The following is a 144,179-nucleotide window of genomic DNA, read 5'->3' as shown; positions in this document are numbered from 1 at the left end:
ACAGGCCATGTGTTTCTTCCTCTGCTTCCTCTGGTGCCGACCTGCTCCAGCCCTTCTCGCTCCTGCTGCAGTTCAGCCCTTGTCCCTCGAAGCAGAAGAGATGGTAGGCTCTTTCCCCCCTTCTTTTTATGCACTACAGATTGAATACCCCCTCTTGGCCTCCTTTTCTGGCTGTCCAAACCTTCTTGGGGCCGCTTGGCTGTGTCCCCTTGGAATCCCTCGCCTCTGTGGGGTCTGCTTCTCCTTGTTGGTTTGTTGTGGTGTGATTATGGGGCACCCCCCAGGGCCCGGGGTTCACTGCACTTGGTTGCCTGTAATTGGCAGATTAGAGCTGCTTTTTTCCCACGACATATGCTGCGCCTCCTGGCTGTGGTGCTGGGTTGAATGGGTTCTTCGGTTTTGGGCCTGGCCTACCTCCTTCTGCCCCTCCGTGCCTCTGCTTGTGGGAGATTGTCGCTTTTGTCCTTAAGGGCTGGGCCTCCCCTCTTGTGGGGCCCGTTGAGGCCCTTGTATGGTTTCTTCTTCCTTCCCAAGGAGTTGTGGGTGGCTTAGGCCCCCCCTGTTTCTGTAGCCCCTGAGTTGTATTTGCTCTTGTCCCCCTCCTCATGGACTGCCCTATATGTTCTCTTTTAGGGCAGGGGGACTGAGGTTGGGGTGTTTGTCCTTACCCCCTCCTGTGCTTGCCTGGGGTATCTCTGTGGCGCTTCTGCTGCGAGGTCCGATGCGCTTAGTATGGTGAGGTTGGGAGGCTGGCTGTCTGCCCTAGCCTCCCCTTGCTGCACTGCCGGGGCAGTCCTGGCATTGGCGACCTCTGTCTGGGGCACTTCTTCCTGCCTTCATGGCGTCGGCGGCGGGGGATGCTTCTCCCTCTTGTTTCTTCCCCTGCTTGGCTAGGTCCTACCTCCCACGGACCTCGCAAGCAGAAACTTTCCCTCCCCCTTTGCCATCCTCGGCTGTGGCGAGTTTCCGTGCCGGCTGTTGTTGGCTGCTCGCTCCCTTCAGCCCTCTTTTTCCCTGGGTCAGTGCTCGGTTGTGTTCGCTAATGGCTGTACCCGCTCTGGTTGGGGCTGCCACTCCAGGTTCTGCTTCGTTGTTCCGCACCCTGCTGCTGGTCCGTCGTGGGACACCGGACCTCCAGAGTGCGGCTCCTCTGCCAGGGCAGTCCTGGCACTAGTGATATCTTGTTGGGGGCGCTTCCTCCCGCCTTCTTGGTGTCGGCGGCGGGGGAACGCCTTGCCCTCGGGCTTCTTTACCCAGCTTGGATAGGTCCTGCCTCCCCTGGACCTCCCGGGACCCCGTTGAGCCAAAACTCTTCCTCTCCCTTTGCCGACCCCGGCTGCAGTATCTTTTTGTGCTGGCTTCTGCTGGCGGCTCGCGCTCTTAAGCCCTCTTTTTTCCATGGGGCAGCCCTCGGTTCTCTTCGCTCTGAATTCCGCTTCAGTGCACCGATTTCTGTTGTTGGACTGTCGTGGTACCCCAGGTAGCCCTTGGTACCTATCCACGCTGAACCATGCCTGGGGAGGGGGTTTCTGCTGCTATTTACCCCATTTTTGGCGGGGGGAGTGGAGCACGCTGTTTCACCGTGTCTCCACTCCGGCGGCCATCTTGGAAAATCTGCGAACAAAATATTTTATGGAAATACATAACTGAAAATAGTGTGTCAAAAAGAAATGTCAGAATGGCTTCAGCACTAACTCCCTTCCCCATGTTCAACCCCTCAGGGTCTACAGAGTTTCTTATTAAACAAAGGATAGGCACACTTTGGCTTACTGTTCAATGTTCGGCTTTCAATTCCTAGTAGTTCAATCACTTCCTTAGGCTTCACACGCCTTGTCATCAATATTCAGTTCATATGCTCTCAATTTCTCACAGTTCTGCAAAGGCTTCTCTCTGCCGGCTCGAGCCCGTCTGGTTTCACTTTATCACACAATTACTCACTGTTCTGCACAGGCTCCCCTCTGCCGGTCTTGTTGTTCAAGGGGGTTTCCTTCCCCATGTTTTTATTTAAGATTCACTGTCAAAGACTTTTGAAACGGCAAGGAATTTTACATAGACCTCTGCATGACCACTTCGACCTTTGCACACTTTCCATATTTCTTAATTCCACAATCCATATACATCTTGTGACACCAATACTTCTTGGTACCTATAATGCTTCTTCTCTTTAGTCTGCCCTCTTGGCCTGTTCAAAGGTTCATGTGTAACACCAATACCTATTGGATTTCTTTCCCTCAATGCCTCTTGGAACTTGTAGTTCTTATTCTCTTTTGTCTTTTCGAATGTTCATATTCAACAGTAATACATCTTGGTATTTCTTTCCCACCAATGCTTCTTGGTAGTTGTAGTTCTTACAATTTTACCTTTTGCCCTGTTGGCACATTTCATAGATCACATCTTCTCTTGCAAAACCAACGCCTCTTGATACTTGTGGTTCTTATTCTCTTTCACTTGCCTTCTTGGCCTTGTTCTTTATATTTTACTTTTGCCCTTTTGGCGAGTTTCAATTTTTCCCCTTTGGCGTGTTTCACATTTCACATATTTCAGCTTCGTCTTATTTAACTTTCTTTCCTTTGATCTCCACTCGTAATAGCTTTCTCTCGCAGGACCAGTCTGCTTCTGTAACGCTCACCTGATTCTCGCAGAGGCACCGGTCTTGACTGGGCGACTACCGTATCTTCAAAGGTGATGTGTAGCACCCGGTTGGCTCTTTGGGCTGGACCTCTGTGCACTGTATGCCTGACGTGTAGAGTAAGATGTCTGCAGATAGAAAATATGGGGTTAATGAACTGGGGTTATTGGGGTGTCCCTATCTCTTTCCTCTTCTCCTCTCCTGTAGACCCCCAAAGGTTAACGCTCTCACCTTAGGTAAGTGAATGCCGAGCTCTCCATCTGCCTCGGGGCAGGGTGCTGTAACCAGTTTCTTCACTGGATAGGTAGCGCAGGCCTCTTGACTTCAGAGGACTGCTGTCCGTCGTTTACTGCACGAACGGTAAGTTTCGAGTCATTCAAATGTCTTTAAAGTTTTTAGTAATGATGTCTCTTGTTTTGCAGGGTTCCGGCGATGGCGGATGACGGGCTGAAGTGAGTTGAAGATGGAGCCCGTGTGATGAATAGAAGCGCCTGGAAGCACGTAAGTAATCGCTTGTTGCCTGCTTCACTATGCGCTCTAACTGTCTTTTTATTTTGCAGGTACGAGTTCGGAGCGGCTGCAGGGTGCCGGAATACCCACTGGATTAGATGTGGAAAGGAGTAATGGCACGTGAGTATTAAAGTTCCCCAATGTCTTTAAACGCACCTTGTTTTGTCTTTCAGATGCGGGATGCAGCGCCGAAGAGTTGGTAAACTTTTGTCTTTCAGATGCCGGAATGCTAACCTGTTCTTTCTTGTCTTTATAGGTGTTGCTGAAGACTGGATTCAGGATGGTAAGCCTTTTTCCTTAGGCCCAGGACCGGATGCAGAAGACACGATGAGCGTTCTGCTGCAGAGGTTGCAGAATAACGCAAAGCAAGATTTATCCATCGGGTGTGGTTTAAATAGCCTCCTGTAGTGCTTAGGTGTCTCCTTCCACAGCCACGCCTAAGTAAGAAAAGAGTTCCTGGTAAGAAAAGAGTTCCTGCCTTCCAGAAGAGTTCCAGTGTTCTGAATCTAGGGAGTGGCTCCAGCCCCACCCAACAGGAAAAGTAGTTCCAAACAGAAGAGGATCAGAGGCTCAACTGGCAGGCAAGTAAGCAGCATGGTCTGCTGAAGGTAAGTCCACCCAAGCATTATGAGCCCGGCGTTTCCAGCGCTGGGACTGGGCATATTTATGAGCCTGGTGCCACTGGCGCCAGGACTGGGTCCAAAAGGTCCCAATTGGGACTGGTTGGCACTCGGAACCTGGGTTATGGATCTGCTTCCAAGGGAGTTGGGAAACCCTGACCTTTTGGAAGCAGAGATCATGACAGCTTCTCTGTATCCCTATCCTTTAACAATTGCTTTCTTCAGTCACATGTTACTGGCACATGCGCAACATTCAATTTTCAAATCAGAGTCACTTTTGCTTTAACATCAACCAGACACTTGTGCTTGATAACTCACAAGTTGTGTTAAATGAATGTCTTTCATCTTTTCCTTGCAGCTCAAGGCCGTTACCAACACTTCCTATGCTCCTCCCCAACTCCGCCATTTACACATTGCGAAACCATTTCCTAGCACCATGAACGTTTCTTTCCTCCGCTCGCTCGGCTCTGCCTTTAGAACACTCATGGCTTCCTGAAAGCTTGGAAATCTTGCCTGGCTTTCTCTCTATTCTCTCAATTCAATTGATGATCAGCCCGTTGGCCTTCCAACTCCCAAAGCCTGGTTCGCATTCACCTCGGAAGAACTGTTGCTTCTCGTACCCAGCCTCGCTCAAAGTGTGTCTGTGCGCGCCACATTTTATTTTCACAGGGAAACTTAATAAGTGGAAGGTGTACATTATTAGAGTTACTTGCCTGACTCTGCCTGGCCTTATTACAGGCACAGGGCCAATGCAAGTCAGGGGAGGTAATCCTTCTGTCCTCATTCCTCATCTTCCTTGGTGCAGTACTTTTGTCAGGACAGTGTGGGGAGGAATTATGGGAGTTGTAGTTTCCCATAAAATAAACAGGGATAGGGGTTAGATGGGTTGGAGAAAAAAGGTGGATACCATGTCTCACCATTGGGTGCTTCTGCCCCAATCCCTGAGGGCCCCCTACCCAGGTGATCCTCCTTAGCTTGTCCACACCCAGGGTCGGGATCCAAAAGCGATGGCCTTTCCCGGTCCACTTGACTACGGAATTCCCGGGGACTAGGTTTGAAATACCATCTGGTTTATCACATGGGCTATTGAAAGCCAGCTCTGTCATTTCTCCACAATTGACACTTGACAGTACTGGGACGAAGAAGAAGCAACTAGGTGCAATGAAGACTATGCTCTTTTACCACTCTAGTACTGGGGCAAGGAAGATGCCTGCTAAGAGCTGTGAAGTTCAGGCATGTCCCTTTAATTTTGGCCAGGCAAGGCTGATTGGTCATCTACACCTGCAGCCTGTAAAAGGGTTGCAGGTGTATAAATGGAACCCAACCCAGTGGCAAAGGGGAATGACAGGAGGAGGACCAGGAGGCCGGTGCATTCAGCAGAGGGACCTACAGTGTGGTGTGGGAGTTGTTACTCCTGAAGCAGATTGGGAAATGTAAAGGGAGCCATGCAGGAAGGCTGTCCCTTTCCTTTCTACTCAATGTGCTCGTTCCCCTGTGGTGGAGGGCCACTCCAGGAGTGGCTGGTGGGCAGGAACTGGAGCCCTGATGCTAAATGAAGAAGGCTGTCCGATCGGAGCTGCAGCACAGATTCAGGGGATTCAGAAACCCTGTGCGTGTGTGAACTCTTTATTTCTTGAATACTGTGTATCGAAGCAGTCACGTGCTTCAGAATTGCACGTTTTCAAATGTCCCCTATTCCTTTTATCGTCAATTAGCAAATAGATGGGAATACTTTGTAGCAGAGTGTTCGTGTGTGACAAGTAACACGTTGTCGAAGGTCTCCGAACAATGAACCATGCAATTAAAGCGAAACAAGCAAATAGTTAACTACAGATGAAGTGAACATGGACTATAAACAAAAGGCTAGTTATTGAATACCAAACTGAATTTAAAACCTTGCTACCAAACAGAAATAGAACTTTTGGAACCCAGAAGGAGGGAGAAAATGTTACAATGATGTTTGAAAATGTTTCAAACATCATTAACTGACTGTGGAGACAAGGATATTTTGTGTTTATTTTTAAACTCACTTGAAACTTGGGGTGGGAACCCCGAGTTCTGACCAGGAAAATTTCATTTCAAGATTGTTTGAACTGTGTAACTTGTAAACCTGTGGAAGGGAACCCTGAGTACTGATTTGGGGGACGGAACCCCCGAGACCTGAATACGACTATTGCATCCCAAACCTAAGAAAGGGATTTTGAGACTTTTCTTTGTGGAAATGTTTTATACTTGGGAAAGGGAGCTGAAAGGAAGCTGCAAACTGGAAGAAGCTCAGAATTGTATGTTAAACACTGCTTTCCTTTGGTTGCTGACATCCCTACACATTGTATGGATTCGTTGTGAAGGCAAGCATAGATTTTGGACACAGACAGATTCCTAATTTGAACTCTTTGACTCAGACTTTCCTTAGTTGTATTTAGGTAGTGTAAGGGCATCTTGGAGTAAGACACAAAAAACAGATTAAAAGTAAACACCTTTTTAAAACTTACATTTCAGGATGGAAAAACGCCTATCTTACCCTATACCATGGTGGGATTTCCCTACCAAACCAAAACTAAGAAAAGTCAAAGTCCACAAGTTCAATTTAGGAATATGTCTGTGTCCTAACCCTATACTTGCCCTCACAACTAATCTTATACAACGTGTAAAGGGATGTCAGCAACCAACAAAATAGTGTTCAGCATTCGTAGCTTGGTTCGGCTCACAGCTTTCTTTCAGCTCCCTTCCCTAAGTATAAAACAATTCTAACAAAAGTCTTAGGATTGCCTTGAGATCCAAATTAATAAAGGATTGACCAATACTCGGGGTTCCCTTCCCCAAGTTCCAAAGCACAGTTCAAAACACAAAATATCCTGCGGCTCTTTCTTCAAGAAAATAAGCAGTTCCAACCTCAGGGATCCCTTCTGCAAGACACAGTTTCAGTGATGTATTAATATGATGGTGTTTCCCAGTTTTCTTAGAGTTCTGTGTCACACTTGCACCCTCTGCATATAGCTGAACTTTGCACCACAAAATGTTTTCATTGAAAATGGCAGTACAGTTAAATTCACCTTTTAAAGTTCACTTCCCAAAGTTCCATTCACTTTGGGTAATAATGCACATTGGGTTCGCTGGCCTTGTTAAAGTTGCATTCACTTTATAGTTCATTATTCATTCACACAGTGTATTTAGTTATATGGGAAAAGCTTCATTTCTTTTATCTTCTTCATGAGCAATGATTTTCTTTCAGTGCTGTATTAAAAATTAAAAATTGTTCAGATGTATTGTTTAAATATTGTTTTCTGTTTCGGTATTCAATAATGTATAAAGGCTTTAAGGTAAGTAACTCTGTTGTCTTGTTCAGTTCGTTGTAATCTGTCTTTATAATTTGCCTTTAAATATGCCCAGCGTTCTGAGACTTTCGAAAACATGCTTTCATCTCCATGCGACCACTCCATAATGATGGTCATTTATGATGCGCCTGTACACAAGTGTTTCAAGGACAAGGGAGGGAAGACAGAGGGAGGACAATACAAACGATCTAACTAGGCCTTGTGTCATTCAGATCATGCAAGTGTGAGAATGAGAAGTACAAGGGTAAAGAGAGGAGGAAAGTACAAGGGAGAGGGGAGGGGAAAACAGGGCAGCAATGCTCTGAGAAAGTGCAGCCAGGGATGCACGGCTCTGGGTAGTGCAAGAAGAACAAGGGACTGTAGGGTTCCAGTTATAGCCCCTAAGTGCATGGTCAGCCCAGAGGCAGTGCAAGGGTGACTGATCAAGAAAGAGCCTGGTACCCAGTAAGACTCTGAAAGTAGCCAAGCAGACAGTCGGTGCAGCAGACAGGTAGGTCAGCAGGGGAGAGAGAGAACGCATAGGAGAAGAGGAAGGTTTTGAGCTGCTTCCGGAACTTCAGGTGGTCCGGCTCAAGTTGGAGAGGGACAGGCAGGCCATTCCAGAGGGAGGCACCTGCAGAGGAGAGAGATCTATCCCCCTCTCTGCCTGGAGAAGCATCTAACCCTTAGAGAGTTGGAGGTAGCTAAGCGAAGGGCTCGAGAAGGAAGGTTTTGGGAAGAGAGCATTGGATGTAGTGCGGGCCACAGCCCCAGAAAGCCTTGCGGACAATGCAAAGGGTCTTGAACTTTATCCTTGCAGCCACCGGAACAAGTGGAGAGATTTCAGGGCTGGAGAGATACAGTCCCTGGGCTTGAGGCCAAGGATAAGTCTCATAAGAAAATATTCACTCTGATTTACGAGTTAACAAATCTTATTGTTGGCTGGTTTGCAAGGATTCCAATCGGAGACCTTCGAAAACGTGCCTCACCATTCACGCAACCACTCTGATACAAAATATCCTTGCATGTAGCTAAAAACACTTGCATACCAGGTTTCTGTTTGTATAGAAACTCACTGGTTGCTTTGATGTGAGTTCTTGCAGTGCAGATCTCCCGGCCTTCTAGTCTTTGCTTTAGGGCTCCACCTCCTGTCCCTCAGGCACTCCTTGGTCAGCTTCTGGCCCCAGGAGAACGAGCACCTTGAGCAATATAAAAAGGGGCAGCCTTCCAGCACGGCTCCCCTTTCATTCCTCCTTTGGTTCTACAGAGCCCCAGCTCCCGGGCAGCTCTTCCCTGAACCATAAACGTGCTCCACACAGACAGCTCCTTACTGTTCTTCTTGGACTCTCTGCTGCCGCTGCAATTTCAATGCCAGTGCTCCTGTCACCACTTCCTCTCTCACTCTCATTTGGTGTTTTTTTTAAAAGGCTACAGGTGTGAGTTACCAATTAGCCCTGCCTGACCATCATTAAGGGGACATGCCTGATCTCTAGTGCTCTCAGCAGGCCTCTTCCTAGCCCCAGTACTTTTTGTAGGCATGTGCAGCGGCAGACTGCTGTGGGTGAGTACTGTCGTAGCTGTCCTGATTCCCATAGTGCTGGTGTCATACACGGTCCTTGTGAGCTCTGATACATTTCCCTGAATTGCAAAACTGCGAGGGACAAGACCATGCTGGGAATGGTTCATTCATTTCATTGGACAAAATTGAAAGTCCCGCCCCCGGAACAGGAAGTGGATTTAACCCATGGCTCACACGCAGACGGCGCACACGCAGTGGCAAAGTGCTATGGGTAAGTACTGTCGTCGCTATCTGCACTGTAGCGCATTAAGGGACAGAAGGAATAGAAGTAAGTTTATTCCGTGCACATCACAGTGTTATTACTATGAGACTTTTACCCTTCTCTCCTTATTTATCCAGAACTATTTCTTTGGACCCTTTTCTTTTCTTTCCATTTTTGCTTCCATAAAACTGTATTATGAAGCCTAAGACTGTTCGGAGAGTAGGCTTACGCAGTGATGCCCCTCGGAAAGGGAAGCGTGCACAGAGCCCAACACACTTTCGTAAATCTGTGAAGGAAGCACCAAAAAGTAAAAAGGGGAACAATGACCATGGGACTAATGGTGGGTGTCGGTCTACTTTGCAACCAAGAATTTCTGGATTATTTTCTGGCATTGGCAACGCCTCCACGCAATTGCCTACTATTGGTGCCTCTGTCATGTCATTTTACCTCGAGTTTCAAACTAAGCACCCTGGACCTAATTCTTGTGCAATTATTAAATCAATGCTGCAGCTGAGTACGACTGGAGACACCTGGGCGTTATTATGTTCCATGCAGTCCTTGGACAACAATGGCTCCCTGCTTAATTTATGCAGGACCCCGCAAATAACACCTTAGGGCCAGCCATTCCCAATGGGGTAGTTAACTCGACAGCCAATCTATCTAGTAGTCCTAACCTTGCGGCGCTGGCTGCTGAACTGGAAGCTGCTGCGGCCATAAACTATGCCACTGAGGCTACTCTGCAATTGCACGATCTGGGACTCGCATATGGCATAGAGTCGATTACCTTATATTTAAATGTTATGCTGGCTAAGCTCGAAGCTTTGTATGTTCTATGTTCAGTAATGGCGACGGATCAATGTGATTTGAAATTGAATATGGCTACTTTACTGGAAGCAAACGTGGCCACTACATTTTTGGTAAATTGTCATTGAAGTGGCCTTAATACGGTGGATGTTCAAGACGCAGAAGTTCTGTCTGGGGCTATGGTACTGCCTGCTGACACTGGAATAAGAGGGACGAGCATGGGGGGTCTGGTGATGATAACAATGTCACATGGAGCATGGAGTCATTTCACCAAAATGCCAGGGGTAGCAGAAGTGACCTCACAAGACCCCTGATGACATCACAGGAAGTGATGTCATTTGACCCCACCCCGAAGTGATATCGCGGGAAGCGATGGAACACGACCTTTCACCCGCTGACAAAACAGGAAGTGGAATCATATAGCATTGTACACTACGAAAAATATGGTTACAATATCACTATAATGTGATGTACATTTCATACAAAAATGAATCGCCATATGTATCGTTAAGATCAGTGTGTATAGGCCCATATTACCAAATTACTGTGAATGCAAGCAGACGTCCATGACCAAATGATAATGATGTATTATTATATTGCACTTACGTTTAAGTGCTTTATATAGAAAAAATATACACCCAATATCACCCAACCTGTGTCGGTACTCATTTATTGACCTCAGAACGATGAAAGGCTGAGTTGAGGCGTTTAAGAACAGACTAAATCAGTGACTCACCCCCTCAAGTGTGCCTGAAATTAACCTTAAATGATCCCAGCAATTATTGTATAGAATTCCAGAAAGACATATTATTTGGTATTCCTATTCTTTCTTATTTAGGGTCAGTGCTGAAAGTGTTAGACTTGTGGCACTCCTGTTCTTATTTTTCTTCTTTTTTTTAAGGGGCCTGAACAAAAAGACAAAAAAACACCCCAGAAGTAAAGAGCCACATGGTGCTGGCCAAAGCCCAGGAGCATGCCTTACAAAAAAAAAAAAAGTTCTTTTCTTTGGTTGTTTCTTTTTTTTAGAGGTGGCAAGGAAAACCTCAGTGGTCGCAAGGGAGACCTCAGAGGTCGCACTTGCGACCTCTGGCGACCTCTAAATGACGTCCCTGACATGGAGATCTCAGGACTCAGTAAATATAGCAGCTGTGAATGAGGAGGGTGCTTTGGAAGCATTGTGTGCGAAGATTTCTATGATGGAGAAAACATTTCCCCGGGCACTCAAATCTAACATTTTATCGAGGGAATCGAAGGGGAGTGCTCCCAAAAATAATGTACACGCCATCTCTTTAAGCCGGCCAAGTATAGTAGCATTGCTGCCTAGGGAACATGACCATGATGTACTCTTGAACACTTTAACACTCTATATGCTCCTTGGAACCACAACACTATATTACTGCTGAACGTCCTGAACATACGCTTCCTACTTCCCCGTTTACCTTTACCTGTACACCCCTTCCCCTTTCCCTAATGTTACAAGTGCCTAGATACAAATGCAAAAATAAATAAAATAAATAAATACCTTATGTGATTTGAAATCGACGATGGCTACTTTACTGGAAGCAAACGTGGCCACTAAATTGGTGGTAAATTGTCATCGAAGTGGCCTTAATACAGTGGATGTTCGAGACTATGAAGTTCTGTCCGGGGCTATGGTACTGCCTGCTGACACTCGGAATAAGAGGGGCGAGCAGGGCGGGTCTGGTGATGATACTGATGTCACATCAAGATCTCAGGACTCAGTAAATATAGGAGCTGGGAACATGGAGGGCGCTTTGGGAGTGTTGTGTGCGAAGATTTCTACGATGGAGAAAACATCTCCCCCGGCACCCAAATCTAACATTTTATCGAGTGAATCGAAGGGGAGTGCTCCCAAAAATAATGTACATGCTATCTCTTTGAGCCAGCCAAGTGTACAAGCATTGCTCCCTAGGGAAGATTACCATGATGTACTCTTTAACACTTTAACACTCTTTAAGCTCATCAGAGCCAAGACACTATATTACTGCTGAACGTCCTGAACATACACTTCCTAATTCCCTGTTTACCTTTACCTGTACACCCCTTCCCCTTACCCTAATGTAACCAGCGCCTAGGTACCTGATGGTTTAGCGTGTTGCTACAAATGGAAAAAATAAATAAATACAATACAAATTTTTTAAAAAAAATACGAAAGTTCAGGCCGATAACTCCAGACGTATGGTGACTTTACAGGGTCCACTAGATAGGGGGACCCTCCCAAAGCATGTTACTACGTTGCATAATCCCCTTGTGGGAGATGGGCACGGAAGCGGTAAAGAGACTGGTAATGACTGTTTGGGTGCCGCGGTGTTCCATATTAGAACCTTACGCTCTAAAATTCCCATACAACATGCCAGTGACCAGTATGAGGCTATTACCGCCTACCCGTCATGCAAAAGCCCAGTGGGACAAGCACCTACTAGGAGGCCCTTGGATGAAACATCCCCAGGGCCACGCTGTCTACCTGCGGCAAAGCACCTGGGGTGAGTGGTCCTTATTCCATTGCTACTGGTACCATGGTGAAAGGCCCAATAAGGCCGGGTCCTCTAGTGAAACTAGAGGCGATACATACTTCCGACCTCAGTCCTTTTTTAAATAGAACAACTTTACTCCGGTTATGGGCTACAATTCCATGGTTATCTTCTATTACTACAGCAGATATGTTAGAACTAGAGCTCCCAAAATGGCATAGCCCTACTAACTAGGTCTTGATACACTTCGCAGCCCCTACTGTTGTATCTCTTTTGTGTGCAAGTGTGGAAGCCTTGTACACCTTGCGCCCGAAATTAACTGTATGCGAGAACAGCAATTAAATACTCAGACCTTTGGTTCACATAAGGGTGTATCCTATCCTGTAGGGGAGGTCAGATGGGAGGCTAATCGGTGCAGGGATAATCTGGATGGAACACAGCCAACCCAGGCAACTACCAACTATGCTTCATCAGGATTTGAAGCATTGAATTGGGTTATGCTGCCCCAGGAGATGGAGCCCCTCAGGGAATTCCACATTGGGGGGAATTGACCCCTCAGGATCGTAAGTTGGAATACCAGGGGTTTAGTAACCTTATGGTGGCAGAGGGGTCTTGGCAAGACCTTGTTAATTTTTATGTCTTTCTATTGCAGGGGACCTGGCTCGACTGTCCTTTACATGTGGAGGGTTTCCATCTATACCAAGCAATGGCTAACAAAGGCCCCAGTGGTAGCTCATGCTTGGTGGTGTTGACGCCAGCTGGGGGTAATTTATAGGCTGCAGAGCTGTGGTCAGATGTTAGCGGGGAGACTTGGAGTATGCTGCTAATAAACCTCTACGCTCCCCCTAGTCAGAAATACACGGAGGAGGTGTATGCAGTGGTAGAAGAGGCATTGGTTGTGTGTATTGGTCCCCTGAAGAGTACCTTATCCTCTTGGGAGGTGATCTTAACGCTAGGTGTTTAGACGAACTGCAATGTACGCCCTATAGGAATATTGGGATGCTGCAGGGAAAAGTTATATAAAAGGAAAACTGGTTTACCGACTTGAGACACTGGAACCTTGTTTTGTTCAATGGCAGAACTAGGGGGGATATCCCAGGACATTATACTTGGGCCGGGAATAATAGTCAGGCTACCCTAGATTATTTATTGGGAATAATGCCTGCCTTATGGCTACTAAAGAACTAAGGGTGATCCCTAATGACTGCAGTTATCATGATATACTGGCCCTTACTATTAAGCTCCACCCTATGGCCTTTAACTTACAAGGTTGCACCGGGCTACAGTTAAATCACGGTGGCAACCGTATTCATTGTTCCGCCAGATAAATCCATAAAGTGGGAGTGTTTGTTGCAGAGTTGCCTAGCGATACTATGGAGGGCTTGGTTGTCCTTAGTTGTAAGAGGCTGAATAATGGCTCAAGGATTTAGCTGTAAAACCTGGTTCCTTTGCAATGGGACCCCACTTGTCTTGTAATAAAACTGTCAATACATTTGATAGTCATACAAAACCGCAATTATCAATGGATAAGTGCAACCCCTCCATTCATTTGTAAAATACTTTGCACCTTCAAGGCGCTACCGGAAAACATCCCTTCCAAAAGAAAAAAAACCCTGCTTGAAGGCAAATATTCTAGACGATTTGTAGTGTGTGTGTTTGAAGTTTGTTTATTACATTTATTAATCAATTTTGTTAAAAACCAAGACATTTGTGTCATGCCTGTGCCATGGGCGCACACATTGGCAACCATCATGGTCTATTTGTTATTCATTTATTTTCAGAATACTCTTGGAACAACCCCTATTCACACTTTGGTACTTAATTCCCATTTGCGTGACTTTGGTGCCTTTTTATATAACTCAATTAACTACATGTACCACAATGCACCTTGCTACAGCTATCAATTCCTGGCCATTCCCATTCGTCAGCATTGGAACCACAATCCCCAGAAGCCCTAGGGATCAGTGCTGCTTCCACCATCTCAGGACCAGAGAGGGAGGAGGCAGATTGTATTCAGGTGTGCTGCTCCAGGTGCTGCCAATTAGCCTGCCTGAGTACAGGGCAGGGCGGTATGTAAGCAGCTGCCTGCAGGAGCTCTGTCTCTTGCAGCAAGAGTCCTCCCAGCCCCTTTTTGCCTTCTGTCTCGAATTTGTATGCTGTTCCTGCTGCTGCATTTTCCTGCTTTTGTTCCAGTGCTCTTTCTGGGCTTCCTGCCTTGCAGCCTGCTACACCTTGCTGCCTACAGCCCTAGCCTTTTAGGCTCCCTGCCTCACAGCCCTGCTCTGCTGGGCTCCCTCCCTTGCAGCCTGCTACACCCTGCTGCCTACAGCCCTAGCCTTTTGGGCTCCCTGCCTCACAGCCCTGCTCCTCTGGGCTTCCTGCCTTGCAGCCTGCTACACCCTGCTGCCTACAGCCCTAGCCTTTTGGGCTCCCTGCCTCGCTGCTCTGCTCCTGAGCTCGCTCCTTGCTGCTCTGCTCCGCTGGGCTCCCTGCCTTGCAGCCTGCTACTCTCTTCTGCTTTCAGCCCTGACCCTGGGGTCTATCTACCTCTATGCCCTGTTCCTTTGGGTTCGCTCCTTGCTGCCCTACTGGGCTCTCTGTCTGCCGCCTACTACAGCTCTCAGTCCTGCTCCTCTGGACTCTCTGCCTAGCAGCCTACTACAGTCCTCTGCAATCCACTACAGTTTTTCTGTACCTTGTACCATTTGGTACTGCAGCCCTGCTTCCTTGTTTGCAGCCCCCCTCTTTCCTGGCTGCTGCTCCCTTGCTCTCTTCCTTGTTTGCAACCCCTTGTTCTTGATCCCTGTCCTTCTCTTCCTTGAATCCTCTGTCCTCCCCTTTAGTTTACCCATTTCTATTGTACGGTTTCCTCCTTCATTCCCTTCTGCTAGATTTCTCTTAGACTTCCTTGTCCCTGGTTATTTCTGTTCTTGTCTCTCTTGTGTCTTATGTTGATCCTTTGTACAGAGCTTGACTGTTGGTTTCTGGCAGGCAACCTCTGCCCCTTCCCTTGTCGCGTTTTCTGTTTAACAGACACCCACAGCTGTTGTTCCCAGCCATGAGCAGACAGAGTGGGCCTCTGTAATAGTAATCCGTGCAGAAGGCTGGAGTTTCCAAAGGTCCGTGGAACACTCTTTTTCCATATCTGCATACACCCCAAGAGGGAATCCAGTTTGTTTGTATCTTTGTATTTCCTGCCCCTTTCTGTTCACAACTACAGTTGCCTACTTTTATTTCTTGATGAGTTTCCTGCTGTGTGTGTACTTATCTGTCACCTTACATCAACACAGCCACCCAAACCCTACCTGTGGGCCCTGTGCCACTCTTGACAGAGTGCCATCCTTGACAATTTGTTAGAAAAAACCACATATTAAACACATTCACAGTTCATATATTTAAAAAAAAGAGTTAATTTTAACAGTATGTATCTCACATCTAGAAAAAAACCCATATCATACCGAAGCCAGTGATCACATCTCACCCATTCTTACTTACATACCAACTATCATTCACATTCATACGACCCACCATACGTACTGTGCAAAAAACCGCAATGCTAGTAACTTCGTTCTAAAACTAGAACACCCATCTGTTAGGGCAAGACACATTTTTTTTGTGTTTCACAGAAACTTATTTCAACAACAAAATTGTTTCTTTGACTGAGTTCTTAAGGCCAGAGTTCAAAGAAAACCATTTTTATGAACCTGTACTAATGACCATATTTCAAAGAAAACTCAAGACTACCCAAATGCGAAGCAGTGGGAGCTAAGGTGTTGTCTACTCGAGTTTCGGGCACCACAATAGACAGACAAATCTTGCTATTTGGTGCACCTCATCAGGACATACATATACTTGTTTTACAATCAAGTAACAATTGATATTAGCAAAGTTCAGCTCGATGTGTAATGCGTGTCATCCAGATGTTCCATCTACAATTTCTTCACTTTCGAGAAGTGTTCACCTTTCTGAGTCAATCTGTGTTTCTGTGGACATTATTTCAGCCCAAAGCTGAAGGTATGGCAGAAGCCAGCCGAAAAGCAACAGGGTACCATATGTTGATGTAGCTTACTTCCGTACAGTGTGTTTCCACAATCAAATTTATGTGGTAGCTGCCGGTGCTTTTCCGAGCTTTTCTTGGGGCAGAAACTATTCTATCTTGCAACAAATGTTCCTCATTGTCGATTGGAGGGCACTTTGCCAACTTCCTTCATATCCTACGAGGAACCAATCTTCATGTGGTGGAGCACATGTCCCCTATCTTGGGAGTCGAAGTTCATTTTCCCATCTGTGGGTCTCTATTGTGCGTGTCCGACAATGGCTCCTAATCCACTGCAAGGGCTGCTGCACCTTCGCAAAGCGATCCGCATACACCTCTTGCTGCCGCAAATCTCAAAGGTCGGAAATACATTTGATAGTGCCAGTCACGATGCCAAAAGAGAGATGCTCTGGAAATTAAGGGCAGTGCGAGGCTGACAGTGGCCAGTGCTTGAGATGATTAGAAGGATGAAGCTTTACAAGAATAACTATAAGCGTTGGCTCAAGCGCTGGAAGCTTTCGGCACAAAATACATATTGGCAAAATATGTTTATGGTACTTAGAAGTCGTAAAACAAAGAACATATGGGCGATGTTAGCCAGGGCTGAGGGGGACAGTTGAGTAAATATATTAAATCCTATCCAGGAAGATAAGTTCCCCAACTTTTATCGGTTGAGCCGCATCCCACTACTGACACCATTTGTGAACGCATCCGGAAGTAGACACAGACAACAGAGTACAGTTTGAGATACAACCTTTATTAAAATCACAAAAGAGGTTGGGGTAATGCCTACCCTGCCCTATGCCAAAGTGGGATTTCCCTACCTAACGAAAACTAATGATAGTCTGTGCCCAGAAGTCCAAAGTAAATGTCAGTCTTTGTCCAAAACCAAAACTTGCCCTTGCATCTATTTTTTCAAACTGTGTAGGGATGTCAGTACCAACTGAAAAAGTGTTCAAACGTTCAGAGCTTCTTCCAGCTCTAGGTCGGGAAGGGTCTCTCCCTTCCCCAGGATTCCAACTAGTTGACTTTCAATCATAAAGGGTTTCCCTTCCCCAAGCGTTCAAGTCTCTTTGTGGTTTCACAATAACACAATTCCTCAGGATTTATCCCACATTTCAGCCTTCTTGGCTCTTTCATCAATGTCACAAAGTTCAACTGTGTCAGTTGATCATAGGCAAGCTTATCTGGATATTCAACCATAAACTTATCCATGAATAAAGTGGCTTGGTCTAGGCGCAGTTGTCGGACCACACGGTCCACCCATTACAAGTCACGCAACTGATGCACCTGATTGGCTTTTTCTCCACAATTGCACCACCACTGCTTCAGCATAACAGCGGTATTGGACTTTGTTTCTCACATTCCTTTTCAACACCTGTTTTGCCATCAATCACTTGTCAGATTATCAGGCTTTCTCACAATGTTGCCTCAGTTTCAACTTGCAGCTTGTACAGTTCTTATTTTCTTTATGGCTCTCGCCAATGCTTGCTTTTCGTTTAACTTGTACAATTAATTTCTTTAAACTCATCGTGAATACTTGCTTTCTTCAGTTTCTATAATTCACAGTTCCTTTGTATCAGGGAACGCTTTTCTACACTTTACAATCGTGTGGCCTTCACTCACTGTTCCTTTCCTTTGGTTCAGTATTCAAAATTGCATCTCATTTCTTTCCAACACAACGCAATGTCAAATTCCTAGTTCACTCTCCTGCTGGGAATTCTCACACTTCTTACTCAACTTCAAGTTTTAGGTTTATTGCTTTTTCTGGCCCTCTGCGCGGCCATAACAATTTTCGTACAGTTCAGTATGCACAAACCTCTTCTTTCATCACATTCACGTAGCCTTTAAACATCAGTGTTTCACAATTCTAATACCGCAAACACTTTGCCTCTGCGGTCACTCGCTTACTTGCGAGCGCTTCAACCGCATTTCAGCATGCCGCTTACACCACAGCGTCCAGGAGTCACTCAGCCCACTTGAATCACCAGGTACGCTGTCTTCCTGTGCCCTTCTCTGCTTTGGTCGGTCCCTTGCTGCTGCAGCTCTTCCCAGCTCGACAAACTCCTCGTACTTCGCATCCGACAACGCAAGCCCACAGAGTTGGAATCCTCTTGACTCCTAGAGGTCGGCAGCCAAACCCTGCTTCCGCAGACCTTCCGATGACGCCAACCACACTCTGCTTCCGCGTCTCCCTGCCTCTTCCTCCGCTGCTCTGTCTGCAAGCACCTGGCTTCCTTCTCCAGCTTCTCTTTCTCTGACCTCCTTAACCTCACCTGAGTGGGCCATTTATTCCGCCTCTTTTGCTCCAGGTACAGTCTATTTGCATTGAGTTCACAACAGTCTTAGTACTCAGCATCCCTCTTCCTCGTCCCAGTACCAGAGTGGTTTGGGTGCATGTCTGAGTCAATAAAGCATGAATGTAAGTTCTTGTGTGGTCTCTTCCTCGTCTCAGTACCAGAGTGGTATACATTGGGAGATGATTTTCTAGCACAATAGAGAAGGGATTGGAAATATCCCATAGAAGCCTGGGTGATATTTAATTCTTGATGAAAGGGAAATGGGGGATACCGCGTTTCACCCAAGGGTGCCTCACCCCACTCCCCAAGTCTCCTTCTCCCAGTTGATCCTCCCTCACATATCCACCCCCAGGGTCAGGATCCAAAGCGATGACCTTTCCCTGGCTACCTGGGAGAGGATATTTTGGGGAAAGAAGTGAGAACGCCCTGAGATTCCTCACAACCCTCATTTCTTTTTTACAGAGTATTTACTGTTTCTAAAAATGAATAAGTAATAGAGATATCATATTTACAAAACCTAGACTTTACTGAGCAACATTTTACTTTGGACAGCTGAAGAAGCAGTTTTGTTTCACAATCTGTGTTCTTAGATATCTTATTTGTTTATGAGCGGGTGAACACTCGATGAATACCTAGAGATAGTGGTTTAATTGGTATGAGCAGTTAGAATGCCAGTGATAGAGAGATATGAGAAAAAGAGTTTGAAAGAGAATCGGAAATTGGGAGATGCTTACATTCCAACCCTCCCGATTTAGGCGGGAGACTCCTGATTTTACAGTGAAAAATATTGCTATTTTTCACATTCTCCCGCCTAAAATTGTTGCCCAATGCATTCCTATGCAAAATGTATGTCTCCCTATTTCCATGACGAAATCTCCCTCCCAGGTGCGTCGGAATGTTGGCGTGTATTGAGATGAGTAAGATCAGACTGAGAAAAAAAGGGGCATCCTGGAGAAAGAGATAGGGAGGGGGAACCAGCTAAAAGACAAGTGATGTATTAATCTTTGTGCATCCTATGGGCAGAGCTTTACTATGTAATTGTGTAGTATAATACGAGAGAGAGAGAGTGGCAGTTTTGTGCTACAGTGTAAGGTGAACAGGTGAGATGATGTAATTAGTATGCCCTATGTAACAGTGTGAGAAGATAATGTGAGCGGTGGGGTTTGGGGATAGCGCAGCCAGAAGTGCCAAAGAATTGGTGTTGTGTTTTATTATATGTATGTACTGGAACGTGGCAGAGGATGTGGCAATATTACTATGAAGAGTATTTATTGTGAATAGAAAATATTTTGAATAGAAAATATTTAGGGGGTTTGCGGACTTCTGAAGTTGGTTCTTGGCTTTGATATTTGGAGGGAAATTTTTAAGGAAGTTCTCTAAAGGGCTACAAGTAGATGAGAATATTGTGAGTCCAAGTATACCTTCAGAAAATATTTTTTCCAGTTTATGAGTCAGAGTTCCACCTGGTGTTTCCATTGGGATGTAACGCAATGGATTGCTGCTAGAAACGTGTCTAGAAGTTTTGCCTGTTTGCAGGTGAGAAATCTTTGGGGACCGACCGCCTGTCGTCTGTGAATGCTTCCCTGTGATTTTTGCTATGTCGCCTATCCGTCTTATGTTCCCAGCGTTAAAAAATACAAATGGAAGGGAGGGTATTTAGGGGATAGGAGGAGGGGGGTATTATAACTGGTATACAGAGACCAATGTGTTGACATAGAAAACGGAAGTAGTTTTGCAGCCTCTGGAGGAGGGGTGTTTAGGAGATTTGAAATAGTAACTAAACACGCAATGCCATCAAGAGGATCTATTCAGTATTACAGCTAGTTGATATTGCAATGAATGACTTAATGTAAAGAAATAATTTTGCTTCATATTATTTTTTGATACGGATTAAAGTATTTTTGTATTATTGTACTGGTTTATACAAACCGTATGCAAACAAAATATGCAATACAAACTATTATTAAAATGTTAGAATTGTTAAAAAAATAATTATTGTACTGGTTTATACAAACCGTATGCAAACAAAATATGCAATACAAACTATTATTAAAATGTTAGAATTGTTTAAAAAAAAGTGTACACACAATACTATTAGATATTTTCCATGTTTCATTAATTATAAGAACCATATTTCTACCACTAAAAAATATTTTCAAAAATTCACCATTGTTAAGCCAATAACTGTCGAATACATTTGTTGCCTTAGTGTTTGCAAGACTGGACATAAAATAATTATGTACTTCAAGGTCTCAATATCGTTATTACAATACCTACCGTTGTTATATGAGCTGAGCTTCCTGATAAATAAATGAGTGTATCAAATTGAGTCTGAACCACAGGAATGCCCTCAAGTAACATCCATCAGGGAGTTTGTCTACTGTGAGAAACCTGAAGACCCTCTCACAACTACTCCCCAGGGAGCCTCTGCTCAGGTGGACAGGGAAGGGCCATTGCTTTTGGATCACGACCCTGGGGGCGGACCAGCGAGGGAGGATCACCTGGGTGGAGGGTACTTGGGGATTGGGGAGAGGGGGCCGGACGCCGAGACATGGTATCCCCCCTTCCCTAACATGGACTTACCCTCCCTTCCCTCAGATGCATGGGTTACTTCCATTCATGCCCTGTTTTTCCAAGTAAGTACTCACCAAGTACTGAGAAGAGGAAGAAGCAGCTAGGAGTAATGCACTATTCCTACTAAAAACACCACTCTACTACTGGGACGAAGAAGAGCGGTATAAAGACATCTAATACTGATGGTCAGGCATGTCCCATTAATTGGGTTAATTATGGCCAGGCAAGACAAACCCATGACTTACACCTGAGGCCCCTTAATAGGGCTCAGGTGTATAAAGGGAGGAGGCCCAAACATGCATCAGAGGAGAATCGCCATGTTGGAAGGAGACTCAGAAGTCTGAATGCCAGCATCGATCCCAGAGGACCTACAGCTGGTGGGTGCAGGACCGGGAGCCTTCAAACTGGAAGGCAGGCAGCTGGGGCTGTCAAACAAAAGAGAGAGAGAGCGAGAGAGAGAGGGACGCCGTCCGTCCAGAGACACGGAGGTAGCTGGAGCTGCAGAACCAGCCCGGAGTAGGGGAGATGCGGTCCACATCTATGGTGAAGCCAGAAGCCAGGAAGGAAAGTCGGGACGTGCCCGACGAACGTAGGGGTCTGCTTCCCCGCTACGGAGGACGTGAGCAGCAGGAGATGCCATTGTGGAAACGGGGATAGACAGTGAGTGTCAGAGGACACCAGAAAGACAAGAGCGCTCTCAGGGGACCGCAGGCAAGGAACGCTCCAATTAAATGTGAACTATTGTGAGTACCAAACTGAATGTAAATTACTATTTAAGTAAAACCATGTTATATTGATGTGAGGAAGGCATGGTATCAAGCAGTAGACACAGACACAATGGATACAAGTTTAAAAACCTTTATTTAAAGTTTAAGTTGGGTTGGTAGAAATCTTAACTAGCCCCAACTCTAAAATGGGAGTAATGTTGACCATTAAACAAATAACAAATACGTCAGAGTCAGTCTGGTCAAAATAAAAAGGCCTATGCTAAGAAAACCTAACCTTGCCCTCCTTCTCAAAATGACAAATGTGTTAAGGGAATATAAAAGGAAAACAGTGTCTCAAAAAAAAAATTCAGAATGGCTTTGTTACAAACTCTCTTCCCCAGGTTCAACCCCAGGGTGGTCTAGAGAGACTCTTAAAAAACAAAGGATAAGTGGATGGCACAATTCTACCAGTCTTGCACACTTTGGCTTACTGGTACAATTCAACAGTTCAATCTTAGGCTTCCATCTTCTGGTAGCTCAATCACTTCCTTTAGGCTTCGCCCGTCTTGCCATTAATATTCAGTTTGCATTCACTTTCTCAATTTCTCACATTTCTGCACAGACTTCCCTTTGCTAGGCTCGAGCCTGTCCGTTTTCACTTTATCACACAATTCTGCACAGGGTTCCCTCTGCCGGGCTCAAGTCTGTCTCTCTTTCGTGGGGGTCCCCTTCCTCATGTTTTATCTAAGGTATCCTTTTCACTGTCGAAGACTTTCGAAACTGCAAGGAATTTACATAGACCTCTGCATGACCACTTCGACCTCTCTTTCAACAATTCTTCAATTCACAATCAATACTCATCTCGTGGCACCAATACTTCTTGGTACTTGTGGTTCTCAATCTTTTTAGTCTACCCTCTTGGCCTTTTCAAAAGTTCATGCGTAACACCAACGCCTCTTGGTATTTCTTTTCCCCCCAATGCTTCTTGGTACTTGTAGTTCTTATTCTCTTTAATTTGCCCTCTTGGCCTTTTCCAAAGTTTTTACATTTCACTTTCTTATTATTCAACTTGTTTTCTTTATCGCAGTTACTTTCTTTTCTTTGATCTCTGCTGTAATATCTTTCAAAAGTCATAACATTTCACAGAGACTTTCCAATGTGTGACTTCAACTTGCAGGACCACTCTGTTACTTTGTGTCCTTTCCTTTCAACAAATGTCCTCTGCATTCGCGTTTTATCAGCACACGCAGAACCTTCAACTTTCAAATTACAGTCACTTTCCCTTTAACATCCACCATACTTTTGTTCCCTTCGATAACTCACTGGTCGTGCTCATTGGATTTCTTTCATCTTTTTCCTGCAGCTCAAGGCCGTTACCAATGCCTCCTCTGCTCCTCCCCAACCTTGCTGTTCACCCAGAGGGTTGCGGGCTGCTTTCTGGCAATTTGAAGGTTTCTTTCCTCAGCTCACTCAGCTTTGCTCTTCGAACGCTCACGGCTCCCTGAAAGCATGGAAATCTTGCCTGGCTTTCTCTTGATCCTCTCATCTGCCCATCAGCCTGTTGGCCTTCCAACTGCTATAGCATGGTTTGCTTCAGCCGCGGAAGAGCTGTTCCTTCTCGTACTCAGCCTCACTCAAAGTGTACTTGTGTGCGCCAACTTTTATCTTCACAGGGAGTGTTAATAAGTGGCAGGTGTACCTTGTTAGAGCTAAGTGCCTGACTCTGCCTAGCCTCGTTACAGGGACAGGGCCAATGCAAGTTAGGGGAGTTAATCTTTTTGACCTCATTCCTCATCCTCCTCAGCGCAGTACTGTTGTTAAGATAAAGTGGGGAGGAATTATGGGAGTTGTAGTTTCACATAAAGTAAGAAGGGATAGGGGTTAGATTGGTTGTAGGAAATGCGGGATACCATGTCTCACCATTGGGTGCTTCTCTCCCACTCCCCGACACCCTCCACGGGATCCAAAGGGACTAGATTGTGAGACAACCTCTGGTTTTTCACATTGAATACCGAACTGAATTGAAACTGCCAATTGAATATATTGAATACCGAATTGAATGAAAAGTGATATTTGGAAAGGATCACGACATATTGAATAGCGAACGAACATTCAAAGTTAAACTAACATATTGAAAATCAGCACTGTGAGCAGAATTAAAACACATGGAAAGTTGAACAAACCCTTGAGCATTGAACTACCAACACGAGTGAGAGTCGTGATCTTGTGGCAAGGCAAAGACTGACGCATTAGAGTCTTACCTTGACCACGAAGAATACAAGTGTTAGAAGTCTAAAGTCCAAGGCAGAAGAGCCTGTGAAGGGGCCAAACAAGGCTAAGGGAACTTGTGGTTGCGCAGCCTGTAATGGGGGGACCGTGTGGTCTGACAACTGCGCCTAGACCAGAGCGTTCCCTACTATAAAGACCGCAGACATCATGAACCAATCCAAGGAGAAGCCTAGGGTCCTTGGTTGCGTGACCTGTAATAAATGGATCGTGTGGTCTGACAACTACACCCAGACCAGATAGCCCTAAATGATGATAAACAAAGGACATTGAGAGTGAGCCACAAAGAACTGTGAAACAAGTGGAAAGTAGGCAAGAAGGTGGGTCAATTGGACCTATTGCTTTCTGGTATTGAACATTAAGTGGAGAAGATTAGTACAAGTAATACAGCGAAATCCTGGGGACAGTAAGCCTAAGAGTTGAAAGAACTGAGAAACACTGTCTAGCTGAAGGGAATCTAAAGACCTCCTTTTTGGTGTGACTGTGCTATATTGAACTGGGGAAAGAGAACCTCCAGGCCTCCTTTTTGTGTGAACTGTACTGTATTGAACTTGGGGAAGGGAAGCTCAAGACCTGTCAGAACATTGTTAAGACAAGCAGCTATTGGAACTGTGTTGAACTTTGGAAAGGAACACAAGGAGAACTTTAAGGTAAGAACAGCTGAGACTTTTCTTTTGAACACTATTTCTGTTTGCCAAGAGAAACCGCACACCATGTTTATTCCTAGATGTGACATGTTTATTCCCAGATGTGAGGGCAAGCATAGGTTTTGCCACAGACAGACTTTTGGTTTGGACTTAGTTTTCTTTAGGTAGGAACATTCCCATCATAGTTATAGGACAGGTTAGGCATTAACCCATTCTGGTACTTAATAAAGACTCTACTATTGAAGTTAAAATCTCTTGTCTGTGTCATCTCTTGATACCATGCCTGTCTCATACTACGACAGATCCCTTTTAACACACAATTAGTCTCCCTCAGCCAGGCTCGGACCAAGGTCACTTTTACATAATATATCGTAGACTTTTGAATGTGCACATGGTTTGGCTTGACCCATTGCAGGACCACTTTGATTTCATAATTCCTCTTGTTTTAACCTTTGTCACCTTTTCGTTGGATACCTAACAGAGACTTTCGAATGAGCACCCACGTGGTGCTAGACCACTCTGTCTATGGTATCGTATCTCAGCTTCAAAGTTCCATCACTTATTGTCATGATCTCTGCTTCCAAAAGGTCAGGGTTTTCCCAACTCCCTTGGAAGCAGATCCATAACCCAGGTTCCGAGTGCCAACCAGTCCCAATTGGGACCTTTTGGACCCAGTCCTGGCGCCAGTGGCACCAGGCTCATAAATATGCCCAGTCCCAGCGCTGGAAGCGCCGGGCTCATAATGCTTGGGTGGACTTACCTGCAACAGACCATGCTGCTTACTTGCCTGCCAGTTGAGCCTCTGATCCTCTTCTGTTTGGAACTACTTTTCCTGTTGGGTGGGGCTGGAGCCACTCCCTAGATTTAGAACACTGGAACTCTTCTGGAAGGCAGGAACTCTTTTCTTACCAGGAACTCTTTTCTTACTTAGGCGTGGCTGTGGAAGGAGACACCTAAGTACTACAGGAGGCTATTTAAACCACACCCGGTGGATGAATCTTGCTTTGCGTTATTCTGCACCCTCTGCAGCAGGACGCTCATCGTGTCTTCTGCATCCAGTCCTGGGCCTAAGGAAAAAGGCTTACCATCCTGAATCCAGTCTTCAGCAATACCTATAAAGACAAGAAAGAACAGGTTAGCATTCCGGCATCTGAAAGGCAAAGGCTTACCTACTCTTTGTGCGCTCCGGAGGTCTTCACACTGCATTCCGGCATCTGAAAGGCAAAGGCTTACCTACTCTTCGTGCGCTCCGGAGGTCTTCATACTGCATTCCGGCATCTGAAAGACAAAAGCTTACCAACTCTTCGCACGCTCCGGAGGCCTTCGGCGCTGCATCCGCATCTGAAAGACAAAACAAGGTGCGTTTAAAGACATTGGGGAACTTTAATACTCACGTGCCATTACTCCTTTCCGCATCTAATCCAGTGGGTATTCCGGCACCCTGCAGCCGCTCCGAACTCGTACCTGCAAAGTAAAAAGACAGTTAGAGCGCATCGTGAAGCAGGCAACAAGCGCTTACTCACGTGCTTCCAGGCGCTTCTATTCATCACACGGGCTCCATCTTCAACTCACTTCAGCCCGTCATCCGCCATCGCCGGAACCCTGCAAAACAAGAGACATCATTACTAAAGACTTTAAAAAGACATTTGAATGACTCGAAACTTACCGTTCGTGCAGTAAACGACGGACAGCAGTCCTCTGAAGTCAAGAGGCCTGCGTTACCTATCCAGTGAAGAAACTGGCTACAGCACCCTGCCCCGAGGCAGATGGAGAGCTCGGCATTCACTTACCTAAGGTGAGAGCGTTAACCTTTGGGGGTCTACAGGAGAGGAGAAGAGGAAAGAGATAGGGACACCCCAATAACCCCAGTTCATTAACCCCATATTTTCTATCTGCAGACATCTTACTCTACACGTCAGGCATACAGTGCACAGAGGTCCAGCCCAAAGAGCCAACCGGGTGCTACACATCACCTTTGAAGATACGGTAGTCGCCCAGTCAAGACCGGCGCCTCTGCGAGAATCAGGTGAGCGTTACAGAACGCAAAGCCTACTGCAAAACTCTCGCCCAGGCGCTATGGAAACCTCGGATACTGAACCCCTAGCCCGGTTACTTGGGGAACTAAGGGCAGAAGTGCATGCAACTCGTCAGGAAACGAATGCTCTAAGAAGGGAACTAATTATTTCCAAGGAGAGAACAGACAATCTTGCTAGACAAGTGCTACAGTCACAAGCCGGACAGACCCCGTTACCCGCATCAGGGGCAAATCTTCCTTCAACATCCTCTATGAATCCAGTGCAGATCAACCTACCTGGGAATGTACCTCTGGCTCCGCCCGAGCGATTTTCTGGTGACCCAAAGAGGTTTGCAGTATTGATCAATCAGTGCCGGTTGCACTTCTTATGCCGGCCAGCAGCCTTTCCAACTGATCAAGCTAAAGTAGCTTTTGTACTTTCGTACCTTAGTGGCAATGCGGCAGACTGGTCGATCCCTCTAGTTCATCAAGATGATCCGGTTCTCCATGATTTTCAAGCCTTTCAGCTTAGTATGGAAAAACTGTTCGCAAGACATTCACAGGGGCAGGCCTTGGACAATGAGCTTCTTTCGTTGCGACAGGGTAATCAAGACCTTTTGGCTTATATTGCATCTTTCAATAGACTAATAGTGGAAACTCAGTGGCCTGAGGACAAAAGGATTACGCTGTTTTATAGAGGTCTACGTGGAGAGCTCAAAGACGTTTTAGCCCAAGTAGTGAATCCCCCACAGGACTGTTCGGATTACATAGACTTGGTCGTTCAAATAGATCACAGGCTGCAGAACAGGAAGGCCGATCGTTCCAAGTTTGATGCTCGAGTATTTTCCAAACCGCCAACTCCTTCCAAAGGAGTAGACTCCGGGGAACCCCTGCAAATAGGGGGTCTGAAAGGTCCTCTAACACAACGGGAGCGGGAAAGGAGGAAACAGTTGCAATTATGCCTATATTGCGGAAACTCAGGGCACTTTCTTCGAGACTGTCCGGTGAAACCTGCCAAGAAGGCAGTAGGAGCTGCAGTTACCAAAGTTACAAACTCTGAGCAGGGAAACGACCTCGCCCGACAAGAATAGAGGTCCTCTTGCCGAGCGTAAAAACCAGTTCCGTGACCTCGCATTTCGTGATACCTATGGTCCTCATTAGCCCTGATAATCCGGATCGATTACATGCAATTGAAGCTTACGTCGACAGCGGTGCCATCGGCAATTATGTGGATCATGAAATGGTTTTGAGGATGAATCTAACTCTTTGTCCAAAGGCTGTAAAGGACATCTTATTGTATTTCCAAGAACGATTATACCTACCCAGCACAGATTTACAGAAAAAAGTAATCTCTTGTTATCACGACTCTTTAATGGAAGGTCATCCCGGTATAGCCAAGACCTCAGAAAAGATCAAGCGCTACTTCTGGTGGCCGTCTTGGAAAAAAGATATCAGAGACTTTATAATGTCCTGTGGAGTATGCGCCCAAAACAAGAGTCAAAAGGAAAGACCAGCAGGCCTCTTACGCCCTATTGACATCCCACCTCGCCCTTGGCATACGCTTTCTATGGACTTCATCACCGATCTACCTCCATGCTCCGGATACAATACGATTCTAGTAATCGTGGACTTATTCTCCAAGATGGCGCATTTCATTCCGCTCAAAGGCTTGCCAACAGCAGCAACTCTGGCACGAGAATTTCTCGAAAACATCGTCCGACTGCACGGTTTTCCTTCGGTTCTAATTTCGGATCGAGGTAGTCAATTTATTTCTCATTTTTGGCGAAGTTGCTGTCGGTCAGCTCAAATTGATGTGAGACTATCGACCAGTCACCACCCTCAGACCGACGGACAAACCGAGAGGACCAATCAAACTCTGGAACAGTATTTACGCTGCATGCTGCAACAAACTGAAAAAACTTGGAAAGATATCCTTTGGATAGCCGAGTATGCCTACAATAACTCTGTCCATTCGGGAACTGGGAAAACCCCGTTTTTTCTTTTGTACGGCAGTCACCCTCGAACCTCGGAGTTGGATCCCCTCCAAGATCTTGAAACACCTGCAGTAGACTACCTGCATTCTACAATCACCCAAGCCTTTAAGGAAGCTGCTTCTCACCTTCAAAGGGCTAAAGAACAATACAAGAAGGGAGCAGATGAACATCGGAAGGAAGCCCCTCTCTATCAAGTAGGGGATCAAGTCTGGTTATCCACCAAATACCTATCTCTAAAAGGGCCACGCACATTCAACCCAAGATACCTTGGTCCCTATTCCATCACTACCATAGTAAACCCAGTAGCGGTCAAGTTGGACTTGCACCCGCACATGAAGATACATCCGGTCTTCCACGTCTCTCTATTAAAACCCGTGCAACCTCAAACCCGACTAACCAAATCTCCAAAACCTATCCTAGTGGATGGAGAACTCGAGTTTGAAGTCAAAAGCATTCTGGACTCCAAGATCTCCAAATCTAAACTATTCTACCTAATTGACTGGAAAGGCTACGGCCCCCAAGAGAGATCCTGGGAACCTGCTGAATATGTCCACGCTCCTCGCCTAATCAAAAGATTTCACCGAACATTTCCTGACAAGCCAAAACCCCCGGAGAAGCCCGGTTTGGGAGGGGCCTTGAGGGGGGGTACTGTCATGATCTCTGCTTCCAAAAGGTCAGGGTTTTCCCAACTCCCTTGGAAGCAGATCCATAACCCAGGTTCCGAGTGCCAACCAGTCCCAATTGGGACCTTTTGGACCCAGTCCTGGCGCCAGTGGCACCAGGCTCATAAATATGCCCAGTCCCAGCGCTGGAAGCGCCGGGCTCATAATGCTTGGGTGGACTTACCTGCAGCAGACCATGCTGCTTACTTGCCTGCCAGTTGAGCCTCTGATCCTCTTCTGTTTGGAACTACTTTTCCTGTTGGGTGGGGCTGGAGCCACTCCCTAGATTTAGAACACTGGAACTCTTCTGGAAGGCAGGAACTCTTTTCTTACCAGGAACTCTTTTCTTACTTAGGCGTGGCTGTGGAAGGAGACACCTAAGTACTACAGGAGGCTATTTTAACCACACCCGGTGGATGAATCTTGCTTTGCGTTATTCTGCACCCTCTGCAGCAGGACGCTCATCGTGTCTTCTGCATCCAGTCCTGGGCCTAAGGAAAAAGGCTTACCATCCTGAATCCAGTCTTCAGCAATACTTATAAAGACAAGAAAGAACAGGTTAGCATTCCGGCATCTGAAAGGCAAAGGCTTACCTACTCTTCGTGCGCTCCGGAGGTCTTCACACTGCATTCCGGCATCTGAAAGGCAAAGGCTTACCTACTCTTCGTGCGCTCCGGAGGTCTTCATACTGCATTCCGGCATCTGAAAGACAAAAGCTTACCAACTCTTCGCACGCTCCGGAGGCCTTCGGCGCTGCATCTGCATCTGAAAGACAAAACAAGGTGCGTTTAAAGACATTGGGGAACTTTAATACTCACGTGCCATTACTCCTTTCCGCATCTAATCCAGTGGGTATTCCGGCACCCTGCAGCCGCTCCGAACTCGTACCTGCAAAATAAAAAGACAGTTAGAGCGCATCGTGAAGCAGGCAACAAGCGCTTACTCACGTGCTTCCAGGCGCTTCTATTCATCACACGGGCTCCATCTTCAACTCACTTCAGCCCGTCATCCGCCATCGCCGGAACCCTGCAAAACAAGAGACATCATTACTAAAGACTTTAAAAAGACATTTGAATGACTCGAAACTTACCGTTCGTGCAGTAAACGACGGACAGGAGTCCTCTGAAGTCAAGAGGCCTGCGCTACCTATCCAGTGAAGAAACTGGCTACAGCACCCTGCCCCGAGGCAGATGGAGAGCTCGGCATTCACTTACCTAAGGTGAGAGCGTTAACCTTTGGGGGTCTACAGGAGAGGAGAAGAGGAAAGAGATAGGGACACCCCAATAACCCCAGTTCATTAACCCCATATTTTCTATCTGCAGACATCTTACTCTACACGTCAGGCATACAGTGCACAGAGGTCCAGCCCAAAGAGCCAACCGGGTGCTACACATCACCTTTGAAGATACGGTAGTCGCCCAGTCAAGACCGGCGCCTCTGCGAGAATCAGGTGAGCGTTACACTTATCTGCTGTTTTAATTATATTTGTTTCTCTTGCACATACGTTTCATACACTCTTCTCTTCAATATTCTTCACACAATGTTGCCGCTTTCAGCCTTGGTTTCCACACAGACCGGTTTGGTATCAGTCTCCCCAACTCACTGGCTGTGCTGGCTTCACTGGTGCTGCTTTGTTGTAGGAGCCAATGACAGTACCACAGTGGCAATGGGTTCTCCCTGCCTTGACTGTCTACGCAGGAGAACCCCGGGACCTCCGACACACAAAACAGGATGTGTGTAATGATTAGTAATTGCCTGACCATTGTATTGGGACACATCAGGTATACGGCTCAGGTGTTAGTCTGTTTTCTTTAACAGTGAGCTGTCCATGGGAAAGTGTTTGTGTCGGAAAAGGGGGTGGGGGGCTTAATTCCCAAGTAGCCTACTGGGTAGGATGGGGTAAAGGTGTAACAGGGAAGGGGATACTGCGTCTCGCCATCTGGTGTTCCTCTTCCACTCCCCGAAGACCTCTCATCCAGGTGATCCTCCCCCATTGGTCCACCTCCAGGAACTGGATCCAAAAGCGATGGCCGTGTCCTGGCCACCAGGATGATAGATCCCTAGGGACTAGCGGGTGAGACACCTTCAGGTTTCTCACAGGTTAGCAAGAAAGACTTTGCCTGAAGTACTGGAAGCTCTGAGCCTAGAACAATTTGTCAATTCTTTACCTCCCTCACTCCAAAGATCAGTTTTGCAACTGAATGAACCCACTCTGTCCCTAGCTATTGAAAGAGCCCAAAATGTCTCTGATGCAAATAAACATCTCGATTTGCTGCATCGACCAGAAGAAAAAAAAGAGAACAAGGGACCTCTAAACCAACCTAGGGAGAGAATCGACTTTCCCTATCGATTTCGAGAACCACATAGCGGGGAAAAGGGGAAGATAGAAAGAAGGCCCGAACCTAAACCTAGAGAGGAAATGAAAAGGGAAGACAGTAGGACTAAGAAACCGATGATTCCGACCTGTTTTTCCTGTAAGGAAACCGGACACTTAGTCAGAATCTGCCCACAAAACAAGAAAGAGGAACCCATGGAGATTGAGTATATGGTAGGAGAGGAATGGGACAGTTCTGAATATGATGGAGAATAGAGGTTCAAAGTAATTTTTTGTGTGGAACATCCTCTAAATCCACCTATGAATCCATCATGGTAAACAGAGTCCCAGTTCATGACCTAGTGGATTCCGGTAGTAAGCAGACTGCGGTCAGGGCGGACCTAATACCACACTAGAAGTTAAAAGGGGCTTCCCTAGTGAAAATAGTATGTGTTCATGGGTCTCAGGAAATCTACCCTAAGGCAGTGTGTGAAATTGGACTTCAATCCCAGAGGAATCACAAACAGAACTATCCGCTGAGAGAACAACTTCTGTCCCTTGTGTTGGAGGCCATTTTTATAGGGGAAGGGTATGTGAGAAACCTGAAGGTCCCCTCACCTACTCCCCTTGGATCCTCTTCTCAGGTGGCCAGGGAAAGGCCATCACTTTTGGATCCTGACCCTTTGGGTGGATATGCGAGGGACGATCACCTACGTGGAGGGTCCTTGGGGATTGGGGAGAGGATGCCCACAGGTGAGACGCTGTATTCCCTTTTTCCATTCCATGATGAACCATCAGTCCCTGAAGCTTTTATAGGATACTGTCAAGTCTCCTCCCTTGTAACCTTACAAGGTAACCCTCAGATGAATCATCCATGCAGAGAGACAGGGAAAAGAACAATAATGAGAACACCTCCTTATGTGGGTAAATTGGACCCACATTCCCCTCATTCGATTGATTCAAGAAATTGGCAAAATACATCTTTCCTGTCCCCTACTAAAATAAATTATCACTCTTCCCCACTGACATATACTCCAACTGTATCTCATTCAGGCTCCTTTAGTACTGGGACGAGGAAGAGGTGACTAGAGTAATACACACTCCTAGCCAGTTTCACCACTATAGTACTGAGACGAGGGAGATGCCTGGAAAAGGTCTGGCATGTCCATATAATGAGGGTCAGGCAAACTACCTTCACTTGTAGCCCATTGAGAGGCTACAGTTGCTTAAAAGCAGGTCCACACAGCAAAGCAGGTAGAACCTGCCTGGAGAGAAGGTGGCCGGCGTGTGACGAGGAACAGATAGCAGAGAGGACGCTGTTTGTGCCAAGGAGAGGAAGAAGGGGCTGCGACCTGAGCGAGCCACGAAAGGACCGAAGCTCCAACATTGGCCAGTGTTACATGTTCCCAGCTGGAGTAGGGTAACACAGAGAACTCTTGAATGCTTCGGGATGATGCACAAAGTTTCTCCAAAAGTGAGCGCTGGTCGCTGTGCCTCCCGACACCTACCCGGGAGGAGAGAGAGGAACGAAGACTAGCCCGAGCACACCTGACAAAGAAGAGCAGCTCCGGTGAGTACAAGAGAGAGAACACTCATACCGGGGGGCTCTGGCGCAAATGTAACGCATGCAAGGTTTACGCTTAAGTGAGATGCGCATGACAAAAGGGTGTGGAACCCGAATGAAGCCAAAAGAATCATGAATAAAGTGCAAAGTGATTTTGAAGGAATAATGAAGCATGAAAAAGGTGCCAAGTATTGGGGAAAGTACAGCGGCCAATATTGAATACCGAATTAAAGAAAAGATATAGAAATCATGTGAAATTTGTAGCACAAGTGGAAAACGAATAATGTGCTATGTTGAAAGAAGTGAAGTTTGCTGCAAGTATTAAGAAACAAAGTGAAAGTTGGTATGAACATTTCTTCTGAACTGAGTGAAAAGCAATTGTGATGAGAAACAAGTTGTTGAACTCAGAAGGACAAGTTGAACGCAAGTTGTGGCAAAGCCAAAATACTGCCAATACACAAATGGTGAAATGCAAGTTGTGGCAAAGCCAAAAGACTGTCAACATATAAGTAATGATCAAGCCCTCTGTTATCAGAAAGGAACCACAGCAAATGTCAAGTGTTGACACTGGTGCTAGGTGGAAAACCAGTATTATTCAATAAGGATTAAGAGCATCACAAAGTGTCAAGGGTTATCGGTTGCGTGACCTGTAATGGGTGGAACATGCGGTCCGACAACTGTGCCTAAACAGATTAGCCCAAACAGAGAAAGAGCCAAGACGAGCACATAGTCAAAGGCTGTGTGTTATAAGTGCTAAAGTGAAGAAGAGCCTGTGTGAAACAAATTAAAAGTAGTACCAGTGGGAATGGTGCAATACTGGTGAATCTCACGAGACTTGAGCCATTTGGAACTGTGTTTATCTTGGGGATGGGAACCCTGGGATATCCTGGAACTGTGTTGATCTTGGGGAAAGAAACCCCGAGATACCCTGGAACTGTGGTGAACTTGGGGAAAAGACCCCTGATATTTTGGATTGTGTTACACTTGGGGATGGGAACCCCAAGCCTTTCTTTGTGGGACTATTTGAACTTGGGGAAGGGGAAGCTGAACCAAGCCCAAGCTGGAAGAAGCTCAGAACTTTCATTTTGAACACTGTTTCTTTTGATGCTGCCATCCCTACACATTGTATATCTTTAGTTGTGAGGGCAAGCATAGGTTGTTGACACAGACATGGCTTTCTTTATGTAGGGAAATGCCACCTTAGCATAGGGCAAGTTAGACCTTAATCCATCCTGAGACTTGAAATAAAAGTCCTTTTGTTAAGAAGGTGAATCTGTTGTCTGTGTCTTGCTTCATGATGCCTTCACAGCTACCACTGGAGTTTAGCCCATGCAGCAGTTATTTAATCAAGGGCTGATTCCAGCCCCATCTGAGACATAGGGACCCGAGCCAGTGAGCTCCTCAGATTCTGCGGCAGGTGATTACATTCATCAAATGTACTTCCCATAAATCATGCAGCCTCTAGCTTTACTGGAACTACACTGCCTTTGAATAAAGCTGCCTAACCTCTGGGTTTTCCCAGAACCTATGGGTTTTCATGCTCTTCTCTGGGCCTCCAGGCAAGAGCATGAAACCTCTGAAATTGTCTGGGCTGCAATAAAATGTGTTACAGCAGCTGCCTTCCCTCTGCAGTGATCAGGGGATGCCTGTGAGAGACAGGGCATACAACACCTGCTCAGGCAGCAAAGTCCAAGGGCCTCCGACTGGGGCATTTAAAGAATTGACACCTCTTTGATAATGGTCCGTGATATGAACTGTGGGGGGCATTCGCTTTTTTGCAGCATGAATGCCAAATAAATGTCCACATAAATATCCAAGCCCAGGCCTAATTTTATGACGAAAACATTTAAACTGTCTCTCATTTCCATTATGCTTTCTTTTTTTGACACACAAAGCAGAGAGTTAGCATTTAGACAGGATTTAACATTTTCTTCACACTAAATATAAATAATGCTGCCTGGGTTCGGTACGAAGAAAAGTGGGGCGGCGGCTGGTGACTTAGATGGCCTAATGAAACCGTTGGCCAGGTATTGGTCCAAGTAGGTCCGTAGATGAGTGTTTTCTTCCTCTGTTAATGCATAAATACGGCTGCACGGTACTTGTGCCCCTGGTAGCAGATCTATCTGGCAGTCATAAACTCGATGTGGTGGTAGCTTATTAGCTTGCTCCTTCGCAAACACATCCTGGAACTCCTGGTATTCCGCTGGTAAGGTGCCCACCAAGCCTAAACCTGCTATCCTTTCCTGTGAAGCTAACAATGGGCTTCCTTGGATCCCTTTGTTGTCGTAGCAAGAGGTGCATTCCGTGGAAAAGAGTAAGGTTCGGGTTTGCCAATCTATCTTTGGGTTGTGCGTCTATAGCCACGGCATCCCAAGAATCAGCTGGAATTGGGGTGCAGCGATAAGGTCGAATCTAATACTTTCCCTCTGGCCATCTTGGCAGATTAAGGTGAGAGTGGAAGTACACTGTGTTACTGGTCCCGAAAGGAGTTGCGTGCCATTCACAGCTGTCACACTTTCTACAGTGTCCTTACGGTGAAATGCCAATTTCAAGGTTTTTGCAGTGTTTATGTCCAAGTAGTTTCCAATAGCCCCGCTGTCAATGAAAGCCTTGAGGGCATGCATTCGGGTGGGCTGAGAAGGATCTACCAGAACCACAGGAATACTGAAATGTGAGATCTGAGTGCTCCGTTCCTGGGTCGACTGACCGATCTCTACATCTGCCGGGCATTGGAGTTTTCCGCCTCGGTGTCTTCCCTTGTGTTATCTAGTACCCCCATTGTCTTCCGTAGAGGCTTAACCATGCAGTTCCAGAGGAAGTGACCCGATTGGCCGCAATATAAGCAAAGTTTTTCCTGACGCCTCCGTTCTCTCTCTGCTTTGGTGAGTGGTCCCCTGAGGACACCCAATTGCATGGGCTCTGAGTGTGTTTCGGAGACCTGGCGATTGGACGCTTCTTTTGGTCAGACATACACTGCTCTATGTTCTGATCTGGTTCGATCGGCCTTGCGATCCTGTAACCGGTGGTCAAGTTGCATAGTTAAATCAATGTATTCACTACAATCTTCGGGAGGATTAACTACTTGTGCCAGGACATCTTTTAATACTCCTCTCAGTCCTCGATAAAATAACATTATTCTTTTCTCTTCTGGCCAACCTGATTCGGCTATTAGACGATTGAATGTGGCGATATATGAAATAAGATCCTGACCACCCTGTCGCAAAAGCGAGTAGCTCATCATCCAAGGCCTGACCTCGAGTCCGATGGGCAAATAGTTTTTCCAGTTCATGCTGAAAACCTGGGTAATTCCTCAGTAAAGGGTCGTCCCTAAGCACTAACGGGACAGACCGGTCCGCCGCGTGCCCTCCTAAATAGGAGAGGACGAAAGCTACTTTAGCTTGGTCATTCTGAAAGGAGTCTGGTTTGCATATGAAGTGTAGGCGGCATTGATTCATGAATGCTCCAAATTTCTTGGGATCCCCAGAGAAGCGTTCCGGGGGTGCTAAAGGGATGTTGCCTGAAGTAATACCTGGACGGGTGTGACTACAGGTGCCACGGTAGGCTGCCCCTGAGGGGCTCCACCTGGTAGAGGTGCTAGACCAGCTTGGGTCTGTAAGAGCTGTCTTGCCAAGTCATCCGTTTTATCCCTGTTGACTACCAGTTCGCGCCTTAAGGCATTCATCTCAGAACAGGCTGCATGCACCTCGGCCCGTAGTTCGCCTAACAATAGGGAAAGCTGGTCTACCTCAGAGGTTTCCATCGCTCAGGCAGAGGTATTGGGGACGGTTTCGTGTTCTGTCACACTCACCTGTGTCTCTGCAGGAGCGATGGATGAGCCTCCTTTCACCCCGAGTTCTCACTTCCTCTGTTTCGCCTGGAGGAACACCTGTCAAATACAAGATGTACACTCAGACCAGAATTCACTTGATTCCCCTGGGCCCATCCCTTCTCTCTCTTTGTGCTGTGATGTCCCTTAAGGGGCTTACCTTGATTTTTAGTAGTGTGTGCACTCCATCCTGCACTCGCAGGGGCGCGATTCACTCGTAGGGATGGTGCCAATATCTGTTGGCCGAGTTCTGATGCCACACGCTGTTATGTGCCTTCACAGCGAGGCAGAGTGTCCAATATGCCAGTTTCTTCACTAGCTAAATAGTCCTTTCCACAAAGTAAACGTTGCGCGGTGGATGTTGAGTGTCCAGAATTGTCTGTGTAGTCCTTATTTGCCAAGGTATGTTTTAGGTGAGTAGCGCTGCGTCATAGGTTCGAGCGCACCAGGTAATGTCTCTCCTTTTCCTTGCAGGAATGGTTTATGGAGTGCTAGCGCCTGAAGACTGGGTTCAGCGCTTCTGGAGACTTGGTGGTCTGGTAAGTAGAAACTGTGGTAAGAACGCACCGCATTATTGGAGAGTGCGCGGTGAATAATGCCTCCGCATTATTGGAGCGAGCGCAATGAATAATGTCTCTTCTTTCTTTTGCAGGGCTTTGAGCGCTCGGACTACTGACCTGTATTCCAGCGAAGTGAGAAGATTCAGTGAGTATGTGTTGCGTTATGGAAGTACGCGCGCTAACAAGTTCTACTTTGTGCTTACAGGTGCCGGTGTAGGATTTCCCTCTTGACCGGAGAAGGCTGCGGCGTGGAGAAAGCATGAGGGTACATCCAGAGCAGGTAAGCAGAAGCAAGATGATGCGGAGCAGGTAAACAGAAGCAGGATGATCCGGAGCAGGTAAGCAGAGCAGGTTGATCCGGAGCATGGCGAGTGTGTTGCTGATGCAGCTCACAGTAAGCAACACGAAGCACTGGAAGAATCTTGGGTGTGGTTTATATAGCCAGCCACACCCAAACACTACAGAGCTCATGATTTATCATGCACTTCCTGTTTGGCAACAGGAAGTGGTAACCAGGAAGTTATTATAAACACCAGGAAGGAATGAAAAGAAAGTATCCGCTATGGGCTTTTTGTGTGCCTATGCCAGGCCTGCCAAGCCTCCACCCATCTTACCCCAACTACCTACCTGGTACCCATGATACAAATACTGAGACGAGGAAGAGACAACTAGGAGCAGTAAAGATTACCCATAGAAACAACATGGGAAAAGTAAGGGAAACCCACTATAGAAAGAACCTCAACTGTCCCACTGTCATGCCTCAGTTATGGCGTTTATGGAAGAGATGGAAATATACCTGTTGAGTCTCTTCGGAACAGGCATGCTAGCTTCTGGAAGAACCGAGTTTAACGGTCTAATCCTCCTCCAACATGGCCTCCGCAAAATAGAGGACAGAACTATAACTAAGTCATGTGACCAACGCTCTACGCGTTGTATCCGTTTCTGTTGCCCGTTGCAGTGACTATAGCTCCCAGACTGTTATCTCTGTTTTTTTCGTTCCTTAGCCTCCTGTTGCCTCCCTCTTGCATCCTGCTTTCGACCTTCCCTCGTAGTCTTTTCCGCTCTTTCCCGCTTGTTCAACTTGCTTCTGGCGCTCTGCGCTACCTTTCCTAACCATCTCTGGGGTGGTTGTCTGTCTATCTTTTCACTGGCTTACCGCTACCTACTTCTCCTTTGTTTTCTGACGGCTCCGCTTGGATCCGTTTGTTTCTGCCTGTCCATTCCTATCCATTTCTTCTGCTCTTGCATTCACCCTTTTTATACTTACCTTTTGCTTGTTAGGGTTTTCTTATTTCCTTTGGCTACTCATCCTTTCAGATCTTCTGTGATTCCCGCTCAGGCAGCTCAGGCAACCCTCCGTCATTCGAATCCACTTCCACATTCTGCTGCGACTGGACATAATCTACAGACACTGGAGTGTAAGCCGTGGCTTTTTGAGGACTATCCTACAGGATCACGTTCAAGGTTTTTTGGTGCCTCCGGCTTTTTCCCTGACTTGGGGTCAGCTCCCTGGGGTTCCCTTTGGTGTGGGTTCTCATCCCTGCCAAGGTGGCCTCTGGGGGAGCTAGACCCTACCTTCATGAAAAAAGATCAAGAAGTCTAAAAACGGGAAGAAAGAGGAGAAACGAAGAAGCAAGCAAAGGGTTTCTTCTGAGATCCAACAGGACTCTTCAAACACAGAAGGTGAGGAGGGGTCTCGGGAGGGTACGCCGGATCCTCTGATTTAAGACACCCACTGATTTCACTCACACCTGACTCCACTTGACCGTTTTCACAACTATTAAAGGTGAGGTATTTTTGAAGAGAGTGAGCGAACTGGAGAGGCTGTCTGGACCAGAGGGGCCAAGGAGCAGAGACTGACACGAGCTGAGGGCTGGAGGAGAACAGCATGCTGATACGCTGACCCGGTGTCTATGAGGGTTCGCAGCGTGGCAAGGGAGCCGTGTCTCCAAGGAGCCGGAGTGAAGCTGCCTGCATCCTGCTGGCTGCGTGCAGGAAAGTGCTTGTTCCCATGGGACCTGTGCCGGACCGTGTGACTGCAGCGGAGCGGGAGAAAAGCACAGAATATAAAGCAGCACAGAGCGAAAAGCAAGCAACAGAAGGCAAAAGGTTTTGCAGCTAAAAGCGATTGGAAAAGAGTGCGAAAGACATGAAAGTGAAAAGTGGAAAATCTACAAAGAAGCACAGAGAGAACAGAAAGAAAGGGAAAGGTACAAATGAGCACCGGGAGGACAGAAAAGTGTGGAAAAAAGGGTACAAGTAACACACAACAAAAAGGAGTGTTCAAGTGAGCACTGTAAGGAAGTCATGGTGGCAGCAGTAAAGACTGACACAAGTGAGCACAGTTCAAGGGTGTTTATTGAACAATATTTGCAGGGTGGAAAAATGCCTAAACTAAACCTAAATCTAAGATGGGAGCAAGTGTTGAACATCAAATGAAAATATGGCAGTCCTAGTGGCATTGCGCCAAATAAAAGGGCCTATACTAAAAGAAACTATTGCCAAACCTTACAACTAATACAAAAGGGATGTGGGATAGTTTTCAAGAAAAGAAAGAAGTGTTCACAAATAATATGTCAGGATGCGGCAGCTTGGGTCTCTCTTCCCCACGTTTTGAGCGCGGGGTAAGGTGGGATCTTGGAGGACAGTACACATTAAGCAAGAGTCGACATTTCTGTTCCAGTTTATCAGGAGCCTCGATGGCCAAGCCTCGTTTCCCTTGAAAGTCTCTTGCCTTTGAGGGCCTGATGTGTTCAAATAACCAAACAACAGTTTTTCAACAAAATGAAAGTTTGTTTCTTGGTTTCACTTAGGGTGAGGATTCTTCACCACTGAGTCCCCCTCTTCCGGGCGCAGACCCTTCTTAACTTCTAGCCTCCCTCCACCAGGTTCACTATGGCTTTTCCTTCCTTCAAAAATCGTAATGTCCCTTTTTAAACAGTTCCCGTGGACATCCCTAGGCCGGGTTCACTATTGTCAACACACTGTTTCTTGGGACTTTAGACTTGTCCCCTTCTCGTCAGCATCCCTCTTCCGGGTTCACTCTTGCCAACTTCATATTCACATTTACTTTCAATGTTTGCGGGATTCACTTCCCTTGCTTTCTTTATAGTTCTTAGGTCAAAAACTTTTGACTGCACAGGGATTTTGCTCGACCTTCTGTATGACCACTTTGACCTATTGTCAAGACAGGGGTTGCCGTGTAGACTATAATACCTTTGTCCCCAAGCACCAGTCAGAGAGACAGAGGTCACTCGCTGACCGGTTATTAGGGCCACAAGTGAGCTGGAATGGCCGCACTGGATACCCCGGCAGCTGAAAGGGAACAGAGCAAGGTTAAGGACAATGCAATCAGGGGCACAATGCAGTTACACAATGGACAAGTAAACCAACTACCTATGGGAAATGGTGGAAATGTTCAAGGCAAGGGGGCAGAGTAATCCTAATAGCCGGTTGGGCTCCCCTCTTGCGGGTGCGGCGTAGGATGTCAGAACAGTTCCAGCAAAGAACACTGGTTAGACAGTCTGTAGGTGTCCACAAGAAGCAAAGTTCAATTTCCCAGGTGATTCCAGGAGTAACAAGAGTCCAGTTCAAATAGTAACACGTGGAAAATCCAAAAGCAGTCCAAAAGGCAGTTCAAAGGTCGAAGCACAGCAGGGGAACAGCAGGCAAGAAAAAACAACAAAAGGAGGAAAGAACCAAGCAGCAGAATCCAAAGGGTTAGCCAGGCGCAGTCCAGAGAAGCAAAACAAGGGTCAGTTCCAAATGAGAGCAAAAGCACACACCAAATGGCAAATGCTGGTCAGGACACATCTGAGAAGCAGCGGGTGGCGCAAATCGTGCTTGCTTATAGCCATTGCCGTGGTGATAGGTCATGTGCACAGTTGCGGACCACGTGACCAGTGGGACTCCATCGTCGAGCTTCAGATAATTGCATTGGAAACTGCCATCTGGGTCGCGGCTTCCTCCACAGCCGAACAACCCGCCGCAGCCTCCCTGCGCCGCCCCTATGCTGGGGAACAGAAGCAGGCAGGGAAGGGCGGCAGCTATGACTTCGTGAAAACAGGGACGGAGAAGCATGATGGCCCCGGAGTCAGCAGAGCGGTGGATGCCTGGAAGAGAGCCGGCTCCGGGGCTGAAGAGGAGGTATGTGCGTGATACCTATGTTGACGGCTCTCCTATAGCCTTCTGGTATCTGTAGTTTCACTCAGATGGGGATAGACCAGAGTTTCTCAGAGCAGCACCCACGTGGTGCCGGTCCCCTTCTGCAGCTGATCTCCCCTTTACAATATAACAGGTGTCACTTTGCAACTTTGTGACTTTCATTCACCACAGCCTGGTTCTTATCGGCTCTCCCCTCGACTCACCAGCTGTGATAAACCGCTTGGCGTTCTTCTTTACTGGAGTCAAGGCCGGTACCACGGAAGCAGGAGTTTCCCTCGCTCTGGCTTATCGCGTTGATATGCTCTGTGTACCGTTGACATCTGTTGCAGCACACTTGGGCTATTGTCTGCGGTCTTAAGTTTCTTTCAGCAGAGGGTTCGCAGGGTTTTGTCAAAAAGGGAAAAGTTGTTTCTCTCCTCGTCAGCCTCTTGATATTTGCTGCCTTTCTCCTCCTCTTGAACTGTCGGTTCTGGATAGCTGTCTCGTCGTGTGGTCTGCCTTGATTGTACTGTGCTCTCTTTCTCCACCTTTTATCCCTGTGGGGAAAGGGAAAGGGTCATCAGGTGTGCGTAAGTCTCGTCAAATGCCTAACCATTGCATTGGGTCATGTCAGGTAAACGGCTCTGGTGTTAGTCCGTTGTGCGAAAGTGTTCGTGTTAGGAAAGGGGGGCAGTGTTTTCGAAAATGTCCTAAGTGGTAGGATGGGGAAGAGGTATTGAAGGAAGGGGCATACCACGTCTCACCCGTCAGTGTCCCACTCGTCGAGGACCCCCCATACAGGTGATTCTCCCTCACTGGTCCACCCCCAGGAACTGGATCCAATAGCGAGTGGGTACAAGAAAGTAAGGAAGGTGCAAGTGTGCACAAGAAAGCAAAAGACACAAAGGAGAACAAGAAGGTGTGCAGGAAGCCCCTGGAGATGAAAGGCTTAAGAAGGAAGAGCAAGGAATAAAGAGTGAGGTATTTCAATCTTAGGGCATCTGGCTAGGTCCCGATTTACCCAGGTGGGTATGCGTAGTATAAACAAAATAATCGGGATGGGGAGATCCAAAACAACGACACAGAAGTGCTAAGTGTGTGGGTTTATTATGTCTTCACACGGGACGTGGTAGATAACTTCACAATTTAATGTACATTACTTCCGATAAGCACGAAAGTTTAGTTGGAAAAGACGGACAGGGTTGGTTTATGCAGTAGTGACACAGATGGGTGTAGGCCTCTGAAGTATAGAGGTCGGCACTACACTGGGATACATGTTGCCTCATAAATCGAGGGGGTATAGGAACCCGCAGTTACACAAAACAAAAAGTGCACACAACAATCTTTGAATTTTAACGGGTGCAAGTAATGATACAGTTGTGATGGGAAGTTCGACACAAGGAGTGACACAAGGTGTGTTTCGGCCAAAGAAAGTGGCTTGGTAGTAGCCGTCTTTGTGCTGGCCTTCGTCAGGAAAAGGGGGCACCAGTGGTGGTGCTGTCCGTGCTGTCTGCCGTGCAGGGAATCAGGTGGGTGCTGTCAGGGAAACCGCGAAAAGTGCGGAACGTCCGGTGCTGGGATTAGCACTTGGTGAAAGGCTTTAGTTTCCTAGGGGCTGGCGTGGTTCAAAGACTCACGAGGCCGGAGTTGGGCGTAATTGGACCCAAGTTGTTGTCTGGTAGGTGCGCTGCCGTGCTGGACGTAGACTGCTGGGAGCCGGATGAGTCGACTAAAGCCTTTCACCAAGTGCTAATCCCAGCACCGGACGTTCCGCACTTTTCGCGGTTTCCCTGACAGCACCCACCTGATTCCCTGCACGGCAGACAGCACGGACAGCACCACCACTGGTGCCCCCTTTTCCTGACGAAGGCCAGCACAAAGACGGCTACTACCAAGCCACTTTCTTTGGCCGAAACACACCTTGTGTCACTCCTTGTGTCGAACTTCCCATCACAACTGTATCATTACTTGCACCCGTTAAAATTCAAAGATTGTTGTGTGCACTTTTTGTTTTGTGTAACTGCGGGTTCCTATACCCCCTCGATTTATGAGGCAACATGTATCCCAGTGTAGTGCCGACCTCTATACTTCAGAGGCCTACACCCATCTGTGTCACTACTGCATAAACCAACCCTGTCCGTCTTTTCCAACTAAACTTTCGTGCTTATCGGAAGTAATGTACATTAAATTGTGAAGTTATCTACCACGTCCCGTGTGAAGACATAATAAACCCACACACTTAGCACTTCTGTGTCGTTGTTTTGGATCTCCCCATCCCGATTATTTTGTTTATACTATAAAGAGTGAGGTTACAGATCGGAGTGGTCACGCATAAGAGGAGTAAAGAACCAGGCAGTTTTAAAAGTCTCTGATTGTGTCCCACAAGTGAAGTGTGTATGAAAGAACTGTGTTTAAAAGGAAAGGTACATCCCAACAAGTTGAACTTGTATTTGAACCTGAAAACGGGCCAAAGCTTGGGGAAGGGAACCCTGAGAGGCCTAACAAAGAAAGCAAAGTGCATCCTGACAAAACTGAATTTGTGTTGGAAACTGAAAGGGGCCTGAGCTTGGGGAAGGGAACACAGAGAGGCCTAACCAAGTTGTAGATTTTGGTTTTTTTGTTTTACATTTTTTATTGGTTTTTACAACAAATAAACATAACCATCACACCCAACAGTTTCAGTTACAAGCTTCTTGGCATACTTTTGCATATTATTTATTACTGTCTTCCCCCCTGCCCCCATTTTAACCCCATTTTAACTCGAGCATTAACTTCGGTTCTTCGGGCTTCCCTTCTTTTGGGGTTAATCCCCTTCGTCGTTCTCGGACGTATCATATTCATTGGATTTGGCGTGGGAGGATCCTGCCAGTGTGGCTATCATTTGTCTCCATGCTATCAGAGGTCCCACTTCAGTATCCTCCCGTCTGCTGGCTGCCTCATACCATACTACTGTCTCAGCATCTGCCCATTTCAGGAGATCGTCCACCATCCCTCTAATCTGGGTCTATGGGCTGCTTTCCAGCTCATGGCTATTCTCCTTTTAGCCAGAGTGTAGGCCAGGTCCTTGAGTTTGCACCCGTTTCAGGTTGCGTGGTCTGGTAAATCCCCCCAACATGCATGCCCACACCGATTCCACATCTAGTTTAATTCCCTTTTCAGATAGTCGTAGCTTAACTTCCGCCCAGAATTTCCCCACCTCCGGGCACGCCCAGAACATATGAATCATCCCGGCGTCCACCTCCCCGCACTTGGGGCATTTTTGTGTTTCTGTACTTCCAAATCTGGCGATCTTTCGGGGGGTCATGTATGCCCTATGGGTGACGTATAACTGAATCTGCTGCAGCCTCGCATTCCTGGACACCTTTTTATGATATCTCTGGGCTCTTTCCCACTGCCCGTCTTGCATAGGTTCTCCCACTTCCTCCTCCCAGTCCCTTCTCAATTGGAGCAACTCCCTACCCACTCTAGACATCGCCAATTCGTAAATCCGGGATATTTCGTGCCCTCCCTCCGAGATATCGTACATCGTTTCTGTGGCAGTATCCGGTTGTTCTGCTAGTGCGATTTCGGGCCACGTTTCCTTCACCCGTTTGAAAATTCTAGTATATGTGATGTATTGCCCCGTATGTAACCCAGTTTCGTCCACTATTGTTTGGAAGTCCAATGCCTTCCCCTCTTGCCATACATCTCCCAGAGTCTGCGTTACCCAACACTGTCCTGTGAATGATGCCAAGGTTTAACTTGCTGCTTTCTTCCTTCCTTCAGGTGCGGCGTAAGAAGATTTGGCGTGCTGATGAAAAATACCTCCGGCGGTAAAATCAGGTAAGAATATGGTGGCAAAAGAGATTGTCTTTGTCTGTTCCCTCTGCTCACCTTGTTGTTTCTTGTCCCCCTTAGGTGCCGGAATTCGGCGATGTAATGATGGAGACAGCGCCGGATTGTAGAGGTGCTGCGAGGAACAGTGAGTATGGCGCGGCGCTGCTGCTGGCGATGCAACGCGTTTAAAATAAAGTCTTTCCTCAGATTCGAAGATGCGATGGATCCGGGATCAGGTAAGAAATCAGGTAATGTTCTTGTTCTAACCTTTTGCTTCTTTCACTTCTTTCTAGGCTCTCCAGGTTCGAGGCGGGTGTGGCAGAAGGCTGGATGCTGGCTGCAGGCACGGTGAGCATTACGCTGCAGGATGCAGAATAACGCGAAGCATGTGCTGCTCTTCGGGTGTGATTTAAATAGCCTCCAAAGTAGTCCCAGGTAAGTATTCCTCCACGACCACACCGAGTAAAAAATAATCCCTAGAGTAAAGTAGTCCCTTCCAGGCCTCACATTGGCTTGGATCCTTTGCAGCATGGTCTGCATCAGGTAAGTGAAAACATATGAGACTGGCGCCTATGGCGCCAGGACTGATGCCCCCTATGAACCATGGCGCCATAGGCGCCAGGACTGTACCCAGATAGCCCCTAGCAGGGGTTGCTGGGCTTTCCCTGGGCACATGATGCCTGCATCATGACATCTACAATCGTGTGATATATATTAATCCCCAAGTATCTGAATGTTCTGGTCTGCCAGGCAATGTGCAAGATAGGTAAGTTCTCCTGTGGGACTCCTCTGTACCTTCCCAAGGGGAACATGCATGATTTTTTGGGGTTCACTGCTATACCCGAAAGGGTCGCGTAGCGTTCCATCACCTCCAAGATGTATTGCAAGTTTTCCTCAGGGTACCGCAGGTATAGCAGCATATCATCCGCATACAATGATATCAAATGCGGTCCCCCCTTAGTGTGAACCCCTATTTCTTTGTACTGCTGTCTCAGACAAATCGCTAGCGGTTCTAGGGCAAGGATGTACAGCATCGGGGACCATGGACAGCCCTGTCTCGTGCCTCTGCTAAGTTGCCATTTCTCTGAAATTATCGCTCCTGTTTCGACCCTTGCTGTTGGGGAGCTATACACCATTTTCACCCACCGCAGGTAACCCTGGTCCCATTCCGTATTCTTTTAGGGCCGCCATCATCCAGGGCCACATTACAGAGTCAAAGGCTTTCACTGCATCTAGCGAGACTACTGCTATTTCGCTTGGATCACCCTCTGCCTGTTCTATGATGTGGTGGAGCCGGGGGCGTGGCCTGAGCTCATGGAGTGAGGGTGCGCTGAGCTGACGCTCCCGTCAAGATCCTGTTAATATCCTTGCAAGCAATGCTTTTACTTTAAAGTGCCAACTGAGGACCATATCGGAGAAGAGAGGAAACGATTCCGAACAACCACCTTGCAATTCCAATGAAAATCGGTAAAGTGCAAAGCGAAAACGGACGCTCGGAACAGTAGCCCCCCCGATTCCAAGATGGCGGCTAAGGTGGGCACCAGACCAGGCGAGAGAAAGGCCTGAAACAAAAGAAGCGGATACCCTGGATGAAAGGAGGCCAGAGGCGAGTTCACAAGGATCGACGCGACACCAGGTTTAACAGGCAACAATCCGCTGCAGTGCGGAAAAGACCAGGAGAGACTGGGACCATAGGAGCCAGGAGACAGGGAGAGCGACCCCGGACCCAGCGGCAGGGAACACCGACCCAGCGAGGAGATCGCAAGGAAGGCGGAGAGGGTGAACAATAAGGTGCAGGGCCGCCTCAGCACAGCCTGCGGCTGAGAGAGAGACCTGTAGCAGGTAACAAAACCTGCAGCACCCGTGGAGGCACATTGAGCGCTGGCAGGCCACGCGACGTGGGAGGTGCGAGTCCGTACACGATCAGCTCCTGGACCCCGAGGTGAAGGCGAGCTACGCGGAGCGCAACCCTCGAACCAGCTGAGACCTGCTCCATACGCCGCAATAAGCCGCGAGACCAGCCACGCATCACAGACGGTACCGCAGGGAATAACACCCGGGGGGGCACGAGCGAAGAGGGGGCAGCACTAACCATAAACTCTGCACAACGAGCGGGGAGCTGTGGCGGCGACGGTACTCTGTGAAGGGGCAACTGAGGCAGCACCATAAGACCCAGACGCGCTGGGAGTTGGAGGGCGCCTACTCCAAGGGGCCAGATGCAGGGGGTAGACACAAACCTGCAGCACCTGGCCAAAAAAACCTGTGAGATCTGCATGAAATAAGGGCCACTGCAAGGATCAAGAGGGAGCAAGCTCAAATACCCGGGCAGCTGAACCACTGGGCCAGCCGGATTAAAATGGAACGGAGATCGGTGACTAGGAATAAACAGGGTCACTACAGATCGGAAAGCAGAGCACAGCTCCGGAGAGCACGGATGGCATAGCCTGCTGCGAGCGACGCAGGGACACCTCTAACTGCAGCACCAAGGTACCAAATAGACAATTCAACGGGTAGGAAGCTGGGAACGCCGTGACACACTGCGACACACTAATAGAAGTTATACCACGAGAACCAGAATCAGCAGGTGCTGAAGGGCGCTCGCCCCAACGGATCAGATGCGGAAGACGGGCATAAAGATGCAGCGACTGGCCTGAAAAAAGTGAACCCGAGAAAAATTGCATTAAGGAAGGACATTTTTGTAATAACAAGTGGGAGCACGCACCGGAAAAAACGTGGTAACTTCACCAGTGAGCCAGCCAGACAGAACCATCATGGGTGCTTGGGGCACAAGACAACTGGGGCCAAAGTGAGGTCCTGCCCACTAGGACAAGTGAACACAAAATACACACAACTAAACAATGACACTGCCCCCCCCCCCCACTGCCGAGAAAGCACAGCACAAGAAGAGACCTGGTAACAAACCTGCACAAGTAGGCTGTACGCACAACAGTAGTGCAGTAACAAACCGGGTCCACGACACAATAAACAACTGCGTCTGTCACCCAACGCAAGTGGTATGCGGAGTGCCGGACCAAAGCCAAGAGAAGCCAATACAAACATGTCACTGCCTAAGGGAAAAAACAAAGGGAAAGCCACAATCATGGACTCATTTAACGCTGCCATGCCCAAGGGGCAACCACAGTCCGAAACCGAGACACAACCAGTCCAGTCAGACACTGCAACGGGATCCACAAACAACCAGGTGTTGCATGCAATTGCAGCCCTGAAAACCTTCATAGACACAAAAATAGATGAAGTTAAATCGGATGTGCAACTGATGAGGCAAGATATTCGCAATCTTGCGGAAAGGGTCACGAACACAGAGAAAGACTTGAAAGAAACAATGGACACTGCAAATGGCATGGAGAAGAGGCTATCGGAGCTGGAAAAAAGAAACACAGCCCTAGAAGCCAGAGCTGAGGATGCGGAGGGCCGCTCTCGATGCAATAATGTCGGCTTGCTGGGTGTACCGGAGGGAATGGAAGGCTCGAACCCCACAGACTTTGCAGAGAACTTGATCCTGCAAGAAATCGGGGTGGGCAGTCTTTCCCAGGGATTTGTGGTGGAAAAGGGCCCACAGATCACTACAAAAGAAACCGCCACCTAGATCTTACCCCTGCCCCATGATAGCAAAAATACTAAACTATCAGGACAGCGAGGCTATTCTGATATTTTCAAGAGAAGGAGGGGAGATCCGTCAAGATAACTCCAACATAACTATATATCCGGATTACACGCCTGCGGTCCAGCGAGCAAGGAATTCCTTCGTGCCAGTTAAAGCAAGGTTGAGACAACTACAACTTAAATACATGCTCATGTATCCAGCGAGATTTAAGGTGATCTACAAAGGGCGACCAGTCTTCCTAGAAACACCTGCAGCGTCCACAATGTGGATGGAGCATAATAACCTACACCAAGGGGAAGAACGAGTTGCCTAAATGGAACTGGTCTGCAATGAACGTCAAATGAAGGGGGGGAGCCTGCTAACCAGAAAAGGCACAAGAGAGAAACGGTAAGGACTGACTACATAATCCCATAGCGAATAGAGATTAAATGTACCGACGAGAGGAGGCTCTGGGCGCCCAGCCAGGACTGCGACTCACCCAACGAACTACTAGGTGACGGCCCGTTGCTGGCACCACAAAAACATGCACATGAAGGCTGAGACAAGCCACAATGGTGCGAGGGCGCTTGAGCGCCGCACTTGGAAAGCGGTTGCTGAATGCAGTTATTTGTTTCGGGTTAGACATTACCAGCGGTTTAGTAACTGCTGGGTCACTACTAGTTGTTGTTGTTATTTTTCGTTAGTATCAGAGTCTTCATGCAATGCAGAGATAGATGGAGGTGGCCAAAGAGACAAAAGCACAAGGAACGGAGTGAGGGAGGCAGAGGGAGATTTAGCGACAAAATCAAGGAACTGGAGAAGTGGAGAGGGAGAGGGGGCCTGGAACACTGCAAAACCAACCATGGTGGTGCAACTTAAAATACTAACATGGAATGTGCGTGGGATGGGGTCCTATCTACGCAGAAACAGGATCAGGTCTTACCTGCGCAGAAAGAGGGTCGATATTGCGCTGCTTCAAGAGACCCATCTCACGGCAGAAGCCCAAGCCAAGCTACAAGAGTATTGGGGAGGACAAGGACAAGGGGCCCCCTACTCTAAGTACGCGAGGGGAGTGTATACGTGGATCAGCCCTGAGGTGCCCTTCCAACTAATGGGGGCGGAGACAGACACAGAAGGGAGGTACCTGATAATATGGGGTGCAATCGAGCAAGTAGAGATCTGCATAGTAAACACATACTTCCCTAATCAGGGTATACCAGCATATCTAGGCAAACTGAAACCCAAATTAACCGCACACAAAGAGGGACTCAACATCTGGGGCTTGAGCGCCGCGCTTGGAAAGCGGCTGCTGAACGCAGTTATTTGTTTCGGGTTAGACATTACCAGTGGGTTAGTAACTGCTGGGTCAGTACTAGTTGTTGTTGTTATTTTTTGTTAGTATCAGAGTCTTCATGCAATGCAGAGATAGATGGAGGTGGCCAAAGAGACAAAGGCACAAGGAACGGGGTGAGGGAGGCAGAGGGAGATTTAGCGACAAAATCAAGGAACTGGAGAAGTGTAGAGGGAGAGGGGGCCTAGAAGCACTGCAAAACCAACCATGGTGGTGCAACTTAAAATACTAACATGGAATGTGCATGGGATGGGGTCCTATCTACGCAGAAACAGGATCAGGGCTTACCTGCGCAGAAAGAGGGTCGATATTGCGCTGCTTCAAGGGACCCATCTCACGGCAGAAGCCCAAGCCAAGCTACAAGAGTATTGGGGAGGGCAAGGACAAGGGGCCCCCTACTCTAAGTACGCGAGGGGAGTGTATACCTGGATCAGCCCTGTGGTGCCCTTCCAACTAATGGGGGCGGAGACAGACACAGAAGGGAGGTACCTGATAATATGGGGTGCAATCGAGCAAGTAGAGATCTGCATAGTAAACACTTACTTCCCTAATCAGGGTATACCAGCATATCTACGCAAACTGAAACCCAAATTAACCACACACAAAGAGGGACTCTACATCTGGGGCGGTGTTCTCAACTGCGTGAGGGACCTGGAATTAGATAGATCCAAGCCTCCGCAGAATCGAGTTGAACAGACCCCAACCGCACTAAACAACACGTTGGAACAACTAGACCTAGCGGATACATGGAGGGAGCACCATCCCTTAGATAGGGTCTACTCATACTACTCATCACCACATGGCCTTTACACGCGGATCGATTACATGTTCATTGACAGGGCACACCTAGCACAGGTAGAGTCCATACAATACATGGGCAGAACAATATCCGACCACTCACTGGGCAATGAAAGGCCCTAGACCCCCCATACCATTATGGCGCATGCCTACAGAGGCACTAACGGACCAGATTTTTAGAGAGGAGCTTGGGGACAAACTCACAGAATACATCACGATCAATAGTGGCAGTGTGGACCGCTGGGGCACTATGTGAGAGGCCCTGAAGGTGGTGATGAGGGGAGAGATCATAGCCGGGGCAGGGGGAACCAGGACAATGCTGAAGAGGGAGCTAGAGGAGAAGGAAGAAGAGATAAAGCAAATGGAAACTAATAACTCAGGGTCCAGGGCAGAAGAGGAAAACCTGCTAGCGCTAAGGACGGGCTGTCAACTGGCATGGGGACGGCTGGCTAAATTCGACTACATAACGCGAACCACTAGGACACACATGAACGGAGATAAGCCAGGTAGATTGCTGGCATGGCTATGCAAACGAGAGCACCCAAAACACCCAACGACCAACCTAAAAGACGAGGAGGGAGGAACGAAAAGGACACACAGCTCAATAAATGACACTTTTGCAGCCTTCTACTCCAAACTATATGCCCATAAGACCCCAGTGCCACTAAATGACATACATGAAACCCTCGAGGAAATTGAACTCCCCAAGCTGAGCGAACAACAGTGAGAGACATTAGAAGAGGCAATCATACTAGAAGACATCACGGATGCCATTAGGACGCTGGCCACATGCAAAACCCCGGGAACGGATGGGCTTCCCCCAGAGTTCTACAAAGCGTATGAAACTACTCTGGCCCCAGTGCTCCATGAGGTGTACCAGGAAGCCTACGAGATAGGGATCCTGCTTAAGAGCATGCGAGAAACACTAATAGTCTCAATATCCAAACCACATAAACCAACAGACGAATGTGACTCCTATCGCCCCTTAGCAATGCTAAATTATGACAGCAAAATACTGACCACAATACTAGCCAAGAGAATTTCCAAAGTGATAGGAGACCTGGTACACGAGGACCAAAATGGTTTTGTGCCAGGTCGCAACACGACCAACAATCTGCGTAGGCTACAACATATCATAGCACAAACAGAGGGAAACCAAGACTCCATCTATTGGGAGTGGCTGATAGAGACACTTCGAGAATTTGGATTCGGAGAAGGATTTGTTAGATGGATTAAAATATTATACAATGGTCCCACAGCAAGAGTAAAAACGGGCAGAATGGTATCAAGGGTCTGGGAAATACAACTAGGCAGGGCTGCCCCCTATCGCCTATGCTCTATATCCTGGGGCTTGAACCAATTGCGATTTACATAAGGAAGCAGTTCTGGGACGCCGGTATACGGGTGGGACAAAGGTATCACGTCATATCGCTGTATGCAGATGACGTCCTGCTCTACCTGAGGGATCCTAGGAATAATGTCCCAACAATCCTAGAAGTACTGGATAACTTTGCACGCTACTCAGGGATACATTTCAGCAAACAAAAATCTTGCATGTTTCCACTAGCGGGCTTAAAAGGGGAAACGATAGAAAGCCTACCTGAGGTTGGGATACAGTGTCAACTAGATGCATTCAAGTATCACCAGAACTCATGCACGAGCACAATACAGTGGCAGTAACACGGGGACTCCGTAACTCAATGAAGTTGTGATCCAAGCTCCCACTATCAATGATGGGGAGAGCATCGATAGTCAAAATGATCATCCTACCAAGATATTTATACTTTTTTCAGAATGTCTGCCATTATGTGAGACCACCTTTTTTCCGAAACCTAGATGCCCTGATCAGAGATTTCATATGGGGAAAGACGCGTCATAAAATAGCACTGCCTACACTGACCTTACCGCACAGAGCAGGGGGAATACAGCTCCCAGACTTCGAAAGATACTATCTGGCGGCACAACTGAGTCATGTCACTAGATGGCTCTCAGACGACGCCACAAATGAGACGGACCTCCTACGAGACCTGATCAAACCCATAGTCCTGAAAGAAATACTGTGGATACCACGAGGCCACATACACAACACACTGATGTTAGCTAACCTGGGAAGGCACATAAGGGGAAGAGTCAAAGCCATTACACACCTGGTAAACCCTTACTCACCTGAGATACCAATCGTGGCAGAGATGGGAACAATACAAAACGACCTTAACATCATCAGGTAATGTGAAAGAAGGGGTATATACACCTGGGGAGACATGTATGAAGAGGGTGAATTCAGAGAATTGGAATCGCTGCATGAGAAGGAGGGGTTACCAATGGGACAATTCCTGTGGTACCAGAAGCTTAGGCAAGTGGCAAAAAGGTGGGAAAACTGGCCAGAAGAACCAACAACAACCCCCCTAGTGACAGAAATGTATAATCTAAGCAATGGATGGAAGCCAGTGTCAAGACTCTACGCTCAATTAAATGACAGGCCCAATTCACGTAGCGCAGTGCTAAAAAGCAAATGGGAAACAGATATCAGAGAAAGCATCACTGACAATGAGTGGGAAAGGGCACTACAACACCCAAAAACAGTGTCCAGAAATGCTAGATTCAGGTTAATACAAACAAACATCCTATACAGAACATATATGACCCCCAAAAGGGTAGAAAGCTTTGGACGGCAGACAGTGGCGAAATGCCCGTGGTGCAATTGCATAGAAGCTGACTTGATACATATGTTCTGGGGATGCGAGAAGGTGACCCACCTCTGGACAAAAATAGAACAGTTATGCAAGAACGGTGGAATTAAGCGCTACGCTTGGACCCCGAAAGAATGCCTCCTAGGCACATACCCCAGGCAAAGCAAGATCAAGCACATAGCGAGAGTAATGGACATGGCATGCATATTGGCAAAAAGGGAAATAGCAATGTCATGGAAAACAAAGAAGAGACCGCAATATGCACGATGGAAAAGAGAAATGGAACGATGGGCAGCTGCAGAAACAGAAGCATGAGGTATGGGGGCCACTAGGGGAGAGGAGGACACCACTGCCAAATTTGAGGCATGGAAAGCAATAATCAGACATGTTCCTCCCATCAGATGACATGCCCCCATGAAGAGGTGCTCTAGGAAAAATGCAATTGCTACATCACAAGAAAAGAGTACAATAAACGGACTCACGCACACTACCAAAACAATGATGGAGATGAAAAGGCCACCAAAACACTCTAAGATTACAATAGAGGAAACAAACTGTTTAACGCATGAAGACATTTCGTGTTTGTTATTTGTTCTATAATGTTAACATAGTATGTACTGAGAGCTCACAAAAGTGGATATGAAACAGAAATATTCAATTATTATGCTATTTATGAGTAGGAAATGCCAATAAATATATATAAAAAAAATGATGTGGTGGAGCCTCCTGTGGTTATCGGATATGCTTCTACCTGGGACATATGCGGTTTGATCGGGGTGTATTAGTTCATTTATATCTGTTCGCCAGCACAGCCGTGAGAATTTTACTGTCCTGGTTTAGTATAGATAATGGTCTGTACGACCCACAGTCTGTGCTTGGCTTGTCAGGTTTGAGGAGTGGAATGATTACGGCCTCCCTCAGAGATTCCGGCAATCTCCCTTTCTTGAAGGCCTCTTTTAGCATTGTGAATAGCGGCGGGAGCACTTCTTGTCTATATGTTTTATAGAATTCGCTAGGGAGCCCATCTGTCCCAGGGGCTTTGCTTGTGGGCAGGTGTATTACCACTGTCTCTAATTCTTCAATTGTGATTGGGGCATCCAGGTTTTCCCTGTCTTCCTCGCTCAATTTAGGTAGTCCTATGTCTTCTAGCATCACCTGAGTCTCCTGCTCCGCAGTCTCTCCTGCATCTTCATAGAGGCATTTATAGAATCTAAGGAATCCCTCGTTCACGCTCTCCTGGGTGTTCCAGACTTGGCCCCCTTCTAGCGTTATCTCTCTAATCGCTAATCTTGGTGTCTCATTCTTGTATAGCCATGCGAGCAGCCTCCCAGGTTTGCATCCCCCTGCGTGTTGTTAGCTAAGATGGCCGCACGGTGATTCGAGGAACCGGGTCGCGTAGCATCCAACACAGGCCAGCTGATTTGCCCATTCGATGTCCCGCAGCCTATTTCCGGCCGATGCTCGCACCGGAAGGCGCCAGCCGGATCCACAAACGAAGGATCACAACTAAGGATCCTGTCTTTGCCCTGTCTTGCCAAGTCGCGGCCGTGTGCGCATCACTCTGCTCCATCGAAAACTAGCGGTAAGCGCTAAGCCACAGCCTTGCTATTTCCCTTGATAAACTCATTTTGTTCAAGTCACTAAGATTACCCGCTTGGGTCATTTGCTTGCATATTATTGCATAACGCACATCGGCTTCATACGCCCTGGCACCCCAGCAATAGAGACTCCCCGGCAAAGACTCCTACCGCCTGGCACTAACTATTCAAATCACTGTATAGCCTGATTACCTGCAGGTCTCCAGCCTCATAGTACTATTCACACCTGCCTGCCTACAAGCATTGCGTATATATCGTACCAGTTATTAATCGACATCCTGATTTTAGTATTTCGTATGTTGCTAAATCACATTTGCATTAACCCATTACCAATTACTGCCTTGTGATTTGCATTTTGTTAGGCCACACTTGCTTTGGTATCCTATTTCATTCCATCCTGCATGGCAACTATACTTGTATCCCATACGAATGAACACTTGCCTATGTAAACACCACATGCAACCTGCCTCTAATCCTATTAACCATTTCTACATTGAGTGTGTTTATCGTGAGACACCATCATATGAACTTAGCATTCTTCCTATTTAGCGATATTATTTGCTTAGCCGTGCTTATCAGTTACAGTTGTATGATAGCCAATTCCTTGTGACTAAACTTCCGCTTCACACCAAATGTACAATGCTGTATAAAATGCCTAGTCACGTTCGCCAATAGGGGTTCTGACCGATGCCATTTCTCCTTAGGCCTATCTTGAGGCGTGCATTAATCTTAACATGTACTGGGTCTATCACCTTTGTGGGGTACTTCTCTTGTCCATGGTAACGACAGTATCCACTACTCCTAGCATTAACTCTCCTCTTATACCTCCAAAAATTGCCCACATACAACGTCCTACTCAAACTAGCCATATCAGGCACAACAATTGTGATCGCATCTACCACTCTTCACGTGATCAAAACAATATCTCACATCACACAGTACCCTCTTTTAGTTTGAAGCCAAATCACACAATGCCTACCATTAACCCTTATCTGAATGCACCAGCGTTATGGCTTGAACACTAAGCACGCAAACCCACACCCAATCAACCATGTTCCCTCACTCTTAGGAACCACAGACTCAGTTCTAGATTCTGTAAAAGAATTCCTCCTTTGCCTGCCACTAATAGTAAAACCACAATACCTACCTTTACTTCCAACAGTACTGACTACACTAACACTTCAGTCAATAGCTCACCAGCTACCCTTCCCAAACAGACACCTATCGAAAAAATTATCCTACTCAGAGGGGCCTTGATTAACGCCAGATCCCTTCCAGCGCATGCTCTTGACATTGCTGACTTCATTGTCACAGAGGACCTTGATTTCTTAGCAGTCACAGAACAGAAACTTGGCTGCACGCAGCCTCAGGACCATCCTTAGCCCTGGCCATACCTGAAAGCTATGCGATTATTAGAAACGATAGAGAGACCAACCAATCAAAAGGAGGAGGATTAGCCTTCATATTCAAAAACGCATTAGAACTCAGACTTATCCCGAATAACCAAATTCCCTCTGCCGAACTACTATTGGTGAAGTTAGCCTTATCGCCTACCCAAACTGCTACAATGCACCTCATATATCGACCACCTCGACCCATCTCCTTCGCTGAGGATATCTCCACCCTTCTCACTGTTAATACTAAGACCAATTCAAAAATGATACTACTCGGCGACCTGTCTTGGTTTCAAAGACCCTAATGACACAATAGCCCAGGACCTTGCCTCTGCTTTGACCGACTTAGGTTTCAATCATCATATTTATGAGCCTACACATATCAAAGGGAGAACCCTCGATTGGCTTGCTGAATCCAACTGTTGCATCAATTTGTTATCAGTCACTCCATGCATCTGGACCGATCATCATAAGATAACGTTCACAGTCAAAGCATCCCCCCTAAATCTGAAACCTAGTATTGCGCCCCCTATTCATACCCGCAACCAGAAGAACATTACTAAAGAGAGACTGCTACCGCTCCTCCTCCCCCTTCTCAACAAAGCTTCAGTATCTTGTTCAGACCCAACAGTCCTGGTAGATACATATAACCAAACTATACTAAAAGCTCTAAATTCCATAGCACCGTTAAAACTGCGCAAACCTAAACAGAGAGCACACCTTAACTCATGGTTCACACCGCAGTTGAAAGACCTACGCAAAACTAAAAGAAAGGCTGAGTCACATTGGAAAAGCCATCCAACTGACATAAACAAAATTACTCTGATCGCTGCTTCAGTGAATTACAAGGAAGCAATTCTCACAGCAAAAAAGGATACCTACAATAAGCGGATCCTTCAAGCAGAATCAAACACAAAAGAGCTCTTCAAGATCCTTAAAGAACTTGAGTCTCCCATAACCCCCACAGACAAGTGCATCACCAACGCTGCCTGGGGTACTAGTATACAAAAAGCACTGATGGACAAAATAACTACATTGAAGATCAAAATCAATAACAAAAAAGGTAGTTTACTAACAGATCCCCTTACTACAGTACCCAATCTCAACCACCTGGCTCGCCAGAACCCGTGCAAACCCTTTAAATTCTCCCCCCTAACTATCTGGGAGGTGGAAAACATCATTAAAAAACTTAAACCCTCAAACTGCCAAGGTGACTCTTGCCCTGCTCCTATCATCAAGGAAGCTGCCCATGATTTAGCCCCTTTCATCACCACCTTCATCAATGCATCATTTAAAGCAGGTATGGTCCCAGATAACCTCAAGGATGCTTGGGTCATCCCACTCATTAAAAAACCTAGCTTAGACCCCAGCAACCCATCAAACTACAGACCGATTACTACAGTGCCTTTCCTCTTGATAATTTTAGACCGAGCAGCCTATTTAAAAATTCAAGCATACCTTGAATCTAACAAACTCTTTGGCCTCCGGCAATCAGGCTTCCATTCGAAACATGGCACTGAGACTGCCCTCATTGACCTAACTACACACATTCAGGATATTAAAGACAAAGGCAAGTTAGCTCTACTACTATTACTTGACCTCTCGGCAGCGTTCGACTTGGTCGATCATCAAATACTCTGCCATCATCTAAAAACCTCTGCTCACTTTTCAGACAAGGCCACCGCTTGGATCAAATCTTTCCTTGCAAACAGAACTATGCGTGTCTTCTCTCCATCTGCCTCCTCTGAGCCCTCTCCGGTCACCTGTGGGGTCCCACAGGGGTTGTGTGTATCCCCCATGTTATACAACGTGTTCACCAAACCTCTATTTGATATTCTCGACTATCTGGGTATCACTTACACTAACTACGCGGACGCCACCCAGATACTCATTCCAATCACTGGTGTTTACACAACTGACTTAAAGGTGCTTAACGAGATCTATTCAGTCATCCAAGCCTGGATGGCACTTCATGGCTTATGTTTAAATGACGATAAGACCGAGTTACTTATCCTAGGCTCTCCTTTCAGACTCAATAAACTATACTCCTCCTTTAAAGTCTTTGTTATAGTCGGGATTCCCATTAAGTCACAAACAACACCAAAACTCTGGGATTCCACCTTGATTCCACCCTCTCTCTGACAAAACAAATTAACTCGATAGTCTCTACATCAGCTTATACGTGCAAACTTATTACAGCCTGCAGACCGTTCATCACTACCTCTAACTGCATCACCCTGGCAAGAACTCTTGTGATGTCTAAAATTGACTATTGCAATGCTCTGTACCTGGGGACTAGCAAAAAGAACATCAATAAGCTTCAAGTAACACAGAACAACGCTATTAGAGCAGCCCTCAATTTCCCCAGAAAAATGCACATTTCCAACACCAGACGGAACCTCCACTGGCTCCCAGTGTCACTCAGAATCTCACTCAAAACCCTCGCTCTCACACATAAGTGTGAAACCGAACAAGCACCAGCGTACATGTCAAATCGCCTCACTGCACACACACACACCGCCACCAGACCACTAAGATCGGCACAAGTACACTCACTTACTATTCCGAGATTCAAATTACAAAGTGCTGGAGGGGAGAGTTTCCCAGTTCTTGCATCAAAACTTTGGAATACACTCCCAAATCTTCTCAGAACTGAAACCCGTTACTCATCATTTAAGAATGGAGCCAAATCTTGGCTAACTGAGCAAGACCTTGCCACATCCTTCGACCTCATGTAAATACCATTTTACAATATTACCTCATTGATCAGACTTGTATAGCGGTATAGCGTTGTAATATATGTTTGAAGCTATTCCACTACTATGCTGATACTCTGTACTGTACATTAAGACTTGCAATTTATGATTGTTAACATGTAAATTTAACCTGTAAACATGTAAAGAAATGCGCCCAGATGTCCCTGGGCAGTGTGCGCTATACAAATAAACAAATACAAATACAATGTATTTTTTGTAATTCAGGTTACATAACCTTTCCCAGAGCCCACCGCAAGCCTGTTGTAATTGGCTCTCTTGTTCGGCGTCCTCCTGTGAGGTACCCCCTCTCTTCCTAATTGCTTCTGGTTTCTTTTCTGTCTCCTGTAACTCTCACACTATACCCCCTTGGAGCCCTCTAGATTTGGATATGGCTGCCCCCCTTACTACCACTTTAAAGGCCGCCCACAGGGTACCCTCCGACTCAATTATCTCCTCCCTTAGGTCCTCACGCAATGCGGTATCCTTCAATGCCTCGGCTCTAAGCCTCCATGTTGGAATCCTGGCTCTGGGGGGCTGATGTCGCCACGTCAGGACCAGAGGGGAGTGGTCCAATAATATTCTCGCCTTGTATTCTGAGCCTGTCATTTCCCCAACAAGTTCTGGGGTGGCGAACATGTAATCCAGTCTCGTGTACAGGTTGTGTGGGGCGGCGTAGTGTGAATAGTGCCTATCAGTCGTGTGCTGCTGCCTTCATATGTCTTCCAGCCTAAAGTCTCTCAGCAGGGCTTGTAGCGTTTTCGCTGCGGGGGCGGGTTTATCTAGTTTCGTATCTGATCTGTCCATTTTGGGGTTCAGCGTGCAATTGAAGTCCCCTCCCCATATAACTGCACCTCCCATGTGGGGGCTAATTTTACTATAAAGTGTCTTGAAATAGGACACTGTGTCTTGGTTAGGGGCATATGTGTTTATGATGCACAGTTCTCTATTTTCCAGCAGCCCCCGCATCACTACCATCCTCCCATCCGGCTCCGCTGTGGCCTGCAACATTTAGAAGAGCACAAGCGGCGCCACCCATATGATTACTCCTCTGGCGTATGCCGAATATGCTGCTCCTATAGTGGTCCCTCTCCCTTTTTTCTTTACCACCTCTCGTTTCTCTCTGGTAAGGTGGGTTTCTTGCAATAAGGCTATGTCTACTTTTTGCTTTCTCAGATACATCATTACCTTATTTCTCTTCAGGTAGCTGTGGAGTCCTCTGACGTTCCAGGTTACTATCCTAAGGTCTCCCATTATCCTCTTTATCCCGTCCCTTCTTTAGCAGCCCGTAGGTGTAAGCTCGTTCCCCTTGAAACCCCACAACAAACTCCCCAACCGCCCCCCTCCCTTTCCTGCCCCAACTGTTGCCCAGCTCCATCCCTGGATCTCAAGCGATCCCACATTTGGCCCTGCCCTGGCTAACCCAGTACTAGGTGCCCAGCAGGGGGTTACCTTACTACTGGTATCCTAACTAAACAATCTACTGGGGTATGAGGTCAGGTCCGCTGTCCCTCCCGAACCATTTCTACCTCAAGTTATGCCCGCCTCCTACTAGTATCACAGGTCTATAATCCAGTCCCAATGTCTCAGATCATAAGGCACCTCAGTCTCTCGATCCAGCGCTTCATTTCTCTCCTCGACCTTCCCTCTGGTCCTCCAACCCGGTCAGGCAGTTCTGTGTGTCCAGCCACTCCATTGCATCCTCTGGGGTCTCAAAAAATATTGCTCGGTTCCCATGGAACACTTTCAGTCTTGCCGGGTACATCAACATGTATTTGAGGCCCGCTTCCCGAAGCCTTTTTTTCACTATCCTGAAGTTCATCCGCCGTCTTTGCACTTGGAGTGTGTAGTGCGGGTAGGCCCTGATGGACGCCGAGGACCTTTGTATCGTGCCTCCTTTCCAAAAGTATTCCAAGATCTTCTCTCTGTCCTGATAGTTCAATATCTTGGCGATGATTGGTCTCGTGGGGGTACCTGGTGGGGGGGGGATCTTCTTGACAAGGCTCTATGCGCTCTTTCCACTGCAAAACCTTGGGTGAGCGCCCCCCTTCTATTTCTTGCAGTAGCATTGTCTCAATGTATTCAGTGGGGTTTGATCCCTCCTGGCCTTCTGGGAGGCCCACAATCCGTATGTTGTTTTTTCGTGTGTGTCCTTCGGCTTCCTCGGCTCTGTCTTCCAAGTTGCCCACTTGTTGACGTAGTGCATGAATCTCCATGGTGTGCAGCGCGCAGGCTGCTGTATTTGCTTTCAACTCCTTCTCCAGTGTGCCTGTGCGCTCCGCTATCAACCTTACATCCTGCCTCAACAGGTTGACGTCCACCTGGACCGCATCGATTTTGGCCTCCAGCGATGTAGTGAGTGTAGTCATGGCCGCCTCTAGTTTGATTTCCCATGTTGCTTTCAGGTCTGCGATTGCTTCCATTATCTGTCGATCTCCACGTGTTGGCGATGCGTCTCCCAGTGCACTCCTCTCCTTGTTCCTGGCACCTTCCGTTATGTGTGGGGATTTGGTGAAATCCTCCATTGTGGGCTGTTTCCCATTCGATTTGGGTTGCTTAGTTGCCATCTCTTGTGTCCTTTCGCCACAATTCTCGGTGAATAGGGCTTGTGTTCTTTGCGTTTGCGCCCTCTCTCTTCCCTGTGCCAGGGGTTGTACGGGGGGTGTCCTCTGCCTTGGCACGATGAATATCCCCAGGTTTGAGTCGCCGAACTGTCTCTCTCGCCTCTTATTACCCGCTCCTTGCTTCAGTTTCTCGTTGGTTTCTTCACTCACCCCACTCTATTGGGGTCTTTTCCCCCCTATGTCCCTTGTTCCCCTGGTGCTGTGGTCTTGCCTGCCCGTAAGGGTGGTCAGCCTCAGGCAGTTTGGAGCGCTGTGTTCTGTGGTCTCCTTGCGCGTTATACTGGCGCTGATGTTCCCTTTATTTCTTGGTGTCCGTTTCACCCCAGCCTAGTCTCATGTTTATGAGGGCCCCTAGCTGTGCCTTATCTGTAAGTGCTTCTGTGCCCACTGTTTCTCATGCAGTGTCTTTTCTGGTATTTTACCCTTGGGCTTCCCTTTAATATGGCCCGCCTCGTTGTGGAGTCAGCATACACTCCTGCGCTTATAAACATGTGGCTAAGCTGTAATATTGCTGTGTCCGCCTCTCCTGGTATCGTGCTCTATGTTGCAGCGGCGCCCCACGGATTGCCGGAGGTCCCGTTCCTCCAGTGCTGATCAACGCTCCTTCTACCTTGTCTGTGGGCTTGTGCTCTGTGCCGCAGCTCGTTCTCGGGTGCGGCTGGGCGGGGGCTTCCTCTGCAGTGAGTGCGGCCGGTCCATGCTCCGGCCCACCCTTATGCTGCCTTCAGCTCTGGAGGGGCGGACAGTGTCCCGGCCCTCCGCGTGTGTTCACCTCACTTCGTGCCCCTGCTTCGGCGCCGCGGCTCTCCTTTCAGTGCAGATCGGGTGCCCAGGATCAGAGCAACCGCATATGGGACCCCAGTCTGCACATTTGCAGGGCCGTCATCTTTAAATTGCAAGCATGCCCCGTCTCCTGCCTGCAGTTATGTACTTCCCAGGGGGTGATCTGTAACGCCTCCTGTGTAGGTCAGTGTCTGCATCAGTTCACGGCTTCTTTGTTACAATTCGTTCTCCACGATGCGCTCAGTTTAGCCGGTATAACAATGTTGCAGCTGCCAGGCGTACCATTCTGTGCAGTGTCATTTCTGATCCATTTGCCTGTTTTTTGACGTGTTTTTGGTAGCTCTGAAGACAGGCATTACCAAGGATAATATTGTAGATTTATTGTTTTTTAGCATTGAAAGGATTGAAGCTTGGGGAAGGGAGCCATGAGGAGCTTTAAAAGGAACCGTGTTATTTTTCTTTTGTGGTGTTTGAACTTGAACATGTTGAAACTTGGGGAAGGGAACCTCAAGGAACTCAAAGACATTTGAGGTATTTGAGAGTTTTGCAAGGGCTTTATGGAGAAGGTTTTATGAACAGTCCTGCCTGTTTTGATTGAACTCATTTTTGTGAAAATGACCAACCTACACCTGGTGAGAAGAAAACCTGAAACCAACCTTGGTTTCCTATTTTCTGTTGAACCACTATCTTTTTCTTTTAAGAGACTTCCTAACACATTTTGTCAAAGAGTGAGGGCAAGCAAAGGTTTAGACAAGGACGGATATTTACTTTGGACTTTCAGACTTCGACTGCCTTTAGAAACATCAGTTACAGGAACTATCATTTAGTATTCGGGCCAGTTAGACATTACACCAACCCAAGAACTTTAGTAAAGAAAGGTTTTGAAACTAACATCTTTGAGTCTGTGTCTCTCTTGATACCATGCCTGTCTCACAACAGCCAAAGTGCCCATGTGAAAGCAAACTACGGAAAAGAGTGCATGTGTGAAAGAGTGCCATAGGAAGGTGGGGTATGAACAAAACCCCCACAAAGTGAACTTTTGTGAGTGAATCCAATGCGGCAAGGCCAAAGACTGGCAAGAGGTGTGTGACACGTGATGGCAGAACCAAGAGGTTGACGAGGGGAAGCCAGAGAAGTGTAAAATTGCACATAAAGCCAAGAGGCCAGCAAAAGGAATGAAGTGAAGGTGGCTTGGTACACATGAGCAGGAGCCGAAGAACCTGAGGATCCTAGTTGCGCGACCTGTGATGGGTGGACCATGTGGTCTGACAACTGTGCCTAGACCAGTGAGCCTTGAATGAGGAGAAATCAAAGACATTGGGCCTCATTACAATAGTGCCGGTCCGGAAACAACGGTGCTGGTAAGGCTACCAGCACCGTTGTTTCTGGACCAGCACAATGCAACCCTGCAGGCGGGTGCCATCCCGTCCGCCAGGGTCAGACCTGCCGGGCGGGGCGGCACCTGCTCGCAGAGTTCTCACGGGAGCACCGGCACCGTTGTTAACGGTGCCGGTGCTCCCATGTCCCCATTCGGGGACTAACAAAATTACCGGTGCCTGACTTCCCGGCCACCAGACTTGGAATAGTCCGGTGGCACCGTGAAGTCAGGTGGCAGTAATTTATTAAGGGTCTGGCGGCAACCCGCCGGTATCACTGGCAGGGTTACCACCGGACCCGTAATGAGACCCATTGTGAAACAAACCAAGGAGAAGCATTGTAAGTGAACCAGTGAGGCAAACCAGAAGGAGGGTCAGGTTGACCTAGAGTTATGTTACACTTTTTAAAGAGACTGAAACAAACTTGGCGGAGTTAAAGTCTTGGGAAAGGGAACCCTGAGACTTGAACTGCATGTGTTGTCTTGAGAATGAAGCCTCAAGACGCTGTTGCTTTTGTATTTATTTAGTTTTATTTTTTTATTGTTTTAATCTAAAAACAATATAAACCTTTCACAAAATTTAATCACATTTCAATTAATTTCATTCACTAAAATGTAACTGTTTCCCAGTTTTTGTATTACAATTTTTTTAAAAGCATATAGCGATAAGATTAAACGTACACCATTTCCCCACATCAGCCTAACCCACAACATCTCACTCAGCACTTCGGAGCCCAGGTACAGAGCTCTGGCGTCCTTTAACGCAATACAGTGTGAAACTAAATGCTTCAGTGTTTCCCTAACATATCCCCCCTACAAAACCTGCAATGTGTATCTTGGCATGGCTTGTCCTATTTACTTTTACGTTCTAAAGTTAGAAACTGGTTTATGCGAAACCGTAAATATACCACACATGCTTTGGAACAAGGAAATAGGGAGACGTATTTCAGTGTTCTACTTCTCTTTCTCTGGAAGTTAGCATATTCTCTTTACAGTGTGTATTTAGCCAACAAAGTCTACGGTTTCCGCCCAGTCAAAACAGTTTATTTTTCACAACCCAAGGTGTGGTAGTAAGTTGTTCACTAGAAGAACCAAACAACTGAAGACTGTTGTACATACTCTGTTTAAAGTCATTTAGGGAGACCGCTGAGAGCTGTGTTGTGTTTTTACCAAGGGCTTGGTAGAGCGAGGTTTCCCGGGGGAGTTAGACATTTTGCAGACTCAGACAGCTTCCACCACAGTGCCCTCCTTGCCAACAAAACTCATGTTTTTGGATGGTTTTTGGTGGTATAAATTATTACCTTAGATTTCTGACCATTCACCCTCAAGTTGTTGTCCAATGCATATTGGTCAAAAAGATTCAACTTCCTGTGTAATCCTATTGGGGTTTTGTCGAATAGGATAGGATCGTCCGTGAACGCAAGCCAATTTAGAGTTAATGCGCCTATTTTGACCAGATTTGTGACCCCCCGAGTCCCACAGACTGTCCAGGTCCGAGATGTAGAGATTGAACAGGGTCGGGCCAAGACACAACCCTGCCTTAACCCAACAAAGGTGGGTACCTGCCCGGTCAAAACCCCAGCCCATCTCAGCTTCACTCTCAGGGATGTGCCCCCATGAAAAAGTGCCAAAAGCTGTATGATCTCCAAAGGAATTTTCCCTGCCATAAGTTTGTTCCACAGTGTGTACTTGCTGACACTGTCAAAAGCGTTTGACATGTCAATTGATGCCATGTAGGTTGTGCCTACCACACCTCTCTTTACTCGTGAGACATGGTGGTGGCATTTAGGGATGTTCCCATCCCCACACGAAACTCCAGCCGAAAATAAGAGATTGTGTTAAGAAGCAAAATCTGTTGTTTGAGATTTATTTATTTTATTTGTAATGCGCTGGTACACAACCCTTGGGCATAGAAGCGCAGACACGACATACAACAAGAAACACCACATAGAATTATCATCAAGAGCCAGACTTTAGAGGAAGCTTAAATAGGAAATCAGTTAATTAGAACAAAAGGGTCTTGAGTCTGCGTTTTGAAGAGGGATGGGGAAGCTTGTCCCCTCCTCCCCCTCCTATGAAATTCATGATAGCGGAAGAAGGCCAGGAAACATCGCAGTCACCCATTCTATTTTGGACAAATTCCCAACGGACCAAAGGTTGACAAGTACGTCGAGAGATATCCCCTCAGCCAGCCATACACCCTCAACCAGCCCTACAGACCAGGTGCAGTACGGATTTACCCCAGCGTGGACGAGGAGCCCCAGCCTATGACTAAAGACACCTCAATTGACAGTCCTGATTAAAGCGCCAAGAAGCCATGATGCTGACGTTGTTAGAGACACCACGACTTAGCGGCGTTAGACATGAAGCACACATGCCATCCGCACTCCCGGACACTAACACTCACTCGAATACATGAAGAACATGAGTGTACAGTTCTATAGTTAGAGGACATATACATACTGTAATTGCTCTATTATTTTGTCATTAGCCAAATGCAGCAATGCAGAAACTGCAAGAAGCAAGAGATCCTGAGCAAAGCTTGCAGATTCTTACATGCGAATAACCCTATGGAATTTCAGGAGCACCTATGGGACCTGACAGAACCAAGTGTGACTAACCTATGGAGAATGTAGTTTAGCATGGATATTGTAGAAACCACATTATAATGGTTTAGGAAAATTACAGCAAGCCACAGGTCTCTCAACAAGAGCCGAGCTGAGCTGAATTCACGCTGGGCAGAGAGCAAGACGTGTGCGCAGGACCCACAGCCAACGCCACCAGATACGGATGACATTCCATTCCCTAGATGACAAAGGCTCCAGCTGCAGTAAATACGAATAATTCCTCATAATTCAGAGCTGCACAGCCCAAATCTGTGGTTTCTGAACACGTGACCAGGCCGAAGCAGACAATGGACAGCGACCAGCGCTGGGAACGAGAGCTGCTCTCAGGCTACCAGACAGAGGACGGCAACAAATATGCTACAATATGAGACAAGTGTTGTACCGAATGAAAGAGCACTCTGATAGACTAAGGTGGTACACACAAGTTACAATGAAGACATATAGTCCTTCTTATTAACTTGCAAAGGTACGCCGAGAGCTGAGAACCTTTGTGGATCCCAGGCCTGGGGATGTCAGCTCTAGCCTATCACAGTTCAGTATCCTGGGGGTGGGTAGCAACGGGTAAGAACCAATGGTAAAACCACCCACACTGCATCATTGTTATAGATAGTGACTTGGGGATGGACCAGGCCAGCCACCTGACATGCAAGGGCCAGTAGAATAACATGTATAGTGTCCACTATAGGTGGTAAGAGGCTCAGTATCCAATTAGGAGAGTTGATAGGTTTTTGGAGAAAGTCCCAAGTAATGACGCAGCAGCGACGTAATTTTGCATCAAAACTGGCCTGCAAGCCAGGAGAAGTTGAGAGGTGCATGGATTTTCCCTGTTCCTGTGTTGATCCCTGTTGGTTGTGTCTGTAATAAACCGCAGTTTGAACTTGCTGTTGATCACACAGTTACACCAGGCTTTGAAAGTCTTGCAGAGAGTTCGAAAAGAGTTTAGAGAGGCTCAGAAAAGTTTAGCCAGGGTGTCCCAGGCTAACCCAGGTTCGAAAGCCGGGGGCTAAATCTACCCTGTACAGTCAGTGGCAAGGGAAGCCAGGCGGAACACGGTACCTTAAGTGGGAAGGATCCTCCAGCGGTGGCAGTTGTTCCTGGCAGCGGGTGCAAGTCTCAGCGTCGTCCAGGGGAAGAGAAGATCTCGACTTGGAGGAAAGATGAAGGTCGTTGCACTGTCAGGGAAGAAACCAGCCACAGAGTTTTCCGGTTAAAGGTATTACCCCTTTATTTCGCGGTCGTGGTAAAACGTGGTATTCCAGCTGCCGGGGTGCTTGGCACAGGCAAGGCGGCCACGAGATGCGTCGGGAAGGCGAAAAGACGGTGAAACTGGTTATCCCCACCAGTCAAAGGAAGAAGACTCTCAGGCGGGAGATCTCCTCTGTCGTTGGGAAAAGTGGTGAGACGGTCCAGCAGGGCTCCACCGGTGGTGTCGTTGTGGCAGGTCGGCTCAGCTTCTCCCTCGTCGGATTCTTAGGTCCTGTGGCGACTTCTGAATTTCCAGTCCCCAAAGCCCTGCTTTTATGCAGAAAACCCCCATTATCTCAGCCTAGCTGTCACTCAAACATGCTAAGTGGTGAGCCGGCCGGCTCACCACTTGGGCCAATCAGGACGGAGTGTGACTTGAGTTGCCTAGGCAACTCAGTCCAGGGTGCCTAAATCCCCCTCCACCCCTCCTAAGTACCCCAGACAGAGTGGCACCACTTTGGAGGGCTTCTGTGGAGAAGCCTGCCAAAAGGTGGAACAAAGGGCTCGACTTGGGTTGGAGTCACAGAAGAGAACACAAATGCCATTTTAGAACCGAGTTTTGGCAAAAAATACCAACCGGAGAATTAATAATAATTAAATAAACCGGCGGTATGTTCGAGGCTATCGTAATTAAATAAATAAAGATAGTAGCCTCGAACAATGGGAAAATCCCATAGAGAAATATTCACGGTTGAATATAAAAAGTAGTATCCACTGCCACCAGCCAAAACTCGATCAGGGGGGACGGAGACGTGCCCCCTCGACTAACAGACCCCGGGGCAATTGAATTGCCCCAGCCAGTACGTCCACAATATGATGGTTTGTACTGGTTGTGTTCAGAATTCAAGACTAGTAAAGTCAATGGTGACTTTACATGCCCTGGGAGACAGTAGTCAGTCCCAGGGTATGAGTCTATACTGGGGGGTCACTATGACACCCCTGTGTTACTGCACTGAGGGTGCTGTGTAACACACATCACAAAAACACATGAAGCCCTATGGAGTAAAAGACCCCATAGCCCATTAAACACATCTAGAGTCAAAGGGACAAACTCAAATCATGTCCAAAAGTGAGGGTAAAGTGTCTCACTCTTGGCAGGAGAAAAAAATAAACCCCAAAAATCCAGCAAAGCTGCTGGGGGACTCACTAGGTTAGGAAATTCAGCCTAAACAGAGAATTCTCCCTAACATCCTTCCAGGACAAATGAAAGTTTAACCTTTGGGACCAGTACAAGGCCAGAGTTATTGGACCTTAAAGTATGTCTTAAAGGCAATTAAGTTCTCCCTGACCCATGCCCTGCAGTAGGCTTGATCAGTAGTCTAGACGTGACCCGATAATGGCACGAGCCACCGTGGCACAGCTGCTTGGGTAAGGAAAAGGGTGGATAAGAGCTAAGAGCTTCAGGTAGTATGAAGAGCATGAAACTAGATAGCTAACATGAGTTTTCATACTCAGCTCTTAATCTAAGATGACACCTAAGGACTTGACTTTAGATAGGGATTTGAGTGAGTATTCAGCCACTTTGAAGGATTGGTATAGAGTCTAGTTTAGGAAGCCTGTGTGTTTTTTTGAATTGTTTAGTGCTAATCCATTTAACAACATCCATCTATGTATATTGTTGTAGGTGGTATTGATTTTCAAGGAGTCATTTGCATAGTCACCCGTGGGCGGAATAAGACACTGGGTGTCATCTGCATAGTTAGCATAAATTACTCCTTTTGAGTCCAGCATTTCAAATAGAGGCAAAGTGAAAATGTAAAAAAGCGTAGCTGGCATGCCTGATCCCTGCGGAACACCACAGGGCAGCACAAAGCCTTCTGCAGTTGCCTCCTCACCATACACTTTGGCTGTTCGATCGGACAGGAAGGACAGTACCCAATTCGAGGCTTCATAGGAGAAAGTGGCAGATTCTTGCAGCCTGGTTACTAATGTGGCGTGATCAACCAGATCAAATGCTGCTGTCAGAAGCATCAGAAGGGTGATCTGCCCTTTGTCAAGATGTTGAAGAATGTTTATTTTCAGGTCCAACAAGGTGGATTGCATGTTGTGATGACTTCTGAACCCTGACTGTTTTGGGACTACGATGTTACAGCAGCCCAAGAATTTCTGCATTTGTTGATGAGCAATTTTATCCAGGATCTTCAACAGAAAAGGTGTGTTTGTTACGGGGCGATAGTTGCCAGCCACCAATGGATCCAGAGAGGATTTTTTCAGCAAAGGGGCAATCTAAGCATGTTTAATGGGCTTGGGGGACATAACTTTCCTTAAATGATAGATTGACAAATTTGTTAATAATGGGAACAAGCGGGGATTCCAAGATGGCCGGTTGCAGGGGGTAGACGTGTCGGCAGAGCTCTCCTGCATCCTGAAGCTGGGAAAGGCCCACCACCTGGCAATTGGGAAGAAATCTGCGAGGCAGGCACCTTGGGGAAGCAGTTGCGCACCCAACATTCTGCGGTGCATAGAACACGGCTTGGCGACATTTTGCGGTGCATAGAACACGGCTTGGCGGACTCCCTTCCATGTCGGCTGCAGCGACGGAGTAACGGCGCTGGCGGCCGAGAGTGAGGAGGGCCGCTGCGACCCTGCTGAGCTGTGCTCTGTACCCCTCCTGAGCTGAAGGTGAAGGGGTTCGAGGAGAGGAGGGTAGGTCCGTGGGGGTGGTCCTGGCTATTAGAAATTCAGTGGACTTCAGGGTCATGGAAACTATACGGGATAAGGAGGGTAGGTATATCATAGTTAAAGGGAAGTACCATGATAGTCCATATACCTTGGCGGTATTGTACGCCCCAAACTCAGGCCAGGAGCAGATTTTGAAGCGGGTCCTGGGAAGGTTGGAAGACAAGGCCTGGGGGCCGATAGTCTTGCTGGGGGACCTCAATATAGCCTAGGAGAGGGAACGGGATAGGTCAGGGCGCCCCGTGGGAGGAGGTGGAGCGGTGATGTCGGCAGACCTTAAAGAAAGAGTACACAGTGCAGAGCTGAGAGACGTGTGGCAAGAATTGAAAGGGGGTGAAGAGGGCTTTACTTTTCTGTCTGCGGTCAACGGTTCCCAATCTAGAATCGACTATATTTGGGTAACGTCGAGTCTGGTGGGTCGGATCCGAGAGGTAATGACGGGCCCCATTGGTATCGCTGACCGTTACGCTCACCTGGTTCCCACGGGGGCGTCGACCGGAACTGGGCCGCTGTTGTTTCCACCAGCGTGACGTGTAGCGCCTAGATGACTGACTGGACTGGCCCCTCAACCTAGTTTGTCTGGCTCGCAAGAATATTCTTCTGCAAAGGAGAAGAGGAATTAACCACCCGTGGAATTGAGTGTCAACTCACCTTCCCCACTCCCATTGTCTTCCCACAGATCACTCTTGATGTCCCCTCCTTAGTCTCACCTGATGGTTTGGAAGGATGAGCTCTCCATCCTGCGTCGACCGCAGGGGCGCGTTGATGACCAGTTACTTCACTGGCGTAGAGGAATTGGTGAGTTCCAGTATTGACTCTAAAGTCCAATTGTTAAAATGTCTGATCTTCACTCTGTTCGATTCCTTGCAGGTTGCCGATTAATCCACTCGAAGATTTCCAAATGGCAATTGGTAAGATTCAGGTAAGTCTATTGTGGTTTTCCCCTTAGGGGCCAGGGTACGGCGATGAAGCAGAGTTGACTGCGCCGACCCGAGATGAGGTGAGTACCCCCCGTGGTAAATCAGGTAAGTCCTTGGGGGTAGCTTGTATAGCCTTAGAGAGTCCCCTTGCTCACCTTGCTGTCTTTGTCTCCTTAGGTGTCGGAGGGCGGCCGCGAGATGGAGAGAGCGTGATGGAATGCTGAAGTACCGCCAAGCAGGTGAGTTCAGCGTGGCGCTGTAGGAATGCGAAGCGATGCTTCAAAGACTTCTGTCTTTCAGCTCCGTGGCGAAATGGATCAGGATTAAGGTAAGGATTAAAGTTAAAACTCCTGTTCTAACCTTTATCCTTCTTTTCTTCTTGTTTCAGGAGTCCCAGGACTGAAGCGGGCGTGGCTGAAGACTGGAGCTGCTGAAAACACGGTGAGCGTTACGCTGCAGCAAGCAGAATAACGCGAAGCACGTGTGGCTGTTCGGGCGTGGTTTAAATAGCCTTGGAAGAAGATCCAGGTAAGTATTCTTCCACAGCCCCACCCAAGTAACAAAATAGTCCCTTCAGTAAAATAGTCCCTCCTAAGCCTCATTTGGCTCGAGTCTTCATGCAGCATGGTCTGTCTCAGGTGAGTATGCAGCATGGTCTGCTTCAGGTAAGTTATCAATAATGAGCCTGGCGCCCATGGCGCCAGGACTGACTTTATCTTTATGAGCCTGGCGCCATAGGCGCCAGGAATGCACCCAAACAGCCCCTAACTGGGGGTTTTTTTGGGAATGCTCCAAGTGGCATGATGCCTGCTTCCGGGGCTGCTGGGCCTGGTCTGGTCTTCCGGGGGCAGGCATCATGACAACACTCCCCCTCAAGGCCCCTCCTAAAGTCGTTCTCCCCTTGGCCGTGGTTTGTCTGGAAATTCCCGATGGAACCTCTTCACTAAACGAGGTGCATGCACGTGGTCACTAGGTTCCCAAGACCTTTCCTGCGGACCATAACCTTTCCAGTCAATTAGGTAAAAGAGTTTTGATCTCACTCTTTTTGAGTCCAAAATATTCTTGACTTCGAACTCGGGCTCCCCGTCTAGGAGGATAGGTTCAGGTGGAGTGGTTAGCCTAGTTCCTGGTTGCACTGGCTTCAAAAGAGACACGTGGAAGACGGGATGGATTCGCATATGAGCAGGTAGGTCCAACTTGACGGCCACTGGGTTAATAATTGCCTTGACAGAAAAAGGTCCCAAATACCTGGGGTTAAAGGTCTGAGTCCCCTTGAGTGGTAAGTGCTTAGTGGCTAACCATACTTGGTCCCCTATTTGGTATTGAGGAGCTTCACTTCTGTGCTGATCCGCATCCTTTTTGTATTTTTCCTTAGCCTTTTGCAAATGGATGGTTGCTTCTTTAAAGGCTTGTGTAATAACAGCGTGGAGATGGTCCACTGCGGGCATCTCTAAATGCTGGGGTGAGTCCAAATCCGAGGTTCGAGGATGGTGCCCATAAATGGTAAAAAAAGGACTTTGTCCAGTTCCTGAGTGTACGGAATTATTGTACGCATACTCTGCGATCCACAGAATGTCTTTCCAATTCCCCTCAGACTGATGTAGCATACAATGGAGGTACTGTTCAAGAGTCTGGTTGGTCCTCTCCGTTTGACCGTCGGTCTGAGGGTGGTGACTGGTCGAAAGCCTAACATCAATTTGTGCCAGTTGGCAGCATTTCCTCCAAAAATGTGAAATGAATTGACTGCCCCGATCTGAAATTAACACTGAAGGAAAGCCAAGCAGACGGACAACATTTTCAAGGAATTCCTTGGCCAGGATTGAAGCTGAAGGTATCCCTTTTAAAGGAATGAAGTGTGCCATTTTAGAAAAAAGATCTACAATAACTAGAATGGTATTGTAACCTTGGTACGGGGGTAAATCCGTGATAAAGTCTAATGACAAGGTATGCCAAGGGGTAGGTGGTATGTCTAATGGTTGCAATAATCCAGCAGGTTTTTTCTTTTGCTCTTTATTTTGTGCGCAAATGCCACAAGACATGACAAATGACTTGACATCCTTTCGCCAGGTGGGCCACCAAAATTGCTTCCTAATTTTAGCTTCGGTTTTTGCAATACCCGGATGCCCTTCTATTAAAGTGTCATGGTAATGGGAAATGACAAGTTCCTGTAGTTCTTTTTGCGGTAAAAATAGCCGGCCTTGGTAATAAGGTAAATCATCGATGACAGAGTACTCTGGACCTTTCTTTGCCCAGTCCTGTAGGGCAACGGAATCAAAGAGTTGGTGGATCTTGTTTTGAATGTCCTCCAGTGTCTGTATGGATGTCAGGCCAAGGATTCTCTGTTCCGGAATTATGGGTACGGGTTCTAAAGTTATTTCTGCTTCTCCCATTCCAATCCGGGACAAGGTGTCTGCTTTACCATTCTTACAACCTGGTCGATAGGTTATTACAAAATCAAACTCGGCGAAGAACAATGCCCAACGGAGTTGGCGCGAAGATTGGGCTTTGGCTGTCTTTAGGTATTGTAAGTTGCGGTGATCGGTGATGACCGTGATGGTATGTCTGGCACCCAGTAAATAGTGCCGCCAAGCCTTGAAGGCGGACTTGATGGCCAGCAGCTCCTTGTCGGTTATGGCATAGTTTAATTCGGGGGCTGAACATTTTCTTGACCAAAACGCCACTGGGTGAAGCTGGTTAGTTTCGGGATCCTTTCGGGAAAGGTCTGCTCCCATGGCTGAACTGGATGCATCTGTTTCCACTATGTAGGGAAGCTCGGGGCGCGGGTGTCTTAATATGGGAGCAGATGTGAATTTAGCTTTTAACTCTTGGAAGGCGTTCTCGGCTTCCTCTGTCCACACAAAGCGTTTGTTTTTTCGCAATAGCGTCGTAATGGGATGTACAATGTGCGAGACGTCTGGAATAAACCTGCGGTAGAAATTGGCAAAGCCAAGCATGCTTTGAACTCCTTTGATTGAACTTGGTGAAGGCCAATTAAGAATGGCATCCACTTTTCGTGTATCCATCCAGATTCCTCTCGGGGTCAGAATAAATCCAAGGAATTCCACTTCCGTAGTGTGGAAGATGCACTTTTCCAGTTTAGCATATAATTTATGCTGGCGTAACTTCTCTAGGACTGCTCGGACGTGTTTTACATGCTCAGATTCTGATAAAGAGTATACTAAGATGTCGTCGATGTAAACGACCACACAAACGTCGATAAGCTCTCGGAGGACATCGTTCATGAAGAACTGGAAGGCTGCTGGTGCATTGCATAGTCCGAAGGGCATCACCTGGTACTCAAATAGTCCGTACTTGGTGCGAAAAGCAGTCTTCCATTCGTCACCCTCTTTGACACGTACCAGATGATATGCCCCCCGAACGTCTAGTTTCGTGTATATACAAGCGTCCTTCACCTGGTCTAGTAGTTCTGGGATCGAAGGCAGTGGGTATCGATTCTTGATGGTTATCTGATTCAGTGCGCGGTAGTCTATACATGTTCTAAGGTCACCTTCCTTTTTCGGTACGAAGAACAAAGCTGAAGATGCAGGGGACTTGGACGGGCGAATGAAGCCATTAGCAAGGTACTGGTCTAGGTACTGGCGCAAATTGAGATTTTCGGGTTCCGTAAGAGCATAGATTCTGCTCCAAGGTGGTTGTGCTCCAGGTACAAGATCTATTTGACAATCATACGATCTGTGAGGTGGTAAGGTGTTTGCCTGTTCCTTTTGGAAGACATCCTGAAAGCCTTGGTATTCAACAGGTAATTGTATGGCTACTGGAATTACTGGGGCCAGGACTGAGTTTTGAGTTTTCCTTGGGTAGCAGGTGTGAGCACATTCTGGGAAGGTTAGTCTCTTCTCTCGCCAATCAATACAGGGATTATGTTTTTCCAACCAAGGTATCCCCAGTATCAGCTGAAACTGTGGGGCCTTGATTAAGTCAAACACCATAGCCTCTCGATGCCCATCTTGACTCAGCAATGTCATCTCTGCAGTGGAATGAGTTACGGGTCCAGAGGCAATTTCCGTTCCATCTACAGTGGTGACAACATCGGCCGTGGTCTTGCGGGTGAGAGATAGATTCATCCTGGTAGCCAATTCCCAGTCCAAGTAATTTCCTATGGCTCCACTGTCTACGTACGCCTTTACCGCGTGCATGCGTGATGGCTGCTCTGGATCTACAAGGACCATGGGTATGGTGAAATGCGAGGTCAGAGTGTCCTTCTTTAAGCTCGGCAAGCGGACCTCTACGCTTGCCGGGCGTGGTCGTTTCCCCGAGTCAGATTTCACATGGTTTTCGTCTGCTGCTCCTATAACCTTCTTGGGTGGTTTTACAGGGCAGTTCCGAAGAAAATGACCAGTAGTTCTGCAATATAAACATAATTGCAGTTGCCGTCTTCTATCTCTTTCCTTCTGGGTTAAGGGTCCTTTAACCCCCCCTTGGAGCGTACGTGGGTTTTAACCAACACCCTGTTCTCAAACTTGGTTTGGTCAGCCTTCCTGGTTTGAAGTCTGTGATGGAGCTGGACCACTAGATCTATATATTCAGCACAGTCTTGAGGCGGGTTCACGATTTGGGCCAAAACATCTTTGAGTTCTCCCCGAAGTCCTCGATGGAATAATGTGATTCGCTTGGCTTCAGGCCATTCGGTTTCCACTACTAATCTATTGAAAGTTGCAATGTAAGATAAAAGATCCTGGTTACCTTGACGTAGGGATAAAAGTTCGTTGTCCAAAGCCTGTCCTCGGGAGTGTCGGGCGAATAGTCTTTCCATGCTTGTTCGAAAACCCTGGAAATCTCGAAGAATCGGGTCATCCTGGTTAACTAGTGGAATGGACCAATCCGCCGCACTGCCGCTGAGATATGACAGTACAAAGGCTACCTTGGCCTGATCGTTTGGGAAAGCTCCAGGTCTACATAAAAAGTGCAAGCGGCATTGATTCATGAATGTTGCAAACCCTTTTGGGTCTCCGGCAAAGTGTTCAGGCAGAGCCAAAGGAACAGCTCCAGGTAAATTTATCTGCACCGGGTTACTCGATGGTACAGGAGCTGGACTTGCCCCAAGTCCTGGTAGAGGTGTTTGTCCAGCCTGGCTCTGTAATAGTTGTCTGGCCAACTCATCAGTTCGTTCTATTGACACTATCAGTTCCCTCCTGAGGGCATTGGTTTCTTGGCGGGCGGAATGCACTTTGGCCCTTAATTCCCCTAATAATTGGGCCAACTGATCAGTTTCCCAGGTCTCCATGACGCCCAGGTGGGTATTTGTGGGTAGGCTTCGTGTTCTGTTACGCTCACCTGGTTCCCACAGGGGCGTCGACCGGAACTGGGCCGCTGTTGTTTCCACCAGCGTGACGTGTAGCGCCGAGATGACTGACTGGACTGGCCCGCTCAGCCTAGTTTGTCTGGCTCGCAGGAATATTCTTCTGCAAAGGAGAAGAGGAATTAACCACCCGTGGAATTGAGTGTCAACTCACCTTCCCCACTCCCGTTGTCTTCCCACAGATCACTCTTGATGTCCCCTCCTTAGTCTCACCTGATGGTTTGGAAGGATGAGCTCTCCATCCTGCGTCGACCGCAGGGGCGCGTTGATGACCAGTTACTTCACTGGCGTAGAGGAATTGGTGAGTTCCAGTATTGACTCTAAAGTCCAATTGTTCATAAGAGTTCAAATGTCTGATCTTCACTCTGTCCGATTCCTTGCAGGTTGCCGATTAATCCACTCGAAGATTTCCAAACGGCAATTGGTAAGATTCAGGTAAGTCTATTGTGGTTTTCCCCTTAGGGGCCGGGGTACGGCGATGAAGCAGAGTTGACTGCGCCGACCCGAGATGAGGTGAGTACCCCCCGTGGTAAATCAGGTAAGTCCTTGTGGGTAGCTTGTATAGCCTTAGAGAGTCCCCTTGCTCACCTTGCTGTCTTTGTCTCCTTAGGTGTCGGAGGGCGGCCGCGAGATGGAGAGAGCGTGATGGAATGCTGAAGTACCGCCAAGCAGGTGAGTTCAGCGTGGCGCCGTAGGAATGCGAAGCAATGCTTCAAAGACTTCTGTCTTTCAGCTCCGTGGCGAAATGGATCAGGATTCAGGTAAGGATTAAAGTTAAAACTCCTGTTCTAACCTTTATCCTTCTTTTCTTTTTGTTTCAGGAGTCCCAGGACTGAAGCGGGCGTGGCTGAAGACTGGAGCTGCTGAAAACACGGTGAGCGTTACGCTGCAGCAAGCAGAATAACGCGAAGCACGTGTGGCTGTTCGGGCGTGGTCTAAATAGCCTTGGAAGAAGATCCAGGTAAGTATTCTTCCACAGCCCACCCAAGTAACAAAATAGTCCCTTCAGTAAAATAGTCCCTCCTAAGCCTCATTTGGCTTGAGTCTTCATGCAGCATGGTCTGCCTCAGGTGAGTATGCAGCATGGTCTGCTTCAGGTAAGTTATCGATAATGAGCCTGGCGCCCATGGCGCCAGGACTGACTTTATCTTTATGAGCCTGGAGCCATAGGCGCCAGGACTGCACCCAAACAGCCCCTAACTGGGGCTTTTGGGCATGCTCCAAGTGGCATAATGCCTGCTTCCGGGGCTGCTGGGCCTGGTCTGGTCTTCCGGGGGGCAGGCATCATGACACTGACCACAAAGCGGTCTCCATGAGGATGGACCTGGGGTATCGGGAAAGAGGGGTGTGGACGTGGAAATACCTGGGATATCTTCTCAGTGACCCGGTAATTAGACAAGAGGTGGAAGAAAAGATTAGGAATTTCTTTGAGATCGACGTAAGGGGGGAAACAAGGGAGGAGGCAAGGTGGGGCGCTTTTAAGGCTACGCTGAGGGGGGAATTAATAGCGGCAGCGAAATGCAGGGAGAAGCAATTGAGGGCATTGGAGAAGCAGCTGGAAGAGGAGGTTGAGACAGCAAGGCGTAAGCGACCCCGACTAGGGCTTCCATGAGGGAGTATCATAGGGCATTAGGTCAACTGGAGCTCCTCCGAACCAAAAAAGCCGAAGGGGCTCTGCTTAGCGTTCGCCAAAAGTTTTACGCAAAAGCGAATAAAGCAGATTCTCTCCTCGCCAGTCTGCTAAGGGGAGTGACAGCTAGGAACGCGATCACGGCCCTAAAATCAGGATCGGGAGAAAGGGTGACAAGAGCAGGGGAGATACGGGAAGCGCTAGTTGAATTTTATGAGTCGCTCTATGCTTCACAGCATCCCCAGGAATGGAGGCAAGTAGAGTTCTTAGACAGGGTGGAGTTGGGGAAAATTGGGGGGGAGGCATCGGAATTGCTCGACAAGGAGATCACAGAGGAGGAAGTGAGGAGGGTGATAAGAGATTTACCCCTGAATAAGGCCCCGGGCCCAGATGGGTATACCGCGGCTTTTTACAAAACTTTTGCATCTCAGTTAATCCCTCACTTGACTTACCTCTTCAACACCTTTAGGTCAACGGGGAAGATCACTCCATCTATGGAGGAGGCCAGGCTAACCCTTATTTTGAAGCCAAACAAGGACCCTGAAGAGGAAACGTCTTATCGGCCCATAGCGTTAATTAATATTGATGCCAAGATTTTTACAAAAATTTTGGCGAACAGGCTAGAGGGCTATCTTCCGGACCTGATCCACCCGGACCAGACAGGTTTTATAAGAGGCCGACAGACGGCAGAAAACATTAGAAGAGTGGCCCACTTGGTGGAAAAGGCCCATAGAACGGACACGCCCACGGTCCTCCTGACGCAGAAAAGGCGTTTGACCGCTCGGAGTGGTCCTTTCTATTTAGGGTTATGCAGAAGATGGGAATAGGCGGGGGGTTTCTGCGTCTAGTTCAGGCCAACTACCAGAATCCTACCATGAGGATAGCAGTCAATGGGGTTATGTCCAGGTCCTTTAAACTTAGTAGGGGCACTAAGCAGGGTTGTCCCCTGTCACCTATGCTTTATGCAATTTACTTGGAGCCTCGACTGCAGGCCATGAGGGAGATGGAGGAGATGAAGGGCATACCATTCGGAGGGGCGGAACATAAAGTAGCGGCGTTGGTGGATGACATGTTACTGTCATTGACGGCGCCGATGGAGTCCATCCCTGCAAGCTGAAACATTCTGGAGAAATTTGGGAAAGCCTCCGGTCTCAAGATCAACATTAGTAAATCAGAACTCCTGAATCTGACCTTAAGGGCAGGGGACCGAGAGTTAGTGAGGGCGGCTACTCCATTTATATGGAGCCCAGGGGGAATCAAATATCTAGGGGTGAAAATTACCCCAATCCTTGCAGGGTGGTATCAGGCTAACTATCCGCCGTTGTTAAAGGACATTAAACGGGACTACCGTAGATGGAGGGGCCTGAGGATTTTGTGGCTGGGCAGGATGACTGTGATCAAAATGGTAACACTCCCCTGTTTGTTATATCTTTTCCAGGCAATACCTCAGGCAGTCCCTGCAGGCTTTTTTAAGGAGCTGGGATCTTTAACTAGAGAATTTCTGTGGGAAGGGAAAAAAGCGCGTGTCAGTAGCCAACTGTTGATGGCTCACAGAGGAGAGGGGGGACTCGCTTTGCCGAATTTCCAACAATATTATGAGGCCACCCAATTGCGAGTAATCAGGGAATGGCTCAGGGAGGGGGAGGCTACGCAAGACAAAAGATGGGTAGCAATGGATAGGGCTGTAGCACATTGCAGCCTAGCGGAGGTTCTATGGCTTCCAAGACACCTTAGGCCTAAACACGTGTACGCGAGCACTATTACAAAACTGATGGCGGAGAATTGGGACAAGTTGGAGAGAACAAAGGGAATCACGACTTTCCCCTCCCCCTTCAGACCCCTGTTTCGCAATGGCGTTTTCACCCCTGGGTTGGAGGTGGGGGCATTCAAGCAATGGCAAGAGGGGGGCTGTAGGCGCTTGGGCGACATGTTTAGGTGGGAGAGAATTCTCTCATTTGAGGAGTGTAAGAGGGAGTACGGGATTAAAGAGGAGGAAAGACTCCGATATGCGCAGATTCGCCATTGGGTCCTGAGCCCTGCAAACAAGCAGGCAGCAATAAGGGAAATGACGCGGTTTGAGAGATTCCTGTCAACTAACGACAGATCTAAGGGCCTAATATCTAACCTATATAAAATTTTGGACGTGGCATGTACCAGAGGACATTGGCCGTATATGCGGAGGTGGGAACAGGTCCTGGGAAGGGCAATTGAGGGGGAAGAGTGGAAGAGGTTGTGGAGGAGAATCCCTAGATTGGTCAAAGCACCCGCACTACAGGAAATGTGGTATAAGATTCTGTTTGGGTAGCATTACACACCTATCCGCCTCCGGGAGATATACCCTATCACCTCTGGTAGTTGTTGGCGGGAATGCGGGATGGAGGGTAAGGCGCAGCACATCTGGTGTCATGTCCAAAAATTAGGCCCTTTTGGCAGGAAGTTGAGAAGGTACAGGAACAGGCATACGGAATGGGAAATAACAGATCCCCCGAATTCTGGGAATTAGACAGGACACCTTGGTAGGGCAACCTAGATCTCGGGGAAAAGGCAAGAGCGATTCTCATACTTGCGGCTATGACTGTTATAGCACAGAGGTGGAAGAGTAAGGAGGTTCCCTTGTTGCAGGACCTGCTGCAGAAACTTTGGGAAATTGTGGCACTTGAGTGGGCAACATACGCTATGAATAACGACATCCAATCTTTCGCAAGGGGAGGAGACCCTGGACTTCCTTAGGGACGACTTCTGAATTGGGTGGCGCCCGCAACGTTTGCATTTATTGGACCTGCAATGAACATTGGCGACCGGTCCATGGAGGTAATGGACCAGGGACTACGTCAGACTGCTCTCATGCGAGGGTTGGGGGGGGGGGGGAAGTTGGGGAGTGTAATTGGTTTATATGTACGGGCAAGCGATCCATGGAGTAATGGACAAGGACATAATGCAGCTGCTTTCAGGGGGGGCGGGTGGTTGTGGGAGTTGGGAAATGTATTTCTTTGTTGGAAAAATAATAAAAAAAGAAGTTAAAATAAAAATAAAGGGAACAAGAAGTCTAGCACAAGATTTGACAATCGCAGAGGTGCAGATGTCACCCTTGCATGTGGTTGGCTTCAGTTTTTCCAATGTTTCTAAGGCTATTGCATCAGTCACCTCAGAAAAGATAAATCGAGGTGATTACGCAGTTTGTTTTTCTGAGCTACATGCTGGACTAGTATCCGGCAGGGAAGTCAGATTAGCGGCAATATCAATTTTGATATTCTCAACCTTGAGACGTATAGAGTTTTGTATGCTCAGACATCACTGTGCGTCTTTCTTGAGCAAGGAGGAAGATGGACATGCATCATTTAGTTCTCTCAGGATCTTAAACAACTCCAAAGAGTTTGTGGAAGCCACATTCATTTCTGAACTCTGTTGCCTGGAACTTGGGGAAGGGAACCCCAAGGATTGTTTGGAACTGTATTGCCTTGAACTTGAGAAAGGTAATCTTGAGACTTTTTGTGGAACTTCCTTGCACTTGGGGAAGGGGAGCAGAAAGAAAGCTAGGAGCTGGAAGAAGCTCAGAACTTTGAGTTAAGTACCATTTCTTTTGTTAGTGACATCCCTACACATTGGTTAGTTGTGAGGGGAAGAATAGGTTTTGGACACAGACTGACTTTTAAGTTGGACTCTTTGACTCAGACTTTCCTTAGTTTGGTTCAGGTAGTGAAATCCCACCTCAGCATAGGTCAAGTTAGGCCTTGTACCATTCTGACATTTAAGTTAATAAATATCTTTTGTTTGAACTTTAAGTCTGTTGTCTGTGTCTTACTTCATGATGCCTTCACAAATGGTGTCAGGAGAGGGGTGCGGCTCAACCGATACAAGATTTGAAAAACTAAGTGCCAGTGCATCAGAACCCTCAGGAGTTACCAAGGGCTCTATTGGTTTTGATATCTGTATTAGTAGGGATGAGACAATTCCTCCAGGGGAACGAAGATTAATACCTACTGATTTGATAATAAGTCCACCCCCTGATACATACATCAGACTAGCACCCAAATCAGCACTGGCATGGAGATTTGGAATTGATGTATTAGCGTGAGTAATAGACCCAGACTTTAGAGGTGATGTAAAGGTATTGCTACAAAATCACAGAAAGGACCCATTCCAAATTAATTAAGGGGATTACATTGCTAAAGGGGTACTTGAGAAGGCAGTGTTCCCTGGGCTTAAGGAAAAATCTGGGAAGGAAAACACAGACAGGGGAACTAGAGGCTTTGGGGAGGCTGATGAGACATCTGGCGGCTCTCCCAACCCTGAACATAGATATACTACAGAGGAAGAGCTAGAGACTCTTCTAGACTTACAGCCTCATCACGAGTTTAGCAGTAACCCTTAAATGCGGCGGTAAAGTTATTACCGCCGCATTTAAGGTTCCGCCAAATCATGGGTTTGGCTACATTTACCCCCAGCTCAGCGCTGGGGGCAAATGCACCGGGAAAATTCCCATTTTTGGGCGCAATTAGCGCTATGCTATTAACGCGCACTATTAGCGCGCGCTAATTGCGCCGAAAATTCCCCATTGGGTCCAAAGGACCCAATGGGGAATTACTGTTACCGCCAAACCTGTGATCCGGCGCTAATAACGTCGGAAGGTTTGGCGGTAACGCTATTAGCCCAGACAGTAATACAGCCTGGATACCGCCCAACTCGTGATGAGGCCCTTATTCTTTGCCCAAAGAAACTACTGCTTGTTGGCTGAAGCATTTTTGCAAGTAGCATCAGAGCCCGAGGGTGGTGAGAAAGGGGGACCTTTTTTCTTTTTTAAACATGGGCTTCTTTATAGAGGAGACACCACTGCAGAAGACATGGTAAAACCCCAAGTGATAGTCCCTAAAAATCGCACGCAGGTGGTCTTAGGGATAGCACATTTACATCTGATGGGAGGCCATCTGGGTAAATCCAAAACTCAAACATATATAATAGAACATTTTTACTGGTGTGGAATTCACGCTGACATTGAATCTTTCATGCAGGTATGTGTAATCTGTCAAAAAAATAGCACTCATATACCACCTACCTGGTCCACCAATAGACTAAAATCCCAAGAGTTAAAGACCAACCCAAACACCTTCAGCGGGTCAAATCTACGAACTGAGAGTCAGTGGGGAACCACCAACTTCCTCAACCATGTAAACCATCATTAAGAGGTCACCTTTCAGGTTTTGAACTCGCTGGCTATTCTTCCTATCAGAAAGACTGTAGAGGGGAAGGATTTACATATTTTATGTCCACAAGATTGTCGAGTGCCGGGGGGAGACAAGATAATCTCTTTGGGTTTACAACTTTGTTTCCCCAATGGCGTGGGCATCCATGTGCTACCCCGTAGAGGAAGATGATTAAAGATACTACCTCTACTCTCCTGTGGAGATTAATTAAAGTTTATTCTTTTGAATTTCTAAAACCCCGATTAAGATCGAACTAGGCAAATTGGTGGAAAGTTTAAGGTATGCACATTTATGGGAACCTCTTGCCTATCCGCCTTTGAGAAAAAGTTACCATGAGAAGACATCTGGCAAAGAGGGGAGTCCGGTTTTCTTTTTCAGTCCTTTAGAAAGGAACTACGATTTTCCCTTAAGAAAGCTACTGTTACTCAACGGACGGAGAGTAGTGATGACAGGAGACCCGGGTTGTTGGAACTTGGTAGTTGATTGAAAAGCTCGGGTGGAGTCTCCACCTGAGCCTCCTCTCTATGAGGGAAAGAACCCTTTTTGATGATATGACTCTCTGCTGTATATTGCACAGGCAGAGAGACCGATCACCCAAAAGAGCGGGGAGAACGCACTGCCATGGACCAAGCTGAAAGAAAAGACAAACGGTCAGTAACCAAAGACAACAGGAACTATCATTAAGCATCAACAAGCAAAAGAAGTACCTGAACAACCCTCTCCCCTGATATCCATGGAACACGCACTGGAACCTTCCTGCAATTGCAGAAAGGAGATTATAGATTACCCTTCTATAAAATAGGTGCAAGAAAGAAACAGTGTATGTCTTACCCCAGGGAAGATTAGGGAAGTTTGTTACTCCAAGATAGGACACAACGAAGGTACAAAACAAAAAACAGGAATGTTAGTTAGGTAGCTAATCCCGGGCGGCACGAGGGGCGCACTAGGTACGGGTAGGTGCACTAACAGCAAGGCGTCCTTACGTGCACTTGTGGAGATGGAGTAGACCAGGTAGGTGCAATACCAGCAAAGTGTCCCTGATTGCACTTGTAGAACCAAGAGGTAACAAGGTCCAAATGGGAAAAAAGAGTCCAATACAGAACTCACAAGATGGCAGGTACCAGTACTGGGTTGTGACTTATAGCAACCAGCTCAGAATGATCAATAAAGAGGCATTCAGAACACCCCAACAACAGGTAGACAGACTTACCAAGAACTGTACATGAAGTGTTCCACTGAATACAGAGGTCGGAACTCAGGCAGGCAGAAGACACAATGAGAAAGCAATCCTTTGGAAGGATGAATGGTCCGCTACACGGTCGGGCGTAGAATGCAATAAAGTTGGTAGCAAAGCAGTCCTTTAAACAAATGAAGGTACGGTACATGGACGAGTTCAGATCGTTATTAGGCACAGAAACAAAGAGAAAGGTCAAAAAGTCCTTGGAACAGAAACGAGGTCTGATACACAATGTAGCTTCAGAAAGCAAAGCAGGCATTGAAGACGGAACTTCTTAGACGCCGGCTGTAACTGGCCGGCTGTAACTGACAAACAGAAGCAGCATTCCCCAAGCTGCCGCGGATTATATCAATGAGGAGGCGGAGCCAATTGAGACTAGGCTCACATGACCGTCATTGCACAAAAACTACAGACGATAATCAAGCATCATGGGAAATGTAGTCTGAAGCTGAACTGGATGGTGCTGCACTAACCAGTCTCCACGGTAGTCGCCACTGTGACAGAAACGGCGCTGCAAAATGACGAACACCACGGCGGAGCGCAATGGTTTTACCAAAAGGCACTTTTGAAGGAGTCCATCTGCCCTGGTGAGGATAAACAGGATGGGTGGCGGACCGGGGCCGAGGTGTGACAGATACTCTAACAGAAGTATCTACTTCCCCAGAACATCTGTAAACCCATGATATCAAGGTAAACATTAGGCAGATTGGGAGTGAGAGTCTTTCTTCTGCTACAGCATCATTAGCTGTTGCAAGCTCCTGTTATTCATGCAGAGGTTAGTCACCTAAATAAACCATGTCCTTTGGACCTCCAAATGCCTCATCAAATTAAATATCAAGAGTTGGAGAACTTAGGAAAGTTAGGTTCAGACAATCTCATGAAAGGAGCTGCGCATGGAAACCTTTCATCTTCTTGACCCCTTTTTCCTATCCAAGACCAGAAATGTTTCTTCTGTGAAGGGTCTGGGCATATTGCAAGATATTTTCCATTAAATATAATCAATCTCCCCACAACTTCATCATTAAGAGAACCCTGTCAGAATAAAGAGAATAAGGAAGAAAGAATTGAGTCATCATATAATACAATCTTATACACCCAATCTCAGGATATGATGTTAGAGGGGGAGAAGAGTTTAAAGAAGTCTGGAAGAGAGGGGAATTATAAGAACCAGAGAAAACCCCACATTTTTCAATATACTGGAGATAGAACCACATATAAAATTCTGGTTACTTTAGAGAGAAAGTTTGTCTGGGCAAAATTGGATACAGGATGTAAGAAAAGGGCCATAAGAGCAAGGATACTTACCCAGGAATGGAAAGAAGTAGGAAAAGAGAGAGTGACCCGAGTACATGGCCATACGGAAAATCATCCATTATCCCAGATCACCATTACCATCCTGGAAAGAAAAATAAACATAACGTTAGTGGTGATTTCCAACTTACTGACCCAGTTAGTCCTGGGAACTGATTTACCCCAATTTGATCAATGGATTTCACAGGAGGCCCAAGTAAAATCCAAGACTCTTAGAGTTAGGCTTCCTCGCCTAATGAAACTAGAGCCTCCCAAGTCTGGAAAGAGAGAAGAATGCAGCCTAAGGGATATACAGGGTTTCTTGCACCGTCAACCTTATTGCTCCACAGTGGAACACCGAAAGGGCCAAGAGCAAGATAATGTAGACTTTCTCTACCTGTTTCCATGTGAAGCACTCTGGTCCAACCCGCATTGGGGAAGGATATGTGAGAAACCTGAGGGTATTCTCACTCCTAAGCCCCCTGGATCCTCTTCTCAGGTGGCGAGGGAAAGCCCATTGCTCTTGGATCCTGACCCTGGGGTGCAGAAGCGAGGGAGGATCACCTGAGTGGAGGGTCCTCAGATATTGGGAGTGTGGTGCTGTGAAGGCATCATGAAGCAAGACACAGACAACAGATTCAGAATTCAAAACAAAACACTTTATTAACTTAAATGTCAGGATGGAAAAAGGCCTAACTTGCCCTATGATAAGGTGAGATTTCCCTACTTAAATGAAACCAAGGAATGTCTGAGTCAAAGAGTTCAACTTATTTAATTTATTTATTTGATTTATTTATTTATAAGGTGCCGAAAACCCACAGGTATCGGGGCGCCATAACATAAACACTGGATGTAAAATAGACAGGACATTAGAAGGGCAGTTAACTAGACAATGTGGGGAGGATGCTCACTGAAATAATAAAGTTTTCAGTTGTCGTCGAAAGCACTTTAGATCTTTTTGTATTCTTAGGTCCACAGAAAGAGAGTTTCAAATCCTAGCAGCTTGGACAGGAAAAGATTTTCTCAGGCAGTTGGCGAGTTTGTAGGCTGGTGTCCTAACCATAGCTAAAGTAGAAGAGCGCAAAGTTCTTATAGGTCTGTACATGGTCACAAGGTTTTTAATGTAGAGGAGGCGTTCCCATACAAAGACTTGTGCACTAGTGTTGCCGCTTTGGATTTTAGTCGTGCATCAATGGGTAACCAGTGAAGATCTTGTCGACTGTGTGAGATATGTTCTCTTCTGGTCTTCCCCTTAATGATCCGCACTGCCTAATTCTGTATTACCTGCAAGGCCTGTGTGTTTTTTTAGTGGGCCCGTACTATAAGGGCATTACCGTAATCAAACCTAGAGAGAATGGTAGCATGGGCAACTATGGCACAGTTAGGTTCAGAGAGGAACAGACGTAGATTCCTAAGTAGTCGCCGGTAATAGGTACAATGTTTAACAACTTAAGAATCTGTCTGTGTCCAAAACCTATACTTGGCCTCACAACTAATCTATACAATGTGTAGGGATGTCAGCAACCAAATGAAACAGAGTTCAACATAAAGTGCTGAGCTTCTTTAAGCTTGCAGCTTCCTTTCAGCTCCCTTGCCCAAGTATAAAACAGTTCAATTTAAAGTCTCAAAATTACCTTTCTTAGGTTCAGGAGGATGCAGTTTTAACCAATATCCGGGGTTCCCTTCCCCAAGTTCCAAGTAACACAGTTCCAACACAAAAGAACCTTGAGACTCCATCCTCAAGTCAGTGAATATTTCAAGTCTCACAGTTCCCTTCCCCAAGACTTTGTTTCAGTATCCCAAAAAATTATCCTTGTCTTCTTAAGATTCTTTGCCACACTCGCTCCCTCTTTTTATTGTCGGTTTTCATGTGAGTATCTTGACTATGTTGGATTAAACTTCAGGGTTCCAGTTAATTCAGCTTTCAATGTATATTTCTGCGATATGTAGTTTTCAGACAATTTGGTATTCAACATGCCTCTCATTGGTTCAATGTTAAAGTTCCATTTTAATCAAGCTTAAGTATACATTTGTTTTAGCTTGTTAAAGTTCCATTCACTTTCAAATTCAGCATACAATGGTTTTACTTGAATTTAAAGTTTCGTTCATTTTAAAATTGAGCATGCAGTGGTTTTACTTGAATTTAAAGTTCTGTTCACTTCTGAACTCAATATGTAACCGTCCTGCTTATTTGTAAAGTTTTTATTCAGTTCAGTATTCATTAGACACAGGTTGTACTCATAACTCACTTTCAATTCAACCCGCAGTTTAATATCCCTTCAGTTTGCATTAAATGAAATGCCCAGCACTCAGAGACTTTCAAAAATGTGTTTCCTTAAACACGCAACCACTCCGAAACAAAGTATTCCTGGTAGTTCAATAGTTGACAATGGTTTAAACCAGAGACTTTTGAAAACTTGTTTCCTTAAACACGCGACCACTCCACAGGTTAATCTGTAGGTTAAAATCATTGTAGGAGGCGATTTTAATTCAATTTGCTATGCCTTGTCTGCAGATAATGGAATCAATCAGACATATTATTGGTCTACTTCAAACCAAAATGGGCAGAAATGGGTAGATTCTTTTATGTCCTGGGACATTCAAATGGTGCCTCCAGCTGAGAACGCTCACTCCTATACATGGGCTCGTGGAAATTTAAGTTAATTTATTGATTACTTTTTTGTGTCTACCTCAGTATTTGTGGAAGTGGATCCAGTTCACACCTGTGATTTAGGCTATTGGGATCATCTGGCTATCCAACTGACAATGAAATTGCCAAATCGGCGCTTTAACACTGAACATAATTTTACCCTTCTTGAAGTGGATACACCCCAGAGCTCGGTTAGATGGCACTCAGCAATCTGCCGCAAGCTAATTAGTAGAATCAGGTCTGATCGAGGTATCGTAACGATAGATAATCTTGATCAATATTCAAGACCGGTACTAGAACAACGGAATGCTACACGAATACACTTCCATGTTAATTGCTTGGCAAAGGAAAAAAGATTTGGTTCCCCGGCTATTTTGCATAGACATACCTTTAATTTGACAATTAATCAATTAAATAAAGAAATAAATAAACACATACGATTGCTTCGCAGACAAATTGGCCTGTCTATGATCTTTTTTGAACAAATAAGGAACATTAGGCAAGCGTATAAAAATAAAGGGAAAACTTTAAAATGGGACCTCCTTATGGTAAATAACCAGCGCATGATGCATACACTATTGAAATATGACTTGAGACAGGTATGGGCAATGCTTAGAACCATTACTGGCGACCCTGAGCTCGATAAAGAACCTTCTATATCAGCTTCCGTATGGGTAGCATTTGTAACTCGTAAATATCGATTGCCATCCACTTTTGCAAATCTCAGCTGTAGGAACTTTAAAAATCTGATCTTGAAGGAGTCCCCCTGGTCTTGTGACGATATCATAAATGCGATCAATAAGATAAAAGGCTCAAGAGCTGCAGGGCCTGATGGGATTCCGCCCTGCGTTTTGAAATCTGATCCGGAATTGTGGACAAAGATCCTTAAAATCAAATTTGATAACATCAATCAGGACTGATCCCCCGACCTGGTGCTCAGCTAATATCACTCCAATCTACAAAAAAGGCACAGTAGATGACCCCAAACATTTTAGACCTATAGCTCTGATGAATGCCTCCTCCAAAATGTTAACTTTATTATTATTAGAGGAGATCCAGAGCCACATTGATCGTAATGATATCTTGTCACGGTATCAGGTGGGGTTCCGTAGATCAATGGGGTGCCCCCTTAATGCAACGATCATGGCACATTTACAACTTCAGACCAAGCACTCAAATACAGGGCCTGTTTATATAGCGGCCCTGGATTTGACTGCCGCATTTGATACAGTAGTAAGAGAGTTGATCTCGGAAAAAATGATACATCTTGGCTTTCTAATTCATTTGGTTGCTATGGTTGCACTATTGCATAAGCACACAAACCATAGAATAAGGCTTAACAAAGAAGGGGCTCTTACTGACAGAATGTCTACCGAGATTGGATTGAAAGAGGGTTGTAACTTGGGAGCTGTACTTTTTATTCTGTACTTATCAGATCTGGATGCGACTTGGAACCAATCCATTATTTACCCGGTTAAATTAGGTAAACTTGTATTAAATTGGATTGGTTTTGCTGATGACTTGTTGCTTTTTGACAGGACACCCTTTGGCCTGCAGACTAAACTAAATTTGTTTGCAAGCTTTGCCCGCAGCAGTAATCTGCATGCAAATCCTTTATCCTAACATTTGCTGACGGAAGAAGGAGTACATCGAGATGTACATGGTCTCTTGATGAAGCAACTATTAACCACACTATGGGCCTCATTACACGGATGGCGGTAGGGGATTACCGGCACCGGTAAGGGCACCGGTGCCGGTAATCCCCTACCGCCCTACTACGAGGTCCCTCAGTGGGTCCCGTCCTTAACGTGTGGTCAGACAACACGTTAAGGACGGGACCCGCTGAGGGACTTCAGAGCAAATAACGGCACAGTTAATAGCGGTACCGTTATTTGCTCCTTCCCCCTTCCCATTGAGCCCTATGGGGGCTCAAATGGGAATGGGGAAGTGCCAAGGTGAATGGGGATTACCTGCCTCCGCACACCTTCGAATGTGGCGGTAATTCCGCCATTCACCATGGCGGAGTCAGTAAGGGTTTGGCGGCAGCCATCCGTGTAATGAGGCCCTATGTCTATACGTTATCTGTGATATACCCTTACTGATAGGTATTCAGTAGCTATGTGGCAGGAGACACTGATTAACACAATTAAACCAATGACATCACAAATGAAGATTATCCTTTTCAAATTCTGTAAGTTCTCTTTGCTTCCTATAATCCAATTCTACCTGTGTTGAACCAATTATTCTATATGGTTTAGATATATGTATAGCAGAGATGTACTCATTCCTAGATTGCCTCCATGGAAAATTGTGGAAAACAGTATTGGGTTTAGAGCTTTCAATTCCAAATGATCTGATATGCTATGAATTGGGATTGTTACCCCTGTCTGCAAAATGGCATTGGTGCATGTTAAACAACTACGCTAAAATGTTGGCTCCCCCGAGACAATCAATGTACGAGGAACTTCACCTAATGGTTGTGGAGGGCCGACCCCCCTCGATGTTAAAGTTCAGGAATAAAATGAATCTAATGTTAGAATCAATTATGGTAACAAAGGAGGAATTAGCGGCCAGACTTCCTTGTTGCAAACGCAAATTCCAAACATATCAATGGTGTTTACTGTCTGATCGATTTGGTAGATCCAAGGCCTTTTATGAATATGCTAAATATAGGAGGAAATTGGGAGGGAAAGCAATGCATATCCTGCAATTTCCTTGTGAGAAAGCAAGGAAAATGTATATGCTCTGCAAACTGAACCAAATCCTGACGAACGAAAGAATACAGTGATGGGATAACAAAATTGTAAATGCTACAACTGGAAAATGTCGTTTTTGCAATTCCTCTAATGAATTGGAAATATTGAAGCACTTGGTGATTTATTGTGCCCAATTTGAAAATATCAGAACTTGCATATTTGAAGAACAGCTCTTCTCTAAGTCAGATCTCTCCAGGGAATCCTTATGGAACAGATGCATGTGTGGGGAACAGCTTAAACCTTCTTCTTAAACTTATTAGAGTGTTGTATCACATTGATGAAAAAATATCGGAAAAACAAAATTAATTTGTATGTCCTACCAGCAGGATGTGACATTGGATTGGAAAAATATTCAAACAAGAAGCCCATGCCCCCATAAACAATGAGTGACCTCCTAGGTGATGTATGCTTTGGAACGTAAACTTGTAATGTGTTATCGATTAGCAATAAAGTGGGGGTCGATTTAGGATGAACCCGAATTGTGATGTCACACTTGTAATAGTCCTATTGAGCAGTACCATCTTCTTATACTCTTATGTTTGATTATGCTTTGAGGATGGGGGAGGGATGTGATAGGTAATGTTTTTGATGTGGGGATGTTGGTATAATTATGTATGCTATTTTTTGAAGATTAAGTTATGATGTCAAAAGAGGAATTATTTTTGTTGGACAATGTTTTAAATGTTAAATCACATTGATTGTATTTGTTTTAAATATTTTGTAAAGGTTCGATGTAAACAAAATGCAATAAAACCTTTTTAAAAAACATGCGAGCACTCCGATACAAAGTTTTCCTCTACATCAGAAATGTTCAAGCGCTTGGGCACCGGGTTTCTCATTTTTTAGAACCTCACTGGTCGCGTTCACAGCTCTCCCAGCAGCGCAGATCACACAGGCTTCTGCTTTTGATGTCAGGGGTCCAATTTCTGCTCCTCAGGCACTCCTGTGAAGACCTCTTAACACAGGGGAACGAGCACCTTGAACACAAGGGAAGGAGACAGCCTCTCCACACGGCTCTCTTCTCAATCTTCAGTCTGCTCCACAGAGCCCCAGCTCCCACGCCACAGTTCCATAGACCTTCTCTCTCTGCAGTCCCCAGCGTCTTGGCGTGCTTCATAGGATGGACCGACCTGTAGCACTTTTCCCAAGCTGCTCGCCTCTCCTCGGATAGGGTTCCCTGCTGATTGCACCATCCTCCCTGCTGATCCTCCTGTCGCTCTTGTGAGAAACCACCGGGTGTCTCGCTTTCTAGTCCCTGGGGATCTCTCTCTCAGGTGGCCAGGGCACGGCCATCGCCTTTGGATCCAGACCCTGGTGGTGAACCAGTGCGTGTGGATCACCTGGGTGGGGTGGTCTTCGGAGAGTGGGGGTGAGGCAACCGATGGTGAGATGCTGTATTCCCCCCTTTCCCGTACCTTACCCCTTCCTATTTTATAGGATCCTCCAACGTCCCAACCCCCCCCAACCCCATTCTACACTAACACTGGGTCAAGGAAGAATGCGACTGAGGGTAGAAAAGCTAACACGTACATATCTCATTGGACATGTCTCGCTAATCAGTCAGGCTTGGCTTTAATCACATACATCTGATACCCATTAGCTCTCCCCATACAGATAAAAGGCAGAACATACACACATACTCTGAGCAATGTGTAACACGAGAAGGAGCAGATCTTCCAGGGCGAAGGCAAACCCACTGGAGCAGGAAGACCGATCGAGGAACTAGGGCAAAGGGTACAGAAATCCTGAAGTTCCCTGCAGGAGGATGTTGCCTCCAGGAAGTCTTGATGGAGACGTGGAGAAAGCAAAATCACAAACCTGCATTGTGTTCCAAGGACGCCAGCGACCCTCCGGGGTGAACGACAGAGTTGGGGAGGCGAGGCCGAGCCTGTGGTATTAACCTTGACTCGTGAATCAAAGCCATAAAGACAAGAAAGGAACGCGTGCAACCGGTGAGTTAGTGAAAGACATGAAAGGCCAGTTTGTATCATGGAAAGATTGAAGCTGCAACAGTGTATCTTCACAATTGAAGGTTGCGCATATGCTGATGAGACACGAAAGAAAGCTAACCAGTGATGAACTTTTAAGTTGCCAATAACTGTGAAGCTGTGATACAGAGTAGTGGAGTGGTCTGGCGAAAGGAAGTAGCCCACTCGATAGTCTCAGCGAAATGTTTGTCTTGTTATAAAGCGCCAAAGTGAACGAATTCTGAAACGCGCAATGGTCAAGATTAACCCCAGTGAAAGGGGAAGTAAAAGGCAAATGCTTTAAGAGAAAGGTTTCTTTAAACCTTTGTGCTTATGTTATGGAACTACCAAGACCTAGAGACACTGGGGTAAATAACATAAAAGGGAAAGCTGAAGTGAAAGTCGAAGTGGTCCTCGGAGGTCTTTAGTAAAAGCCTTGCACATTCGAAAGTCTACGATGTCAGTGAAAGGTCTGAGCCCGACTGAGGGAGACCTGGAATTTGAAATAAGTTAGGGGATGGGCACCCCTACCAAATGTGAATAAATCTTGGACAAGGGAACCCCGGCAAGTGCTATGATAGCGAGATCCGAGCCCGGCTAAGGGAGATCTACGTTGAATCAGGTACTTTTGGTTGAAAGGTCCATACCCGACTGAGGGAGACATATGTGAACTTTTGTTGAACTGTGAAAGAACCTTTGAAAAACTGGAATACGTGACTTTAACATGGAAGGCCAAGTGGGCCTCGACCCACGTTTTGAACTGCCGTTTTTTTTTTTTTTATAACCTGAGCCAGAGTGTGTCATCCTGTCTACGGGGACCGCCTTACTCTGTGCTGTCAACGTGGGGAGGTGAGCTGACACAGCCATCTTGATCCTTTATGTTGTAACACTGAGTTTCCATTACATACAAATACCCCTTTTCACACTTTTTGTATAAGAGATAGGGCATGCATTAGGTATCAGGACCACCAGCAGGAGCCATCCATACATTGACACACACACCATATTTGGGACCAGGTATACAAAGAAAAGTAAAGGCTGGGCTGCATTATGGCGCACCTGGGGCTCTTTAAATCCCTGAAGATGAAGCTGAACTTTCATGGACTTAATGACCTTTTATGGACCCTCCAACATGGCCGCTCTGGAAGGACATCCTGAGTTCCACCAAGATGGCTGACAACCTCGCCAGTGAACCTTGTTGCAAGTGGCAGCCTAGTGTGCATGTGTGGGTTTGTATTTAAACCACACCCAGGCGTGTTTCCCTTGCTTCGCGTTATCCTGCTCTTGCAGCATAACGCTCATCGCAGGTTCTCCGCTCTGTACCTGCGGAAAGAAGACATTTGGTTAAAGGGGATCATTAAAGAAGAAAGAAGATTCACGTCGGAACACTTACCCCACAGACTGCTTCCTTTTTCGCCCGCTCCCAGCACAGCACGGATCCTCCGGTGCTTCCAGTTCCTCCTTGCTCCAGTCCCCGGCATTCCCAGTTCTCAGCAGCCCTCAGCATTGCACGGCACCTGAAAAGGAAAGTAAAAGGGCGAGAGATTACACTTAGGAAATGAAAGTTAAGTCGTGCAGCAGCAGTTAAGTAGCGCACAAGCCACCGGCAGAGTCAAGCGCTCAGCACACCACACAGTACACTGTGCCCAGACACGCGCTCTGCACACCAGACAGCAGCAGCACTCATCGTGCCAAAGAGACACAGCAGGTCTGGCCTCAAAACTGCCAGTGAAATAACTGGCAAAGGTAAAGACTCAACACACTCTGAAGGAGTGAGCACGACAAAGAAAGCAAAGTAAACGCAAGCGGTGAAGGAAGAACAAGCTAAAGAAGAGAACACAAGCGAACAACATCCCAAGAGACATTAGCAAGCCAGAAATAAAACGCCCCTGCAAGAGAAAGCAGGAAGGAGAGCGCTATATTGGAAACCAGCAGGTTAGTTTAGTCACCACGGAAGAGAATTAGGAGGATGGGGGGCGGGGGTGCTTAGATCAAGTTACATGTATTGACACACGTGTTCTCGCTCTAGGAAGGAGTTCCGCAGCAGACCCCACCCAGCAGCTCATAGCAGGCCATACCCAGTCACTTACACTGAGCTCCTAGATGCCAGAAGGTTCTAGCGCTTCCGCAGAGTCATGGTAAGCGTTACAGAACGCTAAGCCCACGTTTCTCACTCTGCCCGAGCGCTATGGATGCCTCGGAGGTGGATCAGTTATCGCAGTTCCTCGGTGCGCTTAGGGCAGAAGTCCACGCCACCAGGTCGGAGACTAACGCTCTACGGCAGGAGCTAGTGGTCAATAAAGACTGTACTGAGGAGTTAGCCAGACAGCTGCTGCAGGCACAAGCAGGGCAGGCCCCATTACCCGGTGTGGGTCCACCTGTCAACCAAGCGGCCCCAGTCCAGGTAGTTGTTCCCAGAGCAGTCCCTTTGGCCCCCCAGAGCACTTTACAGGGGACCCCCATAAGTTTGCGGTTTTCATGCACCAATACTGCCTTTATTTCCTCTGCATACCAGGGTTGTTCCCCACTGATCAGTCTAAGGTGGCTTTTGTTCTGTCATACTTGGGAGAGCACACTGCGAATTGGTCCATCCCACTGGTGAACCAAGATGATCCTCTCCTGCATACCTGCATATCTACCAAGGGTTTCAGCAAGAACTGGAGAAATTGTTTGCCCATCGCACACAGGGGCAAGCTCTTGACAACGAACTGCTGTCCATACGACAGGGAAGTCAGGACCTTCCGGCTTATATAGCCACTTTCAACCAGCTGGTTTCTCACAGTTCCCACATCCTATCTTGCTCATCTCTAAGGTACTTTCCCTACTTGTGTCATTGCACTTCTGGGCTCTGTCCCAGCCACTTGTTATTGCCTGCTCAGTGCCTCCATTTAGTACCCTGCCTCCTGAGACCTCCGCCCTGCCTCCAGAGACCTGCGCCTCATCTTCAGAGATCTTCACATTCGTGGATCTTCATCATTCTACTGGATCCATCTGGCCGGATATCATGTGGCCTTCCCTGTCAGTGCTTGCACTGTCCTGATGCCACGTCAATAAGGGAAGTGCCGTCCCGTGGCGTTGGGAGCTAGTCCATCCCATACCTGCTTCAACTATCAGGAGGGTGTTGGGTTGGTGCCCCGCATCGCTAGATGATCACGGTTATGTTTGAAGAAAGACTGGCTACCTCTTCACGTCATTCACCAGGAACATCAGGTATGCTTTGCCCCTGGGACGCTTTCTATACCAGATTGAGACGCCTCCCTTCCAGTCCGGACATGGAGGAGGTCCAAGAACTCAGGGATGAATTACAGGCTCTCTGTCTGGAAATGACCACTCTACACCAGGCAAACATTACCTTACAGAAAATGGTGGCTCAAGGGGCAGGAGCAGCTCCCCAGGTCGAGAATGCTATGGCACACACTTCTCCATTGACGTACGACGGTGACCCAAGACGAGTGGCTGAATTCTGTAACCATTTTAAGATTCACTTTCTCTTCAGGCCCACTCATTTCGGTCAGGACAAAGCCAAGATCGGATATATCCTGGGTAATTTGACTTGAATGATTTTGCAGCATTCCAGAAGGCATTTTTGGGTGTATTCTAATCTCCCAACTTGGCCTCAACAGCTCAGAAACAGTTGATGAACATCTGACAGGGTTCCATTGATGATATCGCCTACATAAGTCGCTTTCGACAATTTGCGACTGACTCACTATGGCCAGAAGTCCCTCAGAAATGCTTGTTCTGTAGAGAACTGAGAGAGTAATACACAGACGAACTGTTGGACATACGGGAAGCAGACACCCTCCAATCTCTCGTGGACCAAGTGCTTCGTATGGACCATAGGCTGACAGAAAGAAGAGTAGAAAGGCGCAGATCTGAGAGAATTTACTCGAGACCTTCAGTCGCTCCAATGGGGTTATCTGGTCAAACGGAATCTGGTCCAGAACCTAGGCAACTATGCGCAATTAGGGGTCCTTTGTCTGAGACTGAAAGGAAGTGACAGAGAACCCTTCATTTGTGTTTATACTGAGGCAGCGCTGGTCATTTTATGGGTTCCTGTCCTTTGCATCCTCCAAGGAAATAGGAAAACTAACAGGCCTGTCGTGTATGGGGAAGGCCTTTTACGTTTGCTACCAACATCAGCGTTCCACCATATTACAAAGAAAGTGCCGCAGTGGTGGAAGTCATTGATGGAACACCGTTATCATCCGGTCCCATTCGTCAACACACTGGGAATCTGATCATCAAGAAAGGATTTCTTTGGATGTCATCAAGTCACCCTCATAGCCAGTAGTTCTGGGTCTAACCTGGCTGCTGTACCATAATCCCCACATCAACTGGGAAACGCGGACCCTGGTGTTTGCATCCACGCGCTGTACCCAGGACTGCTGTTCTTCCGCCATACCTCAGACCATCTCGACTGCTGCCCCATCTTCCCTGGCAGACGCTAAGACTTGTCTCTGTTACCTACTAACAGTACCTCAGGACTATACAGACTCTCTCAGTGTTTTTGCAGAACCTGGAGATATTGCTCTACCGCCCCACAGGCATTTTGTCTGTGCCATCAATTTGTTGCCTGATGCCATAATTCCCCCCAGGAAGGTGTATTCATTATCCCCATCCGAGAAAGAGGTTCTTCAATGTTATATCGAGGAATGCCTCCAGAAGGGATATATTGTGCCTTCCAAATCTCCAGCAGGCTTTCCATTGTTTTTTGTGCAGAAGAAGGAGGGAAGACTCCATTCATGTATTGATTACCGTCATTTGAATGACATCACACGGAAGGACAGGTATCCCTTGCCCTTGATTCGCAATATCATGGAATCCCTTCATGCAGCCTACGTTTTCACTAAATTAGATTTCAGGCGGGCCTATTTGGTGCGGATCAAGGAAGGGATGAGTGGAAGACGGCCTTTAAGACTCCATCTGGGCATTACGAATAGCGGGTAATGACATTCGGCCTGTGTAATGCCCCAGCCGTCTTCTAATGCTTCATGGATGACATATTCTCTGATCCGTGCCTTGAAACACTTGTGTATAGGCGTGGTTTAAATGCCATATCCTATCATATCATTTGATTGGGGTGACTGTTTGGTACCTACACGACATCCTTATTTTTTCCACGAACCTGGAAGAACACGTCTGCATGTCAAGGAAGTGCTAGAAAGACTGTTTCATAACCATCTGTTTGCTAAGGCAGAAAAGTGTATTTTCCACTGCAAAAGGATATGATATGATATGGCATTTATAACACGCCTATACACAAGTGTTTCAAGGCACGATGAGGCAGGGGAAGGGGAACAGAGGGAAGACAGACAACGATCCTACTAGGCCAGGTGACATTCATATCGCGGAAGTGCGGTGGGGGAAAGGGTGGGGACAGTGCAGTACATGGGATAAAAATAAATAACAAGAGTAAAAGTATGGCCAGCAGGTGGCAAGTGCAAGGGTAAGTGCAGACATCAGGTGTCAGGTGCTGATAGTGGGACTGTAGGGATACAGAAAACAGTCCCCAAGTGCGGAGGTTGCCAGGAAGGCAGTGCAGGAGTGTGACTGGTGGGGGAGGGGACCTGGTCCCGAGATCAGAGGGTGGCCAGGTAACCAGTGCAGTTTCAGTATCAGCCAGGAAGTCAGCAGGGGAGAGGAGGAGAAAAAGAAGAAGCAAAGAGAAAGGTTTGGAGGTGCTTCTGGAACCAGAGAGGATTCTCCTCAAGTTTCAGGGAGGCAGGGCGGCTGTTCCAGAGGGAGGCCCCAGCCCAAGAAAGAGATCTACCACCAACTCGTTGCTTGGAGAAGCGACTGACCCTGAGGGAGTTGGAGGCGGATGAGCTAAGAGCTTGAGAAGGAAGATATTTAGGAAGAGAAAGTTGAAGGTATTGAGGCCCCAGGCCCCAGAAGGCCTTATGGACAATGCAGCGGGGTTTGAGCTTAATCCTCGCAGCCAGTGCAGAGATTTCAGTCCTGGAGAGATATGATCCCTGGGCTTGAGGCCAAGGACAAGTCTCGCAGTCCAGTTCTGGATGAGTTGCAAAGGGCGGAGAGAAGAAGCAGGCAGATTTAGAAAGAGGCTGTTGCAATAGTCCAGTCTAGAGAGAACCAGAGCTCTGAAGACAGTGAGCTTCTGGGGAAAGGAGAGGAAAAGAAGAATACCTCTGAGGAGGTGCAGCTGGTAGTGTGACTTCTCAGAGACATCAGAGACGTGAGGAGAGAAGGAGAGTGTGTAGTCGAAGATAACCCCAAGGTTTTTAGCCTCACAGGTGGGAGCAGGAAGAGGGTCAAGAGAGGCCGGCCAGAGAGTGACAGGAAAGGAGGGAGCGGGTGTGCCGATGGGGAGAATCTTGGTCTTACTGGCATTAAGGCAGAGATCATTGGCGGCACACCACTCCTGGATGGCGGACTGAAAATCAGAGATGAGATAGGGAGAAGAGGTGGCTGAGGGTAGCCTGAAAATGAGATGAGTGTCATCCGCATAGCACTGGAAGTTGGGGCAGAGCGCGGCAATGTGGTGGGCAAGAAGTGCCAGGTATTGGTTGAACAGCCAGGGAGAGAGGTTAAACCCCTGGGGAACACCACAGGTAGAGATGGAGATAGAGGAGAGGAAGGACCCAAGTTGAACCTGGGAGGGTCGATCAGAAAGGAAAGAAGTCAGCCATACCAGGGCCTGACCGGTGGTCGCCAGGTTGTCATGGAGATGGTTGAGCAGGATGGCATAGTTGACCGCGTCAAAGGCAGAGGAGAGATCAAGCAAGATGAGGACACAGAGGGTGTTGGAATCAAGGTTGGAGAGCAGGTCTTCACAGATGTTCAGGAGAGCAGTTTCCGTGCTTCCGGCAGCTCTGAAGCCAGGCTGATGATCCTGGAGACAACCAACAGATTCAATGTGAATATTGAGGTGGGAGATGGCCAGCTTTTCCAAGCGTTTGCACAGGCAAGGAGTGATCGAGATTGGGCGATAGTTAGCTGGGCAGTAGGGGTCGGCAGAGGGTTTCTTAAGAAGAGGGTGCACAAGGGAGTGCTTCAGGGTGGTAGGGAAGACTCCAGTGGTGAAGGAGTGGTTGCAGAAGTCGGCCAGGGCAGGAGCCAGAGAGTCAATGTGGTCCTTGATGGTTTTGGAGGAACAGGGATGAACCTGTTTTGACGAGACTTTCATAGATCGGACTTGTCTAGAAACCTTGTCTGGCGAGAACAGGGGAAAGGCAGAGAAGGAGGGAGGAGAGGTGGGCGAAGAAGGGCCAGAGGAAGAGCAGGGAGTAGAGGGAGGAAAGGGAGAGGAGGAGAGAGAGGACAGGATGTCCTGAGTTTTAGAGATAAAATGAGAAGCCAGTGCCGTGCAGAGGGCCTGGGTGTCATGCCACGGTACTCGAGACAGTATTCAAGAAACTCACGGATTGCCAAATACCCTGGTAAAACTTATCTAGCAGGGAAGAACGGCCTAAAACACCAAAGGATTCGGCTTTTTCCCTACAGTAGGGGTTGGAGGTTACCTTGGAAACTTTGGAAGCTGTTGTCAAGGGGAGGGAGCCGGCATCCAGGAAGTGAACGCTAGTCACATGACCTGCTCTTTTTTAGCTCCGCTTGGTCCAGGATTCAGTGCTTCTGATTGAGCTTTTCTGTCTTCTGGTTTTTTCGTATTCCTTTGTATTTCTGGCTAATGTTTCTTGACCTGCTTTTTGGATTATCCTTGTCTGTCTTTGTACCCTGAACTTCCAGGTTATTAGAATTCGGCTTACGTCCCTGGATTGTCTTTTGCCTGCTCCTTGGTCTTGACGTAGCCCGCCTGTGTTTTTTTACTTGGACTGTTTTCGACTTGCTCATCGCCTGACCCTTTGTATTTTTGGAATCCATACTGAAACATTAACTTCTTGTTGATCTTCTGCTTATTTTCTAATTTTTGTGTTTGAATTACTTACCTTCGTACCGCGAACATTTTCAGCCTCAGCTGCGCCGCAGGATTCAGTCAGCATCCGCTGCGACGTGGGAGTAGTGTTCCAGCCTCACCTGCTCTGTGGGATTCGGACAGCATCCACTGCAGCGTAGGAGCCGGACTCAGCCTCTGCTGCGACAAGGGAGTTTTTTCATAAAACTATTCTGGTACGTTAACTGAGTTATTCTGTCTTCAACTCCTTAGTTCTGGTTCGGGTGGGTTTTTTACACAGTAACATTCGCTTAGTGTATAGTATCTAGAGAAACCCATTAACTCAAATTTCTTTAGGTCCTAGTGAATTGTTACTCCATCATACCGTTTTGTTTAGTCTTTTGTCATTTACCGTTACTCATTCTGTATCACATACGGTATTTCAATATCCAATTATTCTGTCTTGATTTATGTTACAGGAGCTTTCAAGACTACTGACTAGATTCCCATTCTTACATCTTGGTTTTGTCACTAGCCTCACAGGTTAGTGTTATTATTTCCCTTGTACGTTTATACTACGGTCTTGATTCAAGATATTAATCATACGTGTCTCTCTTTACAGCCACGGGTTCTCGAGGGAATCCAGTCTTTCAGTTAATTGATTTCTCTGTATGTTTATTCATACATCCAGAGGGATACATTAGTGGGAAGAATTCTTCTTCTACATTACAGGGTCAAGTTTATGAAGGAGAATTCTGACACTGGGAAGGGACAGGAGAGGTAGAGACTGTGGCAGGATTGGCCAGTTCTTTGCAGATTTTAAAGAGTTCAGCCGAGTTGTTAGATGCCGCAGAGACGCAGGCTTGGATATGAGCTCTCTTCTTGGTGCGGACAGAGATCCGGTATTGCCTTTGGAGCAGGCGGCAGGCCAGTTTGTCAGAGGATGTACATGAAGCACGCCATTTTCTCTCAGCCACCCTGAACGTGCGTTTAAGGTTGACGAGGTCTGAGTCGTACCAGGATTTGCACTTGGCTTTGGGCTTCAGGCGGATCCTCATGACAGGGGCAAAAACATCAAGAGTATCAGATATAGTAGAGTGGAGCATGGAAAGGGCTGTGTCAGGGTGTGAGTCAGCCAAAGGGGGGGGGGGGTGAGCAAGTGGCAGTGAAAGCCTCAACTGACACGCGCTTCATGGGTCGGATGACGGAGAAGGTGGGCGACAGTGATGGAGTTGGCTTGGCCTGAGGGGTAGAGAGGGTGAGCTGGGAGGAAAGGAGAAAGTGATCACTCCATGAGAGAGGAGTGGTGAGAGGGATAGAAAGGGAAAGGTCTGAGGAGATCAGAGCATCCAGAGTGTGCCCTGCAGAGTGAGACGGGCCAGAGGGGAGAATAGAGAGTGAGAGAGTCACAAAGGTCGCAAAAGAGTCCAGAGGAAGGACAGGAAGCATCCAGGTGGATGTTGAAGTCTCCAAGAAGGAGGAGTTGAGTGGTCGAGACTAGGAGGGAAGAGGAGATGTCGGCCCACTCAGAGAGGAAGGAGGAGATCTGACAAGGTGGTCGGTAGATAGTAGCCACAGTAAGGGAATGGCTAGGACAGAGAGAGAGTCTGCAGACGGGGCAATCGAAAGAGGACTAGGCCTGCATAGGAATGACTGAGTCAGGAATCCACTCAGGGAAGATCAGGGCTACACCCCCTCTGGAACGGTTGGACCTGGGCGCGGAGAGGATCTTGTAGCCATCAGGGAGGAGAGTGCCAAAGCTTGTGACAGAGTTGGCTGTGAACCATGTCTCGGTGAGACAGAGGACATCGAGGTCAAGTTCCTCCAGAAGGCGGCAGATGTCAGAGGAGTGTTAAACAGCTGAGCGCGAGTTAAGAGTGGCAATATGGAGAAGGTTGCCTTCCTTGAAAGACTTCCGGGGAGGGGTACAGTTCAGAGGTACGCCCTGCGGAGGTGTAGAAGCCTGAGGGGGGACAGAAAGGGAAGGAGCAGAGGGCAAGGTAGCCAAGGAGGAGGCAGCAAGGGGAGGCAAGGAAGCCGTGGAGGGGGAAAGGGGACAGCAGGAGAAGAAAGGAAATTGATGAGGCGCGGGAAGCGTCTATCGAAGAGGAGAAAGTTGGCTTGAGGTCCTTGGACCAAGACGGTACCATTCAAGTAAACATTAATGATGACCTTAGAGGAGTGGAAGGAGGCCAGGAGGGCCTCCCACCGGGGGCCACCATTAATGGGAAGAGAAAGGAGAGAGCACCAAGACCATATGTAGGGTCCATAGGTAATTTCAGGGAACTACAAAGTGGATGTCGGTGAAAGTTTGCCTGGAGGAGGCACTGGTGTAGGTGTCAGTGATAGGGAGGCCTGGGTTGGAGACCAGGATGTCCTTTTTAAACTTCTTCCTACCAGATTCAGTGAGGAGAGTAGGATAGTCGATAGAGAAGCAGTTAGAGAAAATAGGAGAGACAGAGAGCACCATAGAGTAGGTATGGAGAGGAGGGAAGGGGAGAACACTAGGGAAGGACACAGGGCAGGGTGCAAGCAGACGAGACAGAGAGAGGCGAGACAAGTTGGAACAGTTGGACAAGACGACAGACACTCAGATTTAAAGGACAATCCCAATGCAATTCTAAAACAGGAGAAAAAGACACCTAAGTTTGAGAGTCCTGAATAGAGGGAAAAAGGCCTAGGTTTCACAATATGGAATTTCTAGGGTATGTGGTTAGCAATTCTGGTGTCCATATGGATCCGGCCAAGTTTCAAGCTAGCTAAGATTGTAAACAACCACATGACCGGAAGTCTCTTCAGCGGTTTTTGGGTTTTGCCAATTTTTATATGCGTTTTATACCAAACATCTCACACCTGGCAGTGGTATTGTCTCGTTGAAGCAGCAACAAGATACCCTTTCACTGGAATTCCCAGGCTGATGTGGCCTTCAAAGAACTAAAGGATGCCTTAATGACAGCACCCATCCTTCAACATCCTAATGATGAGATACCATTCATGGTTGAGACAGATGCATCTGATTTTGTGGTTGGGGCAGTGTTGTTGCAACAGGATCCAGATACCAGCACCGAACAATCTATCGCTTATTATTCTCGTAAACTATCCCAGAGCGAACGGAATTACGCTGTGTTAGAAAAGGAACTCCTGGCCATAAAAACTGCATTCGAAGAATGGAGACATCAACTTGGGGGAGGTTTCCGGTGGAGGTACGCACCGAGGAATTTGCAGTATCTATGTTCTTTACAGTGTTGCACCTCTCAACAGGCTCATTGGGCCTTCTTCTTTTCCCATTACGACTTTGCAGTGACCTACAATCCCAGTGTGCAATACCTGAAGGCTGATGCGTTGTCGCGCAATATGGAGAATGATGTTGAAAGAACTGATATGGGTGCTCCGTAGATCGCTCCAAAGCATTACTTACTCACTCTTACACCTCATCTATGAACTCTCTTGCAAGACACTCTGTCAGACCCAGCTAGACCAGGGCTATTAAGCCAACCCGACGTATGTGAACGTAACAGACTGGTGTTTTTTCGGGAACAACTGTATATTCCCTCTGCCAATCTTCGGACTGCGATTTTACATGGTTTTCATAATTCCATAGTCAGTGGTCACCAAAGAGTAAAGGCCAACCAGGCACTGATTGCCAGGCGGTTCTGGTGGCCAGGATGGGCCAATCAGGTGAAACAGTATGTGGAGTCCTGTCCCGTTTGCGCTCAAATCAAGATTCCAGGTAAAAGAACCTTGGGGCTCCTTCAGCCTATGGAAATGCTGTCCTATCCGTGGCAAACCATGGCCACCGATTTCATTGTCAACCTACCACCTTTCCGAAGGACACACTTGTATCATGATGGTTGTGGACTGTTTCACAAAGATGGCTCACTTTGTTCCTTTCCCCAAGATCCCCACTACTCTCCAGATGGTTTGCAGCTTCCTACATGAGGTATATCGTCTCTGTGGATTACCAGAAAAGATACTGGCCCTCATTACGACCCTGGCGGAAAGTGACTGACCGGACCGCCACAGCGTAAATAGCGTTTCCGCTATTGCAAGAAGGAGCAAAGTGCGGCCCATTCCGACCCATCGGGCACGAGCACCACGGCATGGCGGAAGTGCAAAGTCCGCGATGGCGGAAATGAACCCAAAACGGCCCACACGCCGCCGTACGGCGCCCTAGGTGCAATACCGCCACCCATCACAGCGGACACCGCAGTGTGCGCCTACCGTAAAGTACGGTGACCGGAAATATACGGAAACGGAAGTTAAAACACGGGCCCGGAACGGGAAACAACCCGCCGTACACCTATAAAACCACTAAAACCACACAACCACTAAAATCACTACCCTGAGACACAACCCAACCCGTCATCCACCCTAGCGAAACCAAGAAAAATGGGAAAAGTAGCGAAGAAAGCGTGCGACCGCAAGCGGCAGGTCCACTTCTCCCGTGAGGAACTCACCGTGCTAACAGAGACCCTCCAGGAGAATGCTGCCGTCGTCTTCTCCACGCAAATGACCAGGACGGCACTCGCAAACAAGAAGGCCATATGGGCTCTGGTGGCACAGCGGGTAAGTGCGGTGGGGACCGCACCCCGCACCCCACAGCAATGCCGTAAGCGATGGGACGACCTGCGGATACGCGTCCGCAGCATACTCTCTGCCAACCGCAACATTGCCACAGCCACCGGGCGAGGGTCGGAATCACCCATCAAGCTGACCCCCTGGGAAGAAATCTGTGCCTCCACCATCGGAATGGAGAGCATAGAGGGAGTCGGAGGGATGGAGAAAGGAGTGCAGACATCCGAAGAATCAGGTAGGTGGGCCTAATGAAACAATGCCAAAACCACAAAGTCCATCCATGTGAAGCACCATGTGTCCCCATAGTGCAACAGAAACACATGTCCAGGAGAACGTCCACACACATCGTCCTGATAGCGCACGTTAAAACCCACAATAAATACATAAATAATTAAAAACCCCTAAAACACGCACTACACGTGCAGCAGGCACACCCTAACTGCAGGCTGCCAAACAACTGCACCCTCACTCCACACACAAATGGAAGCACCTCCAAGGCCCCGACCCAAATCACCCTCAGGTACCACCCCAATGCATGTGATACAATTCCATTCCAATTCCCACAGACCCACCAATAACCCTCGCCCTCCTTTACTCCACCACAGGGTCCGATCCAAACGACGAGCTGCAGGACACCCCTACCAGCACACCTGCAAAGAGGGCCAAGACCAACGGCCAAAGACCCTCCACCTCAGCTGCACGCATCAAGACACGGCAGCAGCACAAATCAGGTGGCAGCACACAGGAGGGAACATCAACAGGCACCCCAGCAGCCAGCATGCCCACAACACCACCACCACAGGTCCCCCCAACGGATGCCACAGAAGGCACTGCCTCCGGTGGCAGCAGCACCATAGGTGACACCCCATTGATGGCAGCATGCTCCGACACAGAAGACGGGGATGTCGAAGTCAGATCCATCCATGACCTGTCCCAATCCCCCTGTCTGTCCCATCCCGTACTACATGAGGATACCACGCAGGGGCACCCACAAGACGACGACTGGCCATCCCCCACAAGCCCTGTGGCAGGGCAACATGAGGACAACAGCCCCTCTGTGACACCCCCGCAAATGGCCATGGCCCAGCAGAGGCAACAGTCCCTCGACCAGTTAATAGTGCAACAGCAGCAACTGGCCACGCTCCTCAAGGACCATGCCGATGAATGTGGGGGCACTAAGGCAGACATAGAAACATCAACTGAGACACTTAGGGCAGAAATGGAGAGAGGTACAGAGACACTAAGGGCACAAATGGAGAGTAGCACCGAGAGCCTGAGAGTCCAAATGGAGAGAAGCACCGAGAGCCTGAGGGGGGAACTGCATGCGACGTCCAAAGACGTATGTGGTGAACTTGCCGCAGTGCGCCGTGTGCTCACTGAGCGCTCGCAAACCCTTAGGGACATGCATGGACGTGAGCAGGCAGAGACATCATCCGTTGCAAGTTCCGTCCAGGGCAGCCCCCAACGTAGATCTGGGAGGAACCTGCGCTCCACAGGCAGGGGTGCCCCTGATACCCGCAGAGGGGGCTTGCAATAGCGACTGCCCACTGACGATGAGCATCTTTGGACACTGGTGTTCGGGGGGGAGGTGGGAGGGTGGAGGGGGTGTGTTGGGCTCACTTGGGTGGCGGGTCGATAGGGTGTACAACATGATATCACATATGCCATAAAAAGTGCACGATCAACCAATGAGATGTGTGGACATTGATCTTTGTGTACGAGGCCATCATAGGCGTACAGTCCATATTGTGCATGTCCCAGACACACACAGTGCCACGAGTCCCGTGTCCATGTATCAGCCACCAGGCGTGAGTGCTAGAAGCATACATCAATGAGATGCTGACGAATGTCACGGGCCTCCGGTGCCTCGCAGACTCCCTGAGGTGCTGCCACATCCCCACCCTCATCATGACCATCTTCAGGTGCTTGCAGTTCTGCGTCAGGGGGCATGGGCACATTTCTACGTACGCACATGTTGTGGAGCATGACACATGCCATCACCATCTTTGCAACCTTCTCATGGCGGTACAGGAGTGCCCCGCCAGACCTGCTGAGGCAGCGGAAACGAGTCTTCAGTAGGCCGAATGCCTGTTCTATGACTACACGGGTACGTGAGTGGGCATGGTTGTAGTCCTCCTCATGCTGGTTCTGTGGGTTCCGGACTGGTGTGAGGAGCCATCTCTTCAGTGGATATCCAGCATCACCTGTATGTGGACGATAAACGTATGATGTGGAATGCCATTGCTACGTACGCACACCCCCCCCGCCCCCTTCCTGCCAGGTCATTGCCGCATCACATACCCCACATCATCATGCATGAAATGAGACTCACCGAGTAGCCAGGATCTGTTCCCTGCGTGTCGCTCCATGTAGCGTGGTATTGTAGAGTTCCTCAAGACCATAGAATCATGGGTTGATCCAGGGAATCGGGCACAACAATGTGTAATGATCCTGTTGGAGTCACACACCATTTGTACATTCAGAGAATGAAATTGTTTTCGGTTGCGGTACTGGGCCTCCATGGCATGTGGGACGACCAATTCCACATGGGTGCAGTCGATGGCACCAATGCAACCCGGTATGCCGGCAAGTGCATGGAATCCCACTTTTGTGTTGGTAATTTCCAGCTCCGAGCGTGGTAGGGAGATGTAGACGTCTGCGTGCTTCAGGAGGGCATCGAGCACTTGCAATAGTGTCCGTGAGAACAGTGGCTGAGAAATGCCATGCAACTGTCCGACTGTGTGCTGGTAGGTGCCTGTGGCCAGGAAGTGGAGTACAGACACCACCTTCAGTAGGGGTGGGATGGCGGTTGGGCTATCTATCATGCTGACAAGGTCAGCCTGTGTCATGTCCACAATGGCGGTTATGGTGTCCCGGTCCAGACGGTAGAGGGTGTGGATCTGCTCATCAGTGAGGTTGAACGGATGTGCTCGGAGGCGTGGGATTGCGGGCTGCCTGCGTGGTGGTAGTGGCTGTGCTGGCGGCCCTTGCTGGCCCTGCCTTGGCCTCCTCCTCCTCCTGCGTCTCCTCCGTGCGGCCGGTTGTAGTTGGTGTTCGTCTTCTTCTTGCAGTTGGAGTACTTGCAGTGCTATCAGGTCCCCCAGGGCCAACATCGCGAGTCCTGCCGGTAGCATTTCGGAGTGGGTGTGGTTGTGGGAGGAGACTGGGTGTGCAATTTATGTGTTTTCAGGCTGAATGGCCTCCACCTGTGGTGATTCATTCCACCTGTGCAAACTGCTCTCCCCTTTGGCCGAGCACGTCCCGCGCACAACGCTGCAATTCGTGGAATGGCATCTTGCTATTGCAATCTTGTATTTGTACCCGATGGCCGTGTAACATTGGTTGATATGTTCATTCTGCTGTGGTCCCATTGTTTCACATACTATCTGTGCAGTCGCGAACAGAGTTGTGAAGGGTCAGTGGAACGTAGTACTCGAGTAACGGTGGGCCCTCATTCATCACTGTACCGAGTTGCAACGACGGGCGGGGCGTCCCATTCGTGGGTGAAGGCAGTTGCCATTTTCACACACAGCCGCACTCGATGGATTAATTAGTGTTTTCAAACGGCCACAGATGCCTCTTCGACGTGATGTTGCAAATGAGGAATTCGAAGGGCGGCGCTTTCGGTTTTCAGCTGCAGGCGAGGAGATGCCCACAGGTCTGACTGCAAATATAACGTTCTATTGTTCAATGTCCTTGGGACAGGGGCCATGGCGAGAATGCTATGATTGATATGAATAGTATGGGATGCGCAATTGCGTAGTGGACGATAAGGCAGGACGTTCCCAAATACATGTTACTTCACTAGACTGGAATTACGTGCTGGGGCACTGTGGATTTTGCAGGCTGCATAACGCACAGACTCAATGGATATTTCTAATGTTATGTGAGTAAATATTCAGGCGTTTTCATTACGGGATGAGGGAATGATGAATGGATGCATGGGCAGGTGATTTGATACAGAGTTTGCCATGTACAGGGCTTCTTGGGATCTGTCCGCCCCCCCTGCGCTATGTGATGCAGGGCTGCCATAGTGGGACCATCGTCTATCTGGCCTTGTTGAGCCCTCCCTGTCTCGACGCGCCTTCAGACACTTGTGTCCATGCACGTTACCAATCCCATCTGAAGGATTCTGTTTTCACAGACGCATGCACAGGTACACTCGTTTGTGATGGTGTTTTCACCTCGATATAGATAGTTATGATTCGCAAGTGGTTTTGGGGTGGTGATGATCCTTTGGAGTGGGCTTGCATGCATATGGCTGTGGATCTAGTGTGATCATTGAAGTGAGTTGTTCGAATGTAGTTCTGATGGCCATTCTATTCTGTTTCTTTTCTTTTGGTTGACAGGTATCTCCTCCCCTTTTGCCACTGCCATCTGTATGCCACTCCTGCAGATGGGTTTTACTCCCGACACCTGCTGCTTCGTGTTAATCAGTGGAGCAGCATTACGATCTTATGGGACGATCGCCAATGGGCCACATGCCCTTACGCAGTACTGGTGGCTCGGAGCAACATTTCGGCCTTTCAGCTGGACTAGTGCCTCCCCATTGGGACGGCCCTGCGGTTCTGTGCGCTTCCATGTTGCCTTTTCGTACGTGAATGTGGCCCTGTGTACCATGAAGGAACAGGGCGTCACACAAGTAGTGGCTGGTCATTTCTTGCGGATGCAGCCCACAATGGTGAAATGTGTTTTGGAGTTCATGGCCTGATGGCTGTATGGGCTTGGTGATATTGATGTGCATTAAAATTCTATTCTGATATGGGCCGTGTAGCGTTCTTCTTTGCAAGTGATGTGGCATATTCCTATTTGGGGAGCGATGTATTGTGAGGGGATCTGCATTGGGTTCCAGCTTCGGAGTTTTGTTGCGTGGTCCTGTACTGGGCGCGTTTGCCTACGAAGCCCGTGAGGTCAGGGATGGGGGCTGCCAATATGACAGTTTGAATGTTGTCATGCTCAGGGGCGGGGGATTGGGTTTTGTGTGACAGATGCCGGTCAGCCAGGTGGACTGGTGGAATGTTGTGATTTTCTGAATATTGCTGGTCACAGGTGCCTGTGTTTGCGTGCGTTTCTTGGTGGGGGACTGTGGTCATGTCCATTGGGATGGCTTCTGTATTCGTGCCATCTGTGCCCTGCAGCTCCCATTGGCCCCTCTTGAGGTTCATTTGTTCGTTGGCATGCATGGGTGACTTGTGCATTTCACTGGTTGCATTGTGGCTTCGTTGCACCTACGGGGAGTTGTACTTTGTGGGCAGGGAGCGGTGTACGGGCAGTCAGTGGGGCCGTTTACGGTTGATTCGCGATGCCGTACTTCTCACCATGGCGGAATGGTGCATTCCGCCATGCTTGATGGCGTTAGGTACATGTCCGCTGGGGTCGGAATTGGCGTACCGTTGCGCCATGGTGGTGTTTACGGTTTGGCATGGCGCGCGCGCGCGTGCTTGGTGCAGTTAGCGTTGGCGTTCACTACGGTGTCGCTAATGGCATCGTACTTTGCGGTGACGGGTCATAGTCGCACCGAGCGCTATTCGATGGCGGTATTGCATTTCCACCATCGTTTTCCGAATTCCGCCAGGGTCGTAATGAGGGCCACTGTCTGATCATGGCTCCCAGTTCATCTCTTCCTTTTGGAACCAGTTGTGTACCCATCTTGTCAGTACACCCTAAACTGCTAACTGTCCGCCCGGCGCTACCCAGTGCCGTTCCATCTGCTGATCACATGGTGACTACCATCCGAGACAAACACAATCTGGCAGCTGGTACCCTTGCGGAGGCACGTGAGCGCATGAAAGTACAGGCTGACAAGAAGCGCACCCCCAAGCCTTTGCTTAAGGTTGGGGACAGGGGTGGGTTGTCCTCCAAAAACCTCCCTGTGCGCAATCTGCCTAGCAAACTCGCACCCAGTTATGTTGGGCCTTTTAGGACCACAAAGCGTTTGTCTTCATTGGCGTTTCACTTACAACTGGCGTATCCACCCAGTGTTCCATGTGTCCCTTCTGAAGCCCTATGTGTCGGATACTTATGGTCGCTCTTTCCCACATCCTGCTTCTATCAGTATTCAGGAGTTTGAGGTACAGGAGATTTGTGATTCACGGATCCACCGCAGGGTGCTCCAATTCCTTGTGGATTGGAAAGGCTTCCCGGCTTGTGATCGCACCTGGGAGCCTCTCAGTTATGTGCATGCCCCTCGTTTGGTTAGTGAGTTCTTTCTCAGACATCCCTGGAAGCCTGGGTCTCCGCGCCTTCCTGGAGGGGGTATGGTGTCAAGCCACTCACCGGAGTCAGCGGGCGGGATCACCGGGCCCAGTGGGCCTTGACTTGGAGGGTTTTCTACTGCTTTCCGGTACCTTCCAGCACCCCTGACTCACTCTCCATGCTGTTCCTAGCTGATGCTTTTATACTCCTAGCTAGAGTTAATTGGAGTCAGGTGTGAGTAGTTGTCCCTCCCTGCCTGACTCTTCCTGACCTTGTTATCAGGACAATATGGTTACTGCCCATAGGAATCTATTGCCCATTGATTCCTATGGGTAATCCTCGTGACTCCCATCTCCCTCTTCCTCGTCCCAGTCCTTGTGGATTTCAATAGGGGAATGGGATTATGGGAGTTGTAGTGTTGTGGAGAGGTACAATTCGTATTGGGTTTTAGAGGTAAGTTTGAGTTCCCCCGTTCTTTTCGCTGTCTTTTCCGTAAAAGAAAGTGCTGGGGGGTGGGGGGGGAATTTTGGTGACAACATCCCATAAAGACTGCTGGGATATCGGGTAGGGGTACACTGGAAAATGTGGGATACCGCATCTCGTCCAAGGGTGCTCCTCTCGCATTCTCCAAGGACCCCCTGCCCAGGTGATCCTCCCCCGCTCCTCCACCCCCAGGGTTGGGATACAAAAGCGATCACCCTCCCCTGGCCACCTGAACAAAGGATCCCTGGGAATAACCTGGGAGAATCACCTCAGGTTTCTCACATACCCTTCCCCTATAACACTGTCTTTCTGCCCGAAGAACATTAGTGGAAGGTTGTTGAGGGATTTTATTAAGAGGGCAATCTTGTGCCCAACCTTTCTACAGGAAGTACACAGTCTAGACTCAGGATTAACTGGTGATGGCTTCCCTTGATCTGATGGATCTATTCGGGTGAAGAGCAGTTCAACCGATAGAGGATTATTTTCTCTTTTATCTCCTTCTCCTTTGAAAGGTATTTCTGAGGGGAAAAAGTCCTCTGGTTTAGATTTACTCCATTCAGCATCCCTGGAGGATTCTATTTCTAGTGAGCTTTCGGATGGCCCCCCTGGGTAGGAGGATCCATGTTCTTCCTGCTCTAGGCTGTATTGCTTTGAAAACTCTTCCTCTTCTTCCTCCAAGGAATCTATCCTATCTCTAAAAAGATTCGATGGTGTAGGCAGCCCTCCAGATAAGCTGCGTATAGGGCCATTTTACGCATGTAATTATGGCCTTTACGGAGCATTTAATTTTCTTCTGCGTACCGTTTACGCTTTTATTTATTTTCATTAAAAAGCCTACTTTCCTCCACTAGATGGCACTAGAGTGCAAATGGTGTCTTGGATCTGCACTAACAAACACAACTCTTTTATCAGTGGCAGAGCCTTTCATATGCATGATAGTTAAAGTGAGCAACACAAAGCGCCCATTTAATTATGTGTTTATATTAACACTCAGTAAATGGGCACTTTATATATCTATGATGTCTGCTAGATTGACACGCAAATAAAAAAATAAAGTTGCTTTAAGTCACTAATCAAATGTTTTCAACATCATGAATAACAATGAGCTGGAGGTTTCTTGCAAAGAATCTCCATATCTGAGTTTATTATATAACATCTTTTATTACATGTCTTAAATCACTGAAAGTATTGTGGGGTTAACTAGATCTTTCAGGTTGACATCATCTTACATTCTGGGACTTATAGTATACCATTCAGGACGTGAAATGATATTCTTTTGGCTTAACACGTAGCTGTAAGGATTTACATGTTGTCATGTGGCGTTATTATGCAATTTGTGTTTTTTGTAAGTAAACTCTATACGACATCATTACTGTTGGCCTTGAAATCCAAACTATTTGTACCAAGTAAACCTTGGAAGCTATGCGGTCAAATTTGCAGAGTGGATTAAAATCCCTGCTTCACAGTTCAGGCAAGGTTTGTGATCCTGGTCCCGTCCCGCACTCCCCCCTTGCCTACCCGACCCATCTGTCTGGCCACCCCACTCCCTCCTTTTTGGATGCAGCCAGAGTACCAGTAGTTCCTTTTTTTCCCACTTCCACCACTCTTTAATCCCCCTGATGTGATTAGCGATTACGGGCTAAATTGGCTGTGATGCGTGTCATGCCAGAGATGCAGATTCTTGACTATCTTGGAAGAAACCTATCGGGCAATCAAGACTGCTGTTATGGACTTGATGGTCGTGCAGAGTATAAATACCTCCGTCCCCAAGTACCCCACAGACAACACCAGAAATACTGCCTGTGCGGTCTTTGAGGCCACAGGTGGAAGTCCGTCGAGCCGATTTGGGAACAGCCGGAAGAACCCCTTGAACGCTGTAAAGCAAAAGGTTAGGCAGTTATGCACAGAACAGGAAGGGCAACTAAAGACACAGGTAAGTCGGTGCTGCTTACCTAGGTGGCCCAGGGATGTGAGGAAGGGCTGAACCCCGGAGCAGGAGTTGCTGGAGGCTAGGAAGGCGGATAGGTAAACACCTAGAGTGGAGGCCGGAGGCCAGGTTACCAAGCAGACAGACGTGATCCGTAGAGTATCCAGAGACGAAGCCGAGGTCGAGTAAACAAGAGGACCAAAGTTCGAACAGGAGGGCGAGGCAGAAGCAGTCCGTGGAGCAAAGCGTGATTCGGTAACTGAAGATCCAAAGTAGAAGGGCAAAGCGAGGCAGTCCGTGAAACAAAGCGTGGTCGAGGAAAGAAAACAATCCGTAAGTTCCAAAGCGTCACGTGATCCAGGAGGAAAACAGCTGTGAAGCAACGCTCCATGATTCCGGAAGTCTTTTATATCCTTTCAGGGGTCACGTGATACGTGACACGGGAGCGTTGCTGCGTGAAGGGCAATCACGTGATCCGTGCCGCGCGGGTCTCCGTGGGCAACGCTTTGCGTTGTAGCGAGATGTCAATCTCCAGTTCAGTTGCCAAGAACGGGAGGGGCGATAAACGCCGGGTCTGCCATACAGTGATCTAACAGGATGGTTGAGGGTCAATGGGTTACGTGGACCCAGGTAAGTGTGTGGGGTAGTGGGAGTCGTAACAACTGCTCACCTATGATGGAAGTAGAAGATGGGGCAAGGTACAGGCGAGTTATTAATACTCGGAGTTCATGTGAATTTATATTAAAGAAGCAGCAAGGAGTAAGCCACAAGACATATACACTTTGGGCCTAATTCACAGAAACCTTTTAGAATGGCAACAGCCCATTGGAAAACGCTCAATGAATTAGGCCCTTTCTCATGTGCATTATATAAATTGCCACTACTATTAATTGTATAGTTTAAACAGTGGAAAATGGGTCAGTCAGGCTTTTTTGAGTAGTAACTAGTTGGCAATAAATCCCTTTTTATAGACCTTTCTGTTTTTGCTAAAAAAGGCACAGTAGCAAATAAGTTGCCCAGGATCACACACTTTAGTGTTGAAGCAAGGATTTGGGACCAGTCTGCAACTTATGCACTTGTCTGCATTTCTTCCCAACTGTAATTGCCAGAATCATGTTTTTGGTTTTGTACACAATGTGGGGATCCACATTAATTTCCTGCAGCAGACAGCAGGGAGGGTAGTTTAGCAGGTTGTGACTGTTGCTGAGATTGTGTGCAAGTTCCTGTAAGTAAATCATATGCCAACACTTGCTTACTCGCACTCCCTCTGCAAGCAATACATTAGTCTCTATCTATAGTAGTTCTTAACAGAGTTTCTAGGGTCCAGAATTTTGAAAATGAAGCTGTGTATGTAGCACGTACTTACAATTTATTTTATGGCAGAATATTTTCCACAAGTGTAATAAAATGGTTAAAGGCAAGCCAGACATCTTTGATCTACAACTCTTTTGGTCTACGGGTCCGATTTCACAGGTCTGATTTTTACGTATGCATTGGGTGTATGTTGGATACGTTTTACTCTCTTGCAGAGGAGAAAACTCATTTTTACTCTCTTGAAATTGCATTTACTCTCTAATTTGAAAAATCATGCGTAAAATACTCCCACCTCAAAATCCTATTTGGAGCACTGGGTGTAGGGGAGGGAATGGGATCACAAATGAAGTAATCCTGTTTAGATGGCATAGTGGGGTTAGGTAAGCCCTATGGAGGTTTCAAGGTATGGTTCTGGTGCCTTATCAGTGACCGAAGATGGAATAGGGTTGCCTCTGTAGAGGCACTGGAGGATTCTGACACCCTGGGGAAAAAGAGCTCTCCCTTTTGGATTTTATTAGTTGGAGAAAAAAAACTGGGTTGTGCTTTTCGGTAGACGGTCTGAGGGAAGAGGGATGTTCCTAAGATTTCATATAGTAGAGTCCCTAATAACTCACCCCGGTTGAGTTTCCTGGGAGTGGAATATTTTTTTAAAGAGACCAATTTTAAATGGTCTCCATAGGATACCAGGGGTAGTAGTTCCAGATTTCTCTTCCGGTGGGGTATAAAATATATGCACCAGCCACCCGAAAGGTTAACTCGTAGGTCTACTGAGATAACCACTTTGTCAGACTCTGCACCTCTTAGACGTAGTGTGCAATAATGTGCAGCAATGTAGAAAGTAATTAGCACTGGCTTGTTCTTGCTTGACCTCCAGGCGGTCCTTCTTGACTGCCAGTCTGTCCTGATGAGCGTGGAACTAAGCCCTGGAGGCCTCTACTGTTTCCCAGTAGGTATGGAGTCTAGGAGGTGCTCCCGGGGCCAAGCCCAAGCCCAGAGGGAAAAAACCCCATAAGGGAAAAACCTTGTATAGTTCTTTCCTGAGTAGCAGAAATCCCAGTAGCTTGTGTGAATTTACAATCCCACGTAGCTTGAATTTAGATTGCAGATGAAATCCCAATAGCTTCCGAGGAGTGTCAGACAAGTAAGTAGAAAGAACAGATAGAAAGGGCTTGTAGAGAGATAGTGGAGGGATGAATAGGAATTATATCAGAGCGCGTAATGCTCAAAGGATTAGCAGGGGAATGAGGAGGAGCCCCACCACGGCGTGCTACAGGTGGCTGTGGAGGAAACAGCCGAATAGGAGCAGCCTGTCCAGGAGGAGCTGTGAGTAGCAGAATGTCACGGAAGACAGCAGATAAGAGTGTCAGCTGTGCAGAGAGTAGGATACGTGCGGCAAGCAAAATCGAACACTATGGCTCGTGATTAGCGAAGCCATAACACAGAGAACACACAATACCGAAATAAACGGCTCACAGAAACAGGAACCGGAGCCATAGCCAAACAGAATCCCACTGTCGGAGTAACGACTGAAAATAGACTTAACACAGATAGAAGGACATTTCGGAGAGCAGGAAGGCTTACCCAGCGAAGAGAAAACTAGCGTTCAGCTCCGTAACGCAATCAAGAAGTAACACGCTGAGCAGCTAGTCCTAGAGCCTTATGAAGGAAACACCTGCTCTTGCTGCCTTCTAGTGGCATGACTAGAATGATAGTGTTTGGTAATACAATGAGGTCCCAGTTGCCGCCATCTTGAGAAGGTACATATCTTGTATGAAGGTTTTCGGCGCCAGCGCTGCCAGAGGGACCAGGAGGCTACGTTTCTCCTAACACACTTTGTCTCTACCTGGCACCATATATCCACGGGGAGAAAATAGATGGTACATGTTTATCTCCACCATCTTCCTTACCGGTTGAAGGGCTTGGGGGTTAGAAGATGGAAGGTGAGCCCCATCTCACCACCGGGATGTTCTAAGACATAAATGTCTTCTGACTTAGAGAGAAAAGATGTGTTGGTGGATGGGAGGATATCAGCGGGTTTCTCTTCGCTAAATTTGGCCATGGGACTGGATTTCAAAGGTTGTTGTTTTCTAACCTGGTGGGGTCCCCAAATAGTATCAATTGAGTCACATCCCACTACTGACACCATATGTAGGGAACTCATGGTGGCAACAGTAAAGACAGACACAAGTGATCACGATTCAAGGGTGTTTATTTAAACAATATGCAGGTTGAAAAAACGCCTAATCTAACCTAAATCTAAGATGGGAGCAACCTTCAACCATCAAATGAAAAATAAGGCAGTCCTTGTGGCATCTGGTCAAAGTAAAAGGGCCTATACTAAAAATAAACTATTGCCCGTCCTTACAACTAATATAGAAAGCGTGTGGGATGGGGTTTTCAATAAAAAAACAAGTGTTCTCAAATAATATGTAAGGATGGGTTTTAGCCAGGGGTCTTCCTTCCCCATGTTTTGAGCAAGGGATAAGGTGGCAGTCCTGTGCACAGCAAACGCTCGAGCTTTCCCAAAACGAGCTGACAGTTCCTTTGAAAGTATCAGGTTTTTCCTTGGGTAAGTCTCTTCTCTATAAAAAGTCTCTTGCCTCCAGGGACCTGATGGGTTCCTAAAATAACAAAAAAAAGTTCCTTTCAAATGTTCGGTGGGTGATGCCTTCACCCCTGGTTCTCCCTCTTCCGGGCGCAGACCCACAACGAGTTTCTAACAGGATCCCTCCAAGATGGCCGTTCTTTCGTTTTGTTTGCCATTTTGAGGAATATGTGATTTGTTTCCTGCTTTGGTGGGCCAGCCCCTGCCCCCTCTCCCATTGGTTGCAATTGGCCCCTTTAGCCAATGGCTGCAACCGGGAGGCGGGAGCTGGCCGCACCACCTAAGGCCCACAACAAAGGCCCTGTCTACCGCTGTCCACCGTGGTACGCCGGATCGCAGGCCCCCCTGTGAGTGCCTGTGTTCCCCCCTCCCCCTCCGTGAGTGCCTGTGTGCCCCCTGCCCCTCCGTGAGTGCCTGTGTGCCCCCCTGCCCCTCCGTGATTGCCCGTGTGCCCCCCCGCCCCTCCGTGAGTGCCCGTGTGCCCCCCTGCCCCTCCGTGAGTGCCCGTGTGCCCCCCTTGCCCCTCCGTGAGTGGCCGTGTGCCCCCCTCCCCCTCCGTAAGTGCCTGTGTGCCCCCCTGCCCCTCCGTGAGTGCCTCTGTGCCCCCCTGCCCCCTGTGAGTGCCTGTTGTGCCCCCGTGCCCCTCCGTGAGTGCCTGTGTGCCCCCCTGCCCCTCTGTGAGTGCCCATGTGCCCCCCTCCCCCTCCGTGAGTGCCTGTGGGCCCCCCTGCCCCTCTGTGAGTGCCCGTGTGCCCCCCTGCCCCTCCGTGAGTGCCCGTGTGCCCCCTGCCCCTCCGTGAGTGCCTAGTGCCTGTGTGCCCCCCTGACCCTTTGTGAGTGCCTGTGTGCCCCCCTGCCCCTCCGTGAGTGCCTGTGTTCCCCCCTGCCCCTCCGTGATTGCCCGTGTGCCCCCCCTGCCCCTCCGTGAGTGCCCGTGTGCCCCCCGGCCCCTCCGTGAGTGCCCGTGTGCCCCCCTCCGTGAGTGCCTGTGTGCCCCCCTGCCCCTCCGTGAGTGCCTGTTGTGCCCCCTGCCCCTCCGTGAGTGCCTATTGCCTGTGTGCCCCCTGACCCTTTGTGAGTGCCTGTGTGCCCCCCTGCCCCTCCGTGATTGCCCGTGTGCCCCCCTGCCCCTCCGTGAGTGCCCGTGTGCCCCCCTCCCCCTCCGTGAGTGCCTGTGTGCCCCCCTGCCCCTCCGTGAGTGCCTGTTGTGCCCCCCTGCCCCTCCGTGAGTGCCTAGTGCCTGTGTGCCCCCCTGACCCTTTGTGAGTGCCTGTGTGCCCCCCTGCCCCTCCGTGAGTGCCTGTGTGCCCCCCTGCCCCTCCGTGATTGCCCGTGTGCCCCCCCTGCCCCTCCGTGAGTGCCCGTGTGCCCCCCTGCCCCTCCGTGAGTGCCCGTGTGCCCCCCTCCCCCTCCGTGAGTGCCTGTGTGCCCCCCTGCCCCTCCGTGATTGCCCGTGTGCCCCCCTCCCCCTCCGTGAGTGCCTGTGGGCCCCCCTGCCCCTCCGTGATTGCCCGTGTGCCCCCCTGCCCCTCCGTGAGTGCCCGTGTGCCCCCTACCCCTCCGTGAGTGCCTGTGTGCCCCCCTGCCCCTCCGTGAGTGCCTGTTGTGCCCCCCTGCCCCTCCGTGAGTGCCTGTGTGCCCCCCTGACCCTTTGTGGGTGCCTGTGTGCCCCCCTGCCCCTCCGTGAGTGCCTGTGTGCCCCCCTGCCCCTCCGTGATTTCCCGTGTGCCCCCCCTGCCCCTCCGTGAGTGCCTGTGTGCCCCCTGCCCCTCCGTGAGTGCCTGTGTGCCCCCCTCCCCCTCCGTGAGTGCCTGTGTGCCCCCCTGCCCCTCTGTGAGTGCCTGTGTGCCCCCCTGCCCCTCTGTGAGTGCCCGTATGCCCCCCTCCCCCTCCGTGAGTGCCTGTGGGCCCCCCTGCCCCTCTGTTAGTGCTCGTGTGCCCCCCTGCCCCCCATGAGTGCCTGTTGTGCCCCCCTGCTCCTCCGTGAGTGCCTGTGTTCCCCCCTGCCCCTCCGTGAGTGCCCGTGTTCCCCCCTGGCCCTCCGTGAGTGCCTGTATGCCCCCCTTCCCCCCCTGAGTGCCTGCTCCACCCTCTTTGCTCTACGTTCCACCCCCCCTTCCTGTCTCCTTCCCTTCCCACCTCCTCACATCCATCCTCTTCTACTACCTTCCTACTCCCCACTCCTTCTCCCTCCTCTCAGACTTCCCCCTCCTAGCACTTACTCCTATCATTTGTTCCGTGACTCTCGATAGCAGCTTGTCTGTCCCCCCTCCTCCCCCCTTGTTCTCTTCCTCCCCCCTCCCCTACTTTCAAATTTGTCACCGACATTTTTGTTCAGTAGCGTGCCTTGTTCTCCTTTCCCCTCCGTACCCTTTCCCCCCCTCCCACCCCTCCTCTTGTTACCACCTGCACTGCGTAAATTGTCGTCAGACATAGTAATGTTACTGCTTGCTTTGTTCTCCTTCTATCCATTACCTCTTGCCTTACTTGTTCTATGCACTTGCACTATCAGAAATGTCGACAGGCCTATTATGATAGTTATTTTCACATTCTGTACTGTTTCAAGGACTTTTGCTGAATGTAACTGTATTTTCCTTTGTTCCCCTCCCTCCCTGAAGCGCTTTGAAACACATTGTGTATAGGCGCTATATAAATAAACTATCATATCATATCATATCATATCATATCATATCAGGACCTTCGGGGTTCATCTATCTTGTGATTCCGAGGGTCTGATACAATCAAACACAAAGTCCTTTCTCGATTACACTCGGGTGGTACTTCCTCACCCCTGGGTCCCCCTCTTCTGTGCTTAGACCCGTCTTGGATGTTAGCCTCCTTCCGCCAGGTTCACTCTGGCTTGTATTCCAAGATAGTTTGGTAACCAATCTTCTCTGTTACATTCACCATTTTTAATGTCCTTTTAACCAGTTCACGGTGAGCCTCCCTTTCTTGGGTTCACCCTTGGCAGCACAAATGTTCATTGAGGTATCAGACTCCGCCCCTTCTTATCGGCATCCCTCTGTCAGGTCAAAGACTTTCGACTGTACAGCGGATTTTGCTAAACCTCTGTACGACCACTTTGACATTCTTCTTGCGACCCTCGCATGGCTTTCTGGTTCTTGTAGTTTCAAGGCAAAGCAAAGGGCGATCAGCCAGAGTCTTACACACAAGCACACACTTGGCACCAGACCACTCTGCAGCTGGTTTTGAAGGTTTTACTTTTGTCTTTTCTTCACCACCGGGTCTCCCTCTGTCGGGCTCAGAACATTCTTGAAGTTCCTCAAGGTTCTCCCTCGGCTGGGCTCGGTCCCCTTTTTAGGTTCACAAAGGCCTCCCTCTTCCGGGTCAGACCCTGCTTGCAAAAGTCACAATTTTAACTAAAAGGTGTTGGGACTTCTAGTCCCAGAATGCATTGGGCTGATTTTGCTCCCACTTCATTGCTCCCCGAAATGGCACTTTTTGTCATTGGGAGCTGCAAGAGCCAACCGGGGATGATTGTAGGAGGTCAGGGTCTCTCTGTCACGCGCCTGCGTTCCTGGCGCTTGTGCCATTCCTGGAGGCTTCGCAACCATTGACTGTCCCTTTACGTTTCTCATGTTTCTGCCTTGCTTCCTCTAGCTTCTGTGGACGGGTGCCTGCTTCCCGTTCATAGCCCCGACTTCCTTTTCGGGCTTTGCGTTGCAACCCCACTGTGTTTTGCTTTTGCTTTGGGTCCGACACTTTCAAGTGTTTTCCTCTTGTGGCCGTTGCCTCCTTCTTCCCCGTCTTCCTTTCTCCTGGGTGCTTTCTTGTCCTTCTTTCCCTTCTTCCGGTCTCGGCCGGTTTTCCTTGTCCTTGCTTCCCAGCCAGTATTCGCCGCGGTTTCTGCTCGGTACCGCAGAGTTCTTTTCGTTCCACTTTTCGGCTCCTCTGATTCTCTCCATTTTGCCTCTCCGCTGTCCGGTGTTCTTCTGGACACTGTTTCTTTTCTCAGCGGTCCAACCTTTACGTGTCTGCTGATCTTTTCCTTCTCTCCTTCGTTCTGGTTTTCTCTCTCTTTCCACGGTATTCATTTCTCTCTTGTTTTTGTGCGCTCGCATGCTGTACTTGTACAGCAGCTGCCTGTACTTACCTGCAGACACTTACCTCCCCTTAACTCCAACTGGAGGATTATTTTGTAACTTGAAGTCTCCACACGCCTGAGGCTCCTTTGGAAGCACCTTACCTGTTCCACTGAACTCCAACTCCCCGAATCCTTCAACTACACCACCTACCATCAAGCAACGGGATCCGTACAAGAGGTTTTTTTAGCCTTTGGCTTTTTCCTCTTTTCCCCAGGCGCTCGCGGGCGGGGGTCCTCTGTCAACTGTGCTTTGTACGGTGACATTGTGGTTTCCATCCGAGGGATGCCGTATCTCTTCCAAAAGAAGAGGTTATCACAAAGAAGAAAGGAAAGGAAGCCTGCATCGACTTCGGAAGAATCAGGTGAGGAGAAGGAGGAAGGGGTACCAAGTGGGCAGAGTGAATCTACAGAGAACATTTCTGACAGTTTGCAACGCCCGAACACTACCAATATGGCTACTGCAGGGCAGATTACTGAATTAGTGAATGCCGTACAGGGTCTCTCACAGGAGGTCCAGACCCTGAAGGCAGATAACGCAACATTGCGGCAGATGGTTACAGCCTGGGACCAACCACGTGTGGAACTTCCACCTATGCATTTAGCCTCAGGCAAATATGATGGTCACCCAAGACGCTTTAAGGAGTTTATGGAAGCATGCATCATCCACTTCACCTTTCGGCCTCATACTTATGCTTCAGACCAAGCCTGGATAGGCTTTCTGGTCTCTAATCTATCTGGCAATGCTCTGGCTTGGGCCACTCCGCTCGTTACCAGCGCCAGTCCTATCTCGCAAGATTATGGGGGATTTACTGCCCAGTTTAAACAAGCTTTTGAGAGACAAGAATCTACACTAGTTGCCAGTGAAGAACTACTCGATATCCGACAGGGGTCATCAGATCTAATCACATACATAACCCAGTTCAAGAGAATCGCTGCAGATGCAGGATGGCCTGAAGCTGCTCAATACACAATTTCCAGACGAGGTCTTCGAGAAGAGCTTAAGGATGAGCTGGCACATACCCCCAGGCCTACTGGCTTCTCAGAGCTGTTGACCACCACCTTACAGATTGATTTAGCTTATCTGAGCGAAGAACGGAAAGAAAGAAAGGACGTACCCCCATGCTTCTACCTGATGTCTCTTCTCATCCTCCCTCCTCACCTCGTCTTCCGATGGAAGAGGCCAGGCAGATTGGTTCCACCAGAGGCCCTTTGACACCAGATGAGTGGAAGAGGCGCAAGGAAAAAGGCCTATGTATGTACTGCGGCTCAAACCAGCATTTACTACGTGAATGTCCTGAAGTGCCTCCTCGTCGCCCGGGAAACGGGAGCCCTTGGAACTGAAAGGGACAAGTTACCAAGGCCTAATTCCAAGTCCCTATGTTTCGATCACCGTCTCTTCTGCTGTTCCCACTGAAGACAACAGATTTATGGTAGTGGCTATAAAGTTTCTTGTGAAACAAGAACTGGTAGACACACTGGGACTCATCGACTGTGGGGCCGCCGGCAACTTTATGGATATTCTGTGGGCCAACATGATTGGAATCAACAGAGTGGAAAAAGAAGAGGACCAAAAGGTGGAGGGTGTTGATGGCACAACATTAAGTTCTGGTTTGATCACCCATACCACCATCATGATGGAAATGGAAATTCTAAAACACAATGAGGTCATCCAGTTCGACCTTATCAGAGCAGCTCATTTTCCGGTGATCCTGGCCGTATCATGGCTTCGCAAACACAACCTGGTTATCGACTGGTCTAAGAACAAAATCGCCTTTACTTCCGGGTTCTGTCGCAAGTCTTGCTCCGGTGGTACTGCCTATGAAACAGTAAAGGCCATAGAAAGCACCACAGCTTCTTCATCGACTCTCGGAGTGCATCATATACCCACTGAATTGTGCAGATACAGTGAGGTCTTTTTGGAGAAGATTCCCCAGGAATTACCACCACAACGACCGGAGGATTGCACCATAGACTTGGTACCCGATGCTTTGGTACCGTTTGGGCGAATGTTGTCACTCTCTCTCAAGGAGAAGGAGGAGCTCCGCAAGTACCTCGATCTAAACCTGCACAACAGGTTGATACAACCTTCTTGCTCACCCGCTGGGGCTTCGCTATTCTTTGTTCTTAAGAAGGACACCCTTGAGTTAAGGCCATGCATTGACTACAGGGGTCTTAATCGAGTTACCATCAGAGATAGATATCCCATGCCTCTGATAAAAGACATTCTGGAGGCGGTCCAATCCCCAAGAACAATCACTTGTTGGTCAATCCTGAGAAGTGTGTATTTGGGCTATCCACTATACCTTATCTGGACTTTGTCCTTACCGAACAAGGAGTGGAGATGGATCCTAAGAAGCTGTCTGCAGTTCTTGAATGGCCGTCATCTACCTCCACCAAAGAGGTCCAGAGATTCTTGGGATTAGCCAATTTCTATCGTCGCTTCATAACCCGATTCTCAGAGACTGTCCTTCCGATCACAACACTCTTTAAGAAGACAGCCGCTCTTTTTATCTGGTCAAGCAAAGCGGAAGAAGCCTTCATTCTCCTTAAAAGGTTGTTCTGTTCTGCTCCTGTTCTGTGCCAGCCTGATCAGACTCTTCCTTTTATTGTTGAGGCCGACGCTTCAGCAGCAGCTTTAGGGGCAGCCTTATTGCAAGAACATGACGGGGTGGAACATCCTGTGGCTTATCTCTCCAGAACGCTCAACCCAAGCCAGGCAAATTACTCTGTCATAGAGAAGGAACCGCTAGCCATGAAGACTGCATGTGAAGAGTGACGCAACTTGCTGCAAGGCGACATACAACCTTTCCAACTCAGAACTGACCATAAAGATCTCAAGGTCATCCAACAGATGGAGTGCGTCAACTCCCGGCAGGCCCGATGGGCACACTTCTTCTCCCAATATAATTTTGTTATAACCTATCTTCCAGGAAGTAGGAATATCCTGGCTGATTCCCTTTCCAGAATACCAACACCAGGGGTGTCTATGGAACACTCACCAGAATACAGTGTCCCTCGTAGCAAGATTGTGTGTTCCGTTTCCTCATTTCTTCAGAAGGTGAAAGAAGCCTTTCTCGCTTCCCAGAAGATACCTCAGCTTAAACCTCAGGATACAGTCCACAAACAAGACAGACTTATTTTCATCAACAAACGCCTCTTCCTTCCTGATCCAGTCTCAAGGAAGTTGCCTTGGAATGGTGCCACGATAGTACCCTAGCTGGTCATAGAGGGATTTCATCTACAGTGGATCTCCTTCAGCGACAGTTCTGTTGGCCGGATTTTACCACTGAAGTCAAACGATACGTCGTCTCTTGTCCTACTTGTTGTAGAGAAAAGTACAATACCCAAAGACCGCTCGGTTTGCTCCAGCAGGATAAGCCTCCTACACGGCCGTCGAGTCATATCACCACAGACTTCATCGTTGATCTCCCCGCATCGGATGGATGTACCTGTATCATGGTCACATTGGATGCCTTTACCAAGACGGCTCACTTCTCTCCATTGCCTGGGGTGCCTACTGCTGATTCTATGGCGACCGTGTTTGCTAGAGATGTTTTCAGACTACATAGCTTACCCCATAGGATCACCTTCGACAGGGGAAGCCAATATATCTCTCGGTTCTGGAAGACCCTATGCTGCAAGTTAGGCATAGAAAGAGTTTTTTCCTCAGGATTCCATCCACAAACCAACGGGCAGACCGAGCGTTTAAACTCTCTTTGGAACAGTATCTCTTGCTGTTTCACTAATAATCAGCAAGAGAATTGGGTTTCACTGTTATCTACAGCCGAGTTCTCCTACAACAACTCGAAGCATTCTGCCACTTACCTGAGCCCTTTCTACTGTAACTATGGATTCCATCCTCTCAATCTCCTCCCTACGGACCTGCAATACTCCTCTGTGCCTTCAGTGGACACTGTGTTAGCCCGCATTTCAGAAGTTCACAAGGTCGCTAAGGAAAGTCTTCTTGACAGCCAACGCCGTTACCGGGCCCAGACCAACCCACATCTTCAAGAATCCCCTACCTGGTCCCCTGGTTCCCGAGTTTGGCTATCCACTAAATACTTACCGAGATGGTTATATCCTTCAAAACTGTCACCCCGTTACCTGGGTCCTTATCCAATCCTTAAAAGGATCAACCCAATGGCTTACCGGCTGAAACTGCCAAGTAGCATGAAGCGCATTCACCCTGTTTTCCATTCTTCCTTACTCAAGGAGTACCATGCAGATCCGTACTCAAGGGCGAATTCGTTGGCGCCTCTACCTGTTGATACTACACCGGATGAACATGAGGTGGCAAGAATTATGGACTCCAGGTACAGGAAGGGGCGTTTAGAATATCTGATCCATTGGAAAGGTTACTTGCATGCAGAAGATTCCTGGGAACCTGTTTCACAGGTGCATGTACCTGTTTTGCTTCGGCTGTTTCATAGATCGCACCCTGGCAAGCCGGGTAGTTCGTCCCTAAGAGGAGGGCATACTGTCACACGCCTGCCTTCCTGGCACTTGTGGCATTCCTAGAGGCTTCGTCGCCATTGACTGTCCCTTTACATTTCTCACATTTCTGCCTTGCTCGCTCTAACTTCTGTGGACGGGTGCCTGCTTCCCCTTCATAGCCCCGCCTTCCTTTTCGGGCTTTGCATTGCAGTCCCACTATGTTTTGCTTTCACTTTGGGTCCGACGCTTTCAAGTGTTTTTCCTCTTGTGGCCGCTGCCGCCTTCTTCCCTGTCTTCCTTTCTCCTGGGTGCTTTCTTGTCCTTCTTTCCCTTCGTCCGGTCTCGGCCAGTCTTCCTCGTTCTTGCTTCCCAGCCAGTATTCGCAGCGGTTTCCGCTCTGTACCACGGAGTTCTTTTCCTTCTGCTTTTTGGCTCCTCTGATTCTCTCCCTTTTGCCTCTCCGCTGTCCGCTGTTCTTCTGGACACTGTTTCTTTTCTCAGCGGTCTCCTCTTCACGTGTCCGCGGATCTTTTCCTTCTCTCCTTCGTTCTGGTTTTCTCTCTCTTTCCACGGCTTTCCGCGGTATTCATTCCTCTCTTGTTTTTGTGCGCTCGCATGCTGTACTTGTACAGCAGCTGCCTGTACTTACCTGCAGACTCGTACCTCCCCTTAACACCAACTGGAGGATTATTTTGTACCTTGAAGTCTCCACATGCCTGAGGCTCCTTTGGAAGCACCTTACCTGTTCCACTGAACTCCAACTCCCAGAATCCTTCAACTACACCACCTACCATCAAGCAACTGGATCCGTACAAGAGGTTTTTTTAGCCTTTGGCTTTTTCCTCTTTTCCCAGGCGCTCGCGGGCGGGGGTCCTAGGTCAACTGTGCTTTGTACGGTGACATTGTGGCTTCCATCTGAGGGAGGCCGTATCTCTTCCAAAAGAAGAGGGTATCGAAGAAGAAAGGAAATGAAACCTGCATCGACTTTGGAAGAATCAGGTGAGGAGAAGGAGGAAGGGGTACCAAGTGGGCAGAGTGAATCTACAGAGGACATTTCTGACACTCTCCCTCTGCCCCTCAGAGACCTGGGTTCGCCTGCCTGGCCCAGGGGAAGAGTTTAACTGTTGGTACCGCCAGGCAACCCCAGCTGCCCCTGGTCTTGACTTCTGGAGGGACAGTTTCCTCCTCCACACTGCAATCTCCTCTCTGGTAGCAGGGCCAGTGTTTGGGCATTTTTCTCCTTCTCCTCAGGGTCTCCCAGGGTCTCTCTAGCTCACTAGGGCTCTCTCCTGCTCACCGGTACCTTCCAGCATCCCCGACTCGCTCTTCATGCTGTTCCTGGCTGCTGCTTTTATACTTTCAACTAGAGTTGATTTGAGTCAGGTGTGAGTAGTTGTCCCTCCCTGCCTGACTCTGACTGACCTTATCGGGACAAAATGGAGACTGCCCATAGAACTCTATTGCCCATTGGTTCCTATGGCTAATCCTCATGACTCCCATCTGCCTCTTCCTTGTCCCAGTCCTTGTGGATTTCAACAGGGGAATGGGATTATGGGAGTTGCACAGCACACGCTCGAGCTTTCCCAGAATGAGCTGACAGTTCCTTTGAAAGTATCAGGTTTTTCCTTGGGTAAGTCTCTTTTCTATAAAAAGTCTCTTGCCTCCAGGGACCTGATAGGTTCCAAAAATAATAAACAAAAAGTTCCTTTCAAATGTTCGTTGGGCGATGCCTTCAACCCTGGCTCTCCCTCTTCCGGGCGCAGACCCACAACAAGTTTCTAACAGTATCACGACCTTCGGGGTTCATGTATCTTGTGATTCCAAAGTTCTGATACAACAAAACACAAAGTCCTTTCTCGATTACACTCGGGGTGGTACTTCGTCACCCCTGGGTCCTCCTATTCTGGGCTTAGACCCGTCTTGGATGTTAGCCTCCCTCCGGCGGGTTCACTCTGGCTTGTATTCCAAGATAGTTTGGTAACCAATCTTCTCTGTTACAGTCACGATTTTTAATGTCCTTTTAACCAGTTCACGGTGAGCCTCCCTTTCTCGTGTTCACCCTTGTCAGTACAAATGTTCATTGAGGCATCAGACTCCGCCCCTTCTTATCGGCATCCCTCTGTCGGGCTCACTCTTGCCAATCTTCTCTCTCACCAAGCAGGATTCGTTTCCTTGAGCTTTCAATCACTTGCCGGTCAAAGACTTTCAACTGTACAGCGGATTTTGCTAAACCTCTGTAGGACCACTTTGACATTCTTCTTGCGACCCTCGCATGGCTTTCTGGTTCTTGTAGTTTCAAGGCAAAGCAAAGGGCGATCAGCCAGAGTCTTACACACAAGCACACACTTGGCGCCAGGCCACTCTGCAGCTGGTTTTGAAGGTTTTACTTTTGTCTTTTCTTCACCACCGGGTCTTCCTCTGTTGGGCTGAGAACATTCTTGAAGTTCCTCAAGGTTCTCCCTCGGCCGGGCTCGGTCCCCTTTTTTGGTTCACAAAGGCCTCCCTCTTCCGTGTCAGACCCTGCTTGCAAAAGTCACAATTTTAACTAAAAGGTGTTGCGACTTCTAGTCCCAGAATGCACTGGGCTGATTTTGCTCCCACTTCATTGCGCCCCGAAATGGCACTTCCTGTTATTGAGAGCTGCAGGAGCGAACAGGGGATGATTGTAGGAGGTCAGGGTCTCTCCCTCTGCCCCTCAGAGACCTGGGTTCGCCTGCCTGGCCTAGGGGACGAGTTTAACTGTTGGTATCGCCAGGCAACCCCACCTTCCCCTGGTCTTGACTTCTGGAGGGACAGTTTCCTCCTCCACACTGCAGTCTCCTCTCTTGTAGCAGGGCCAGTGTTTGGGCGTTTTTCTCCTTCTCCTCCAGGTCTCCCAGGGTCTCTCTAGCTCACTAGGACTCGCTCCTGCTCTCCGGTACCTTCCAGCATCCCAGACTCGCTCTCCATGCTGTTCCTGGCTTCTGCTTTTATACTTCCAACTAGAGTTGATTTGAGTCAGGTGTGAGTAGTTGTCCCTCCCTGCCTGACCTCCTTATCGGGACAAAATGGAGACTGCCCATAGGAATCTATTGCCCATTGGTTCCCATGGGTAATCCTCATGACTCCCATCTGCCTCTTCCTTGTCCCAGTCCTTGTGGATTTCAACAGGGGAATGGGATTATGGGAGTTGTAGTGTTGTGGAGAGGTAAAATTCGTATTGGGTTTTAGAGGTAAGTTTGAGTTCCGCTGTTGTTTTATCCATCTTTTCCGTTAGGGAAAGTGCTGGGTGCAGGGGGTGGATTTTGGTTACAACATCCCATAAAGACTGCTGGGATATCGGGTAGGGGGACTCCTCTCGCAGTCTCCAAGGACCCCCTGCACAGGTGATCCTCCCCCGCTCATCCATCCCCAGGTTTGGGATCCAAAAGCGATGGCCCTCCGCTGGCCACCTGAACGAAGGATCCTTGAGAATAACCTGGGAGAAACGCCTGAGGTTTCTCACAGTTCCCACCTCCAATCTTGCTCCATCTCTCAGGTACTCTCCCTCCTTGTGCCATCCCGCTTCTGGGCTCTGTCCCAGCCTCTTGTTATTGCCTGATCAGTGCCTTTGTTTGGTACCCTGCCTCCTGAGACCTGTGCCCTGCCTCCAGAGACCTGCACATCATCTTCAGAGATCTTCGCCGTTGTGGATCTTCATCATTCTACTGGATCCATCCTTCCGGATATCGTGTGGCCTTCCCTGTGAGTGCTTGCACTGTCCTGACACAACGTCAATCAGGGATGTGCCGTCCCGTGGCATTGGAAGCTAGTCCAGCCCCTACCTGCTTCAACTTTCAGGAGGGTATTGGGTTGGTTCCCTGCATCGCTAGATCATCACATTTACGTTTAAAGACAGACTGGCTACCTCTTCACATCATTCAACAGGAACATCAGGTACTGTAATTAACTCATGGTGGCAACAGCAAAGACAGACACAAGTGATCACAGTTGAAAGGTGTTTATTAAACTGTATATATGCGGTTTGGAAAAACGCCTAATCTAAACCTAAATCTAAGATGGGAGAAAGCTACGACCATCAAATAATAATAAGGCAGTCCTAGCGGCATCTTGTCAAATAAAAGGGCCTATACTAAGAAAAACCTATTTCCAATCCTTACACTAAATACAAACAAAGAGTGTGGGATAAGGTTCACAGGTAAAGAAGAAGTGTTTACAAATCATAAATCAGGATGCGGTAGTCGGGTATCCCTTCTCCACGTTTTGAGCACGGGACAAAGTAGGACTCTTGAGCAAAGCACACGCTCGAGCTTTCCTAGCAAGAGCTAACAGCTTCGCTCTCAACTATCAGAGCTTTTGGTGGATAATTCTCTTTTCTACAAACAGTCTCTTGCCTCTGAGGATCTGATGTGTTCCAAAATAATAAACAAAAGTTCCTTTCTACTTGCACATTGGTGATGGCTTTTCACCCCAGATCCCCTTCTCTCGGGCTCAGACCCACAAGAAGTTCTTAACAATATCAGGCCCTTTGGTATTCAAGCTTCTCGCTTCTGAGGGTCGGATGGGCTCTAAAGATGAAACCAAAGGTTAACAAAAAAAAAGTCCAGAGGTCTTCTCTGCTTCAGTTTGGGTGATAACTCTTCACCCCTGGGTCCCCCTCTTCCGGGCGCAGACCCTTTTCGATTCGTAGCCTCCTTCCGCCGGGTTCACTATGGCTTTCAACACAATCTTATCTGACATTCACAAATTTTAATGTCTTTTTAAACACTTCATTGTGGACATCCTTCTGGCGGGTTCACACTTGTCAACACACTTTTAATCGGGAATTTTGGCTTCGCCCCATCTCTATTGGCATCCCTCCATCGGGTTCACTCTTGACAACTTTACGATGCAGTATTCTCTTCCCTTAGCTTCACAATCATCTGTCGATAAAAGGCTTTCGACTGTACAGTGGATTTTATTAGACCCCTGTATGACCACTTTGACCCCCTTCTCCCCTTTCTCCCAAGGCCTTCTGGTAACGGTAGTTATACCAACAGGGTCATTGCCCAGAGTTTCTCAAATGAACACCCACGTGGTGTCTGACCCCTCTGTAGCTGGTTTTCCCCTCTCGTATCAAACAAACAGTTCTTTGTACTTTCTTCAATTAGCCGTTTTGCTACTTTTGTTTAAACACAGTTCGGTTTCTTATCGGCTCTCCCCTCGACTCACTGGCTGTGATGAACCGCTTGGGAATTTCTCATCTCTGGAGTCAAGTCCGGTACCACAGTGGCAAGGTCTCCCTTCGGCTTGGTTATCAGCAGAGGAGGGCTTTGTGTACCGTTGACATCTGCTGCAACACACGCTGGCTATTGTTTACGGTCTTAGAATTCCTTCTGTGGGGGTTTCACAGGCCTGACTCGGAAAGGGCAAAGTCGCTTCTCTCCTTGTTACCCTCTCGGTTTGCGCCATCTTTCTCCTCCTCTTGAACTGCCGTGCGGAGTTAGCTCTCTCGTCGTGCGGTCTGCCTTGCTTGTCTTGTGCTCTCGTGCTACACGTTTTATCCCTGTGGGGAAGGGAAAGGGCCGTCAGGTGTGTGCGATTCTGGTCAATTGCCTGACTGTGGCGTTGGGACATGTCAAACACCAAAGACGGCTTTGTTATTTGTCCGTCATCTTTCGTGGTGTGCAAAAGTGTTTGTGGCAGAAATGGGTGCGGGGGAGGGGGGTAGAGTGTTAGAGTATCCTACAGGGTAGGATGGGGAAAAGGTGTTATAAGAAGGGGGATATCGCGTCTCACCCATTGGTGTCCCACTTCTAATCCCCGAGGACCCTCCATCCAGGCAGTCCTCCCTCACTGGTCCACCCCCAGGAACTGGATCCAATAGCGATGGCCGTGTCCTGGCCACCTGGATGACAGATCCCCGGGTACTAGTAAGTGAGACACCTTCAGGTTTCTCACAGTACGCAGCACACACGTGACACTTTCCATAACAATCTGCCAGCCTGTTCTTTTTCAGTCACTCTGGCCAACAAAACTTCCTCCCCTTTTCCATTACAACATGATGTTCCCCAAGGGTCAGTCCTTTTCTCATTCTGTACCTATTCTCTGGCTGATATTAACTCTTTCGGTCTCTCTTCACACTTTTATGCTGTTGATTCCTAGATTTGTCTCTCTTTTTCCTCCTATTCTGACTCCATTGATGCAATGATCACTGCCTGCCTACTTTCCATCTAATCTGGGATGCTCTCTCGCTTGCTTCACTTTAACTTCTCTCAAACTGAAATGCTTTTCTCCCTCTACCACTCATCCTCTTATCCCCCCTTCCTATATTTCTTTCCCACCTTCTACGATTCCCATCTCTCCTTGTGCCCATAGTTTTGGTTCCACTTTCGACTCTTCTCTCTCATTTTCTGCTCACATTTCTAACATTGCTCACTCCTACCTTCTTTCCCTCTTTAAAATTTGGAAAGCTCATCATTTTCTCACTTTTAGTGCCACTAAACTTCTCTTTTCTACCTGCTTCTCTCCCATCTTGATTACTGCTTTGCTCTCTTGTTTCGGTCTCCTAGCCTCCAGACTTGCCCCCTTCGCTCCATATTCAACTCCTCCATTTGCGCACGGTTTCCATTCTCTCCGCCCGCTCTCACATTTTTACTTCCCTTCGATCCATTTCTTGGCTCTCATTCAAATCATGCCTATGGGACCTCTGGCTCGGCCCGCCCACCCCCTGATGGAAGGGTCTGCTATGCTCCTCTGCTGTTCTTTCCGCAGCTCTGCCCCTTTGAGGGAGGGGGCCTTTCGCTCTCCTGTTTGCACGGTGCCAGGTCTGAGTCCACGAGTGACACAGGACTGCGCCTCCCCTGCTTGTTCTCTACTTCGCACTAGGTAGTCTAACTATTATTATTGATACCTCTGTGGGTGCCTAAGTCTTATATGTGTTGCATGCTATTTCCATCATGTTCTGCGCTTAGTACTATGATCTTTACAGTCGCAAACGCTCTTAGCATAGAGATAAAGCACTTAACTGACTGAAGAGCAGGAAAAGAAGAGGAGGAGCAATGAGGCAGGAAGGACTATGGTCACATGACAGGACATGAGTAGGACTACAGAAAGGACATATTTAAGAGGGAAATGTAGTTTTTAAAAAAAAGAAATGTGAAAAGTTAGATTTTTTGTTGAAACTGCTGAAGAGAGGAATAAACAGAAGTGAAAGCATAATGTTCGCCTCCTTGTCTTTCATAGAATCAAGACTCCCAGCGCTATTAGCAGGCGTAATCTTCATTGTATACAAATCTACGCATGGTCTTGCTCCCCTGTATCTCGGGCTCTAGTCTCAATGTTCCTTCCCGATCCTCATGCTTTCAAGATTATCTCTGTCCCTTTTATCTGTCCCTAAACCTCCTTGTGTGCAATTGCGTTTTTGCTCTTTCACCCTACTCGCTCCTAAAACCTGGAACTCCCTTCCTCTTTCTATTCACACCTCTTCCACTCTGTTTTCCGTTCCTCTCTCAAAGTTCATCTACTTTCCTCCCAAATGTAAATCTTTTTTTCTCTTAATGATTTTGTATTGTTTTTACTAAGTGCCTACTGTTCATCATTTGTACAGCGCTTTGTAATCCCAGGACTACAAGTCTGAGATGACAATCAGGAAATCCACAACCACAAGTCCCAGAACACACAATTAAAACCACAACTGGACTACCATTTCCTGAATGGGATATGTTGGCATGTACACAATATGACTTTTAAAATGCAAGTAGCGCACATTGTATATCCAAGTAAAGTCACACCACATGCACAAATCAATCAAATGTTTCAATTTTTCAAAACTGGAATTAGGAAGCATGAAGATAAAAAGGATCAAACACGAATTAATCCTGGGATATAGGAAAGGAAAAGGGGATGTTTGAGTACAGTGTTACATTTTTGAGTGCATTATTTCATTGCCATTTATATGAGGCCCACACTGACTGTTAGAACGTACTTGTATTCTAATTTTTTTGAAAGCAGATTTATTTATAGATAAACCCAAAGGTGAACATTTAAAACATACGTTTTGCCATTTTTGTGCAGCCTGTTTCATAGGAAAAGCTGCCACTGTGTACAATGTCCTTGCATCTAATCGAAAGGGGGTCTCTGAACTTGTAATTGTCTGGGCTGGTGAACTGGGCGAAGAAATTAGGCCGGAGTGTTGGCAGAGGCTGTAATAATATCCGCTTCTCAAGCATGGATTGGGGTCTGAGTGCCTCACAGACTAAAATACTTTTTAGGGCATATTGGTCACCGGAAAGAATGTTTAAAAGAAACCTCTGAGACTGGACGTGCAATCGATCAGTAGGAACTGTGAGCCACTTACTTTGGTTTTGCACAAAAAAACAGAGATTTCTGGGAGGGAGTATTTGAGCAGGTGGGCCTTGTGCTGGAGTGTTCAATCCCTAGAAAGGCTTCCCTTCTCATTCTTGGGGATGTTGCTCTTTTAAAAGGTTTGTCATTTCCTAAGAAAGTGTGGGTATTAAGAGGCTGCATGCTTGCAAAGAAATGATCCTGTGTGTGGAAATCCCCCCAACTGCTTCACCATTAATGACTGGCTGGAGGAACTGCTGACTGTGTCCAGATACGAGAAGGCTATTTTTAAATACAGAGGAGAATCTGATGAATTCAATGATCTCTGGGGCCTGTTCTTGGATACCTGTGGTTAAATGATATGTTACTTAATTGCTTCATGAAATATGCGGAACTTAAATGTCCCTGGTCTAAAAGGATGACTTTAGAGACCATCCTCGGGTCATCTGATGATCATCGAACTACACTAGAAGTCATTCCCACATCATCAGACGTCATCATGCTGGGAAAGTCATCAGCAAATATCTCAGAATGGTGGATGATGATTTGGGGATGAGCTCAGGATGACTTAATGAATATGCTAACATTATCCCCATTTTAGAAAACTCTTTGTTCCTGATGCTTTTAGGATGACCTACTGATCACTTCAAGAGATTGCACGTTTGTCCCTGATGGTTTGGGGATGATTCTGGGATGACCTGCTGATTACTTCAAGAGCATTGCCATGAAACAGGTTTGTTCTTGATGATTTGGGGATGACTTACTGATTACTTCAGAACATCAGAGTTTGTAGGATGATATGCGGACCAATACAGATTGTCATTCTGCTTTTGCTTAGTTGCACTTATGCTGAATGATCCCCCACTGACTGTGTTGGGCCAAAGTAGAAGCCAGAGGCCTAAACATAGCATGCACCCGTGAGAATCCTATGCCATCCCAGTCAAAAGCAGGCACCCATCACCCTCGCAATCCCCAATGTGGCATAGATAAAGCCTGAGACTATGTTGGGCCAGAGTGGAAGAAAAAGGCCTAAACATAGCATGCACCCCCTGGGTGAGAATCCTTTTCCATCCCAGTCAAAAGCAGGAACCCAGCACCCCCACAATCAATACATTTCCATGCTGACTTGTTAGGTAAGAATTGGTGTTGTCCCACTGTGTGAGACTACCCAACACTTATCTGCTTGGTATTAGGTAAGCCCACCTTTTGGTATAGGTCTGAACTACACAGGTTGGCAGTGTGACTGAGCAGCCAGGCCTATCTCAAGAGGGATAACTGTGAGCTGTAGAGCTGTACAAATGAAATCTGTAAATGCAAGTAGCCAAGTAACACTTACACTCAAGGTTTCAGTTATAAATAGTTATTTATTTAATTAACATAAAGTGTTCTTTAGAAAGGCAATTCATGTAACAATGTAAATATACTTTTAAATTACTTTTCAGAATCAGAGCAAGTTAGTGGATAATCTTTGGATATGCTTCATACACAATTGCTACACCATGTGTTACGCCTCGGCAGGCCCGGAGGAAGGTTATTGCCCTCCGTAAGGGTATGCGTCATATTGCAAACCCATTCTACGCCCCCTGGCAACTGCCCTGAAAATTAGTGGCTTCGGCTCACTCCGCAGCACTCTGCGGCAAGTTGGACTACGATTCCCTGCCTTCCGCCTCCTGCTGTCAGCTGAGAGGCGATGATGCGTGAACCTCGGTTTCGTCCAGTTCCGCCTTCTCCTTCCCGATTTAAACCTCGGAACCGGGCGAAACGCTGCTTCTGATTAAAGTTGCATCCCGGTATTTAGAGGTTCCGTCTTCAATCCTACTTTACTTACCTGTGTACGAGACCTGTTTCCTCATTCACGGGCTGCTGGTGCCTGCCGCTTTTGGAACTTTGTGATCACGGCATCGGTAAGACTCTTCTTTTCACCACTTGCTAACAAGCATATCTCCTGTACTCATTGTACCTTGCCGCTGAACTATATCACCTGCAATACTCCAACTCAATTGTGTCCCTTATTGTTGCTGTTACCATCCTCTCCACAATCAGACTTCCATTGGACATTCTTCAGTAGTGCACAGGGACGCTTTGCGGTTAGTGCACCTACCCGACTCTAGTGCGGCCCTCGTTCCGCCCGGGTTCAGTTTCCCTAACTAACCTACCCATTTGTTATTTTACACTTCCGTTTTTTATGAACTCTTTGGGACAACACAGACTCAACAGCACATCAGTGGTAAGGGTTTTCTGTTGTATGATTATCCATACTCCTTAGCAAATCGACCACTATAGTCAGGATAGGTTACATTCTCCTCTCTTACTTGTAGGTGGTTCCGGTTGCCTTGAAACAAGGGGAGGGCATAGCTCAGGTACTACTAGAAAGAAGTATCGAGGGAAAGGGATCTTTCTTAAATTTCCAATTGCTCACCTCTTGTTTTTCCTTTACAGCTGGGTTCTTAGCGGAGTGTCCTCCCCGCCCTTTTGAGCGATCAGTCCCTCTGCCTGGTCCTACCCAGCAGAGGGTCATATCGTTAAAAAGGTCTTGTGCCCTCACAGAGAGGAGGCTAGGTTGGAGGCCCCGACCTAGCTCTTCAATCAATAGTTCAGTCCTGTGCCTTCCGGCCACCGATTTGGTATACTTCCCGTCCGGTGAGTAACAAAATCAGAAGCCATGGAAGAAGCGGATCCGTTGCCCACTCTGGTTCATTTGGTATCCAAACTACGGGCAGACATGACTGCCGCACATGATGCCTTACACCAGCGGATTGACAACATGAGGCCCTTTCCTGCACCCCAGACTCTGGGGATTGATCCGTCCGGTGCTACTGCCTCAGGTTCTGGAGCCCAATCAGCCTCCGCCTCTGGGTTCACCTCTGGCCCTGTTCTGATGGCCACCCAATTCCCATTGGCCCCTCCGGAACGTTTTTCTGGTGACCCAAAGCCGTACCGGACATTTATCAACCAATGCAAATTGCACTTTCTTTGTCGCCCTTCTGCCTTTCCCAATCCCACCACGAAGGCGGCCTTTGTCCTTTCACACCTTGGAGGGACGGCGGCAGCCTGGGCTAATCCCTTGCTTGAATCCAATAGCTATGTTTTGTATGACTGTGACGCTCTTATCAGAGCCATGAATAGGGTGTTTGATACCCGGCACAAGTCACAGGCCACGGACCTAGAATTCTTGAATTTACGTCAGGGTACGTCTTCCTTGTTTACATACCTCACTAGGTTCAATCAGTTGGCAGCCGAGACGGATTGGCCAGAAGAGAAGAAATCTGCGGTATTCTACAAAGGATTGTCTGAGGAGTTAAAAGACATCCTTGCTACTGTGCCAGTAATTCCTACCACATTCAGGGAGTTGCTTGATTTGGTGTTACAAATAGACGCTAGACGATCTGAAAGGAAGGGAGAACGGAAAAATGTGACTCCAGTACCCCTTTCCCTTGATTCCGTTAATCCTCCTTCCTCTGCTTCTTCTGAACCTATGCAGATAGGGGCAGTGCGTGGTCCGTTGTTCCTGCACAACGTGAACACTGACGATCCAACAATTTATGTATGTACTGTGGTTCATCTGAGCACCAACTCAAGAATTGTCCAAAAAGACCCGTTAAGAAGGCGGGAAACGCCAGAACCCGGCGATAGCAGGAGTCCCTACGCCGGGGGTATTATCTTTGGACTCGAATGTGGCAATTACCATACCTGTTAGTCTGCCAGTGGTATTTACCACTACAACTGACTGTTCTTTCTCTTCTCAGGCTATAATTGATTCCGGTGATACTGGGAATTATATGGATTATGACTATGCCATGAGCAATAACGTTCCTGTGGTTTCTAAACCACAACCTGAAGCCGTACATGCGGTAGACGGCTCTTCTCTGGTCTCGGGTCTGGTTACTCAAAGCACGTCTCTCGTCCGTATGCAGACGGACGATGGACATACTGAAACACTCCCATTTGACCTAATTAAGGCCCCCCAGCTTCGTGTAATTTTGGGCATTCCGTGGTTACAACACCACAATCCTGACATCGACTGGGCCAGGAAGGTGGTACAATTTCCTTCCTCTGTCTGTAACGAAAGGTGTTTTCAGACTAGTAGCATTTCCGGTACTTCCTGTCAAGCCCTAATGGCCTCAATGGCCTTGATAGGTGCCATTACCAATGCCATCGAACCTCGCATCCCTGTGGAATACGCTTCTTTTCGGGACGTCTTCGATAAAGGTGGAGCAGACCAGTTGCCCCCACACAGGCCATATGATTGTCCTATCGACCTGGTACCAGGGGCTTGTAACGCTCACCTGATTCTCGCAGAGGCGCCGGTCTTGACTGGGCAACTACCGTATCTTCAAAGGTGATGTGTAGCACCCGGTTGGCTCTTTGGGCTGGACCTCTGTGCACTGTATGCCTGACGTGTAGAGTAAGATGTCTGCAGATAGAAAATATGGGGTTAATGAACTGGGGTTATTGGGGTGTCCCTATCTCTTTCCACTTCTCCTCTCCTGTAGACCCCCAAAGGTTAACGCTCTCACCTTAGGTAAGTGAATGCCGAGCTCTCCATCTGCCTCGGGGCAGGGTGCTGTAACCAGTTTCTTCACTGGATAGGTAGCGCAGGCCTCTTGACTTCAGAGGACTGCTGTCCGTCGTTTACTGCACGAACGGTAAGTTTCGAGTCATTCAAATGTCTTTAAAGTCTTTAGTAATGATGTCTCTTGTTTTGCAGGGTTCCGGCGATGGCGGATGACGGGCTGAAGTGAGTTGAAGATGGAGCCCGTGTGATGAATAGAAGCGCCTGGAAGCACGTAAGTAAGCGCTTGTTGCCTGCTTCACTATGCGCTCTAACTGTCTTTTTATTTTGCAGGTACGAGTTCGGAGCGGCTGCAGGGTGCCGGAATACCCACTGGATTAGATGTGGAAAGGAGTAATGGCACGTGAGTATTAAAGTTCCCCAATGTCTTTAAACGCACCTTGTTTTGTCTTTCAGATGCGGGATGCAGCGCCGAAGGCCTCCGGAGCGTGCGAAGAGTTGGTAAACTTTTGTCTTTCAGATGCCGGAATGCTAACCTGTTCTTTCTTGTCTTTATAGGTGTTGCTGAAGACTGGATTCAGGATGGTAAGCCTTTGCCTTTCAGATGCCGGAATGCTAACCTGTTCTTTCTTGTCTTTATAGGTGTTGCTGAAGACTGGATTCAGGATGGTAAGCCTTTTTCCTTAGGCCCAGGACCGGATGCAGAAGACACGATGAGCGTTCTGCTGCAGAGGTTGCAGAATAACGCAAAGCAAGATTCATCCACCGGGTGTGGTTTAAATAGCCTCCTGTAGTGCTTAGGTGTCTCCTTCCACAGCCACGCCTAAGTAAGAAAAGAGTTCCTGGTAAGAAAAGAGTTCCTGCCTTCCAGAAGAGTTCCAGTGTTCTGAATCTAGGGAGTGGCTCCAGCCCCACCCAACAGGAAAAGTAGTTCCAAACAGAAGAGGATCAGAGGCTCAACTGGCAGGCAAGTAAGCAGCATGGTCTGCTGAAGGTAAGTCCACCCAAGCATTATGAGCCCGGCGCTTCCAGCGCTGGGACTGGGCATATTTATGAGCCTGGTGCCACTGGCGCCAGGACTGGGTCCAAAAGGTCCCAATTGGGACTGGTTGGCACTCGGAACCTGGGTTATGGATCTGCTTCCAAGGGAGTTGGGAAAACCCTGACCTTTTGGAAGCAGAGATCATGACAGGGCTAAAATACCTGCTGGCAGGGTTTATTCGCTCACACTGCCAGAAGACAAAGTGCTAAAAGAGTACATTGACAAGGCATTGGCTACAGGGTTCATCAGACCATCGAGATCACCGGCAGCGTCTCCTCTGTTTTTTGTTCCTAAAAAAGAAGGCGACCTTCGCCCTTGCATTGATTACAGGGCATTAAACGCAATCACAGTTAAGAACCAGTACCCTCTTCCCCTGATCTCTGTACTCTTGGATCAGCTAGGTTCTTCTATAATCTTTACCAAACTTGACCTGCGGGGTGCCTACAACCTAGTTCCCATAAGAGAGGGGGACGAGTGGAAAACTGCCTTCAAGACCCGGTACGGGTTATTTGAATACCTGGTGATGCCCTTCGGGTTGTGTAACGCCCCGGCCACTTTTCAGGCCTTCATGAACGATGTCTTTCACGATTGTCTGGACCGGTTTGTTGTGGTCTACCTAGACGATATACTGATTTACTCCTCATCCAAGAGTGAACAAACCGAACATGTGAGATTCGTCTTACAAAGGCTGAGAGAAAACCGTCTCTTCGTCAAAGCCGAGAAGTGTATCTTCAATTCATCGGAGGTTGAGTTTCTAGGTTATGACCTTACCAATCGGGGCATCCGGATGAGCCAGTCCAAGGTTAAGGCCGTTTTGGAATGGCCTGTTCCTACTACAACCAAAGCCCTACAGTCATGGTTCTCGAACTTTTACAGGCGCTTTATCTTTTCATTTTCTACCATCTCGGCTCCTTTGACGGCTTTAACTAGCTCAAAACAGCCATACCGATGGACACCAGAAGCGCAATCCGCCTTCGAGGCCTTAAAAGCGGCTTTTTCTTCAGCTCCAGTGCTGCAACATCCCGATCCGCTCCTACCCTTTTTGTGGAAGCTGATGCTTCTGGGACGGCCATCGGGGCTATACTGTCGCAAACCTATCAGGACTCGGGTGAGATTCATCCGGTTGCGTTCTTTTCGAGAAAACTGACACCATACGAACGCAACTATCCTATCACGGAAAGAGAATTGCTGGCAGTCAAGGACGCTTTCTCTGAATGGCGTCATCACCTATTGGGGGCCCGTCATCCGGTTACTGTCTTCTCTGACCATCGGAGTCTATTGGCATTCAAGTCAATGAAGTGTCTCACTGCCCGGCAGGCCCGCTGGCACCTTTTCTTTTCTCAGTTCAATTTCACCATCACGTATAGGCCAGCCCGTCTCAACGTTTGTGCAGACGCCTTGTCTCGCCTGCCCTCTCACTCGGAGCAAAGCAAACCCGATTGCCCTCTTCTGCTGCCTTCTAGGGTAGTATGTGCATGTACTCCACGCCCTTTGCTCCGTTCTTTAATCTCGAACTGGGTGAATACACATAAAGAGGAATGTGTAGCCCTAAATCTTGACGTAGTACAAGGACTTCCCTATATTCAGGGCCGCCTGTTTGTGCCCCCGGGGAAAGCTCGTCTCCAGGCCCTTGCTTTGTCCCATGACTCCTTGATAGCGGCTCATCCAGGCCAAAAGAAGACTCTGGACTTGCTCCGTCGTTGGGCCTGGTGGCCGTCTATGCCTCAAGACGTGGTTAACTATTTGGCCTCCTGTTCTGTGTGCGCTCAATGTAAGGTCTCCCGGTCTAAACCTGTGGGTTTGTTGCAGTCACTCCCGGTCCCTCACAAGCCATGGTACATGGTCTCTATGGATTTCATTGTGGACCTGCCACCGGTGGACGGTTTTGATACCATCTGGGTGGTAATTGATTATTTCACAAAGATGGCGCTCTTCATTCCTTGTGTGGGTTTGCCCTCTGCTCCGACATTGGCCTCATTGTTCCTTAAAAACGTATTTCGTTTCTTTGGTCTGCCTTCTATTGTGGTTTCGGATCGCGGACCGCAGTTTACGTCACGTTTCTGGAGGGCTCTGACGGCATCTCTTGGCATTGATGACAGGTTCAGCTCTGCCTTCCATCCACAAACAGATGGGCAAACTGAACGGCTCAACGCTACTCTCGAGCAATACCTACCCTGCCTCACACTTCGTTTCCAGTCCTCTTGGTTGGCGTTGCTACCACCTGCTGAATTCGCTTATAATAATTCTCTGCATACCGCTTCTGGTGTATCTCCCTTTTTTGCACTTTACGGACACCATCCGCGGTCCTTGCCCCTGGATCCTGACCTTCCCATTGACAATCCAGCGGCTCATGCGTGTGTTCGGGACCTCAAGTCCATTCATGGGGTCGTTCGTCAACACCTCCTGCATGCTCAGGCAAAGGCTAAGAAATTTGCTGACATGCATCGGACACCTGCACCCAACTACCGTGTGGGTATGAAGGTTTGGCTGTCATCACGCAACCTGAGAATGCCTGGTAAACTAATGCTCTTACCCAGGTTTGTGGGTCCCTTTCCTGTCACTAAGGTCTTAAATCCAGTTGCTGTGCGTCTTTCATTGCCCTCGTCCTGGAAACAGCACCCAGTGTTTCATGTCAGCTTGCTGAAGCCTTGTCCGGCCAACATGCGGTTGCCCGGTCCACCCACCCCCGGTGCGGGTGGATGGCAATGATGAGTTCGAGGTGGCTGATATCCTGGATTTTCG

At 47.9% G+C, this 144,179-nt stretch overlaps 1 long non-coding RNA gene across 1 annotated transcript; it reads right to left on the bottom strand.

Moving 5' to 3' along the window:
* Positions 1-39,974: 39,974 nt before the first annotated feature.
* On the bottom strand, positions 39,975-118,107 carry LOC138566952 (uncharacterized). Its single transcript, XR_011302070.1, has 3 exons — positions 118,016-118,107; positions 86,728-86,818; positions 39,975-42,334 (listed from the first exon to the last, which is right to left on the bottom strand). It is a non-coding gene; the product is annotated as an uncharacterized lncRNA (long non-coding RNA).
* Positions 118,108-144,179: the final 26,072 nt, after the last annotated feature.

Source organism: Ambystoma mexicanum, chromosome 2p, assembly GCF_040938575.1.
Source record: "Ambystoma mexicanum isolate Mex_15411 chromosome 2p, UKY_AmexF1_1, whole genome shotgun sequence".
NCBI classification, from domain to species: Eukaryota; Metazoa; Chordata; class Amphibia; order Caudata; family Ambystomatidae; genus Ambystoma; species Ambystoma mexicanum.
This window is presented reverse-complemented; position numbering and strand designations above follow the sequence as displayed.